The sequence below is a fragment of the Canis lupus genome, chromosome 37, assembly GCF_048164855.1.
Source record: "Canis lupus baileyi chromosome 37, mCanLup2.hap1, whole genome shotgun sequence".
Lineage (NCBI taxonomy): Eukaryota > Metazoa > Chordata > Mammalia > Carnivora > Canidae > Canis > Canis lupus.
Window position 1 is genome coordinate 965,357 of NC_132874.1, and position 143,411 is coordinate 1,108,767.

Sequence of the window (143,411 nt, forward strand, 5' to 3'; positions counted from 1 at the left end):
ATCAGGTTTCATACAAGTTTTGCATTACATGGTTTTTGACCACCTCCAGTGTGTTACGATTTAAAGCACCCAGACAAGTAGATATGTATAATTTCTGTAGATTCCAACAACCTCCAGTTCTAATCTCATCCATAAGAGAAATTAATGAATGATGAATCCACTATTCACTTCAAAGGAATATTAATATGTTTGCAGGGACGTTCTTGCCATTTTGAAGAGAAGGAAGAATAATTATGATCCCTTGTTAATCCTCCTAAGGAAACTTTAGGAATAATGATCGCCTGGAAACCAATATGTCCTGGACACATTCCCAGAGCAAGGACAAATTTGCTGTGGGAAGAGCAGGTTGGAAAATTGTGCCAGATATCTAGGGTGACTTAGTTTCAGCCCTGGGGATTTACAGAACTTCAGTGTCTTCTTGTCTCCCATCCTTTCATCCATTAATCCAGCAACATTCACTGCTGATCTTTTATATGGTAGGCTCTTTTCTTCCTTCCTTCCTTCCTTCCTTCCTTCCTTCCTTCCTTCCTTCCTTCCTTCCTTCTTTCTCTTTCTTCCTTCTTTCTTCCTTTCTCCCTCTTTCTGTCTACTTGCCAGGTTTTTTCCCCTTATGATGAGAACTTTTAAGATTTGCCCTCCTAGCAACTCTCAAATATATAATACAGTATTGTTAACTACAGTCATTGTGCTATATATTGCATCCCCAGGACATATTTATCTCATAACTGGAAGTTTGTACCTTTTGCCCACCTTCAACCATTTCACTCTGTCCCCCATCTCCAGCTCTGGTAACCACCCAGGCATATTTCTAAAAGCAGGAAATACAGCAGTGAACACAGCTAACAAAAATCACAGCTCTCATGGAGCTTACATTCCATTGGGGGTGACACAGAAAATAAAGAAATGAATATGTAAAATCATTAGTGTAGGAGGTACTGATAAAGTCTTTGGAGAAAAGTAAGCAAGAAAAGGATATAGGCAATGTATAGGATAGGGGCAGGGTAATCAGAGAATATTATCCTGTCTCTTGGATTATATCATAGGCAAATGTTTCAAAACTGTTTTTTTAACTTTTTAATAAGACATAGTCACAAAGTGGCTACTATATTACTATACATAGCAAGATTAAACAATCAGCAAACTACTCCTTAGTTATGCCTGGACCTCAGCTCTATTCATTTTGATTAGGACTTTATTGAACTAGGTTACACTGCCTGTGTTCAAACCTCAGCTGCTCCATCTGATAGCTAAGGGACTTTTGGAAAAATTGCTTCATCTCAAGGGGCATCATTCTCCTCAAATGTGAAATGGAAATAGCAATCAGTGTACCTAATAGACTTATGGAAGGACTTGGTGAATAAATACACATAAAATATTTTAGAAGGGTATCTGGCACATAAATAAGTAATCAGTAAGATTCACTATATTGTTGTGTTTATTGTTATTATTTACTGAATTGTTTGGTTCTAGTGTTTAACCCTTGCAATAACTCTCTGAGGTATTATCCTAAATTTACAGACAAAGGTTCTAAGCATGGTGTGAGTAGAATTGTACTCCCCCCAAATATGTGTTGAAGTCCTAACCTCTAATATCTGTGAATGTGACCTTATTTGGAAATAGAGCTTTTGCAGATGTAATCAAGTTGTGATGAAGTCATACCAGATTAGGATGGGTCATTATTCAAGGACTGGTGTCATTAGAAGAAGAAGGAAAAGGAGGTTTGGACACAGAGATCCAGACATATGGGAAAGAAGGCCACATGAAGACAAAGGCAGAGATTGCTAGTTTTTGACCACAAAGGAGCACCAAGGATTGCAAGAACCACCAGAAGCTAGAAGAGGAATGGAAGTGTTTTTCCCTAGAATCTTGACAGAGAGGATACTCCTGCCCATAGCCTGATTTTAAACTCTCTTCCAGAACTATGAGAGAATAATTTTCTGTTGTTTTAAGCCAATTTGTACTAACTTGTTATGGCAGCCCTAGGAAACCAATACAAGGCATTAAAACAAAATTAGTGATTATACTAGCAAAGAAAAAAGATCTATACTTTTTCTTAAAGTAATAGATAACACAAAGGATGTTCATACTTCACTTTAAAGTTTCAAAGCCAGGGATGCCTGGGTGGCTCAGCAGGTGAACATCTGCCTTTGGCTCAGGGTGTGATCCTGGAGTCCCCGGATTGAGTCCCACAACGGGCTCCCTGCATGGAGCCTGCTTCTTCCTCTGCCTATATCTCTCTGCCTTGTGCTCTCTCTCTGTGTCTCTCATGAATAAATAAATAAAACCTTTTTAAAAAAAAAAAAAGTTTCAAAGCCAGAATATCTCCCACTTACCTAAATATGTTGTGCCCCCTCCACCCCACTTTCTTCCCTCGTCCCAGATTTTTTTTTTTAAAGGACTCCACACTCATCTTCCCAATGGTTTATCCCCCTGACCTTCTCCAATGACTTGACCTTGACTATTTGGAGACATCTAATAGAATGGATGATCATTCCATCACCAGCTATAGCCAATAACTGGATGATGGAAGGGACAGGCAACAAAGTCCAAACCCCTTAGTTCAATGCTTTGTTATGTATACTCGAGAACACCCCTGTCCCATGGGTCAGGGTAAGACTAAAGTGTATCCAAGGCGACATCTTTGCTTTGCTATTTCCCCTTCCTCGTTCTGAGCACTGCTCCCCCAATAAGTCACATACTCCTGAATTCCTGTCTGAGGGTATGCTGTAAGGACCTAAGAAACTTGCTTTGGAAGTACAATTACTGATCCTTCATATTCAATCAATTGAACAAAGTTTTCCTATGGAAAAGTTCAACCCAACAGCTTTAGATCTGAGGAGGGCATTCATATTGTGCACCAGATCTTGATAATGAGACCTTTTGAAAGTTCAAGGTTTTGACATAGAACAGGACTGTTAAGAAAATTGGTGGCTGACTGACCTTTATTGTTGCACTATTATAATTCTGTTTACAAGTGAGAAAATAACCAACAAGCTTAAGAAAATGTTAAGAGAAACTTCCAAAACTGGCATTCAAAGGAAAAAAAAGTGAATGAAAAAGGCAGAGCAGAACACCCAAGAACTATGGAGAAATCATGAAAGGTATAACATATACTTAATGGGATATAAGGAGAAGAAAAAGAAAAGGGAATAGAAGAAATATTTGAAGCAATAACAACTGAGAAGTTCCCAAACTAATGATAGATACCAAACCATATTTCCAGGAAGCTCAGAGAACACCCAGCATGCATGGAGTGAAATATTTAAAGTGTTAAAAGAATTAACATAATTAGTTGCCCAGTGAAATTATCCTTCAACCGTTAAGTAGCAATAAGGGCTTGTTAAAAAGAATTTTTTTTGAGATAATTTGTAGCCAGTACAACTACCTTGCAAGAAATGTTAAAAAGAAGTTCTTTAGAGAGAAGGAAATGACATAGGTCAGAAACATGGATTTATATAAAGAAAGGGTGAATGGTAGAGGAGGAACAAGAGACGGTAAAATAAAACATTGTTTTTCTCTTTTTCTTAATTAATCTGAGGAGTATTAGTTTGTTCAAAATAATACCAACAATGTTTCAGTGACACTGGGAATAGTTGTGCTAACTACATAATGGTTTAGTGTTATGTGAAAGTGCACTTGGATTAGTTTTAAATGTGTATTGCAAACTCAAAAATGAACCACTAAGAAGGCAAAATAAAAAATATAATTAAAGTGATATGAGAAGAGAAGAAAATGGAGTCATACAAAATACTCAAAACTAGAGAAAGCAGAAAAAGAAGGGAAGACAGAAAAAGAAGAAAGGACCAGGGCAATGCATAGAAATAGTAAATAAGAAGATATTAATCTAACTTTATCAGTAATTACTTGAAATGTCAGGGATTTAAATACACTGATTAAAAGACTGTCAGAGCAGATCAAAAAACAAGACCTAATTACATGTTCTCTACAAGAAAATCACTTCATATATAAATACATCTATAGATTAACAGTAAAGAGATAGAGAAAGATATACCACACTACCAATAATCAAAAGATGGAATAGTTATATTAATATCAAAGTACATTTGGAGCAAGGAAAATTATAAGAGATAAATCGTGGCATTACATAATGGTAAAAGAGTTAATTCTCCAAGAAGACAAACAATACCTAATGTATATGTGTATAAACAATGAGTGTCAAGATATGTGAAGCAAAAAATGATGAAAACATAGGGAGAAACAGATGAGCCCACTATCATAGCTAGAAATATCAACAGCCTTCTAATATTTATGGATGGATCCAGCAGACAGAAAAAAATCCATCAGGACATGGTGGAACTCAATAGCCCCATCAGTGAATTAGATTTAACTGACATCTATACAATAAAAAATCTATATAGCCTACAAAATATACATTTTCTTCCCATGGGATGTTCACCAAAACAGTGCATTTTCTGGGCCATAAAGCACATCTTAACAAACTTTAAAAATATATAAATCATATAATATCTACTCTCAAACTACAATGGAATGAAACTAGAAATCAATAATACAGAGATAATTAAAAAATCCTAAGAGGGATGCTTGGGTGGCTCAGTGGCTCTGCCTTTGGCTCAGGTTCTGATCCTGGGGCCCTGGGATCAAGCCCCGTTTCAGGCTCCTTGCAGGGAGCCTCCTTCTCCCTCTGCCTGGGTCTCTGCCCCTCTCTCTGTGTCTCTCATGAATTTAAACAAACAAACAAACAAACAAACTTAAAAAAAAAAACCCAAGATACTTAAAGAGTAAACAACACATGTCTAAATAACTTAGGAGTCAAAGGAGTCTTAAGAGAAATTTTTAAATATTTCAAACTGAATTAAAATAAAAACACAGTTTGTCAAAATTTGTGGGAGCTATGAAAGCAGTAGTTTGAGGGGGATCTGCAGCATTGATGCATGTATTAGAAAGGAAGACAGATCTAAAATCAGTAATTTACACTTATAACTGAGGTATGTAGAAAAAGAACAAGTTACCAAAGTGAGCAGAAGAAAAAATATAATAAAAATATGGTAGAAATCAATGAAATTGAAAATTGAACCAACAGAGAAAATCAACAAAACCAAAAGCTGATTCTTTGGAATAAAATTGATAAAACTCTAGTCAAGCAATGAAGAATAAAAGAGAGAAGACACTAATTCCCAATTCTGAAACCATGAACATGAAAAGGATGATAAAAGAATATTATGACCAATATACGCTCATATATTTGATTAGGTTATCAAATGAGCCAATCCCTTGAAAGATACAATCTACTTGGGATCCCTGGGTGGAGCAGCGGTTTAGCGCCTGCATTTGGCCCAGGGCGCGATCCTGGAGACCCGGAATCGAATCCCACGTTGGGCTCCTGGTGCATGGAGTCTGCCTCTCTCTCTCTCTCTCTCTCTGTGTGTGTGACTATCATAAATTAAAAAAAAAAAAAGATACAATCTACTCACACAGGAAGAAATAGATAACCTGAGCAGGTCAATACAATATTAAATGTTTGTATCTCCCCAAAATTCATATATTGAAACCTATTCCCCCATCCTAATAATATTTGGAGTCAAGGCCTTTGGAAGGGGATTAAGTCAAGAGAGCAGACCCCTCACAAATGGGGTTGGAAATCTGAGAGAGCTCCCTCCCCCTCTGTCATATGAGGACCTATAAGAAGATGTCCATCTATGAATCAGCTAGTGAGCCTTCACCAGATACTGATTCAGCCAGTGCCTTGATCTTGAACTTCCAGCTTCCAGAACCATTTGTTAATAAGTCATTCAGTCTATGGCACTCTATTATAGCAACTGAATGGACTAAGACAGTCTATCTATATCTATCTATCTATCTATCTATCTCAAAGAAACTGGAATTACAGTTAATGACCTTTCAAAACAGAAAGCAACCCAGATGGGTTCACTGGTGAAAGTTACTAAATATTTAAAAAAGAAATTATACCAATTTTGTACAATTATCCAGAAAATAGAAGCAAAGGGAATACTTCCTAACTTCTGTGAGACCAGTGTCAGCCTGATACCAAAACCAGACAGAGATATTATTAAAAACCAATATCTTGGGGGATCCCTGGGTGGTTCAGTGGTTTAGTGCCTGCCTTTGGCCCAGGACGTGATCCTGGAGTCCCGGGATCAAGTCCCACATCGGGCTCCCTGCATGGAGCCTGCTTCTCCCTCTGCTTGTGTCTCTACCTCTCTCTTTCTCTCTGTGTCTCTCATGAATAAATAAATAAAAAAAAACTTAAAAAAAAAAACAGTCCCTTGGGGCACCTGGGTGGCTCAGTCAGTTGGGTATCTGCCTTCAGCTCAGGTCATGATCCCAGTGTGATTGGATAGAGTCCTGAGTCAGACTCAATGCTCAGCGGGGAGTCGGCTCCTGCCTGCTCCTCCTCCTGTTTATGTCCTCTCTCTCTCTAATAAGTAAATAAAATCTTCTTCTAAGAGTCTGTTCCTTGGTTTCTCTTGCTCTCTCTGTTGTTTTCTATTTCTCTGTTCCCCCCTCCCAAACATTTGTTTCGTTTCTGAAGCTAAACACATGCGTGAGATCATATGGTATTTGCCTTTTTTGACTTATTTCGCTTAGCATAACACTCTCTACCCCATCCATGTTGTTGCAAATGGCAACATTTCATCCTTTTATGGCTGAGTTATATACATACATAAAACCTCTTCTTTATCCGTTCATCCATCGATGCACATCTGGACTCTTTCCATATTTTGCCTATTGTTGATAATGCTGCAATAAACATCAAAGTGCATGTATCCTTTGAATTAGCACCTTTCTATTTTTTTGGGTAAATACTGTGATTGTATTTATGTGATTCCTGGCTCATAGAGCATTTTTAATTGTAATTTTTTGAGGAACTTCCAGACTGTTTTCCACAGTGGCTGCAACAATTTGCATTCCCACCCACAGTGTAAGAGGGTTCCCCTGTCTCCATGTCTTCGCCAACACTCGCTGTTTCTTGTGCTTTGATGTTAGTCATTCTGGCAGCTGTGAGGTGACATCTCATTATGGTTTTGATTTGCATATCCCTGATGATCAGTGATGTAGAGCATCTTTTCTTGTATCTGTTGACCATCTGTAAGTCTTCTTAGGAGAAATGTCTGTTCATGTCCCCTGCCCATTTTCAAACTGGGTTGTTTTTTAGGTGTTGAGTTATATCAGTTCTTTATGAATCTTGGATACTAACCCTTTATCACATAGGTCACTTGCAAATATGTTCTCCCATTCTGCAGGTTGCCTTTAAGTTTTCTTGATTGTTTCCCTTGCTGTCAGAAGTTGTATGATTTTGATGTCCTCCCAAACACTCCATTTTTTAAATGTGCAAAGACCTGAACAGACAACTCTACAAAGAAGATATAGAGATGGCAAATAAGCATATGGAAAGATGCTCAACACCATATGTCATTAGGGAACTGCAGACTAAAACAGCAATAAGATACCAACAGATAGCTATTAGCGTGGCCCAAATCCAATACACTAACAACACCAATTGTTGGTGAGGATGTGGGGTCATAGGCAGTCTGATTCCTTGCTGGAGTAAATGCAAAATGGTACAGCCACCGTGGAAGACAGCTTCGCAGGTGTACACAAAATGAAACATAGCCTTAACACGTGATCCGGCAGTATTGCCTCATGGCACTTACCCAAATGAACCAAAAACTTAAAGCCACACAGAAGTCTGTACACAAATATTTAGACCAGCTATATTTATAATTGCCAAAACTTGGAAGCAGCCAAGTTTGTATGGATAAGCAAACAGTGCTGCATCCATACAGTGGATTATTTTTCACTGATAGAAAGAAGCGAGCTACCACATCACAAAAAGACATGGGGGACTCATAGGTACATAATATGAAGTAAAAGAAGCCAATCTGAAAAGCCAATCACCTTGTATGATTCCAACGGGATGACATTATGAAAATGCAAAACTATGGAGACAGTAAAGAAGTCAGTGGTTGCAGGGGGTTCTGGAGGAGGGAGGGAGAGGGGGATAAATATGGGGAGCACAGGAAATGTTTAGGGCAAGAGAGATATCATTTTGTGCAATACTGTACCAGTAGATGCCTGTCATGGTACACTTGTCAAAACCCATAGAAACTCCAACGCAGAAGGTGAATCTTAATTGCAGAAAAGTAGACCTGGAAGAGAGGCACGTTTCAGTTAGATGAAGCGAAGATCTTGCCCTAAACTGCGGGGTTGTGTGGCAAGAGAGAAACAGGGAAGAGGCAGAGGCCGTGGCGATGTGGTTCACGACCACTCCTCACCCAGGCCCCCATGGACTCTCAGAAAAACTCCTGTAAAGGTGGGATCTAAATGACAACTTAACCACTGCCCCCTCAGACCACCTTACAGGAGGTGCAGTGATTTGACAGCGAATCCAGTCTCCCAGGGAAGAGGGAAGTCTTGGGAGCCTGATGTCTTCAGGACGAAGTGTTCCCTCTCCCTGTGCTGGTAGAGTCCTCATTCCGTGTAACCCGCGGACTCTTCACGGTGTACACGGGAGACCCACAAAGATCTTGAGAGTGCTCCACGAGCACACACACGCTGCCAACTTGCAGAGAGAGAGGACAAAATGAATGGAGGACATTGAATTTCCCACATGCGATAGTGAGGAAACAGGCTGATGACTGTGGGATGGGCTGCAAACATGGACCCCCCCCCCCCCCACGCCCCACTGCACATGGAAGTGAACGTGCCTCTAGCCTGGCAGAACTTTGAACACCCAAAGGGGATTTGGAGAATTCACTCTGCAATTACTTAGGGTTGGTGACCCTTCTTCCATTCCAGTGTATTCCTCTTAAACGGGAATGTCTACAGTGGTCATCCTACACCTGTCCCAGTCCTGCACTGGGGGAGCAGGTAACCATGTGGCTCGCACAGATTTGTAATTGGAGAGGAATCGTGCCCAGAATGGCTGATACAGGAGAGCCTAATTCATGCCTACTTTGGGGAGGGCAGTTAGATGAGTTCGTGCTGAACTGAGTTGAGATCTGGAGGAGATTGGGACGGAGTGAGCATTGTGTCTTGTGGGATAGGTGCAGGTCTTTGGGAACCAGGGGGCAGATCATGTTCAGTGTAATAGAGCCTCCGCCCCCGCCCCCAGCCCTCCCTGAGAGCTCCATCTCCTAATGACCAAAACCTGAGAGTGTTGTCTTGCAAGGCCAAAGGGCCTTTGAGGGTGTGACCGAGGTAAGGATCTTGAGATGGGAAGAGGAGGCGGGCCTCCCCAGGTGGGCTCAAGGTAATCACAAGGTCTTAGGAAAGGGTGGCAGGAGGGTGCGGGTCAGAGGAGATGTGACAACAGAAGCAGAGGCCGGAGCCAGATGGTCCTGCCGGGAGCTAAGGCACGCGGGCCGCCTCCGGCCACGGGAAAAGGCAAGAAGGAATTCCCGCCCGCCCGCCAACCCGGCGGCTTCTAGAAGGCAGGCAGCTTTGGCACCTCTCGATTCCAGCCCCGGGGCCCTGGGTCGGACTCGTGGTCACAGCGCTCCGACTGGGGTGGGAGGCGGGTCGCGGTCTGCCCGGCCTCGCTCCCTTCTCAGAGCAGGTGGGAGAAGCGCCAAAAGCCTCGTGCCTTCTCTGAGGCTCGAACTCAGGACCTTCAGATTATGAGACTGACGCGCTGCCTGCTGCGCTAAGAAGGCACCGGCCCGGCTCCTCTCGGCAGCGCTTTCACGGTCGCCCGCTGCACGCCAGGAGCCACTTCTAGGCAGCCGGGGTTCTGCCCAAACTCGTGCGCGCGCCCGGAGGAAGAGTGTGTGCGAGGTCACCTGGGTCACCGGGCCCCGGGCCCCGCCCCGCAGCCCGACGGCGCCAGAGGACGGCGGCCTGCGCACAGCCGGGGCCCAGCCGGGGGCGTGCACCTCAGGCCGCCTCGGGGTCCGGCTCCGCGCGCCGCCGCCTCTACCCCCGCCCCCCGGGCTGCCGCTGCCGCCCCCGCGCCCGGCCCCCCGCGCCGCACCCCGTCCCCGCGACCCGGGCGCGTCCCCGACCGCAGCACCCCAAGGGCAGACGAGGTGCGCCCGGACCCCCGAGGGTCGGCAGCAGTGCGCGGGGTGGCAAGGTGAGTGGGAGACGCCCTCACTCTGAAATGGTCGCGTGGAGTCACCTCCCACCTCCCCCACCCCTCCCACCCCTCCCACGTCTCCCACCCCTCCCACGTCTCCCACGTCTCCCACCTCCCCCACCTCCCCCACCTCCCCCACCCCTCCCACCCCTCCCACGTCTCCCGTCTCCCCCGTCTCCCACCCCTCCCACGTCTCCCACCTCCCCCACCTCCCCCACCCCTCCCACGTCTCCCGTCTCCCACCCCTCCCACGTCTCCCACGTCTCCCACGTCTCCCACCTCTCCCACGTCTCCCACGTCTCCCACTTGTCCCACCTCTCCCACGTCTCCCACCTCTCCCACGTCTCCCACGTCTCCCACTTGTCCCACCTCTCCCACCTCTCCCACTTCTCCCACGTCTCCCACCCCTCCCACGTCTCCCACCCCTCCCACGTCTCCCACCTCTCCCACGTCTCCCACCTCTCCCACGTCTCCCACGTCTCCCACCCCTCCCACGTCTCCCACCCCTCCCACGTCTCCCACATGCCGTTTAGTAACTTAGGAAGAACGATTCACTTGGCTTTCTTGACAGTATAAGGGACTTAATTTGAAAAGCTTCCTTACCTGTAAAACGGGACATTTCACACTACTCCTTAAAAAACTGAATTCTTGACACAAAACTTTGTTTAGTGAATACTCATGAGTGATACAAATAATGATAGGAAATGATATAGAAAAAAAAAATTCCAAACATGGGTGATGGGGTTTGGGGATAATTATATACATGAGAATTAGAGAAAGGTGGTAAGTCAAATAAACAGAAGTAGATGGAATATGTACCAAATGGTGTTGAGTAGCTATCTAGGATAATAAAGCTGAATATATCACCTGCAACAATAAAATATATTCTAGATAGATGCACATTTTAAAAGAAGGGATAAAACCACAAATTACTAACATTGTCAAAACAGACATTTTTATTACTTTGGTGTAGAAAACTAATGTTTACAAAAAATTCAGAAACATAGAAAGTGACTTACTATATTAAAACAATATTCTGCTTAGATATACCCTCATATCCTCCAAAAAATACATAATCAAAGTGAAAGAATCAAATGACCAAACTGGGGAAAATGTGTAAGTTGTGTCATGAGGAGTTAAATTTCCTAATATAGGTACTACACCTCAGCAAGAAAAATTCCAACTGTTGGGGAAAACTTGCAAAGGATATAAATACTGAGTTCATGAGAAAAAAGGACAAGGGGCCCTTGAGTGGCTCAGTTGGTTAAGTACCTGTTGGTCCTAGCTCAGGTCTTGATTTCAGGGTTGAGTTCAACATACCTTTTGTAAAGAAGAAAGATAAATATTTCTGAAAGTGTGGAAAAACGATAATTCTACTCTAAGAGAAATGCAAAAATGAAACCATGATGGTAATGGTACTTTTTGCCTAATAGATTTGGCAAAACAACAAACAAAAACAACTGTTTCCTGGTGTGTTGCCTACTAGCATTCAAACAGATTGAATTTGCTTCCTATGATTCTTGTATCAAATCTCCACAAGCTCAGCAGCTTCAAGCAACAGATCCCTTTTTTCCCTCCTCACAGTTCTGGAGGCCAGAAGTCCAAAAGTCAGTATAACTGTGTGGTGGATGAACGTGTTGACAAGGTCATACTGGCTATTGAGGCTGTTGGGGAAGAATCCTTATGTGATATTGAGAATATTATATGAAAATAAATGTAAGGAACTTATGACAAAATCTGGAGCTTAGTAGAGATAAATGGCAGTTAATTGTCACCAGCACAATGCTGGTCAGGGTGTGAGGGAAACAGTCCCTTCCCGGGAGCTACAGGAAGATAAATTAGTAACGTTTGGGGAAGGCTGAGACAACTCATTAAATTACCATCACACAAGTGATTTGACTGAGCAATAGTACTTTTAGGAAATTCTCTAATACTGCACCTTTGTGAAATGCGGGTGTAATTTATTGCAACATTGTTTATGTAATTAAATGTGGCTGGTGCAAAGTTGGGTGCTGGTGTGGATCAAGGTAGAATTAAGGTACATTTTCGGGTGTATGTACTCTTATATTTTTGTCATTGTGAACCAGATGAAGGTTTTACTCATTTCTGTATGAACCTGTTGACCTTAGATATAAATAATTGGTAGTCAGACTGTTCTTTTTCTAAGGTCTATAAAGTTGATTCTTGAACTCCAGAGTCCTTCAGTTGTGAGGAATGACGTCGCAATGGCCCTCCCAGGAGGTAGGTGGAATCATCCAGCCTTATAAGGGTTGGCAGCGGTAGGACTCGAACCTACGCTCTCACAGACACCCGAGCCTCAACTCAGCGTTTTAGACCGCTCCGCCCCGCCGTCACCTGCGCGCGGCGCTCTGCTTTTTCCGCAAGGTTTAAGCCTACAGGGAGGTTACCCCATCACCACTAACCCTCACCCCCCACCCCCTCCACTTCCAGCCTAAGCCCCGTTCTTTTTCTCAAGTGTTCCTCCGGGACCACTGCGCTCAGACCTCCCACAAACTTCACTAGCCAGACTTGTACTGGGGACACCGCGGCGCCCCCGCTTCATGCGCTCCAGGTCCCCGGCTACAAGCCGGGGGTGGGGGGGTGGGGGGTGTCTCCCCCGCTGGAGGGCGTCCTGCACTTGCTTTGGTGAAGTCCAGGGGGATAACAGCCTGCAAACGCGCCTACCTGCGGGGCCCGATGCAGGTGCGACCCGCCCTCCGCCCCAGCGTTTCTAACCCAGCAGCCCCGCCTCAAGGCCACGGGGCCCCTGCGAATCACTGAGGCTGGCGGGTCTCAGTTTCCTCATCTGTAAAGTGGACTCCATTAAAAACTATTTTTTGCCTGAAGAAAAGTGGTAGATAGATTGATTTTGAAAATTCATGTAAGTGGCTAAAGAGCACTTCCCAGTAAAGCTTTTATCTTTATTTGTATCACTCATGAGTATTCAGTAAACAACTTTTTGTGTCAAGAATTCAGTTTGTTATGTAGTAGTGTGGAATGTCCCGTTTTACAGGTAAGGAAGCTTTTCAAATTAAGTCACTTATAGTGTCAAGAAAGCCAAGTGAATCGTTCTTCCTAAATTACTAAACGGCATGTGGGAGATGTGGGAGAGGTGGGAGGGGTGGGAGACGTGGGAGGGGTGGGAGACGTGGGACACGTGGGAGGGGTGGGGGAGGTGGGAGACGTGGGAGACGTGGGAGACGTGGGAGAGGTGGGAGACGTGGGAGAGGTGGGAGAGGTGGAGACGTGGGAGACGTGGGAGACGTGGGAGGGGTGGGGGAGGTGGGAGACGTGGGAGGGGTGGGAGGGGTGGGGGAGGTGGGAGGTGACTCCACGCGACCATTTCAGAGTGAGGGCGTTTCCCACTCACCTTGCCACCCCGCGCACTGCTGCCGACCCTCGGGGGTCCGGGCGCACCTGCTGCCCGGGTTCCCGCCGGGGCGCGCTCGTCTGCCCTTGGGGTGCTGCGGTCGGGGACGCGCCCGGGTCGCGGGGACGGGGTGCGGCGCGGGGGGCCGGGCGCGGGGGCGGCAGCGGCAGCCCGGGGGGCGGGGGGGGAGGCGGCGCGCGGAGCCGGACCCCGAGGCGGCCTGAGGTGCACGCCCCCGGCTGGGCCCCGGCTGTGCGCAGGCCGCCGTCCTCTGGCGCCGTCGGGCTGCGGGGCGGGGCCCGGGGCCCGGTGACCCAGGTGACCTCGCACACACTCTTCCTCCGGGCGCGCGCACGAGTTTGGGCAGAACCCCGGCTGCCTAGAAGTGGCTCCTGGCGTGCAGCGGGCGACCGTGAAAGCGCTGCCGAGAGGAGCCGGGCCGGTGCCTTCTTAGCGCAGCAGGCAGCGCGTCAGTCTCATAATCTGAAGGTCCTGAGTTCGAGCCTCAGAGAAGGCACGAGGCTTTTGGCGCTTCTCCCACCTGCTCTGAGAAGGGAGCGAGGCCGGGCAGACCGCGACCCGCCTCCCACCCCAGTCGGAGCGCTGTGACCACGAGTCCGACCCAGGGCCCCGGGACTGGAATCGAGAGGTGCCAAAGCTGCCTGCCTTCTAGAAGCCGCCGGGCGGGCGGGAATTCCTTCTTGCCTTTTCCCGTGGCTGGAGACGGCCCGCGTGCCTTAGCTCCCGACAGGACCATCTGGCTCCGGCCTCTGCTTCTGTTGTCACATCTCCTCTGACCCGCACCCTCCTGCCACCCTTTCCTAAGACCTTGTGATTACCTTGAGCCCACCTGGGGAGGCCCGCCTCCTCTTCCCATCTCAAGATCCTTACCTCGGTCACACCCTCAAAGGCCCTTTGGCCTTGCAAGACAACACTCTCAGGTTTTGGTCATTAGGAGATGGAGCTCTCAGGGAGGGCTGGGGGCGGGGGCGGAGGCTCTATTACACTGAACATGATCTGCCCCCTGGTTCCCAAAGACCTACACCTATCCCACAAGACACAATGCTCACTCCGTCCCAATCTCCTCCAGATCTCAACTCAGTTCAGCACGAACTCATCTAACTGCCCTCCCCAAAGTAGGCATGAATTAGGCTCTCCTGTATCAGCCATTCTGGGCACGATTCCTCTCCAATTACAAGTCTGTGCGAGCCACATGGTTACCTGCTCCCCCAGTGCAGGACTGGGACAGGTGTAGGATGACCACTGTAGACATTCCCGTTTAAGAGGAATACACTGGAATGGAAGAAGGGTCACCAACCCTAAGTAATTGCAGAGTGAATTCTCCAAATCCCCTTTGGGTGTTCGAAGTTCCGCCAGGCTAGAGGCACGTTCACTTCCATGTGCAGTGGGGCGGGAGCGGGGGGTTCCATGTTTGCAGCCCATCCCACAGTCATCAGCCTGTTTCCTCACTATCGCATGTGGGGAATTCAATGTCCTCCATTCATTTTGTCCTCTCTCTGTGCAAGTTGGCAGCGTGTGTGTGCTCGTGGAGCACTCTCAAGATCTTTGTGGGTCTCCCGTGTACACCGTGAAGAGTCCGCGGGTTACACGGAATGAGGACTCTACCAGCACAGGGAGAGGGAACACTTCGTCCTGAAGACATCAGGCTCCCAAGACTTCCCTCTTCCCTGGGAGACTGGATTTGCTGTCAAATCACTGCACCTCCTGTAAGGTGGTCTGAGGGGGCAGTGGTTAAGTTGTCATTTAGATCCCACCTTTACAGGAGTTTTTCTGAGAGTCCATGGGGGCCTGGGTGAGGAGTGGTCGTGAACCACATCGCCACGGCCTCTGCCTCTTCCCTGTTTCTCTCTTGCCACACAACCCCGCAGTTTAGGGCAAGATCTTCGCTTCATCTAACTGAAACGTGCCTCTCTTCCAGGTCTACTTTTCTGCAATTAAGATTCATCTTCTGCGTTGGAGTTTCTATGGGTTTTGACAAGTGTACCATGACAGGCATCTACTGGTACAGTATTGCACAAAATGATATCTCCCTTGCCCTAAACATTTCCTGTGCTCCCCATATTTATCCCCCTCTCCCTCCCTCCTCCAGAACCCCCTGCAACCACTGACTTCTTTACTGTCTCCATAGTTTTGCATTTTCATAATGTCATCCCGTTGGAATCATACAAGGTGATTGGCTTTTCAGATTGGCTTCTTTTACTTCATAATATGTACCTATGAGTCCCCCATGTCTTTTTGTGATGTGGTAGCTCGCTTCTTTCTATCAGTGAAAAATAATCCACTGTATGGATGCAGCTCTGTTTGCTTATCCATACAAACTTGGCTGCTTCCAAGTTTTGGCAATTATAAATATAGCTGGTCTAAATATTTGTGTACAGACTTCTGTGTGGCTTTAAGTTTTTGGTTCATTTGGGTAAGTGCCATGAGGCAATACTGCCGGATCACGTGTTAAGGCTATGTTTCATTTTGTGTACACCTGCGAAGCTGTCTTCCACGGTGGCTGTACCATTTTGCATTTACTCCAGCAAGGAATCAGACTGCCTATGACCCCACATCCTCACCAACAATTGGTGTTGTTAGTGTATTGGATTTGGGCCACGCTAATAGCTATCTGTTGGTATCTTATTGCTGTTTTAGTCTGCAGTTCCCTAATGACATATGGTGTTGAGCATCTTTCCATATGCTTATTTGCCATCTCTATATCTTCTTTGTAGAGTTGTCTGTTCAGGTCTTTGCACATTTAAAAAGTTGAGTGTTTGGGAGGACATCAAAATCATACAACTTCTGACAGCAAGGGAAACAATCAAGAAAACTTAAAGGCAACCTGCAGAATGGGAGAACATATTTGCAAATGACCTATGTGATAAAGGGTTAGTATCCAAGATTCATAAAGAACTGATATAACTCAACACCTAAAAAACAACCCAGTTTGAAAATGGGCAGGGGACATGAACAGACATTTCTCCTAAGAAGACTTACAGATGGTCAACAGATACAAGAAAAGATGCTCTACATCACTGATCATCAGGGATATGCAAATCAAAACCATAAGGAGATGTCACCTCACAGCTGCCAGAATGACTAACATCAAAGCACAAGAAAGAGCGAGTGTTGGCGAAGACATGGAGACAGGGGAACCCTCTTACACTGTGGGTGGGAATGCAAATTGTTGCAGCCACTGTGGAAAACAGTCTGGAAGTTCCTCAAAAAATTACAATTAAAAATGCTCTATGAGCCAGGAATCACATGAATACAATCACAGTATTTACCCAAAAAAATAGAAAGGTGCTAATTCAAAGGATACATGCACTTTGATGTTTATTGCAGCATTATCAACAATAGGCAAAATATGGAAAGAGCCCAGATGTGCATCGATGGATGAACGGATAAAGAAGAGGTTTTATGTATGTATATAACTCAGCCATAAAAGGATGAAATGTTGCCATTTGCAACAACATTGATGGGGTAGAGAGTGTTATGCTAAGCGAAATAAGTCAAAAAAGGCAAATACCATATGATCTCACGCATGTGTTTAGCTTCAGAAACGATACAAATGTTTGGGAGGGGGGAACAGAGAAATAGGAAACAGAGAGAGCGAGAGAAACCAAGAAACAGACTCTTAACTACAGAGAACAAACATGGTTACCACAGAGGAGGTTTGGATGGGTGAATGGAGGAAATAGAGAGTAGGAATTATAGGGTACACTTATCGTGATGGGGAAAAATGGTACAAATTGAGTTGTTTCTTTTGTTGTTGAATTTTAAGAGTTCTTTGCATATGTTAGTTATGCAAATGTTAGATATGTCCTTTTCAGGTGTGTCTTTTGCAAATATTTTCTCCCAGTCTGTGGCATGTCTTCTCATTTTCTTATCAGTGTCTTGCAGAACAGACATTCTAAATTCTCATGAAGTCCAACTTAACACATTTTCCTCTCATGAATCATGTTTTTGGTGTCTTTATCTAAGAAGTTTTCAGTAAACCCAAGGTCACCTATTTTCCTCTATGCTATTTTCTAGGAGTTTTATGGTTTTACATTTTAAATTTAGGTCTAGGATCCATTTTGAGTTAAGTTTAGTAAAAGGTATAAGGTCTGTGTCTAGTTCTGTGTCTAGATTCTTTTTGTTTTTGTTTTTTCTGCATGTGGACATCCAGTTGTCTCAGCACCATTTGTTGATGAGACTGTGTTTGCTCCATGTACTGCCTTTAGTCAGTGATCAGTTGACTATGTGGGTCTATTTCTGGGCATTCTATTCTGCTCCATGGATCTGTTTGTTTTGTTTTGTTTTGTTTTTCACCAACACCACAGTCTTTATTACTGTCTCTTTATGGTAAATCTGAGGTCTAGTAGTGACAATCCTCCAACTTTGTTCTTCAATTTTGTGTTGATAATTTGAGTCATTTCTTTCTACATATAAACTTTTGAGTCAATTTGTCAATATTCATGAAGTAACTTGCTGGAATTTTGATTGGCATTGCATTGCTGTGTTGAATCTCAGGCCTGTGGTGGGCTGAGTCTCAGGGGAAGGTTGCGGGGAGGTGTTTTCAAAGTCTGCAGGTGGAAGTCAGAGGGGATCCCACCCCAACCCTGCATCCTCTTCACGGGAGCAGGAGTGGAGCTGGAGTCCTGGTTGTGCGTGCCTACAGGAGCAAGACAGACTGAGAGACAGAGACGTTAACAAGACTCAAAGTTTAGGGAAGGGATCTGTTTGGATTGTGAGAGTCTTGGTGTCCTCCGGGCAGAAGAGGACCAGTCCCCGCGGCCCCCAGCGCACAGCGCGGTCTGGGTGGTCCCGGGATCTCCTCCAACGCCCTTTTCGGCCTCTCAGCCTCATCCCCTCCGCACCTCATCTTCGGGTGTTCAAAGCCCCTGCCGGCCAAACCCCCACCCCCACCCCGGTCTCAGGCCCCTAGTACTCACGCACAGCGCGACCAGATGCCACCTGAGAGCCCCGCTCTCTGCGCCCCGGGTACGATCTCGCGGAAGGGGGCAGGCCATTTGGGGGGGTGCAGTGTCGGGGGTGCGAGTGACCGCGGAGCTGCGACCTCACAGGATGGGGTGAGAGGGGAGAAGGCGTCACCTGTTGGGCGAACTGATGACGCACGGCCCTGGGATGCAGGCCTCGGTTTTGCCGGAAGGGGCAAAGCGATGCCTCCAGGAACCGTACAGACCCTCACCTCCGAAGGGCTGTCCTCGGACCCAGGGAACACTTTGGGCTGGGGGGCCCCCCGCTTCCTCGCCTTCACCCCGAGCACCCTACACCTGTGCCTGTGTCACCGGTCTCAGCAGTGCCCTGCGGTCCTGAGAGATCCTATAACTTAGCATATTGGAAGGTCGTGAGTCTAAGTTACAAAGGAGCAGGTACAGTCCTGGCTTGGCTCTAGTTGGGAAGAAGAGGGGCCTGGCCTTGGGTTTTCCTGAGAGTTGTTCCTGGGTTGAGTGGAGTGTTAGGAGTCCTAACCCGCCAGCTGCGCCCAGCCTTTCCCACTTCTATTAGCTCTGCAGCATCTAAGTGAGCAAAAACGTCCTCTTGGAGTCTGTCCGTTTTCTTATGAGAGACTGCTCTGCATTCTATGGGCTCTGGCAATACTATTTGATCTAATAGCAAGGATAGATCTAACACAATCATGGCCACCTATATGGGCTCCATGGCTTAGCTGGTTAAAGCGCCTGTCTTGTAAACAGGAGATCCTGGGTTCGACTCCCAGTGGGGCCTTGACTTTTCTTCTCCCAAATTATTCCGTGTTACTCTAAACTCTGATCCAATCATTCACATGCAGTTGGGACTGAACATTCTCACTCTCAAGGACCAAGGATGTGTTTCTTTATGATCAAAGTGATAACTGTGAAGAGAAGAAAATGCACTTCCTGTGGCTCTGAGAGCTGAGCAACCCAGAAATCAGTAACTTCCTTTGTGATGTCTTTGCTGAAGTTCCTCTCTGTCCTCTCTTTTTAGGGGAGGAATGGGGGGAGAACAACAAAAATGTTCCCAACTCTTTAAGCCTTTTCCTGAATTCCCATGTAATTAATTAGGGATTCCAGAGAACCCAGCATGCTACGTTTTACATATGATTTTCCAAATACCACCAAATTATAAAATAGTAATGCATATTTTCTTATATGTCTTCAGTATTCAAGGAAGAGTTTTAGTCCCCAAGGAAATAAATAATTGGCCCCAATGGAAACTGAAGTTTAATTCTGCAATTTAAAACACAGAATGATCCTATGATGCAGTGACTCCCAAGCTGGATGTGCATTTAAATCACCTAAGGAACTTGTTAAAAATATAGTTTCTTGGGACTCATCCCCAGAAGTTTTAATTCTGGTTTGGTGAAGGACACAGAAATAAGTACTTTGAGCAAACACTCCAAGTAATTTTGAAGCAAGTGAATTACGTTTGCAAAACTCCATATTACATAGCTGAACTAAAAGTGAGGTCAACATAGGCCTTTAGCACTTTTATATTGATTCATGAACATCCGCTTACCCTCCTATTATCAAATTAGAATTACTGGAAGTCTACAATATTCCAGGTGTTTGCAGACACACTCCACCTAATCAACCCGACAATCCTGTCAAATATGTGTAATAATCCACTGAAGATGAGGAAACAGGCTCAGTAATGTTCACAGACTTGTAGTAAGGACAAAGTGCAGTGTCAAATCCAAGTCTCTGTCTGATTCTGGAATCCATGCTTTTCTCACGATACCTGTCTTCTATTTTATTCAGTCAAGAATTAAGTTTTTGGCCACAGAGCTAAGCAAAATTAAGCAACTTAGACTGATCTCAAACCTTGGTCCTATGGGTTAGATAGCCTGAGATAACCTTCTATTTTCTGTGAAAAAAGACTTGTCCAGTGAACAACTGCTTGACTCAGGTTTGAAACATGGAAGAGGAAGATGTAAAATAAAACCTTAGAAATCTATATAAGAATTTCTCCTCACAGGAGGTACAGACCATATGAACAAACCGAATTGATCTTCTCTATCTCCTAGGCTCTATCTGCTTTTGCCTGGGACATGCTCTCCTTATCTGCCGATTCTTTCGATGTAAATATAGTGTAGTTGTCACCTAGGGCTGCTGTAACAAAATATAACAGCCCGGGTGGCTTTAACAACAGAAGTTTATCTTCTCATAGTTCTGGAGCCTAAAAGCCCAAGATGAAGGCGCTGTCAGAGTCATTTTCTGAAGAGGCCTCTCCTCTGCTTTGTAGACCTCCACCTTCCTGCTGCTTCCTCACATGGCCTTTCAAGAAGAGAGAGAGGAAGACAGTGAGGTGGTATGACAGCTCTCATTTATCTTTCCCTTCTGATAAGGACACCAGTCTCATTAAGTAAAGGCACCACCCTTATGACCTCATGTAATCTTAATTAAGGCCTTAAAGACCCTATCCCAAAATGTAGTCAGGTCAGGGGTAAGGGCTTCAACATCTGAGTTGGAAAGGGGGAACACAATTCAGTCCATAACAAGTAGGAGAGGGAGAATTGTATGGCTTTGCTCTGAGTAACAACTTCATAATGAGAGTATCTAATAAGCTAAAGTGCCTGAAGAGGCAGCTTTGTGGATGTGATGAAAGTGTGGAGATAAAAGTATTGTCATGGAGTTGGCAAGGATTTTGCCTTTAAAGCACTTTTTAAATTCCTTCTTCTGTTCTACCTTGTTCTGAAAAGTGACCTGCTCTGAGATATTCTTCATATGATTGAGATGGCTGGAAGGTTTACCCTCCTTTGTAAGAAATAGAAGGAGGACTTAAGTTGACTATTACTGCGCTGAAATCAGTTGAAAAAGAGGACCTGAGCCTTGTCTTTAAAGAGCCTTTGGTATGGTTGAACACACCAAATAAACACATCCCCCAAACACTGACAAGAAAACCGATGTTTACTCATGACATTGGCAAAGCATTCACTTCGTGTTTGAGTTCTGAAAATGTGTAAGCCTTACATAGGTGGGACAAATGACACCTTTTGAAGCTTCAAGGTCAACTATAAAATTAAGACAATAATAATATCCATGTCAAGGAGTTGGTAGGAACATTATATGAGACCATTCATGTAAAGTAACTAGGATATGTTAAACTACAATCATCATCATCATTAATGCAGTATTGTTTGCTTTCTGAAAATTTGGGGGGTAAATCCTACTCTCCCTTGTTATTAAGATGGGATTAATGAGTGGAAGAACTAATGTAATCTGCAATCATAACCAAAACTGAAAATAAAAGATGGACAGTGTTCCTCCAGAGAGATTCATTTGCCAATGACAGCCCCTCTGGGACCACTGGTGTAATGGGTGAGAACTGGTTTTATCTGCCATTGAATCAGACTTGGAACCTATGCCTCTGGAAAGTACATTCACCCTATCCACCGTATCAAGACCTTTAGTGACTCTTATTGAAGCCCTAGACAGATTGTACCTTCTTCCCTCTCTCAGAACTTTTGGAATCCAACCCTTTTGCAACCCTTCTCCTGACTAAATTCTATAGCTAATGACACCTGGTTAATACAAGTTCAAATGAGAAGAAGTATGTTTTTGTGATGTCTCATTCTATGCACATCAGCCTAGATGGCACTGAGTGTTGATCAATTTTATTTTGTTTTGAGACAGAAAATGAAGGTTCCAAATTTTGAACAAGATCAGGCAGGGTAAGATCACTCCATGAGCTAAATGACTTCTTATTATGCCAGACCCGAGGCTATCATTTGTTCCCTTCAATCTCAGAATTATGTCCAAAAGTTCCCATTATCTAGGAGGCAGGAAAACAGAGCAGGTCAAAGCACTAAATACTCTGATTATAAATTTGAAGACCAAACCTTATGAACAATGACCAACAAGCCAAAGTATTGAGGACTGGGGCGGGGAGGTGGGGGCTGCTGTGGATCTTGTTTTACTCTTTTCCATCTTATATGCAAATGCATGAATTTTCCAGCAAGTATAGGTTATTATGTTCTCTGTTTTTGGAGACTTGTTTCTTTGCCACTGCCTCTGCCTCCATATCTGGTCCTGTCCCTGTCCTGAGCCACCCAGGCAACCCATTAATCCCCATTTCTAATACAGTGGAGGAAGTTCTAGTACATTCATCAGGCAAGAAGTGTATGGGGGAATATTTCCAATTTATCTCAACTCTCTCCTTCATAGTTTTGAGAAAGAAAAAGGAATTTATCAGATTGGTAAACTTATTTTTTAATTAAAAAATTGAAATATATAACATCCAATGTTATATTTTTTTAATTTTTTAAAGGGATGCCTGTGTGGCTCAGTCAGTGAAGCATCTGCCTTTGGCTCAGGTGCTTATCCCAGGGTACTGGCATGGAGCCCTGCTTTGGGCTCTCTGCTCAGCCAGGAGTCTGCTTCTCCTCCCTCTGCCCCTCCCCACTTGTGTTCTCTCTCTCTTTAAAAGATTGTATTTATTTATTTGAGAGAGAGAAAGAGAGACTGGGGTGGACAGAGGGAGAGAAAGACAAGCAGACTCCTTGCTAAGTGGGGAGCCCCACATGGGGCTCAATCCCAGGACCCTGAGCTGAATCCAAGTCGTGGCTTAACTGACTGAGACATCCAGATGCCCCTAACACCATGTGTTAATTGTACTTTAATTAAAAATAAATAGAGGTGCTTGGATGGCCCAGTTGGTTTAGCATCCCACTCTTGATTTTGCTCAAGTCATGGTCTTGGGGTGGTAAGATCGAGCTCCCTTCCAAGCAGCTCAGCACGGAGTCAGCTTAAGGCTCTCTCTCCCTCTCCCTCTGCCCCTCCCCACCATCTCTAAAAAATAAATAAATCTTTAAAAGATAAAACCATACTAAGACTGGTAAATTTGACAAATGGAACCAAGCATGGTTGGTTGATTCAGTGCTTGACTCAGCCACTTTCTCTCTGGTTGAATCTCACCTGTCTTTGGGATTCATCCCGCTCTACTTTCACTATGCCTGACCTATAGGCACAGATTCATCATGTGGTTGTGTGTGTGCGTGTATGTGTGCGTGTGTGTGTGTGTGTCTGTGTCTGTGTGTGTTTTGGGAGGAGGGGTGGGCGTTGTCCATTTGTGCTAGTAACTGATGGGGTAAGTGCTCTCAGGGATGTAGAAAAAGCAAGATGATTTGATTGCATGACATAAACTGTGATCTTCAAACAATAATGCAAACACATTTTTTGATCATCACTCTGGCATCTATATCCATTTTTCATTTTGTTTTGAATTCAAGAAGAGAAGACAGTGTTATTAATCAACTCCTCTAAAACCTGATAGGTCTTCTGGTCTGATACTTTTTTATCTATTTTATTCCATTTCTATATTTTTGTTCTATTTTCTAAGAATTTCCCTTTCAAACCTTTTATTTAATCTTTCCTTTATATCATATAGTTTTCTCTTTTTTTAGATTTCATTTATTTATTCATGAGAGACAGAGAGGCAGAGATACAGGCAGAGGGAGAAGCAGACTCCATGCAGGGAGCCCGATGTGGGACTCGATCCTGGGTCTCCCCAGGCAGGCGCCAAACCGCCAAGCCACCCAGGCTGCCCTATCATATAGTTTTCAACCACTATTTCATGTTCTCTAAATAATGCCCCCGGTTTCTAGTAATTCTGCTTGTATTTCAAGGTTATAGTATCTCCTTAATGTTTGAGGGTTTCTCCTTCCTGCATTGTCTCTTATATCTAAGTTCTTTTTTTTTTTAATTTTTATTTATTTATGATAGTCACACAGAGAGAGAGAGAGGCAGAGACACAGGCAGAGGGAGAAGCAGGCTCCATGCACCGGGAGCCCGACGTGGGATTCGATCCCGGATCTCCAGGATCGCGCCCTGGGCCAAAGGCAGGCGCTAAACCGCTGCGCCACCCAGGGATCCCAGTTCTTTTTTTTTTTTTTTAAGCTCATTTTTTTGGTCTATTATAGTTAAAAGCTTTTCTGAGATGTTTGGTCATTCTGGTCCACTCATATTTCAGGGTAAGACACAACAGGGCTGACTGGTAATTTTGTGAATACAAGGAGTTTGTTGATGGCAGCTTTCCCTGTAGTTTGGTCAAGTATGAATGCAGCTTTTCATTTTAAAATCTTCATTTGAAAATGTAGGTCTTTTCCTGGACTGTTTCTCAAATCACAAATCCTTCTAATTCCTGTTTAAGTCATCCTGGCATGGCTGCCAACATTCTGATAATTGAGAAAAGTTGAGAGTCTCACAAATTGGTGAGTGCTCTGTGATTGCCCCATTTTCATTCTGTCCTCTCCTGTGGGATCAGGTTTGTCTGGTGTCCCCAAGTGCATAGTGCCCCTAGATCACCTTCACAGAGGAGCAAACATGCTGCCTCCTGCAGTCACCTGGTAGCACTGAAGAAGTAGGGGACCTCAGGGTCTAACTGTTCTTAATATATCCCTCCTACAGTCCTCTCGTTTTCACTTCATGCCACAGCTATCACCTTCAAGGTCTGTGGTTCCTCCAATCCTACACCTTTCTCGGTTTCTCCCCTATGAGTCTACTTGCTTGTTGGCTCCTCCCATTGCTCTCAAGGTCTCTGCTTTCCCAGATCTTCCAAGACAACCATCACCCAAACACCTACTTTCTTTCCATCTTCCAAAATCCTGTTGACATTGCTTCTCTGTTGTCATCTCCCTTCTCAACCTCTTCTCCTTTGTGAGTTTTTACCTTTTAAAAAATTATTTTACTGCCACTGTGGTAGGTAGGGACAAATACCTTTGTTACGTGTGCCATGTTTAAGCTGAAATCCATATCTAATATGAGATTTTCTTTAGTAGCACTCACCTTCATGATACCATCACCTTCTTGATTCCCGCCTATGAATGATTTCTCCCACCTCTAAATTCTCTTCACCCTTTACCTGTACATCTAGGATGGCTGTTAGCACATTTTTAGTTATTCTTACTTATTTATGCACATGTAGAGAGATACTGGTGTATGATATCCTTGGAATGAAGGATAGATCTGGTTAGTTTTCCTGCCCTGCAGTGCCTAATATTATGCCCTATGCTTGGTAGGCATAAAAGTAATGTTAATTTAATGAGTGAATGGATAAATAACTGTAAATGGATCAACCAAAATATTCTGATTTTAAATATTAAGGCTATATGCTATGTCTTGAGAATTGTGCATATGTTAATTTTCTCTTGTATACATTTCCTCTTATGAAATATCTTGCTTCCATGAATAGATTATAAGGTCTTTAAAGGAAGAAGGGTTATTGCTGGATCAAATGGTAAGAGTATGTGTGGTTTTGTAAGAAACTTGCAGGCTATCTTCCAAAGTGGCTGTACCATTTTGCATTCCCACCAGCCATGAATATGAGTTTGTATTGCACCACATCCTTCTCAAGATTTGGTGTCATTGTTCTGAATTTTGGCCATTCTAGTAGTCATGTAGTGGAATCTCATTGTTCTAATTGCATTTCCCTGATGACATACGTCTTAGCCCATTTGGGCTGCTGAAACAAAATGCCCAGGATTGGGTGGCTTATAACATTTTTCTCACAGTTCTGGAAGTTGAAAAGTCCAAGATCATGAGACAGGCGTATTTGGTAAGGAACCACTTTTTGATGAGCAGATAGCACCTTCTAGCTATAACCTCCCATGGTGAAAAGTACAAGGGGTCTCTGGGTTCTCTTTTTTTAATTATTTTTTTTAAATTTATGATAGTCACAGAGAGAGAGGCAGAGACATAGGCAGGGGGAGAAGCAGGCTCCATGCACTGGGAGCCCGACATGGGACTCGATCCTGGGTCTCCAGGATCATGCCCTGGGCCAAAGGCAAGCGCTAAACCGCTGCGCCACCCAGGGATCCCCTGGGTTCTTTTTTATAAGAGCACCAATCCCAGACATAAAGGCCCACCTTCATGACCTAAGGCCTCCCAAAGGCTCTGCCTCCTAGCACCATCTCATTGGGAACTAGGTTGTAACATATGAATTTGGTGAAGGGGGTGAATAAAATATTTAGTCTATAGCAACATATGATTTGGAACATCTTTACATTTGCTTATTTGCCACCTATATTTCTTCTTTGATGAGCTAAGGACTTTGGCCTGTTTTAAAATTGGGTTGTTGGGGCAGCCTGGGTGGCTCAGGTGGTTTAATGCTGCCTTCAGTCCAGGGCCTGGTCCTGGGGACCTGGGATCGAGTCCTACATCAGCCTCCCTGCTTGGAGCCTGCTTCTCCCTCTGCCTCTCTCTGTGTGTCTCTCATGAATAAAAAAAACAAAAACAAACAAACAAAAACCTCCTCCTATGTATCCTACTACATTGGAAGGAACACTTTAAAAATAAATAAATAAAATTAGGTTGTTTCTTTATTGTTGAGTTTTAAGTGTTATTTATATATTTTGAATAACAATCCTTTATCATATATGTCTTTTGCAAATATTTTCTCCCAGTCTGTAGCTTCTCACTTCATTATCTTGATAGGGATAGCATTGTCAAGCATGGCAGCTTTATTAGACAAAAGAAATGTGCCTTGGCTAGAATGGGAGGGTGGGTGGTGCGGAACCATGAATACCCTGGATGCCACATATATCCTCATTCCAATTCTTGGAGTCCCATTCTTTCCTCACCAGTCCCCTGACTAATGAGATCTTCAGAAAATTTCAACCCACTTTCTGGTACCCGGTTGTAAACAAAGAAAATAATTCTGATAACTTAAGCAGAAAGAAGATATTTTAAGAGTAGTAGTTCACAGAATTGATGTGAATGGTAAAGAACCAAACTTCACAAACAAGCAGAAGGGAAACAAGGTACAGCCAAAATCCCATTCCAGAAAGAGACTACATAGGACACATCCTTTACTGTTGCCACATGGGACATTAATCAGGAAGGCATCTGCTCTGACAATTCCTTTCCCCCTCCTCATTCTTTTGCATCCTTTTACCAAGATTCAAATCCTGTGTTGAAGCATCTGATGACCAAATGTAGATCACATGCACCCTTAGCTGCAAAGTTGCTGGGAAAATAGACTGCCCACCTCCCTATGGCTTCTTTAATCATACAAAAGCGCCATAGCCACTAATGCCGCTAACCTATCACACAGTGCTTTGATTTAGGGGGAAAAAAAAAATATATATATATATAGAAACTTCTTGGGATGTCTAGGTGGCTCAGTGATTGAGAGTCTGCCTTTGGCTCAGGGTGTGATCCTGGGGTTCCAGGGTCAAGTCTCACATCAGGCTCTCCACGAGGAACCTGCTTCTTCCTCTGCCTATGTCTCTGCCTCTTTCTCTGTGTCTCTCATGAATAAATAAATAAATAATCAAAAAATCTTAAAAAAAGAAACTTCTCTACTAAAAACATTCTCTACTGAAAGGATTTTCCAAGTGTTACTTTATAATGTTAATTGTAATTATTATATTCATTAATGTTATGATTTCTATTGGGAGTGTAACCTATCTCTCCGCCCCCCAAAATGTATATTTTTTTCTCAAAACTTCTGCTAACTTGGGGTTTTTAAATCACTCATATCTTCCTTGATTTTGGCAGGTGTCTCCCATCAAAATTTAATGAAGCATATAAATGAAAGTTTCCCAGAGGATTTCATTCTTATGGACTTTGCCAAGTACCCTTGGTTGGGTCTTCCTCTCTTCTTTGCCTTTCTCATCTCCTACATGTGCACAGTTGGAAAATATTGCTATTATTCTGGTTTCTCCACTAGATTCCCAACTTCAAAGCCCTATGTATTTCTTCCTCATGAGCCTCTCCTTTTTGGATCTCTGTTTATCACAACTGGGATACCACAACTGTATCACAAATGCTATTCAACTTGGTGGGCCCCAACAAGAACATTATTTATATAGGCTGTATGGCCCAGGCCTATATATTCCACTGGCTAGGCTGTACTGAATGTGTCCTGCTTGGAATCATGGCCTTAGACTATGTGGCTGTGCTTAAGCCTCTGAGGTACTCTGTAGTCATGGACCACAAGCACTGCTGGCAGCTCTCCAGCACTGCCTGGCTCAATGGTCTGGCAAATTCACTGCTGCAGTCCATACTCATGGTCCAGCTGCCCCTGTGTGGGAACCAGGAGCTAGACCACTTCTTTTGTGAGCTGCCTGTGGTTATTAAGATGGCTTATGTGGACACCATAATCAACAAGGTTACTTTAGCTGTGGTGGCCACCTTTCTGATAATGGGTCCCCTCTCCATGATTCTTGTCCCTTATAGTTGTATTGCCCAAGCCGTATTTCGAATCCCCTCTGTTGATAAGAGACTTAATGCCTTCGACACTTGTTCTTCACGTTTACTGGTGGTATCTTTATTTTATGGCCCTGGCATCTACATCTATATGCAGCTTTTGGGGGATAGCTTTCAAGACCTTACCAAAGTTCTAATGCTATTTTACTGTGTTATTACTCCTATGGCCAACCCATTCATCTACACCCTGAGGAGCAAGGATGTTAAAGAAGCTTTGAGGAGACTTCTCAGAAGAGCCTTTTAGTACAAAAGAATATGAGAAAATGATGCTTTATTCTGAATGGAAAAGCCCAACAATAATCTAAGATATGTCCTCTTTTAAATATGTTTCACCAAAATCATACTCAAAAGTCAAGTCAAGAAAGTTTTCATGAACTGTGTTTACCAAGTACGTTGGGGTTTTCCTACACCAGCCAATTCTCTGACACCAACTGGGTGGCCTACAATGCAATTCAATTCTCACACTACTCAGAGTTAGCAGAGACTCCACAATTCAAGAGTTCAGTCCCACAAAAGCGGCCTCCACCTTGGACGCCAATTGCAAGTCCAGACCACTTGTACTTGTGACCCAGCAGCTAAATAAAATGTTCCTACAACCTCACCTTCAGATTTGATAATTGGCCAGAACAGTTCACAAAACTCAAGGAAACACTTTGCTTACTTTTACCAGTTTGTAACTAAAACATACAACCTAGGAGCAGCTGAGTGTAAGAGGTGCATATGGCAAGGTTTGGCAGGGAGGGATGGTGGGTGAAGTGTTCATTCACTCTCAGGGCATGATGCCTCACAGTACCTCATACCTGGAAGTTCTCCAAATGCCATTGTTTTGTTTTTGTTTTTGTTTTTGTTTTTACAAAGCCTCCACTACATGTTTGATTAAATCATTGGCCATTGTAAATCATTGGCCATTGGTGATTGACTCAATCTCCAGCCTCCTCCACTCCCCAGAGTCAAGGGAGGGGGCCAAAAGTTCCAACCCTCCAATCCCGGTTGTTTCCTCTGGCAATCAGGCCCTTCATCCTGAAGCCACCTATGGGCCCACCAAGAGTCACCTTATTAGAATAAATTCAGGTATGGTTGGATTGGCTTGTTATGAATAACATAGGATGCTCCTATCACTCCATCACTTGGGAAATTCAAAGTTCTGTGTCAAGAACTGGGCACAAAGATCAAATACATATTTCTTATTCTCACACTTCACTTATGAAAATAAACACCCTTGTTTAAAAAAAAACACAATTACAACATGCATTGTTAATTATAAAAAAATAAATGTAAATCAAAAAGTTGGTATGGTAAATACTTAATTTGGGTTTATTCTTCATACCATAAATTACAACAAATTAAATTTAAATCAAAAGGTTAACATTATAAAAAGCTTTTCATTAAAAATAAAATACTTTACTGTCACAGTTGTAGAAGAGATTTGCACTTCTGACAATTGAATAAATAGAATGACCAAACAAGATGAATAGAAATGATAAAGATGTGTGTAACACAATAAACACAAAACAACATAAAAAGTTGATGAATATAGATATCTTAGGTATAGGAAACATAGGCATACCTTTATGTGACAAAACTTGGTCTTACAAACAAGTTTTTAAAAGTGCAGACGAGGTTGCAAGGTGACATGGACTTTTAACTCCTGCTAATACAAACTGGGAAATGTGACACACATATGAAGGAAAGTTGATGGATCTTAGAAAGTAATATTTTTTATTTAATTAATCTTATTTATTTGTTTGACACACAGAGAGAGAGAACACAAGCAGAGGGAATAGGAGAGGGAGAAGCAGACTCTCCGCTGAGCAGGGAGCCCAACTTGGGGCTCCATCACAGGACATGACCCAAGCCGAAGGCAGATGCTCAACTGACTGAGTCATCCAGGCACCCTAGAAAGTAATATTTTTTAAATGTGAGCAATACTTTAGAATATAGGAATTAGTTTTATCCCGTTATCTGGAGGGAATAAATAGCACCCCAGAGAAAGAGATCTGAGGGCCAAGGATCAAGGATAAGCTTGGGAAACTTTCTCTCCCATGTGACATGAGGCCATCCTGGCCTTCATTTTGAAAAGCTGTAATGACTGTTGCTCTTTGAAATATGAGATGTTACAGCCTTTTGGAAAGCAATCTAACAGCATCTTTCATTATTAAAAAGACACTGGTGGTTCAGTTTGTTAAGCATCTGATTCTTGGTTAATGCTCAGGTCATGATCTCTGGGATGTGGGATCCAGCCCCACATCTGGCTCCACTCAGCATGGAGCTCATTTGTCCCTTTCCATCTGCTTCTCCCTCTCCCCCCCCCACCCACACACACTCTCTTTCTCTCTCTCATAAATAATTAATTAATTTAAAAAATCTTTTAAAAGATATATATATATACATATATATATATTCTTCCATCCAGCAATCTTACTGTGAGAACCTATCCTCTAGAAATAAAATCATATGTGTGCAGAAGAGATCATGTATAAGAATGTTGCAAAAAAAGAAATGCTGCAGACTTGTTCATTATAGCAAAAAATATATTTTAGTATGCTTGATAGTAAGTTAGCTATTAAAATAAATGCCTTGAGGCCATTAAAAATAATGCTTAAGAACTATTCCAGATGATTTGCAAGGATCTACCTGGATGGCAGGGGTTCTTTACAGGCTAATCATTCAATACTCACGATAACTGTCTGATGAGTGTACTATTATTTTTACTTTACAGATAAGGAAAATGAGGCACACAGAGATTAAGTAACTGCATTCTGTAGGGGCCAAGGGCAGGCTGCCTCAAGACATGCTCCCTAAGCATGATGATTATTTTGAGTTAAAAAGCAATTGAAGGGATCCCTGGGTGGCGCAGCGGTTTGGCGCCTGCCTTTGGCCCAGGGCGCGATCCTGGAGACCCGGGATCGAGTCCCACGTCGGGCTCCCGGTGCATGGAGCCTGCTTCTCCCTCTGCCTGTGTCTCTGCCTCTCTCTCTCTCTCTCTCTCTCTGTGGGACTATCATAAATAAATAAATAAATAAATAAATAAATAAATAAATAAATAAATAATAAAAGCAATTGAAACCCAGGAGCTTCAGGAAAAGCTCTTTACCTCCCCCACAACTGCCTAAACAGAATGTAGATAGAGGTCCTGCTCCAGGAAGGGAGGTGTCACCACGGATAACAACATTATGGTGTGAACTAGGTATGGTGGACAGGGAGGAACCTAGCAAGGCCAGTTTCATCAAGGTCCTCTATGCCCCAGTATTTCTGAGTGGCCAAGAAAACATTTGTTTACCAAACAGTTACTCTTTTTCATCTTCCTGAGGATTGCATTCCTTCCCTGTGAGTCCCAGACTCCTGCCAGGTTCTCCTTTGTTGAGGACATTTATATCTTATTTTGCTTGACTGTCTTTGGAATTTCATGTCTGTGGACTTCCCCACTTGTAGGCTATCAAATTTGATTTCCTATGGTTCATCTCTAAAAGAAATTTATTCAAACCCCACCCCCCCCTTCCCCCAGCCACCTTACAGACAAAACTTACAGGTGTCTACACTTGGCCCTACCTCATTGCTTTTCAAGTGCCCTACATCTTGGGAAAATCGACTCCACGTATACAAAACATTCTTCTCTAGTCTGACCACAACCCACATCCCGAGAGCACCTGCCCCTCCCGCTCTACCTGGCCAAGAATGGACCCCCCCCCCCCCCCCCCCCCCGTCCCACCTCCACCGGCGCTCCTGCAACCCTCTCACATCCTTAAAACTCCGGGCCAGCCTAAAAGAACCGAGCCGCAGCTCTGCGTATCTGGGCCCTCTCCTTCCCTGGAGAGAATCAAATCCGTCCTGCTCGTCGTTCCGCTCCTGGTGCAAACCTCTGGCCCCCGGTCACCGGCCACCGCAACAGTCTCGTCTGATTCTCAGCCCTCCTACAAGGGCCTCCAAGGCGACAGGGCATCCAGAGCTCTAAGCGGGGTTTCCGAGTCGAGCTCGGACACCGAGCTATCCCACGGTAGGGTGCAGATGTGCCAGGCCGTGGGGTCAGGTGAGCAGGAAGGAAAGGCGGAGGAAGGGGCTGCGGAAGAACCACACACCCTGCGGGAGGGGGCGGTGCAGAGGAAGATACTACCCCGGGGTGCGGGGCGGGGAGGAAAGCATCAGACACTGCAGACCGCGCGGTCGTTTCCGGAGCAGCCCCGCCTCGACCCGGGAGCGTGGGTTTGGGGGGCGGTAGTGTCCTGGGTGCTGGGTGCGGGGGGGGGGGCAGGCATGTACCAGGCGGGGCGCTGCAGGGGCCTGAGCCGCCCGAGTGGGACCCCGCGGGCCGTCGGGCATCCGGGGGGCTGACACCTGGCGCGGCTCCGCTGTCCAGCGCGGGCGGGAAGCCGGGGACTCCGGGGAGACGCGTGGCTCTCTTGCGAGCCGGTGGGTCCCTGACACACAGAACACTCTTCTCCAACCCTGGGGGTCAGAAATGATTTCGGAACCAGATTTGGAGGGATTGTTTGAAAAGCGTGGTGCTTGTATGGTGTTTTAAACGCACAGCACCTGGGGAGTCGAGGGCAGCCGCGTGTACAAACGTGTTAGTTCTGTAACAGAACATGATTCACACTGAGACTATAAGCCTACTGTCATTTCAGGACAAGTTTTGTTAATAAACTTATCACTTTGAGGATTGCCTTCTAGTAACTTAAAGAAAATGCTCTTGGTTTTCAGAGCATTCGGGAAGTTCACAACTGTGGGCCTATTCATGTTTTCACTGCTGTATTTGTCTAATCATTGATGGCTTACTATGTATCATGCACTGCTCTGGCACCACCTGTTTGTGTTCTGAACAGATAAAGCCCTGCCTGTGTTATTGTGGGAGTGAGGAGTAAACATACAACCTCCGGTGGTGGTGAATGATACAAAAAACATTGTAGTAGGATAAGAGAGTGATGGTGGGTGGAGAGCTATTTCATACAGCATGATCTAGAAATGTCTCTTGGAGGATATGCTTTTTTGAGCATGCTGTCATCAAATGAGGGAATATCCCATGCAAATATCTGCATAAGAGCATCCCAAGCAGGTGTCGAGGCCCTCAAGTAGAACACATTTGACACATCTAAAATTGAAGGGGATTTTATTGGGGGTAGAGTGAGGACAGGAAAGACAAGAAGGAAAAAGATTACTCTTTAATTTCCAAAATAGTCATTTAAATGTTCATTACCAAGAGTGTCAAATCCTTAAATCATCTATGTCACTGTTGGCAAAATTTCAAAAACTTCTTCTGTTGTGTTTTTCTTAAAGTATCCTGTGCAACCTTTAATAGTACATGTAGATTTTCTTTTTTAATTGGTGGCAATTTTTCATCTTAATACTTTTCTATATTCTGTGAAAGGGATTCTCCTTGGGGTATAAAGCCTTCTGCAGGGACCCCTCACCTGAGAGAAGATGGCTGCAGAGCTCATCATCCAGGACGGAAAATAACAAGAACCTGTAATAGTAAATAAAGATGGAGGAAGGTAAGTATTTGTACAAGAAATTGACTTGCAGAAGAACAGCCAGTCCAGTCAGGAGCTCTGCGCCTCAGGCAGTTCTGCTACCAGAAATGGGCCCTCACCCGGCTCTGGGAGCTGTGCCAATGCTAGCTGTGCCCCGAGACCCACAGCAAGGAGCACACCTTGGAGCCGCTGGTGCTGGAGCAGTTCCTGACCATCCTGCCCGAGGAGCTCCAGGCCTGGGTGCCAGAGTAGTACCCCAAGAACAGGGATGCAGGGATGAGGCTGTGTCTTTGTTGGAAGATTTGGATAGAGAGTTTGATGATCCAGGGTTTCAGGAGACAAGAGCAGGTGTTCTGTGGTGGCAAAGTGCAGTATCTGCAGGTTAGGTTAATAGGAAAGCAGTGAGATTGCTAGGAGTCCACCCCCCATCATGCTTCATGGTTTCTGTCTCTCCCTTGTTCTGAGTCCTTGAGTCCTTTCCCCAATCCTGTCTCCATGGGAAATGTTTCCTGAAGCTTTAGCTCTGATTCTCACAGCAGCTTCTTCCGAAGCCCAGTAGTCCCTGCCTGTCTCCATGGCACATCCCAAGCAGATGGACAGGAAGTGCTCTGGGAGGAGGTGATGTTCCTGGGAGCCACACACCAGTCACGAAGTTATCCGCTCCAGCACATGCAGACCCTGCTCCAACATGCCTCTCTGAAAGCCCATTCCCAACAAGAGAGAGGTGAGGACAAGAGGAGGAGACTCTCTGGGGAGATGTGTTAGGGGAGCAGGCTCTTTCTTGGCCAATCAAAGCCGTCCGTGACAGCTTATTCATGGGTGCTTCTGCCTGATTCACCCGAAATCCTTACTGTCTCATCTACTTCTTTCTTTACAAAGTACAGCCTTTATTCTTGGCCTTCAAAGCAAAAGGAGTTTGTTTTTCAGATACCTATTTATGCTTTTTATTAAAGCACTGAATTATCACATCAGCCTGTTGCTTCTTACAACCACCTCTCCTTTACCTCCTCAGTGTCCTGCCCTACCCTCTGTCTCTCTAATTTTTTTCTACCCATCAAGGATAAAGCCACCTTTTAAACCTTTCACTTTGACTGCATTTCTATCTTCTTCCACATTAAATTCTCTCCTCTTTTCATGCCAATACTTTCCCTTTCATTTCACTCCAGTCTACATTTGGTACCTTTTCCTTTCCACATTCTTGACATGTCATATATGCTTTCCATTTACAAACTACCCCCATTTTATATCCTGATCCCCTTGACAGTCTGTCTAGATAATAGCAATAAAGTGACCAGAAGAGCCAAGAAATCAGTCCTTTTCCAGATTTCCTTTGAATTCAGGTACAATCTTCATTTTAATGAGTTTGGTGGAACACTTATCTCCTTCAGGCCAAATTTCACTAAAACTGTATTTTTCTGTTGTGTTCATAAAGGAATACTGATCTTAGTTAATATGAGGGAATTATTAGTTTACACTGAATCTGCAAGCAATGTCCTATTTGGGGGAAGATTAAGACAAAGAATTTTCTTTCCAAGCAATAGAATAAATACGTTTTTGCCTTTCCTCTATAATTGTATTTGAATGCAGTTTGAAGTACTCTTCATACCCTCAGACTTTTAACAAATGCTTTAATAATTTGTGCCCTTTTCATGGTAAAGATTGCTCCCGATCCTACGTTAGTAAGTACGACATAAGTTATTTATTTCAAGATGTGTTTATCTCACCTTTCCTCTCCAGCACTTTCCTTAATTGAGCTGAAGAGATATTTATCATTTGAGGGAACATGACTAAGAAAGAGACAAATGGTCCCTTGGTGTGTAAGACTCCATCAGTTCAAACAGGTAACACTTCCATTTTGTTTGCTTTTAAATGTCTAAAACTTTCTATTAAAAAAAAAAAAGCTGAAAAAGAAAGGGACGTTTCAATGATCTATTTCCTATTTTAGATAGTGAGACCAAGCCTGAGACTGGGAAATTGGCTGGAAGGCAGGAAGTATCCAAAGAAATGGAATCACAGAAGATGATACTCCATAGAATCTGCAGAGGTAGGAATATTTTTCTGTTTCTCCATTTTGGAGACCTTCATGAATGCAAGGACAGGCTTGGCAGGCATCAAGGAAATTCAGAGGAAGGACGACAACATAATGTGATCGGTGTGGGAAAAGCTTCATGCACAGCTTGAAGTTCTTGGACATCAAAGAATCCACACAGGGAAAAGCCCTTTCAGTGTCAAGAGTGTGGGAGAACCTTTAGTCAAAACACAACCCTGTTTAAGTACCTCATAATTCACATGGGTGAAAAACCGTATCAGTGTAATCAGTGTAGTAAAAATTTTAGTCCAGGCTCAGTCCTTATTAAACATCAGAGAAATCACACTGGGGAGGAACTGAACGGGTGCAGTGAATGTGGCAAAACCTTCAGTAACAGCATAGGACTTGCTGTGGCAAGCAGAGATACCATAGCTTAATAAAATGTTACCAGTGCCGGGAGTGTGGGAAGGCTTTTAGGGAAAGTTCAGATTTCACTCAACATCAGCAAACTCATACAGGAGAAAAAGCCTTAGAATGCAGTGAATGTGGAAAAGCCTTCAGTGTAAGTTCTGACCTTAATAGACATTACAGAATTCACACTGGGGAGAAACCCTGAGTATGATGAGTGTGGGAAGGCCTTCCATCTGACCTCATGTCTCACTGAGCACCAGATTATCCACAACAAAGAAAAACTCTACATGTGTAATAAGTGTGGAAAATCCCTCAAACAGAGGTCAGGTCTCTTTCAACATTAAAACACACACACACACACACACACACACACACACACACAACTAATCAAAACCCATTGCTTTAATTATTGTAGTAAAATTGTTGGGCAGCATTTGCATTTAGGCAAGTCTCCCATGCTTTCTGGGCATCTGTGAATTATGGGATTAAAATAGTAGAATCTGGGCAGCCCCCGTGGCACAGCAGTTTAGCGCCAACTGCAGCCCAGGGCGTGATCCTGGAGATCCTGGATCCAGTCCCACGTTGGGCTCTCTGCATGGTGCCTGCTTCTCCCTCTGCCTGTGTCTCTGCCTCTCTCTCTGCGTCTCTATGAATAAATAAATAAAATCTTAAAAAAAAATAAAATAGTAGAATCTCTCAAAGGTCCCTTCCACCTCTAAAAGTAAGTGGTTTTTGTGAATACCATCAACCCTCTATATTTAATTCCTAAACATTCAAAAGTGTCCTCCACAAATTTGTCCCAGGATTTCCGTATTACTTTCCTTTTCTGGTCTCACTTTGCCTAGCTACCCAAGTACACTCCAGCTTCCATGTCTGTCTTCCATTCCTCCCCCTTCATGCCCTGAATACCCTTTTTTTTTTTTGGAGGGGGCGTTGATTCCCTAAGTTTATGTATGTCCTGCTGTAACCCCATTTGGGATAAATAACCTTTCTGAGTGCTGGGTCTCCCAGAGCTTATAGCAGTGCTTCTGATGTGTCACTAAAAGTGGCCTGGCTTATGGAGTAGTGAACTGTCCAGTACCTCCCCTTCAGAGCCCTGGAAGATTTGTCTGTGCGCATTCAGTAAATGTGGTGACAGTTGGGATTACCTTCTAAAAGATCTTGCTCTGGCAGCTCTGGTGGCCCAGCAGTTTAGCGCCGCCTTCAGCCCAGGGTGTGATCCTGGAGACCGGGGATCGAGTCCCACTTCAGGCTCCCTACATAGAGCCTGCTTCTCCCTCTGCCTGTGTCTCTGCCTCTCTCTCTCTCTCTCTCTCTCTCTCTCTCTCTCTCTGTGTGTGTGTGTGTCTGTCATGAATAAATAAATAAAATCTTTAAAAAAAAATAAAAGATCTTGCTCTTTCATGGAGGTCCTAGGAAGTGCTCCTTCCAGGCACTGTTACGTTAATGCTATGTTAATGCAGAGAAAAATAAAATGGGTTGGTTCTGGAGAGGAGTTCTGAGGTTTTCCCAAAACAAAGAGCAGAGAATGGTTCAAGTCAAAAGAATGTAGATACTTTGTTCAATCAGAAGATGGGTAGCAGGGATCAAAAAGAGTATACCCTAGTGAGATTAAACTGGATAAGCTAGAAAATATGCTCCTTTAGCATGGCTCCCACATGAGAGTTAACTTGTTTCAAGACCCAGTGACCCTGAGGGCATTAGCTGTCATTCCTATTAAGTGTCATATCACTGTTAATGTAGAGCTATCCTTTTTATATTGATTAGCCAGCATACTTACAAGTGGAAAGACCCTAACTTCCCCCAGGTTTCAAGGGAGAGATCAAACTTCCAAGCATAACAATCTTGGAGGGTAACTCAAGCTATGGACACTTGAGCCTGGCTTGACATTATGGCATTTTTAACATAATTTACTGAGTGGTTGATGAATCACTGAATGCGGTGCCATTTTTTGCCTGCTCTCTCCTCCCTTTTATTCCCTGACTACTTACATTCTTTCTGCCACATCATTTCTGCCTAATTATCTACGTTCTTTCCAAATTGTGTTTCCTAAATATCTATGTTTCAGGGAGGAAGCAGAGATAGTTCAGTCAGAGATGAAAGGATCACATTTTACACAAAAAGGAAAAGAAAACCTGAGTTTTCTAAGGTGAGAGAGAGAGGGAACATAATTTTAGATAATGAGTTTCAAATTTTTCTCATCTATTTTATTAATCATCCTTATTTTTAAAAACACTCAATGTTTCTATATAATCACCTTATGACTTGATAATAATTTTAGGTCACTTTAGACTTAAATATATATATATATTTAAGAAGCATTATATATATATAATATATATTTCTCAAATATATATATATTTGAGAAGCATTTCACATAATTGCTGAGTAAGAAGATTATCATACATCTGTATCTAAGTCAAGGAGCAGACGCCCTATGTCAGAATTTATGATCGACTATTAGTAACAAAAATCTGAAAAATTCACAAAATATATTTCTCTCATGTAAAAGACATCTAAACGCAGATCATTTACAGTTGTTGGTTTATTTCATGGGGTCCTTGGGGATCCAGGTTCTCACATTTTCCCCATCTTCTGCATACATCTTCTCTTCTCATGGCTGCTGAAGCACCACCCATCAATTCTGCATTCCAGGCAGCAGGAAGGGCAAAAAAGGGATTCTGCCAGCTAACAGCATCTTCCATGGAACCTTCCAAGAACACACACATTTCCTCTTACATTTAATTAGCCAGAATTGAGTTACATGACCACACTTGGCTGCTAGAGTAGGTAGGAAAAAGGGCCTGGGTGGCTCAGTCAGTTAAATGTCTGCTTTTGGCTCAAGTCATGATCATGAGCCCCAAGATGGAGCCCCTACTCCAGCCCCATGTTGGGCTCCCTGCTCAGCCTAAGTCTGCTTCTCCCTCTCCTTCTGCTCCTCTCCCTACTCCTTCTTTCTCTCTCACTCTCAAATAAATAAATAAAATATTTTTTAAAAGTAGCCAGGGAATATAATACCAGATACCAAAGTACACAGATAAAAATTGGAGTTCTGTTACTTAAGAAAACAGAATACTTATTTGGTAGGCAAACAATCTCTGCCAACAGTCTCAAATCTTTTGAGTTCTGAATTGTTAAATAAATGTGTACTAAAAGACTGATTTACACATGAATGCATGAATGAATGATAAAGGGTGCAAGGCACAAAATTAGAACTAGGAGATACAGTGGTGGATGGATATTAAGAGATTAGGATTAAAAAAAAGAGAGATTAGGAGAATAGAGCTAGGAGGGACCCCTGGGTGGCTCAGCGGTTGAGCGCCTGCCTCCAGCCCAGAGCATGATCTTAGAGTCCCGAGATGGAGTCCCACATCAGGCTCCCTGCACAGAGCCTGCTGCATGGAGCCTGCTTCTTTTTCTGCCTATGTCTCCGTCTCTCTCATTGTGTCTCTCTGAATAAATAAATAAAATCTTAAAAAAAAAAAAATAGAATAGAGCAAGGAGAAAGAAAAGTGGGAAGCAGGGAGTGGGAATAGGTAAAGCTCATGAATTGGAGATTCTTTAAACTTGCCAGGCTTCTTTTATTTTTTTATTTTTTAAAAGATTTTATTTATTTATTCATGAGAGACAGAGACATAGGCAGAGGGAGAAGCAGGCTCCCTGCAGGAAGCCCGACGTGAGACTCGATCCTGGGACTCCAGGATCACATCCTGGGCCAAAGGCATCCTGAGCCAAAGGCAGAGACTCTACCGCTGATACCACTGAGCCACCCAGGCGTCCCTACCAGGCTTCTTTTAATGTTATTAAAAAGATTTGGGGAAAAATACAGCCCAAATCCATTTTAACTTAGTAATAAAGGATATATTTTTTAAGGTTTTTTTTTTTTTTTTTTTTTTTAATTTGAGAGAGAGAGATTGAACATGAGTGCGTTGGAGGCAGAGGGAGAAACAAGCAGACTCCCTGCTGAGCAGGGAGCCTGAAGGGGACTCGATCCCAGGACCTTGAGATCATGACCTGGGCCCAAGGCAGATGCTTAACTAACTGAGCCACCAGGCACCCCAATAAAGGATATTTTTAAATAAAAAAAATTCCTCTAGATTCCTACCTCCCTAATTTGAGAATTATTTTCATGTATTTACACTATTTGGAGATATATATTTATTTATTTATTCATTTGTTTACACATTTATTTATTTATATATTCATTTGTTTACATATAGTAAACAAATATATCTATATATAGATATATATCTAACAAATATATATATATAGAGAGAGAGAGAGAACATAATTTTAGATAATGTGTTTCAAATTTTTCTGAACTGTTCTATCCATAACCCCTATTTAAAGAAAACATTCCATATTTCTATATAATCACCTTACAGCTGGTATAATAATTTTAGGTCATTTTAGACTTTATATATCTCCACCTCTACTTGGGAAGCATTTGTGGAATAACTGAGTATGAATATTATCATATATATGTATCTAAGTATTACTAACAATTGTATTTTTGCCTAATGGACACCGTGTTAAACTTGCAACAAAAGTAATGGCCCCTTTAAGACCCATATGCAAAGATTACTAGCTAAAGGATTTTTCAGAGTCAAGGAAGCTACCTTATCAGGAAACCTGGATTTAAGTCCTAGCTGTGCTGACCTCAGCAACATACTTCACTTCTCTGAACGTTGATTTCTTCAACTGTAAAACGGTTTGAATTTAAAACACCCACAGGGGGACCTGGGTGGCTCAGTGGTTGAGCATTTGCCTTTGACTCAGGGCATGATCCTGAGATGAAGTCCCATATCAGCCTCCCCGCAGGGAGCCTGCTTCTGCCTCTGCCTATGTCTCTGCCCTTCTCTGTGAATAGGTAAATAAAATCTTTTTAAAAATAAAATTAAAATAAAAAACACACACAAAGCCTTTTTATTGACATATACCTATATTTGAAAATATAAGTGTACAGGTAAATGAAATTCATAAAATGAAACTACCCACATAGCCACCACCAAAGTCAAGAAAGAGAACATTACCAGTTCCCCAGAAGACCCACTTGTGCTCCATCCCCCCTTCCTGTTATGACTTCTAACACCAGATATTAGCTTTCCCTGTTTGAACTTTATGTAAACAGAGTCATGAAATATGTATCTTTTTGTGTTTGCCTTCTTTCACTATTATTTTTGTGAAAATTATCGCTGTGGCTTATAGTTCATTCCTTTTTATTGTTGCATAGTATTCTATTGTATGAATAAACTTAAACTTTTGTATGTATTCTGCTGTTAATGGATGTTTGGGTTGTTTCGATTTTAAAGCTGTTAAAATGCTGCTCAGTCATGCCTTTAGATGCAAATATATATTCATTTCTGGTGGCTATCTCTGAAAGTGAAATTCCTGGGTCATGGACTATGCATGTGTTCAGCTTTAGTGGGTATGCCCAAAAGTTTCCCCCAAATAATAATACTAATGTACACTCTCATCAACAGCATATGAAAGTTCTCATTGCTCCATAATCCTTGCTAACATATGGCATTGTGAATCCATTTTTTCTTATATCCATGGATGGATACTAGGTTGCTTCCATATCTTGGTTATAGTAAATAATGCTGCAATAAACATAGGGTACATATATCTTTTTAAATCAATGTTTTTGTTTTCTTTGGGCAGATATCCAATAGTGCATTTACTGGATCATAAGGTAACTCTATTAATTTTTTGAGGAACTTCCATACAATTTTTTCAAAGGTGGTGACACCAATTTTACATTCCCTCTGACTGTGCATGGAGACCACGTTGCCAACACTTGTTATTTCTTGTCTTCTTGGTCTTGGCCATTCTGACAAGTGTGAAGTGATATTGTGGTTTTGATTTGCATTTTCCTGATGATTAGTAATGTTGAGCATCTTTTTGTGTGTCTGTTGGTGATCTGTATGTCTTCTGTGGAAAAATGTCTATTTGTGTCTTCTGCCCATTTTTTAATTGGATTATTTGGGGCTCTTTGGTGCTGAGTTGTATAAATTCTATATTTTGGATATTAACTCCTTATTGAATATGTCACTTGAAAATATCTTTTCCCAATCTCATTCAGTATTTTGCCTTGCTATTTGATCGATATTTTTCTTTGCTGTGCAAAAGTTGTTTATTTTGGTGTAGCCTTAATAGTTTAATTTTGCTTTTGTTTCCCTTGCCTGAGGATATGTATCTAGAAAAATGTTGCTGGGTCAATGTCATGAAATTACTGCCTATGTTTTCTCCTAGGAGTTTTACAGTATCAGGTCTCACATTTAGGTCTTTAATCCATTAGTTTATTTTTGTGTATGGTGTAAGAAAGTGGTCCAGTTTCATTCCTTTGCATGCAGCTGTACAGTTTTCCCAGCACCATTCATTGAAGACATTGTCTTTTCCCTGTTGTATATTTTTGTCAAAGATTAATTGATCACATATGTGTGGGTTTATTTCTGGGTTTTCCTTTCTGTTCCATTGATCTATAGGTTTAATTTTATGCCAGTACAATACTGTTTTGATTACTAGAAGTTTGTAGTATACCTTGAAATCATGGATTATGATACCTTCATCTTTGTTCTTTTTCAAGATTGCTTTGGCTATTCAAGGTCTTTTGTGGTTCCATAAAAATTTTAGTATTATTTGTTCTAGTTCGATGAAAAATATTGTTGGTATTTTGACAGAGATTGCATTAAATCAATAGATTGCTTTGGGTAGTATGGACATTTTAACAATATAGGTTTTTCCAATTCATGAGCGTGGGTATCTTCAATTTCTTCCATTAATGTTTTATAGTTTTTGGAGTACCCTATGAATCCATTTTTAACAGGGATTTCAGCATGGGAGTTGTGGTTGCTTAAGAAATACTTAATGAGGGATCCCTTGGTGGCTCAGCCCTTTAGCGCCTGCCTTTGGCCCAGGGTGCGATCCTGGAGCCCCGGGATGGAGTCCCACATCGAGTCCCACATCCGGTTCCTGGCATAGAGCCTGCTTCTCCCTCCTCCTGTGTCTCTGCCTCTCTCTCTATGTCTATCATGAATAAATAAATCTTTTTAAAAAAATAAATACTTAATGACCTCTATATTGATAAAATTCAAAAGTTTGAAAACATACAGTTGGGGAGGTTATGTGAAAACAGGCACTCTCACACTTTGCTGTTGAGAGTGCAAAATAATATGTTTACAAAGATACTTCCCTTTCTCTCTCCTCTCTCCTCTTTCTTCGTTGTTCACTTAAGCATTATTTATTAAAACAAAATGTTGGAGGGGATCCCTGGGTGGTGCAGCGGTTTGGCGCCTGCCTTTGGCCCAGGGCGCGATCCTGGAGACCCGGGATTGAATCCCACGTTGGGCTCCCGGTGCATGGAGCCTGCTTCTCCCTCTGCCTGTGTCTCTGCCTCTCTCTCTCTCTCTCTCTCTCTCTGTGTGACTATCATAAATAAATTTAAAAATTAAAAAAAAAAAGAAAAGATCCTGGAGACCCGGAATCGAATCCCACGTCGGGCTTCCAGTGCATGGAGCCTATTTCTCCCTCTGCCTATGTCTCTGCCTCTCTCTCTCTCTCTCTCTCTGTGTGACTATCATAAATAAATTTTTAAAAAAGGAATTAAAAAAAATGTTGGAAACAATCCAAATACCCATCCCTCACAGACTGGCTGGAAAAATTATGGTACAGTTACATGATGGAGTACTATGACACTGTAAAAAAAAAAATCAAAGACGGATATTTCATTGAACAGATAATTTCCAGGTTATTTTAGTAAGTGATAAAGCAAGGTACAAAACAATATGATAGTTTATAGACAGAAAGAAGGTAAGTGCTTATCTTTGTAAGGGAGAGTAGAGAAGAAGGGAAAGAGGAGGGAAAGACAGGATAAGTTAAAACTACTGGAAATGGGGTGTATACAGTTGACCCTTGAACAATGCAGGGGTTGGAGAACTGACCCCAATGCAATAAAAAACGCACATATTGACTCCCTCAAAATTTAACTACTAGTAGCCTACTATTGACTGAAGTCTTATGATAACATAATTAGATTCACACACACTTTGTATGTTATATGTATAATATACTGTATTCTTATAGTACAGTAAACTGAGAAAAATCATTAAGAAAATACATTTATAGAACTCTATTGTATTTATTGAAAAAATCTGTGTATAAGTGAATGCACACAGTTCAAACCCATCTTATTAAAGGGTCCACTGTATATGGAGTAAAGGAGTTAGGGATAGAGGCAAAACTTTGGTTATATCCTTTTATATCATTTAGATTTTGAATTAAGTGTTTTGCATGTTCGGAAAGGAAATGAAAAGGGATGAAAGGAAAATAAACCCTGAAACAGAAAAACAAACAGAAAGAACTTATCCTAACTGTATACCAAGTTTATAACATAACTATAAAAAGAAAGAATTCATTCAAATTAAGTACTCTATGTTTGTTTGTTTGTTTTAATTTTTATTTATGATAGTCACACAGAGAGAGAGAGAGGCAGAGACACAGGCAGAGGGAGAAGCAGGCTCCATGCACCGGGAGCCCGACGTGGGATTCGATCCCGAGTCTCCAGGATCGCGCCCTGGGCCAAAGGCAGGCGCTAAACCGCTGCACCACCCAGGGATCCCTGTACTCTATGTTTTTGTATTTGAATTGGAAACATTCTATAAAATCCTAAAGAAAATAGGAATTATTGATAGGGCCTACAAGCAAGTAATGCGGGTCAGTTTCCTCTTCTGTTAAATGGGGATTACTGTACCTAACTTACAGGGTTGCTATTTAGAATGAATGAGTTTAAAAAAAATAATAAATAAAAAATAAAAAATTAAAAAAATTAAAAAAAAACGAATGAATGAGTTAACGTGTGCAAAACACTAAGTCGGCCGTTACTACATTTGCCCGCCTGGGGGGCTCCGTGCCACCCAGGCCCTCACTCCACCTGGGGAGGAGACTCAGAGGCGATCACAGAGGCGCGAGGCCTCCGAGCTTGCTAGAGCGAACGCGGCCGGAACTGCTGTCCCTGGGAGGCGGGCCGCGGGAAGCACTTCCGGGCTGCCCCGTTGGCTGCGTGGGCTGCGGTTGTCAAGGACTCGGAGGTGGAGCGGTCTGGCCGGCGGCCTCTCCTCCCACGGATGCCCGGTGAGCTTCGAAGTCCGGCTACGCCAGGGCCTTGGGAGGGGCGGGGCTGGGGTGTGAGGCGGGGGCCGAGGGGTCCCGGCGGACGGGGCGGCGGCGCCTGGACCCATTATCGCCACACCCTCCCCCCTCCCTCCTCGCCCGGCCCCTCCCCTCTGTCCCTTTCCAGCTCGTCCACCGGTTCGCTGACCTAGTTCGCTCGCTGACCTGGTTCCCGGGCCGCCTCGCGCCCGCCCTGTCCGTGTCGTGGGACAGTGTTTGTGTTTTGCCGCGGCCGGCAGTTCTGCTGGGGACTTGCTTGAAGCAATGAGCAGGGGTCGTTTCAGCCTGTGCCGCAGCCTCTCGTGGTCTGGCTCACAGCCGGCGCAGGCTCTCCCTTCTGTTGGGTTTTGTTTTTTTCGGCGGCTTTAAATAGCAGTTACTATGTTCCAGGTAGGCATTGTTGAAAGCGCACGTATTAGCATATTTACTTCCCATAACTGTAGGAGGTAGGCACTGCTATGATGTAAGCCCCCTTGCCCCCCTTTTTAACATCGAGAAAGAAAATCAGGTCAAGTAACTTTGCTAGGGTCAGGGCTGTAGTCAGCTTGCAAATCCAGGCTGTCTGGCACCAGGGTCTGTTTCTTAAACCTTTTGCTCTCTCTGTTGATTCTGCTCTCTTTCTGGATTAGCTTTCCAGCCACAACCCAGGAGGTTACTTCTCTTGTTTGAATCTGATCCTGCACCTTTTGGACCTCAGGAGACCTAGTCTTCTAGCTAGGATTTAAAATTGCAGAAGAGGGATCCCTGGGTGGCGCAGCAGGTTAGCTCCTGCCTTTGGCCCAGGGCGCGATCCTGGAGACCCGGGATCGAATCCCACATCAGGCTCCCGGTGCATGGAGCCTGCTTCTCCCTCTGCCTGTGTCTCTGCCTCTCTCTCTCTCTCTCTCTCTCTCTCTCTCTCTCTCTGTCTCTCTGTTACTATCATAAATAAATAAAAATTAAAAAAAAAGAAGACTAAAATTGCAGAAGAATAGATCTGAAGACTTGATGTCTTGCAGAATATGTCTGCAAACTTGATGAAACAGCGATTTCATTTGTGTGTTCACCTGTGTGGTACCCACATTTCGCCACCCACATACCCATGCTGTGCTTTGGGAAGTAGAAAACATTACTTCAGCAGCTATTTTTTTTTTTTTTTTTTTTATGATAGTCACAGAGAGAGAGAGAGAGAGAGAGAGAGAGGCAGAGACATAGGCAGAGGGAGAAGCAGGCTCCATGCACCGGGAGCCCGATGTGGGATTCGATCCCGGGTCTCCAGGATCGCGCCCTGGGCCAAAGGCAGGCGCCAAACCGCTGGTAGCAGCTATTGATTAAGCCACCTTAAACCAAAAATTGTACATTATCTCTTTAGAAGGTAGTTGATTTGAAGCTTATTAAGTGCCAGGTTTTGTGCAAAATCCTTTTATATGCATTATCTCATTTAATACTCTTGCACAACTTTACAAAGTAGTTGTCCTCGTTTTGTAAGAGAGATTGAAGGTCAGAAAAATCCATCAGGAAACTTGCCTGGAATCACATTGTTCATAAGTCAGGATTCATAACCAGATCTGCTACCTCATACTACCTTCTACTTACTTCAGATAAACAGGAAACATAAGAGGTGTGTGTGTGTGTGTGTGTGTACACACACACATTCACGCCTCTGAGATTGAAGATAAAGAGAAAGTCCAAAGGATCCATTCTTATCTATAACAGTATCTACTTCTGGAGAGTAGAGCTTGATGAAGGAATTTATTCTGTACATTCTGGATTTTTTTTAATATGAGAAATAACTGCAAGATAGTGACTTGAGGGAAAAGAAAAGGTTCATAATAGAAGAGCTGGGAGGAGGAGGGGATGGACTGGAGTGTATGGGGAAGACCTCAGAGGATTTGAGAGTCAGATCAATGTGCTGAGTTTGGATAGGGTTTGAATAAGTACAGAAAGCAAGACCACAGACATGGAACAGGGAAGAGGAAGGCCTGATTAAAGAGCAGTGAGAAGGAAAGCCTAAATGGAGTTGGCAGTTTTTGCATGTGGAATAGAGAAAACAAGAATGTGGCCCAACAATTGAGCTAGAGCTGTGACTGGTCTTAAACCAAGCTTGAGGGTTTGAGGATATGTCCGGTAAGTAGTGGGCGGTCTCAGATGGTGACAGAGAGAGAAGAGTGTGGGGATGAATCCAGTAAGTGTGGGGACCTTGGATGGTGACATCATGGGGGGAATGTGGGCATGTGTCCAGTAGTTACTGGGCACATTGGCTGGCGACATCAGAGGGGAGTGTGGGATTGCATCTTGTAAGTAGTGGGAGCATTGGATGGTGACATCAGAGGGGAGAGTGTGTCGATGCGTCCAGTAAGTAGTGGGAGCCTTTGAAGGTGACAGAGGCAAGAGTGTAGCATGTGTCCAGTAAGTAGTGGGGGCCTTGGATGGTGACATCAGAGGGAGAAGTGTGGGGATGAGTCCAGTAAGTGGTAGAACCTTGGATGATGACATCAGAAGGGAGAGTGCGGGCATGTGTTCAGTAAGTGGTGGGGGCCTTGGATGGTGACATCAGAGGAGAGAGTGTGGGGAGGCATTATGATAGAGACATTTGTATTGCATGCTGCTTTGTCTTAACCTCTATCCCTGTTGGTAAAGAACATTTCTCTCTGAGAGTCATGGTAGATTTTGAAGTATTGATCTTGCTGAGGCTCTAGGAAAAACTAGCTTTAAAATGCTGATGTTGGGCAGCCTGGGTGGCTCAGCGGTTTAAGCGCCTGCCTTCTGCCCAGGGTGTGATCCTGGAGTCCCAGGATGGAGTCCCACGTCAGACTCCCTGCATGGAGCCTGCTCCTCCCTCTGCCTGTGTCTCTGCCTCTCTCTCTGTGTGTGTCTATCATGAATAAATAAATAAAACCTTTAAAAATTTTTTAAAAAATAAAAAATAAATAAAATGCTGATGTAAAAATAAAATAAAATGCTGATGTGCTTCTTTTTTTAACTGTGAGAGATTATTATGCTAATTATATTCCTGACCTGTTTCCGAGGCCCCAATGATGTAGGATGATTTTTCAACATAACAATGATGGAAAGTGATAGATGTTCAATGCTACTTCAAATTTTGAGTTTTGATCTTCTCGAGTTGTTTACAAGAAACAATTGATAGACTTAAAACCATTCTGTACCTGTACAACCATTCTGGTTTTCACTTTCAGTACAATATTCAATAAACTACATGAGATTTTCAACATTTAATTACCAAATAGGATATGTGTTAGATGATTTTGCCCAATCGTAGGCTAATGTAAGTGTTCTGAACACATTTACTGTAGGTGACGCTAAGCTATGATGTTTGGTAGGTTAAGTGTATTCAGTGCATTTTCAACTTGTGATATTTTCAACTTTGATGGGTTTATGAGGACATAATCCCATTGTAAGTCAAGGAAGACCTGTACAATGGGGTGGTGAACCTAAACAATATTAAAAACTATATGTTTGTGACTGGGAGGCTAGGGTTATAAAACACTTGGGAAGCATTTTAGAGGCACTGGGTTCGAAAAGGAGCTAAGATGTGCTAGGGTCATGACTATCAATGAAGCCAGAAATGTCAGAAATTTGTGGAGGAGGATTATGTTTGCAGATTAAATATAACTAATAATGGCAATATAGATTTAACTTTGTGGTTGTAGTGTGACCTGTATTCAGTTGTAATTTAAATATGCTCCTAGTTTTTTTTTAATTTTTTTTAAAGATTTTTTATTTATTCATAGAGACACAGAGCGAGAGAGAGGCAGAGACACAGGCAGAGGGAGAAGCAGGCTCCATGCAAAGAGCCTGACATGGGATTCGATCCTGGGTCTCCAGGATCATGCTCTGGGCTGCAGGTGGCGCTAAACCCCTGCGCCACCGGGGAGCCCCCCACCCCCTAACCCCCAACCCCCCCACCCCACTCCTAGTTTTTTTATTTTGTGATACATGCCAATGCCTAAGAATAGTGTTGGGATATACACACACACACACACACACACATATATGTATGTATGGATATATATATATATATATACACACACACACATATATATATATATATTTTAAAGATTTGTTTATATGAGAGAGGAGGGGGTTTGGGGGAGCACAGGGAGAGAGAATCTCAAGCAGACTCCCTGCTGAGTTTGAAGCCCAATGCAGGGCCCAATCCCAGGACTCTGAGATCAGGACCTGAGCTGAAACCAACGGTTGGATGCTTAACTGACTGTGTCACCCAGTTGCCCCAGTATTTACAGTGAATTTTAATAATTTTACTTAAATGTGGAAACTTTTTATTTTTATTTTTTTATTTATTTTTTTATTTTTTTTAAATGTGGAAACTTTTTAAAGCTGTATATCATGACTTGTGGATCATGAAATCTATGTGGTCAGCTGTGAGCAGGGTTTTTTGTTTTGGGGTTTCAAAAAAGAATTTAATAGTATATATGATGTAATTCAGGATACATAGTGTTTTGTGAAATTATTATTTTAGCTATTTGTGTGTGTGTGTGTGGGGGGGTACCTCACTCATGTGCAAACATGCATTCCTGTGCATGTATACATACATGCTCTGGGTCTCAATGTAAAAATTTTTTGTTTCGATATAAAATATTTCTGAGAGTCCTGGTCAAAAAAGTTTGAAAGCCTCTGCCAAAACATGATCCTTTGAAATCACTTGGTTTATATAATATTCTTTCAGAAAATTGCTTTCATTAATTACTCTCATGGTTAAGATTTTACCATAAGTTTTACGTGGTCATAGACATTTGTCTCTTTACGTGCTCTAATTTTCTTTTACACACGGTTGCCATTCTCCATCCTCAATATTCAAAGAGAAAACAGTTTTCAGAAAATTAAAGAACAAGAAACAGCTCAAACTCTACCTCTGTTTTAAAATATCAGAACCAGTATTTCTTTCATTTTAATATCTCTGAGTCAAGAACAGTTCAAGAGCATTTTTTTTTTTGCCATAATGTTTTGACCGCTAGGATTCATTAAATCTTTCAACAACATTTATAAGGAAAATAATAATATTGGTAATTTATAATACTTGAGAATATCCCAAGCTCCCAGCTTCTTGTGCTCTTTATCCATGGTCTTACTTGATCTCTATATCCACCTACAAAGATAGGTCAGCAGAGGTTGTGCCTGGAGGACCAGGTCTCCATCCGTATTTCTCCCACCCCACACGGACCTCGCTCCTCCACACCCCACCTGACTGCAAGGATGGAGCCTTTCTCCTCATTCTGTCTTTTTATCTTTTTTTGCTTTCTCTCTCTTCTCCATTTTGTTTCCCTTTGCTCCTATTCTTAGTGTCCTCTGTGACCCCTTGGCACCAAAACGTTGGTTTACCTCCAACTGAAAACTTAACTCCGAGTCCAGTATCTTGCCATTGAAATGGAAGCCTAGTATGTTCCCGCTGATTTGTTTGAGCTGATTCATTCATGATGATCAGAATGGTCCCTTCCTTCAATAAAACTCTGTGTGTGTGTGTGTGTGTGTGTGTGTGTGTCTGTCTGTCTGTCTGTCTGTCTGTTGGGATAGGGTGGGTGTTCTATTTCCCTTCCCATATCACCTGCATCAGAATTTTTGTAGTCCTTACTGTTACTCATGCATTCAGAGTTTTTCACTAGACAGTGACTGCTTTTGGTACAAGTACTCCCTGTGCCTGCCAGCAGAAAAGATTTTCTATATTTTAATATTTTTTTCTCTGCAATTACTTTATAGATTTTGGGATTTCTAGGAGAAAAGATCAAAAAGGCATCATCGAGCATAGACTCTTTTCCTGAATAGTTAAGCCTAAAATGGCCACAGCCTTGGCCCTTCAGACTCCAGAGATGCAGGAGGGACATCTGGCAGTAAAGGTAGAAGAACAAGAGGGGGATAACCCTCATACAAGAGAGATCTTCCGTAGACGCTTCAGGCAGTTCTGCTACCAGGAGACCCCTGGGCCCCGAGAGGCCCTCACCCGGCTCTGGGAGCTGTGCCGACACTGGCTGCGCCCCGAGACCCACAGCAAGGAGCAGATCCTGGAGCTGCTGGTGCTGGAGCAGTTCCTGACCATCCTGCCTGAGGAGCTCCAGGCCTGGGTGCGGGAGCAGCACCCCGAGAGCGGGGATGAGGTGGTGGCCGTGCTGGAGGACCTGGAGAGGGAGCTGGACGAGCCAGGAGAACAGGTGGAAGATAGGAAAACAGAGGTTTGTACCTACAGGGAGAGTGTGGGTTTCAGTGCAGCAAGAGGAAGAGGAGGATTTCTTTGTTCCTGATGGGGTGTGTTGTGGGTACTCTATCTCTCTGCCTTTTCCTCTTTGCCAGTTTCTTGGTCCTTCCTTTCCTGTGCAGTGGACCTGAGATGGCTCCCTTACAGTGTCTTCTCTGATATTTGATTCCTAACTGTCCTTAATTTCCATCAGGTCCCAACCTATGTCTGTGAACAGGGAGAGTTTGTGAAGGAGAAAGCATCCCGGAGAACAGCCCACGAGGTGTCAGGTGGCCGGCTCCAAACCTTGGAAGAGCTGCATCAGTGCAATTCTCGAGAGATGTGCCCGGTTCAGGAGATCGGTGAGGATTAGAGTTTCCTCAGGAGGCCTTCCTCACTCCCCGAGTGTCTATCAGTTCAGCACCTCTGTTCCATGTCTGCTGTGTGCCAGGCAGTGTGCTTGGTTTTAGGGATACTGTGACAGGCAGGGGAGACATGCTCCTTGCCCTCAGGAAGTCTGCAGCCTGGTGGGAGAGGCAGACAGTCACAGCAGTTATGGTTCCGTGAGTTTTCTCCCTGGGGGCTGGGCATCATTGTTTACCCAGGGACAGTAAACAGAAACCATGGTTATTTATCTCCTGCCACCTACTCTCCTGGCTGTTTTTTCCCATTTTCCTTTGGAAACATAACATTTATGTGATCTACTTATTATTTCAGGTGACGGGGCTGGGACTTGGAATGTGGAGTTAACTCCAAAGAGGGAGCTTTCTAAAGAAATGAAATCTCTTGTGGAAGCACCTGAAAAATCGAATGGTGATATTATTCAGACTCCTGAATGTGGAGACACCTGTGACCATGAGGGCAGATTGGAAAGGCAGCGGGTGAGCTCTTCAGTGGAAAGACCCTATATCTGTGGTGAATGTGGGAAGAGCTTCACCCAGAATTCCATCCTTATCGAGCACCAGAGAACACACACAGGCGAGAAGCCCTACGAGTGCGAGGAGTGTGGACGGGCCTTTGGGCAGCGGTCAGGCCTGTTTCAGCACCAGAGACTCCACACTGGGGAGAAGCGCTACCAGTGCAGCATCTGTGGCAAAGCCTTCAGCCAGAATGCGGGGCTTTTCCATCACCTCCGGATCCACACGGGGGAGAAGCCCTTCCAGTGTGGTCAGTGCAGTAAGAGCTTTAGTCGACGCTCTGTCCTCAGTAAGCATCAAAGGATTCACTCTGGGGAGAGGCCTTACGAATGTGAAGAATGTGGCAAGAACTTCATTTATCAATGCAACCTTATTCAGCACCGGAAAGTGCACCCTCTGCTGAGTCCAGCCAGCCCCTTGGAACAGGTAGGGCAACATTTCCTGACATCAGACCACTAGGCAAGGTTGCAGGGCGGGTTCTCACTTTGTCCCTGAGCAAGGTAATAGTAAAAAGTAGTGTAATCCTCTCGAGTAGGAAGCTCCTAGGAGAGCCAGTGAAATTGTATTTTTCTGCTGAGAGAAGTGTTAATATCGTAAGTACCTCTGTCAGGTTTTCTGGGGTCAACAGCATCCACAGTTTGCAGTACTGAACATTGTTGTGTTGACTCAATCAACACAGTCTTCAGTCTCACACACACTTGTGCAAAAAGTTTTCTAGGTGTGCTTCAGGAAGCCTTCTTCATTCTAGTTCTAGGAAACTTTTTAAAAGTTTTTAAAAATTAAATGCTGCCTGAACACAAAATTATGTTAAAAGTAGTTCACTCACTGAGAATTTAAAAACTAATTGAAAAGTAATTGCAGTGAAATATATAATATAAACTATTTGGCTATTTTCTGTTTTCATTAAGGTATGATAAAATTATCATACCTTTCTGACCTGCAGCAGGGGGGCAGATGAATTGTCTCATAGACATACACAAAGCTTTTCCCTATGGAAGCACTCTGTAGCATTTCAGTAACTCAGCCTCCGGATAGGATCCAAGGAATTGAACAATCATATGTTACTAGTAGCTCAGTGGCTAGACGTAGCAGACATTGCCTGAGATATTCAATTGGCACAGGCCAAGAAACTTAGCTAAAAATCTGGTTATCTTGCTTCTGATCTTTGTTATGAAAATATAGGCCTCTGTATTTTTCCTGTGACTTACAAGCGTTTTCAGTTTTTGCTTTCTTTAACCCCTAGTTATGGATATTTTCAAATACATAAAAAAGGAGAAAAGTATGATCAGTCTTCCGTGTTGTTGGCTTTTTATAAGCTCCATGCTTCTCAGCACTACCTATTGATTATCACCAAGGTCATGCATTAAAAAAAACTTCTTTCCCCTAAAGTAACTGAGTGTTTACTTTATACTAAGCCCAGGACACAAAGAAATGGAAACTCTCTGGTGATGACAATCTGGATTGAAGTACCAAATACGCCTTAATAATAGAAACACTGTAAGGGCCCTCAGAGATCACTTCTGCGCCCCCTTGTATGATTGATATAGAAATGGAGGTTCTGGGAAGCAACTGTAAGATCATACAGATAGCTAATTAATGAAGCTGGAGCTAGAACTCTGTCTCCTAATTCCCAGTGCTCTTTCCATTAAGCCACTGGAAGCATTTTATCTCCAAATAGAAATTACTAGTAAATGGAACTTACAAGATTTAGAAGGCACTGAGGCTTTGCTTTTGTAGCTCAACAAAGCCTCCCATCTGTGTGTTTTAGTAAATGCACAGCTCCTCTATTCAGTTCCAGGAAAGACTCACCACTTATCCCTCACTTGGGGCATTTTATTTTTAAGTAATCTATATACCTCAAATATGGGCCTTGAACTCACAACCCCAAGATCAAGAGTTACACACTTCACTGACTTGAAACAGCAGGCAACCTGATTATTTTTAACTTTTAAATTTTAATTTACTTAGCCAGAGTTTTCAAGAAAAATAACTCATTCTTCATCCAGTTCAAGTATCAGAACAACATTAAAAAGGGAGCCTATCTTTGACCTTATAGATAGCCATTTTCCTAGTATCTTATGTATCCTCAGTGTTTATGTAAATACAAGAAAATGTTAGTATATATAACCTTATTTCCTTTCTTTACACAGAAAGATGATATACTCTAGACCTTTCTGTGTTCATGAAACAGTAGTCTTTAGAGTAACAGAGCTTCCTCGTTCTGTTTGCTAGTGGGGACAGTATTTGATTTATTGGTGCTCTTGCAGTTTGACACACTCCCGTAGATGCACAATCACTACTTTACAATGTCACAGATTGTTTCATTCTTTTCCCAAATTTGGTTCAAGCCAAACCATTTAAAAGCTAACAACTTCCACATGAGCTAGGAAATAGGGTTTGAGTAACTAAAGTTGCACCTAATTCTTCTACAGAGAAATGCAGAAGTGATGGGGTGATTTTCAGTCTTGTGTATTTGGCTCTATTATATATCCTTATTTATAATATTTCAAACCATTTCTGTCACCATTTGTGGCTAATTGCAGGTCTTTCCCCAAATCTTAAATTTTCTCAAGAGTGTATTTTACTGTGTCTCGAGCTTAAATGATTTCTTAAAGTGATACATGTGGATTTTAAAGTGAAGGAAAATATAGTAGACTTAAGTTTGAAATAAAATCTACTTCTCAAATAAATATATATTCCATATAGTAATATAATACATATACAATTATAACCTGAGTTCATAAATATCTCAAATGCATCTGCATATACTGAAGCAGCATATTTGGATAATTCTGCTATATCAGCTCTTAAAAGATTTAAAACATGAACAGATCAGAATTTTAAAGAATGTATTTCTAATGGATTGTTTTTACACCTGCAGTTGAGGATTGGATGTTTGGTTTGGTTTGTGCTTGTCTTTTTGTTTTTGTTTTTGTTTTTTTTTCACAGCTTCTCAAAAATTCTAAATTTTCTCAACAACTGATGAAATACCAAGAAACAAAAGATGTTATATATGCTGTACAGATATGTGCCACTTAGAATGCAGTGATGGTTAACGTGATTAAAATTACTTACAGTTCACTAAACTAACTTTACTTGTTTCTGATACTAATTGTGCTAATTCTCTTATCTGGGATGCATATTTGTCATTCGCTGAAAACTAATGTTTGATGTGGCCTGTAGACAATGGCATGCAGACCCTGGCTATTCTGTGATTATTCCAGCCTTCCTGGCCAGAAGTTCTTGCTTGTGTCCCTTTTACATTCCTAAATTACCCTCGCTTCTCTCTCTTCTTTCTCTACCCTGGCTCTTTTTATTCAACCCACGAAGTCTCTGGCAGTGATCTCCATTAAGCCAGCAACCATCTATCCGTATGCTTTTGAAAGTCTAATCTGAAAGCGTAGTCAGTTTTACAGCTGAGCAAGGTATAAAAAATACTGACTGAAATCCAATTAAAAAGCCTGTTGGTTCTGGAGGGATAGTCCAGGACCCCTCTGAACACTGCTGGGAGACTGGACACTGTAAGGAAAAAAATGGCTGAGAATTTTGCAACTAACACCTATCTAGAGATGTAGATAAGAGCCCTAAAGATTCTTTCACTGTAATTTTTATTTGAAGGTCAAGACACAAGGATAACCAAGTCTCTGTCCACATTTTGTATTTGGAAATGACTCCTATTTTCTGTATCTGACAATACTTTTCCTTTAAAAATTATTATTTATAGTGGAAGACTGTTTTATACTTTTCCAGTAAGACAAAGACAAAATCTCTGAGGAGATTTTAAAATAAAAGTATACCTAAAGTCAAGGTAGCTGGGTGGCTCAGTTGGTTAAACGTCTGCCTTTGGCTTGGGTCATCTCAGGGTCCTGGGGTTGAGCCTTGCATCTGGCTCCCTGCTCAGTAAGGAGCCTGTTTCTCCCTCTGCTGCTCCCCCTGCTTGTGCTTGCTCTCTCTCTCAAATAAAATCTTTTTTTAAAAGTTTATCTAAAGTCAAAATTATAAAATATGAAGTATTTTTCTCAGGAGCAATTTTGAAATATAAAGTCTGTACCAGTATACATGTGTGTCTGTGGTTCAATGTTAATTTAAGTTAGAAGTTGAGAGAAAAGTAAGGGTGTCTGTGTGGCTTAGTCAGTTAGGCGGCTGCCTTCCACTGGGTCATGATCCTGGGCTCCTATCTTTATAATACCTTTTACTAGAGATCCCTTTGTCTCTGTTAGTCCACTTGTCTTAACAGTGAAAACAGTCCCACTGCTCTTCACTCCTTACTCATTTTGGTGCTTTACATAAGAAAGAGAAGAGCACAGTGTATAAATTACTGACTTTTTTTTAGGTCTCTGGACCCACACCCAGTTTTCCATGCCAGCATCTCAGCTCTTTGATGAAGCCACTGTTTTTGAATATATACCTGTGTTAGAACCCCCTGCGCTGTTTGAACTGCAGTTTCCTGGGCACTACCCCAGACTGGCTGAATGTTTCTGAGGGCAGAACCTGGGAGTATTTTAGCTAGTTTATCAGTGGCTCTCAGACATAAGGTAATCATATATATAATTTATTGCCCAATTTGGGACACTTGAGAATGAAAGGGACAGTTACTAATTTCACCCAGATAAGAGGCCTAAATCAGCATGTGTGGTCTTCCCACTTAGGACTTTTCCAGCTGAGGAGATAGAAAATGAGATAGAAGCAGAAAGAAGTCCATGTTCTCATGAGAGCAAAGGTAGAACATCTATGAAGGAAGCGATGGGAGATTTAGATGAAGCCACCTAGACCAGGGTCACCACCAATTGCCTGGTTTGAAATAATCCCTGTTAATGCATCTATTGGATTAGGTAAGAAAGGGTGAGTATGCCTACAAAAAACACCCAAAAAGGATCCCCTCAAAACACAAACAACAAAGCTGTTAATACAGGTAGTCACCTAATGTGAACCTGTTGAGAGAAGGGTTTACCAGACAAGGGTGACATTTCAGAAGCATAAGGGCCGTTCAGTGCATAGGGACTATGGACTAGTATGGGATGTGCACTTTCAAACTGTAGAGGGAAGATGGGACAGTAGGGCACTAGATGGGAACCTTGAAGGAGTAAAGCAGAAGGTGAGCCATTTTAAGAAGTAGCTCGGATGAATGGGGACCAGATCCTGTGCCAAGTAGCTTCCTGAGTTACTATAACTGAGCCACTTACTTCGCTGCGGCCAGCACGGACGCTGCCCCCCTGCCGCAGGCCCGTGTGCCGTTGTGTTCCCGAGGGTAGGGTGGGGTAGGGGTAGGGGTAGGGGTAGGGGGTGGTATCCTCCTAGCTTTCTGCCAGCCCAGTAGTCAGGGATCTGATGCGGTTCCGTTACTCAGAAGGACCCAAGTTGTGTGAACAAGGCCTGCAGACAATGAAGAGCAAGCCAGCCTTGCTCCGGGGGCTGCTGATTACTGCTTCTGGCCCGGGGGGCAGAGTGGACTGTTATCTGGACAGCGGGCATCTTCAGGGACCCTGCGGGCAGGACCTCCAACGACCAGGGGCCCGGTGTCCTCAATGGAGTAGAGAGACCTGGGCCCAGGCACCAGGGCTGCCGGACACCAGGCCAACCCGCCTTCCCGAGCGGTTCCGAGCCCACCGCGCCAGCGAGGCCCCGCTGCGGGTGGGAGCCAACTAACCACTGAGATGACGGGCCCTCTAACTTCCTAGAGAGGCGGCGAGGAGCCGGCGGAGGCGCGCTCGGGGGTCGTGACGCACTTCCGGTCTTGCGGGCGCCGCGGCCCCAGGGCGCCCCTTCCGTCGCGGGTGCGGGCGTGGGCGTGGGCGGGAGGCTGGTTCTCCGCCCGCGGGCGGGATGGCTATAGCCTGGACCCCCAAGACCTGGGCGGCCTTGGCGGACACAGGCGCTGCGCAGCGCTGGTGTGGTCCGCAGGTGGTGGTTTTGCCGGAGGACTAGTGAGAAATCCTGGGGAATGATCGTGGGATTGCATGTAGTGCTGGGGAGGCTCTCGCTGAAATACGGCAGCGTGACCTGCACGATGTCGAGGAGCCCAGGGCAGCGCCTCGTGAGCTCCTATGGCCAAGAACGGGTCCACAGGTAGCACGGCCGTCTGTTGGGCGCCGTGCGTGCCTTAAGCACCGGAACAGACATTACCGTGTGATGAGGAAACTCTTACAGTATAGTGTAAGTGCCTCAGGGAAGTAAGCTTCATATAGGCCTTGGGAGGCGGGCAGGGGCGAGTTAGAGGTCACCCCCCTGAAGCCATTAGAGCTGCCTCTCAATAGGAGGCAGACGGCGAAGAGGAAAGAAATGGCCCTTAGGGGATTGATTGTGGGTGACAGATGAGAAAATTGAAATGAAAGGCGGGTGTGGTGTAGCTGGGGCCCAGAGGAAAGTAGTAATAACTGGGTATGCCAAGGGCCCTAAACATTGAAAGGCACTGTGCTGCTCCACGTTTAATGTAACAGCTCATACATTTAACGTACAGCAGTGCAGCCGCCTTGCAGAAGAGACCAGGCCGAGGGCTGCAGCTGTGCCAGTTATGCTCATCAGTATGCTGGCAGTATCTAGGCACCCGCTGAACTGTGGCATCCACGGTAGATGGGAAGGTCTACTCTACAGACAGCTTAGTAATATAATCCTACTAGGCTACTAGGAATATTCTAGAAGCATTGTGGTAAATGAATTGGAATGGGGCAAGACTAGAAGCTAGAGAAGAGATGTGCTGTTGTCACAGAAAGAACCAATACTATAACTTGGTGAAAGGCCTCCATGTTCAGCTTGGAGTCTGCTTGTCCCTCTCCCTGTTTCTCCCCTGTTCACCCTCTCAAATAAATATAATCTTTAGAAAAAATAATAAAGCAAAATATAGCCAGGGATAATTAGTTTTTTTAATTAGATGATTAGGTGAATGAATATGCCATTTTTTTCTAAATAGGTGCCACACCCAGGATGGAACCCAATGCAGGGCTTGAATTTAAAATGCTGAGATCAAGAGTCCGATGCTTAACTGACTGACCCATCCAGGTGCCCCGTGAATGTGCCATCTTAAAAGAGATGGGGGAAGGAAGGAGTGAGGTAGGTAGGTAATTTTGGAGGAGACATTGATTATGGGGGAAAAATGAGTTGATTTTGGTGGTGCTGAGATGCCTTTTTTTTTTTTTTTAAGATTTATTTATTCATGAGAGAGACAGAGAGAGGCAGAAACATAGGCAGAGGGAGAAGCAGGCTCCCTACAGGGAGCCCGATGTGGGACTCAATCCCAGGACCCTGGGATCATGAGCTGAAGGCAAACACTCAACCACTGAGCCACCCAGGCATCCCAAGAGATGCTTTTAATACATGCAAGTGGAAGGGTCTGATACACCATTGGACTATAATGGTCTGGAGCTCCAAAGCAAGATTGGGATAAAAAAGAATCAGATTTAGGAGTTCTTAGGTGACAACATCTCACTTCTCAGATGCTACTACTGAATGGACAAGGTTGCCCAGCATGAAAATGGAATGAGAAGACGGCTGGGTCTCAACTTACGGTACCAGACATTTCTTGACAAGCTGAAGAAGGGCCATAAAGTAGACTTAAGAATGAGTTATGACAAGTGTTATATAATATATCCCGGGGATACCTGAGTGGCTCAGTGGTTGAGCGTCTGCCTTCTACTCAGAGTATGATCCCGGGTCTGGGGATGGAATTCCACATTGGGCTCCCCATGAGGGGCCTGCTTCTCTCATCTGTCTGTGCTCTCATAAGTAAATAAAATCTTAAAAAACAAAACAAAAACTCCCTGAGCACCAGGCATTGGTCTAAGCACTTTACAGAGACCAACTTATGGAAAACAGCCACAAGATTGCAGTTCCTTGTAAGACTGGGAGTGGCTAGCAGTGTTAGGTGCTGTAGGGGCATCTGATAAGTAAAGGACTGAAAAATATTCACTGGGTTTGTGTACAAAGGGGGCTTCAGTTTATTGACTTGGGACTCTTGACTCAAATTTGGGACACATTGACTGACATGCACACTGTTCTTTTTTAAAACTAAGAACGCCTTGGAACATATCTAGCACAATTCTTGGCAGACAGGTTGATTTGTAAATATAACTGACTAAACCTCTGACATGCAGCTTAAGCGGACAACTGTTTGCATTGTTTTTTCTTCGTTACCTGAATATTTTGTTATCTGAATATGCCACTGAAGTTTCTAGATCTAAAAGTTACTAGTATTGTTCTTTAATCCTAAAGTAATGTGTTTTGCATAATTTTATGACAGTATTCTAATGACAGTTTGTGTTCATTTTATCTTTTACAGAGCATCTCTACCTTCAAATCACTGGCTTGATCACAGCGATTCACTCTGACTAAATATGTTCTTTCTTTGGAGCTGATCTGTTAAGTGTTGTGTTATGTGTTATCATGAGCCTTAAGCTCCCCCTGCTGTTATAATGAGCCAATCTTCTGAGCAGTTTGCCCAGGAATGGATTCAATCCAGCCCTTCTGGGCTGCAGAAGAACAGAAGGAATGTGAGTAGCAGAATCTAACCTGCACAGAAGTGGTCCTTCTGACAGGATTTCTTCAGACGAAACTTAAGGCAGTTCTGCTGGGAGGATTCCTCTGGGCCTCAGAAGGCCAACTCCAGACCCTCTGCTGTCAGTGGCTAAGACCAGAGATGCACAGCAAGGAGCAGGGCTTGGACTTTCTCGAGCCAGGGCAGCTACTGACCACCCTGTGGGAGAGCTCCCAGCCCAGGTGCAGGAGCAGCCCAGGGGATAGGGAGGAGGCTGTTGCTGGACTTGGAAGGCTTGTCCAGGAAGCTGGATCATCCCAGACAAAAGGTGAGATAAGGAAGAAGTGATCTATCATCGGAAGGCAGGTATTCTCTCCAGAGAGAGAGAGATAAGAGATTTGTGATCTCCTCTCACATGTAAGGAGGGAAATTGTCAAGATGTATTGGCCAGGGACACCTGGGTCGCTCAGCGGTTGAGCGTCTGCCTTTGGTTCAAGGTATGATCCCAGTCCCAGGATCTAGTCCTGCATTGGACTCCCGGGGGGGGGGGGGGGGGGCTGCTTCTCCCTCTGTCTGTGTCTCTCATGAATAAATAAAATCTTAAAAAAAAAAAATGTATTGGCCAGAGTTGTGTTCCCCTCCCTGTCCTTTTAATCCCTGCCCTTGGTCAAGGAAACCTCTGTTCTCCTAATCTATGTTCCCCATTGATATTGGGATTGAAGCTCTAGAACTCTCAGCATATAGCTCCCTGGTCAAATTTATCTCATTGTCCCTGGGTCCTAGTCCTCCTGCAGCAACAGGAAGGGACCCAGGGGCAAACAGCTTATGTGGCAGCAGCACAGGACTCACCCCAGAGTTGGCTCCAGCCAGAATGGGTCAGCTCACTTCTGAACCTTGGGAGCTGCACCCTGTTCAGGAGAAAGGTGAGGAGATCCCAACGGGGGAAAAGATAGGAAATGTCTTCTTGTGTTTTTCCAAACAAACCTCATCACTAACATTTTTCCCTACCTTTCACTTGCTCTTTTTTTCCACTTTTAACCTGTTCCTTTAAACACATTGTTTTCACCTTGTGATTCTTCCTTCACTTCTTTGACTAGAATTGTTGAAAATTCACTCCTATTGAATGGTTCAGTTCCTCCATTCTAACTTAATACTACCAACTTCCCTGATCCCTACCAACTTCCTCTTATCCCAGAGGCAGAACATTTTTTTTCATTGAAGCCAATAGAAAATGACTCAAAAGCTATGTGCAATACAAAAATTTCTAAATGTGCATTTTGAAAAAATTAGTACAGGAAACAAACCTAGTATTTTTATGTGCTTGTTAGAGAAGCACACGTATATGCTCAAATATAATCATACTGAACATATCAACTGCCACTACTATTAAATTTAATAATACATTATGGACATATCCATAAGAGTTACATGTTATGCATACATATTGCTAGCATAAATTTTTTTCTTTTTTTGTTTTTAAAGATTTTTTTAAAGATTTTTATTTGTTTATTCACGAGACACACACACACATACACACAGAGGCAGAGACATAGGCAGAGGGAGAAGCAGGCTCCATGCAGGGAGCCTGACGTGGGACTTGATCCTGGGTCTCCAGGATCATGCCCTGGGCTGCAGGCAGCGCTAAACCGCTGAGCCACTGGGGCTGCCCAGATTTTATTTATTCATGAGACACCGAGACATAGGCATAGGGAGAAGCAGCCTCCCCATAGGGAGCCCAATGCAGGATTGGATCCCAGGACTCTGGGATCACGCCCTGAACTGAAGGCAGACACTCAACCACTGAACCACCAGGCATCCCACTAACAGGTTTCATTTTATGGGTATCAAATTATTGTTATTTTTTGCCTTTGATCGGGTCTTTATTCAAAATTAGCTCTCCAAAATGGTTCAACTGTTAGAGAACAAACAAATTTAAGCTTATGCAGCAGGCTTCTTGTCTTCTGTGATGGGTTTCTTCCCTACAAGCTGCTTCTCAGCTACTGGTTTCTTGGTAGCTGTGGCCTTTTCCCACCAAACGTTCCTTCTGCTTCCAACACCAACATCCTTTTTTACTTTCTTCCCTAACACAGGCTTCTTGCCCAGAAACCCCTTCTCATCTGATTTGGCTTTTAAGGCTGCTGCTCTGGATTGTGACTCTTGCCCTAGCGAAGAATGATGTTCTGGCACGTGGTCTTTGTGTGCAGGTCTGGCTTCACTGTGATTCCTAGGTTTTTCAGTGGATTCCAGGCTTTAAGGTTTTTTCTTCTTCTTCTCCTTCCCTTTTTTTTTTTTTTTTTTTTTTTTTAAGATTTATTTATTTGAAGAGGGAGAGAAATGGGGGTATGGACAGGCAGAGGGAGAGAATCTTCAAGCAGATTCCCCACTGAGTGCAGAGCCCAACACAGGGCTCCATTCCACAATCCTGAGATCATGACGAGCCAAAATCAAGAGTTGGATGCTTTACCGACTGAGCCACCCAGACATCCGAGGCTTTAAGTTTCTTAAGAAGCAAAAACAGCCTCCTTGGTCTTCTTGTAGCCTTCAACTTTATCTTTAACCAACAAAGGAAGTTCAGGAACTTCCTCAGTACAATGACCTATAGACATGAGCAGTGCTGGAAAGGCTCATGCAGCCAGGGTAGAGCAGATAGCATTGTTGCTTCTGTGTTGTTTGCTTGGTACAAACGTGCAGCTCCCACAGCACATATTCCCAGAAGCACCCTGGCTATAATGGTGAGTCCCATCACCTTGTACCCTGGGAGGCCAGTACCCCAAGATGCAGCACTGGCTAGATGACCTGCTAATTCACATAGGGTCATCTGTTGTTTTTGCACAAGTTGGTGTGAACAGAGTTCACAATATTAGGTTGAATGGGAGCCTTGAGAACAGCAGGCAAGGTAACATTTTTGCCAAATGACCTCTTTTCAGAGTACACAAATATCAGTGGATGAGTACACACCATGAAGAGGAGAGGACTGCACTCCTCTCAACCCAGTGGCTCCTACGGGAAAAGCTCAAATTATTTTTTAACTAGCCATGGAGGGTTTTTAAGTTGCCTCTTTTTTCTTTCTTTTTTTACATACTACCAACTAAAAGCCACAAACTTTTTTTTTCTTTTTATTCTGGAAAAAGTACAAATCTATATAAAAAAATTGCATAATGAATCTCCATGAACCTGCCACCCAGCTTCAACATTATCAAATTATGACCATCTTATCTCATTTATAACTCATTGCCGTATTATTTTTTCCATATAATTTTGAAGTACATCTCAGATATATTTTTTCAAATGTAAATATTTCAATATATAGCTCAAAAGATGGATTCTTAGAGGTATGACTGAAAGACAGGAATTTATTTAACCATAATAGTATTATGACATGTATAAATATTAACAATAATCCTTTGATACCAAATTTCTAGTTGTCTCAATGATGTCATGAATTTTTAAATTTCTTTTGTTTTAGCTTATTTGTTTGAATTAGGATCCCAAGAAGAAAACATACTTTGGTTGATATATCTCTTAAGTTTTTTTTAATAGTTTCCTCTTCCTTATCTCCCCACTTGCAACTAACTTATTAAAAACATCAGGTTGGGGATCCCTGGGTGGCTCAGCGGTTTGGCGCCTGCCTTTGGCCCAGGGCACAATCCTGGAGTCCTGGGATCGAGTCCCGAGTCAGGCTCCTGGCATGGAGTCTGTGTCTCTACCTCTCTCTCTCTCTCTCTCTCTGTGTGTCTAATCATAAATAAATAAATAAATCTTTAAAAAAAAAAAAAACATCAGATTGGGGGCGCCTGGCTGGCTCAGTCAGAGGAACCAGTGACTCCTGATCTTGGTGTCATGAGTTCAAGACTCATGTTGTAGGTAAAGATTACTTAAAATAAATAAACTGGGGATCCCTGGGTGGCTCAGTGGTTTAGCACCTGCCTTTGGCCCAGGGTGTATCTTGGAGTCACAGGATTGAGTCCTACATCGGGCTCCCTGCATAGAGCCTGCTTCTCCCTCTGCCTGTGTCTCTGCCTCTGTCTCTGTGTGTCTCTCATGAATAAATAAAATCTTAAAAAAAATAATAAAACAGCTGGTTGTGGACCTGGGGAACTCAGAAACATTAGGCATTTTACCTTTTAAGTAACATCTTGTAGAACTATTTGTCAATGTATTTGAGGTGCTCAGAGCCAAACCCCTGGGACTTTGTTACAGTCCTCCCTTCCTCTCTCTCAGACTTTCCTTAGAGCTCTCATGGTTTCTGCTGTTGGTTCTATAAACAATCTTTGTCTCCTCTCAGCCTTTGGTGGAGAAGTGAAAGGCAGTCCTGGCTGAGTCCCTCATGTCCTGGCAAGGTGGCCACCACAGAGTTTTGTTGCTAACTCATCACTTTCTTGTCCTTTTGGGGAGGTCAAGGCCAGGCCCCAACTTGGCTTGAAGGGACATTTTCAGAATTTTCTTCCTGTCACTGGAGTGTCTTTGCTTCTCATATTTCCCTAATAAACTTCTCAACTTAAAAAAATGTAGCAAAAAAAAAAAAAAAGTAGCATATCTTCCACATCTTTTTCTGGTTAGTAGTTGAGAAATCAATTACAAATTGAAAATTCCCTGTAGACTATACCATTTAACCTAAGGAAATTTAATATTCTCAGGGAATCGTCTAACCAAGCCGTAATAGTAAACATGATCTGGTTATCTGTTGCTGCATAAAAAGCTACCCCAAAACAATGGCTTAGAAAGCCATCCCATGATGTTTTTGGCCAGGAATTTTGGAAGGGCTCAGCTGGGAGAGTCTTCCATTTCATGTGGCATCTTCTACTGGCACTTCATCTGGCAGCTGGGTTTTTCTGGAAAATCCAAGACAGTGCAGTGCCATGTCCAGTGCACTGGGGACAGGGACAGGTAGAAAGATGGTCACAGGGCCTCCTTATTTGATGATTCCAGCAGGGCACTCAGACTTTTTCTGTGATGGCTCAGGTCTCCAAGAGCAGTTGTTCCAATGTTGGAGAGGATGTGGAGAAGGGGGAACCATCTTGCACTGTTGGTAAGAATGCAAACGGGTGCAGCCACTCCTCAAAAAGTTAAAAATAGAGCTACCCTATGACCTAGGAATTACACTTTTCGGTATTTACCCCAAAGATACAGATGTAGTGAAACGCCAGGACACCACCCCCAACATTCATAGCAGCAGTGTCCACAATAGCCAAACTGTGGAAGGAGCCTCGATGTCCTTTGAGAGATGAATGGATATATATACACATACACAATGGGATATTACTCAGCCATCAGAAAGGATGAATACCCACCATTTGCTTCCACGTGGATGGAACTAGAGGGTATTGTGTTGAGTGAAGTAAGTCAATCGGAGGACAATCATCATTATGGTTCCACTCATACAAGGAATATAAGAAATAGTAAAAGGGATGATAAGGGAAAAGAGGGGAACTGAGTGGGAAAAATTAGAGAGGGAGACAAACCATGAGAGACTCCTAATTTTGGGAAACGAACAAAGAGTTGTGGAAGGGGAGGTGGGAAGGGGATTGGGGTAACTGGGTGACGGGCACTGAGGAGGGCACTTGATGGAATGAGCACTGGGTGTTATATGTTAGCAAATTGAACTTCAACAAAAACAAATGGAAAAAAAAAAAAACAGTTGTTCCAGAAAACAAAAAGTGAAGGCTGCTGTTCTCTAAAAGGCTCAGGCTGGAAAACTTAAACAGCATCACTTTTGCTGTATTTTATTAGAGCAGTCATCAAATCGACTCAGACTTAAGGGAAAATGACATAGACCCCCAAATGACATTACCTCTTAATGGTAAAAGTGCTGACGAATTTGTAGCCATCTTTAATTTTCCAAAACAGCCTTGTCCACCCAGATTTAAAGCTTGGGGCAAAAATAATAAAGTTCCTTTGGGATTCTTTTTCTAAATAATTGTTCAACTTTTTCCTCCTTTTTTGCTTCCTTTCAACTTCCCTAAATACACCCAACATGATTACGAGCTAATCAAATGTATACGTTCATATTTTATACACAAAGTAAAGTGATCTTCTGACATTAGTTTCACCATTTATTTCCTGAGCCCTGGATCTCAAAGTCTGCTTTTTTTTCCCCCTCTTTTAGTAGTTAGAAGGCTCATCAAATTATCACAAGAAACACTCTCTTATAAATTAGCATTACCTGGTTTATAAAATGGCCAAATGTTAGGAATAAACTTGGACGGAAAGTGATGAATGAGTTTTCTGGAGATCCGTTTCTATACCTTTGGTGTCTGCTCTGCATCCCTACGTGCCTGGGTTTCCTCCCTGTAAACGACGGGGATGCTCTCCGTGCTTGGGGCTCTGCTGTGGCCACACACACCCCCGCGGCCCTCCTCCCCCGTCCACGGCCACCCCGTTCCAGTAGGCGCCGCGGCCACCGTCGCCTCGGCCCGTCCGCGGTGCCGCCTCCTCCAGGTCAGCCTCCTCCAGAAAGCCGCGCGCCATGGGGTCAAGGTCACAGAAGGAAAACCGGCAGTATTTTCCACGAACAGGGATGCAAACCCCCAACAAAACATTGCCAAGTTGACTCGAATAAGTCATAAAAAGCATTATAGGACAAAGTGGCACCTACTCGAGGTGTGCCGGGCCTCGCCCGCCGTGGGGGGCGACGGGGAGAGCTACGGCACCTGCTAGCTCGCCGCTCCCTGCGGCCGCCGCGGAGGGCGCACGCGCTCCCACCCGCCCAACTCTCGCGACCTCGCGGGGCCCGCGGGAACTGCGCGGCGAGTCGCCCGCCCACCTGCGGCTGTAGCGGAAGTGCGTGCTCGCGGACCTCGCTCGCTTCCGGCCTTTGTGGGGCGCTGTCGGCTGTTCCCGCTCCGGGCCTATTCTAGGCCGCGGGCCTTCGGGCCGCGGAGGGGTGAGTGCTCTGGCCTCTGCCCGCCGCGCGTGAGCGAGCGTGCGGCCGTCTCCCGCCCTCGGAGGGCCGCGGGGAAGGAGCGGAGGCTGCGCCCGCGGGGATAAAGTCCCGCGGCCGCTGCCTGCCAACTCCTGGGCTTCCGCCGCACTTCGGCCGTCACAGAACAAAGGAGACCTGAATGATGTCTCCACCTTTTACTACTGCTTATTTGCTCTAAATGTTAGTTGTAGGCGCTTTGCCCTTTATTCTAGAACAGAATGCAGGTGTTTCTGCCGCGTCGTATTCGTTTGTAAACCCTCAGACCACTTTGGCATCTTTTACTTAAGTTCTCAAGTCTCTTGAAATCAGAGCATTTCCCCGAGTATCGTCAATTAACCTGGAGGAGGCTTTCAAAGCACAAAGTGAATTTTTAGAGTTTGCCATTTTTGCCTGTGTGGTGTAGCCTGTGTTAGAAGGGATGGCTTCTCCCTCGGGTCCGCCCAGGACGAACTTGACCAGGGATTCTTGCTAAAAGCGTTGACAAAGCTTTTGAAGACACGATGGCATCTACTTGGGCAGTCCAGGCCCACGAGGACCCGGATGAGCTTTTGGAAGTAAAGACCGAGGAGGAGGAAAAGGAGTGTAAGGATACCCCCACACGGGATCAGAACCTGCAGAAGAACAACACCCACAGCGGAGAAGTCTTCCGGCAGTGCTTTAGGCAGTTCTGCTACCAGGAAACATCTGGGCCCCGCGAGGCCCTGAGCCGGCTCCGCGAGCTCTGCCACCAGTGGCTGCGCCCTGAGACCCACAGCAAGGAGCAGATCCTGGAGCTGCTGGTGCTGGAGCAGTTCCTGACCATCCTGCCCGAGGAGCTCCAGGCCTGGGTGCGGGAGCAGCACCCCGAGAGCGGGGACGAGGTGGTGGCCGTGCTGGAGGACCTGGAGAGGGAGCTGGATGAGCCCAGGGAGCAGGTGAGAAAAAGAGATCTGGTTTATGATTGAGAAAAGGTGGATTATGGATTTCTAGGCCAGAGTGAAGCGCAGCATTGTTTCACAAAATGTGTTCTTGACAGTTTGGTGTATCAGGCTCGACCCTCTTGGAAAGTTGGTTAAAATTATATTTTTTTCTGTGGAAGGATCGTGTATTTCTGGACTAGGCCTACAGAGTTCTAGTTGGTGAAATGCTGCTCAAAAACATTGGAAACAGATTTCTAAGAGGAAATGTTAGAGAGGTCATGGTAATGGGGTGGGCAACAGTCGTTTGAAACAGACATCACTTCTGTTTTGCAGTATAGTGTATCTGCTGCCCTGCCTCCATTAAAGAATTAAAAGATGGCAAAATCAAAGTCTCCACCTTGGAGACGTGTGAGGTTGGAGCAGAGTGGAAGGTTAGGATTGAGGGCCAGGGCAGGAGCCAAGTTACCTGGAGTAGGAGAAAGCCCATTTAGGTTAGACAGGCTAGTTGTAAGTAGAAGGGTTGAGAACAGAGAGTCCAGGACCTTGAATATCATCTCTGGAGTGTAGATTTTATTCTGTAGGATACAAGCTTCTGTTTCTCTTTAAATCTAAATGAGTTTCTCTAACCCCAGGATGTAACCAAAGTTATAGAAGCTTGTTCTGTTCTGTTTTGTTTAAACATTGTTAAAAGACAGTGGTTCCCAACCGGTGTCAATTTTGTGCCCTTGAGGCATCTGACAGCGTCTTGGGACATTTTGGGTTGTCAGATAGGGTGAGGTGCTACTGGCATCTAGTGGCTAACAGGCAGGGACATTGGGGAATGTCTTACAGTGCATAGGACGGCCGCATACCACAAAGAATTATCTGACCCAACTTGTCATAAAGTCAAGACTGGGAAGTCTTGGTAGGAAGAGTGTAAGACAGGTAACTAACCAAACAAGAAGTGCATTCCAGCATTGGGGCAGAAACACTGGAGAGGGATGTGAGTTTGAAATGGAGTTGTGATGGTAAGTCTACAAGGATGAAGCATGTCGTCCATAAGTTAATTGGAAACAATGACAGACTAGTGGATGAAAACTGTCTACCGAGGATTCTGTTCTAGGCTGAGCACTGGGGATTTCCAGCTTAAGATTTTCCAGTGTGATCCAGGTGCTCCTAACAGAGTTCAAGGTATAGGGGAAGGTGGATTAAGGAAAAGTCCACGCATTCAGAAGACATATACTGAATGTTGATTTTTGTACCAGGCACCATTCTAGGCAGAACCAGAAGAAAGAAGCAGAGTTCTCAAGCACAGTAATTTGGTTTTAAACATGTTGAGTTTGTTTACCAACTAGCCCTTTCCCTCAGAGCACGCTGGGGGCAGCTAATGGAATTTAAACTTGATTTTTGAGGCCCTGCCAGAGATCCATGGGTGAAAGGCATAGCTCACTGTACCAGCCTTTTTCTCCTTCCACTTTTGAGGTGGACACATCTTTTTCTGTCCATCTCAGATAGCATCATGCTAATTCTGGCTCTTATTCTGGGGTCAGAGGTTACAAAATGAAACTGAGTCGGAATAGAGGCAGTGTGTGGTGATTTCTTATTTACAAAATTTAGCCACTGTAGGGGATTGGGGAGCAGTTTGAGGGCCTGGTGTGTGCCAGTGCCCCCCCCCCCCCTTGGGTGAGGTGCTTTGGTACACAATCAATGCCATACGGTCCGAGTAACTGGGCCTTGGTCACAGAGCTACTGAACTAAGAAACAGACTAAGCGGTCCCTGGCCCCTGCATTTTGCACCCTGCTGGGGAAACCTATTATTTTCAAATACAAGGGGAATTGTTTTGTCCAGGCATGGAAGCTACAAGGCAGCTTAAACTGATAAATAAATGAGTTAGTTGCAAGAGCAGGGGTAAAGGGTGCAAGAAGGGATGGGGTTGAAGGCAAGGGTGGAAATACAAGCCTCAAACAAGAAAAGGCCTTTTCCTCTAAGTGGGAACCAAAGGAGAAGTGTGTGTGTGGGGGTGGGTGATGAAATGAAGGGTGGGCGGTCCCTGATGTGACTGTGACCTTGACCGTGTACAAGGAGAAATCAAGGTCATCTCCCAGAAGGAAGTGGGGTGGGGGCCTGGGCAGGGCAGAGTCTGTAGGGAGGAGACCTCCTCTCCGTCCTCCTCCCCCTTAGTTTCCTTCTGCCTTCTTCAGCACCTCTGTCCTTCGTTCCTCTCTGCTTATCCCCACCCTGTTTTCCTTCTCCTGTTTTATTCTCCCCCAAGTTCTGTTCTCTTCCTTTCTGCCTCCCTTCCCTTTCTCCACTTCTTTGAGCATAAATGAAGTGAAGGTGGTACAACCAGCATTTTGTAGCTGTGAAGAACGAGAGAAGGGAAGGTTTCCCAGAGGAGGTGCCATGAGTAGGCTTAGGACAGACTGGTCTCTGGAGAGAAGTTCAGGTATCGGGGAGCTGGTGTCACTGCCCTGGACTGTATCCTCTTGTTTGCTGTTTGCAGAGTGTCTGAACTGTGTCTCGTCTGCCCCAGGTCTTGGTCCACACTGAGGAACAGGAAAAGCCCTTGCAGGACATGGGCCCTTTGAGGACAGAGCAGGAGCCCAGCACGTCCCTTCCACCCCTGACAGTGCAACTAAAATGTGAGTCTCTGGAATCTGAAGCCCAACCAGAGGAACAAGGTAAAGAAGACAGAACCATCCTGGGAGAAAGGAAAAGGCAGGCTGGCCCATGACATGGGGCCTCTAGTACTTTGTTCTGTGTCTGATCAGTATAGTCAGGAAGGGCTCTCATGCATAGACTCACCCACTTTGGTTTGTCACTCTTCCGTTCTTGTTTTCTCTTTGTATTTAAATTTTTTGTGTGTGAATTCTTGCAATATTTTATTTGAGATCACTTAATTTAGTCCTTCTGATAGTTATTTTCCTGTCCTTATCTCCCTGCTTTCTCTAGCCTTTATCCGATCAGACAGTACTACTGTCTTCACTTTGGCTATCGGTCAGTAGACAGGCCTCTGCCCCACGATGTCTGCAAGTTCCAGATGGTTTGGGAAAAAAAATGTATAAATGTGTATGCTTGTAAAGAGCAGGAACGACAAAGCAAATATAGCAGAGTGTTAAAAGTTGGTGAATGAGGGACGACTGGGTGGCTCAGCGGTTGAGTGTCTGCCTTTGGCTCAGGGCGTGATCCTAAAGTCATTGGATCAAGTCTCACATTGGGTTTCTTGGATGGAGCCTGCTTCTCCCTCTGCTTGTGTCTCTGCTGCCCCTCTCTCTCTCTCTCTCTCTCTCTCATGAATAAATAAAATCATTTTAAAAATAAATAAATACAATCTTTTAATAAACAAATAAAAATAAAAGTTGGTGAATGGGTGAAAGAACCCATATTTTCCTATCTCTACTTTGTCTATATTTATTTTTTTAAAATAGGTAAAAATTCATATAGTTCAAAAACAAAAGTTACCCAGTGAAAGGTTTTTCATTCCACTCAATTCCTTTGGCAATCTGGTCTCCTCCCAGCCCTGAAACAGATTGTCACTGTTTTTAAGTTCTTATGTGTTCTTCTTAGAAATTTTTTTACATACATATGTTTTTCAAATTCAAAATATGTATTCGTATTCAAAATAAGTATCTTTTTTTCTTTTTATCACTAAGATAGTAAAATTTGCAGTTTTTATTTCTTAACAGCAGCTTGATATTAAAGTGTATGGACGAGCCACACAATTAACTTACCCATCCCCCAAGCTGTCCTCAGTGTTTTACTTTAACAGGTAGTGGTGGGGAATGTGTGTGAGTACTTCAGTATAGATTCTCATATGTGGAGTTACTTGGCCAAATGTTGAGTACATTTGTAATTTTGATGGATATTGGCAAATTGCTCTCTGTAAAGCCTGGGTCAGTTTACACTCCTACTGGCGATGTGTGACGCCCATTTCATGAACATGGTGTTATACTCATGGGCAGAGATGATGGGTGAAAATTGTATCCTGATACTGTTTAAATTTGTTTTTCCCTTATCTTAAGGTGGAGTATCTTGTGTTTAAGAGTTAATTATTTCCTTTCCTGGAGACAGTCAATTCTTCCTTTGCCCAGTTTGATTTGGGTTTGGTCTTTTCCATAATAGTTTTTGAAGTGCTTTATATATTATGTCAGTCCTGTGTTTTAATGCCATTTCATTGTCCTACAGAAACTCTAGGTTCTTATGTATTTTTCACCTGAATAATTTTATGCTGGAAATTAGCTGACTTGGTGATCGATTGTAGTTTCAGGTGTTGAGACTGGAAAGGAGTACAGGAATTTAAAGCAAGAAGTTTCTGAAGAAATGGAACCATGTGGGAATATGTTTAGGTTTGAAAGTGAAGTATTCTGGTCCACTCGATACAGAAAAGTTAATGAATCTGCAGCAAAAGCAGAGGAGTCTTCTGGACACTCCAGGGAAGGTGAACAATCTACAGGTGATGAAAACAGAGTCAGTTTGGCTGGACAGCAGATGGTCTATCTGGAAGAAAAACCTCACGAGTGTGAGGAATGTGGGAAAGGCTTTAGTCAGCACTTGCACTTCATAGAGCATCAGAGGGTCCATACTGGGGACAGGCCCTACAAATGCGAGGAATGTGGAAAAACTTTCCGTGGGAGAACTGTACTTATTCGGCACAAAATAATACACACTGGAGAGAAACCATACAAATGCAATGAATGTGGCAAAGCCTTTGGCCAGTGGTCAGCTCTTAACCAACATCAGGGGCTCCACACAGGAGAGAAGCACTATCACTGTAATGAATGTGGCAAAGCCTTCAGCCAGAAAGCAGGCCTCTTTCACCATCTCAAGATCCACACAAGAGACAAACCATACCATTGTACTCAGTGTAATAAAAGTTTCAGTCGGCGCTCGATACTTACTCAACATCAAGGAGTTCACACTGGGGCGAAGCCCTATGAGTGCAGCAAGTGTGGAAAGGCCTTTGTTTATAACTCATCCCTCATTTCCCACCAGGAGATCCACCACAAAGAAAAGTGCCATCAGTGTAAGGAATGTGGGAAATCCTTCAGTCAGACTGGCCTTGCTCAGCATCAGAGGATCCACACTGGGGAGAAACCCTACAAGTGTGATGTATGTGGAAAAGCCTTTATTCAGAGGACAAGTCTTAGAGAACATCAGCGAATTCACACTGGGGAGAGACCTTATAAATGTGATAAGTGTGGGAAGGCCTTTACTCAAAGGTCAGTCCTCACAGAACATCAGAGAATCCACACTGGAGAGAGGCCCTACAAGTGCGATGAGTGTGGGAATGCCTTCCGAGGAATAACCAGCCTCATTCAGCATCAGAGAATCCACACTGGGGAGAAACCCTACCAATGTGATGAATGTGGCAAAGCCTTCAGGCAGAGGTCAGATCTTAGTAAACACCAGAGAATCCATAACAGAGATGGTCCCTGTAAATTTAAAGAGTGTAGGGAATCCTTCAGGCAAACTTCAGCTCTAATTCAACATCAGATTATCCACAGAGGAAAAAAATCTGTTTCTGTATGACAACTATAGGGAAGCTGTCTCACAATGGAGGCTGGAGAGAAATACTAGCTTTCAAATCCTTTAGGGCAAAACGTCAGTCACTCGCTAAAAGGAAACCTCAGATATTTTACAAAGAATTCATTGTGTGCTGCCCATTCTCTCAGGTGCTGTGGAGAACAAGAAGCAGAACACCAAATTATCCTTCTCAAAAGTTTTACAATTTAGTTTGGGATTTCTAAGATCCACGTGTGAGGTTAGATCATCAAATGGCAGCAGGGCAGGAGGATTGATGAGTCCTGTATCTTTGAAGTGGCACCTGGCACACAGTAAGTGCTACCAATTCTGGAGGACAGATCACTGATGCCTAAGCAGGTCAAGAAAGATTCTATGGATGATGAGGGTTAGATGGGCAGATTTGGAAGGCAAAATGGGAAACATTTAGGGTAAAGGAGATGTAAGCAGAGGCAAGAGTGCTCATGGTTTGGAAGCATCCATGCCAACCTGAGGTAGACCAGCTTCAGTTGGACAGTTGATGGCAGTAAGCTGGAAACAGAACTTGGGGACAGATTGGGAGGGCGAAAGAGCCTCTTAACCAAAGGCACTTACAGAACACTCTTACTGAATTCCTAAAATATCTCTGTAAATTAAAATTCTTCTCCTTTTTTTTTTTTTAAGGATTTATTTATTCATGAGAGAGACAGAGAGAGGCAGAGGGAGGGGCAGGCTCCCTGTTGGGAACCCGATGTGAGACTCAATCCTGGGTCCCTGGGATCATGCCTTGAACCAAAGGCAGATGCTCAACTGCTGAGCCACCCAGGCATCCCAACATTCCTCTCCTTCTTAAAAGCAAGGCTACCCTTGCTTATGGAGATGGTGACATAGCTCTAACATCACACAAAGGGAAAGGCCAGCCCCTGAAGCCTGGGTCTCTGACCTCAGGTCCTATCCATTGCTCTAGGGATTCCTCTGAGCATCGGAATCACCCATGGAGCTTGTTGAAATGCCTGTATCCCACTCACAGACATTCTGCTTCATTAAGTCTGGAATGAGGGCAAGAATCTTCATTTGTATAGCTCTGTGGTCACCTGATTATAAATCTGAGAAACATTGCATTGAATCCCAGCTCCCTTCATGGTTGCCTGTGGAGTGATTACGCCTGGACACAGTCTGTGTAAACAGGGACCCATGCAGATTTGAGGCATTAAAGAAAGCCAGGTGCTACCAGTGCTTTAGTGGACAGGGAACTAGACCACTGTCCAGCCCCTAGGGCTTCAGAATGGCCTTCCTACTGTTTCATACTTAAGGCTTTCAAAATAGACTAACCTACATTTGAAGGCTTCCAGGGGTCATCTGAGCACACGTCTGTGTATGTTTAGTTAAGGGAGGGTGCTAGAGTTCTGTTTTACTCCTAACCTCTCTTTTTACCCAACTATACGGTTCTCATGTTCTGAATTCCCTAATAACTGCTCTCTAGAACTAGTTTACAATTTTTTGGTCTATATACCTTCTTGAGCACATGAAAGAGCCAAAGATTGGTGACTTTGTCCCTTGGGACTTGTGAAAACACAGATCAACTGATAACTGGTTAACTTTACTCCTGTATTACTGAGTAAATAGTTATGTCCTAATGAGGGCCGATGATTATTGTTGTGGATAATAGGCAGCCATGTAGAGGCATGTATGGCTCCTGGTCTTTTTATTTTTACCATTTTTTTAAACTTTCTTTTTAAATAAATTTTTAAATTTATTTGACAGCACAAACAGGTCAAGTGGCAGGCAGAGAGACATGGAAAAGCAGACTCCCCACTGAGCAGGGAGCCTGATGTGGGGCTGAGGCTCAGTCCCAGAATTCTGGGATCATGACCCGAGCTGAAGGCAGATGCTTAACTGACTGAGTCACTGAGGCACCCCTGTTTATCTTTCTATTTACAGAGACTATAACCTTCACTGAGCTGTCTCCCCTTATTTCCTTCCCTTTCTACCTTGCCATGGCAGACTGTAATTTCTGGGGCTACCTCCTCACCCCACCTTATCCCATGTGGCTCCAGGATCCTCTCCACCCCTCACCTCTAGCTGGTTAGTGGGCTTGAAGTGGTAAGATAGTGACAAAAGGGGGTGGTGAAAGACAAGGGTAACTATCCTTTGGCTACTCCTAACTCCCATTGCATCCAGCCCTGTGTCTTTATCCCATTTCCTCCCTGCTCCTGTAATGTACTTGGTGTCCTTTCCCAGTGGCCCCTTTCTCTTGCCCCTCTATCCACAGTCCTTTACAGAACATAAGCATATCATCACTGACTTGGAACCAGAAGAGTCTCTGGAGAAATAGATATGTAGCTTCTAAGCTCGTAGGTGTGAGCACATTTTCATATAAAAATAATAATGGTATCACTACTATAATTTAGGCATATTATGTATCACATTTGCTTTTGGGATTGTAATTTACATGACTGGGAAAACATTCTGAGTTCGCAATAGGGGAAAGCAAATGAACATTTGAAAAACAACTCAATCATAAGTTGAAAACTCTTTAGGGTGTTTATCCTACGACCAGCATTGGTGCTGAGCCCATGAGACATTGAAGCCGCCAGGGCTGGACACCTAATTTTTTTACATCCAGAAAGCAGTTTGTTGCCCCGAGTGAGCCTGAGTGTACTCAGTCGTATGCTCCTGTTCCCCAGCTCACCCTGCCATGTGTCTCTCACTCTCCTGCAAGTTCTCTGCTACTCAGTGATGAGAACCCACGTGCACCTTTCCTCTATACCAGCTGATGCTATCTGTCCTTGCCATCCGATCTGGTTTCAGACACGGTGTCCAAACTGAAGTTACTCTTCATAGTCCCTTTGAGCCTCTCTCATAATCTTACTGTTCACTGGAACTCAGTTCTTATTTTCTGTTTGCAGTGCTGTTACTTGCAGGTTGTGCAGTTCATCTGCTTAACACGTTCTTTCAACGCAGACACATCCTCCATCTGCCTCTGATGTCCTTAACTGCCTAACATAAAGGAGCTGTAGACAGAGACCCAGAGCAGCAGGATGTACCCCTTCAATAGGATACAGTTCATCACTGGTTTAAAAGTGAAGGTGGGGGCTTTGTTCTGATCACTTCTTGTACTTATATATAGTTGCAGAACCAAGAAAGGGTGGGATGGCATGGAATTTCCAAGTAGGCATCAGAGGGGTCAAACTATCCAGGATAAGGAGAAAATAGAGTGGAATAACGCCAGCTAAACTGGCAACACAGAAGGCGAAGGCCCTGAGGGGCAAGTGGGGGACATGACGGGTTAGAGATGAAACTGGGGAATGTGGTGAACAGAGTGCCCCATGACGAAGTCCAGAGTATATCTTTATGGATAAAAGGTAGACATGCTGTAACCGTGACAGCATCTAGAAATTAGGGTCCTTTGGAGTAGCTTACCTTTGTGGATTTTGAAATCATCAACAATAACAGCCGGTAGGATGGAAAAGAAAAATGTGAAATTGAAGCAAGTCCAAGGTAGAAATAAGGTCAGTCGAGAATAGTAACATAACAGCCAGGTTGAAGAACTGGTGTAACATTCAAATGATGAATCATGAAGTGGTGGCTTAGAAATAAGGGAGAGTGAGATTGCCTGGCTTTTCTAATTGATTCAAGGTAAACAAGATATTGAGTGTTTAAGACAAAAAAAGACAAAAAAAAAAAAAAAAAAACCTGGAGAAATTGGGGGAGAATCAAAGTACTAAAACAGTGAAAAGGGGGCTTTAAATGAAAAGTAACCTGACAAACAGGGGGTCCAGGATTTAATGGAAAGGGACAAAGGGATGAAAGCTGGGGCCCCCCTCAAAAAAAAAACCCAGTTGTATGAAGAGGTTGCTGGAATTTTAGGTGGGAAATAAAGCTAATGAGGAAGCAGAATGGGATTGAGTAGGACTCTTAATTGAGAATGTCAATTAAGACATTCAATTGTGTGGTGAGGCCAGCTGTAGAGAGCGTGAAGATCCAAGAAGAGCAGCTCTGTACTCCTGTGCTCTGAACAGATGCCTTATTGGCTATCTTTGCAAGTCAAGAAAAGGATTTGTTAATGCCTAACATTAATGGCTTACCAAGGGCCAGGCACTACTAAGTGCTTTATTTTATTTTTAGCTGGGGAAACTGAAATCAAAGCCATCTGAGGTCACAAAATTATTGTGTGGTGGAGCCAAGCTTTGAACCCACGCAGCCCAATTCCAGAGCCCACACTTCCTGTTTACTTCAGTTGAGGGAACCCTATGTTGCAGTGGTAATCAGTGTCTCTAGTAATTATATGTGGAAACTTTCTTACTCTTGTCATTATTCTGAAAGATATGTTAGAAACCCGAGTCCCAGGTCTAAACACCCAAGGTAATATCACCACCCTCTTTGCACACTAAATCTTGAATGAGGTTTGGTCAGCCTGACATGAACCCCAATTCTTGTTGCCTACCTAAGGAGGGTGTCCAAAGGAGACATTCCACTAAAAGCGGGCTCTCTATATGTTTATAGGAAGGGATCACCCTCCATTCTGACAGAATTCAGGGTATTTGGCAGTTTTCACTAATACAAATGATAAAGATTTAGATGTCCCATTATGGGTCTATCCAATAACCCATATGGATCTACCCTTGATGAGGGTTTTATATTTGTAGCTAACACCACTTCTAAGATTGAAGGAAACATAAGTATATAAAATCGTTTTTTCAGGTGTCTCTCCTGGCGCCACAAGCCCAGAATTTGAGCAACAAGTTGCACTATTCCTCTTAGGGATTATCATTTGATAACCTTTAATTAAATATTCTCAACTTTTGTCCTTTCACACTTAAAAGTTCTCATACCACAGTCTCTAGCAGTTCATTTTATTGGAAATTTCTTTGAATTCTCTCTCATTCCAAATGTTTTTGGGGGTAATTGGTAAGGAGTCCTTGCACATTTTTTACTCACGTATAGTTTTTTTGTGTATATATAGAGAAAGGATATATGTATGAATGTATTTTATAAAAATATGTTGTATATAGGCTTTAGACGTAATTCGATTTTGACAAAGCCAAATAAGTAAAGTCAGTTGAGTAACTCCTTAGCTCACATGGTAAGACCATCATTGAAAGCCAGCAGTTTTCATATTGGAAACCACTGACTCCCCGGTCTGAAAACCCATTGGCTCCCAGAGCTTTCAGCCAACAGTTGAAAGTGGTCTTTGGGGGACGCATGTTTGTTCGACCAGTCATCTTACCCGGAATGGCCTGGTCCAGGCTATCCCAAGAAGGACCTCAAGTGGGGGTCATTTGTCCCTTATGATTTATGGTTAGGATTTTATTCATTCCTCTATAAGCTTGATACGTATATTTCACTTTCATCTACTGCGTCAGTTGTGCCTACTTGAAAAATATTTAGGAGTGGGCATCTCACCATCTCATACCCGCTAAAGGACCTGGCAGTGTAGGTACTAGTTTTCCAGGCATACTAAGTGAATTCGGGCAGACCCACGGCTATCCTTGTGTCAGTGTCTCCATAGGGAAAGTGGCGGTACTAGCCGCCACGTGATTGGGCCGGTACATGAGTCGCTGGGTTCTGTAGACCGTGCTGAGAACAGTGCTTGGCGCTCTGCGGTTCTTAACAGCCATCTGCTGCGGCTGCGTCCCCGTGGGCGCTCCAACCGCAGGCACCGGTCGTCTGTGGCCACTGCAGGATTCCCAGGCCAACTGCCTGCTGCGGCTCCTTCAGGACCCATCTCACTCAGGCTGACGACGAGAGGGCTTCCCGCCCTGTCTCCACCCCTGCTCGTTATCTCAGTACAGCCCGGGTTAGCGACCATTGTCCTGGGAGGGTGGGCCCCCTCATCTGCCCGTGCCGCGGGGATGCTTGGCAGGGCGGGGACGGCCAAGGCAATCACCGAGAGGGGGAAGCCTCCAGGTTCCTAGAGGAGATCCACGGTGCAGCCGGAAGTGCGAGGGCCGGGACCCGGGCGCGCTTGTGCAGGAGGAGAGGAGGCACGCTGGGGTGGGAGAGTGTCCGACAATGGAGAGCTGCGTGGGAGGGTCAAGGATGGCTTCCGAGTTGTGAGCTGTATTAGGGTACGTGGGTTGTTAGGAGGAGGAAAGTCTGGGGCCCGGCTCTTGCGAAAGCGAAATTGGGTTGGTCGGGAGATGATCCGCCTTGTGACTCTCCCTAGAGTATAGGTGACGCTGGAGTGCGAGAAAGGATTAGGATGGTTGTGTGCTGTATTGAGTGATTCAATCTCTACCATGGTGTCTCAACTGTCTGTGGGATTATGATATTATCTACTTAAATGAGTAAATTTGCAGTCACTTTTAAATATTAGCTGCTATTTCATTTCTGATGTTATTTTCTTTACTGTTTATTTGGGATTCTCTGAAAGGGAGAACCCAAGAGAAGAGGGTCATGGTCTTTCAAGCTTTATTAACATTTAGGAAGTAAGATTTTAGTACTTGGTGTTGGTGCTAGCTAATAATTTGCAAAGTCACTCCCACTCTCCTAATTTATTTAGCTTCCTGACAGAGTTCCTTTTTCCTTCAGTGCCTTGTCTCCTAAGTGAGCTCTTGAGGAAGAGAACTTAAAATTGAGAGTTTCTGTTAACAGTGTTACTTTGTTCCCCAGGAAGAAGAAGACTACAAGGAAATACTTCTGAAGAACCAGTGTGAACTCGAGGCTGGAGTGAATCTTCTCTTGAGCGCTCTCCTCCCAGAATGGCGGTGCTCCTGTGCAAAGGTCCCTACTAGTGACTGATGGCAGAGGGAGAGGGCTATGCCTGGGATCGTGCTGGCAGAGAAATCATGGGCATTCCTTCAGACTTGAAGTTGCTACTACCAAGAGGCAGCTACCTGGGCTCCAAGGGCTGTCAGAAGACTCCGAGCTTTGCCTACAGTTGCTGAGATAAGAAACAGACCAAGGAGCAAGTGCTGAAGCAGATCCTGACACCTACTGGCGAGCTGCAGACTCAGGAAGTGATAATATCCAGAATGTGGAGAAGAGACATCGCTGATGCTGGAGAAGTTGGAGACAGCTTGGAGGAAAAGCCATCAGGTGGGAAGGGTTAGGATAATCACTTATGTTATGGCTTGACTAGTGAAAGTCTTCTGGAATAGTACAGAAAACGGTAAAACTGAACTCTAGGATCCACTACATGTCTTTGAGCCAAACCCAGCACCTACCTCATGGACTTTAATTCCCCCTTGGTATTCGTGTGCACCTCTGGAAACTTTTTTGAAATTGGGTGGTGGTGGTTTGGGCAATTTTACTGAAAGTTTAGCTTCAAATTCAGTTTTGCAAGACCAGCTTCATCCCATTTCCTTTAGGGTCTGGGCTAAAGGATAGAACAAGATACGCTTGTGGCAGAGATAGTACTTTGGAATCCAAAGTGTCAAGTGCAGCCTGTTAAGATCTTGTCTTAGTTTGACTTTGAGCATTATTGCCTTTTGAAATGGAAAGCAGTGTCTTCAGAGAAAGAAGAGATCCTTGAAGAAAGTTTCTTAGAATTCTCATTAGTAATGCCCTTTCCCTTGAAAACTTGGCCTCAAAAAAAAAAAAAAAAAAAAAGGAAAACTTGGCCTCTACCCATCTCCTCATTATCTGCCCAATTCTTGAGGTAGAAACTCCAAGCCATTATTGTGAGGGGTTTTGTTTAGTTTGTTTTGACCTATTCAACTCCTTGAACTTCAAAGTGCGGCTTTCTTCTTATGATTTAGTCCTGAACATTGCTGGAAAAGTTATTTTCCCCACTTAAATTTTTCCCTTTCAAAACAGTATGTATTTTGGGGTGCGTTGGTAGTGCAGCTGATTAAGTGACTGACTCATGATTTCGACTCAGGTCATGATCTCAGGATTGTGAGATCCAGCCCACATTAGCACCCCCATTTAGTGCCGAGTCCGTTTAATATTCCCTCTTCCTTTGCCCCCCTTATGCTTGTATGCACTTTCTCTCTGAAATAAAGAAACAGATCTTTTAAAAAATACTACGTGTTTTGAAACTGTTCTAGCTATTGCTTTGAGTTAACTTTTATCATATCTCACTGTTAATTGGTTCACTCAATAAATATTTGTGGAGCATTTTGCTTTTCTATAATAGTGGCCTAAGTACATCTAACTTGGTATAAATGGTCCTTTTAACTCACACTAACAAAATTTCTCTTGATTGCATAATAACTTCATTTTTCATCTCTGGTTTCAAGCTGATCTCTTAACTTTTTTTATTATACCTACCTGATTCTTTGTCACATTTCATAAGAAAATCCTCCAGACTTTCTGCCCAGTTGTTTCTTCTCACTAAAACTGGAACCTCACGTGCCTTTTTCAGCACTTTGCCAAATTGAGATGACAGTTTGGATACATAGAAAAGGGATGCACTTTAGGTAAAACTGGGTTTTATTTTTATCACTGCTCTTCATCTTAAGTCTTATTATCTCAGGAGAAGAGATAACCAACATTTGAACTGTCTGCATTTTTTTTTTAGATGGTGTTACTGAGAATGAAAATAAGGACTTGTCTCCAACAAAAAAATTATGAAGATGCTAAATCATGTGGTAGTTCTATCTCTGTAGAACTGCAACACTTATGCAGTAAGTGTAGTAAAAGATTTAGTAACTGGTGAGTCCTTACTCAACATCAGGGAGTCCAAATGACAAAGAGAATCTCTTGGAGAACAAGTTTGGAAAGGCTTTTGTTTATGGCAGGTCCATCTTTTCCCACCAGGAGATACATCACAAGGAAAAATGCTCAGTATAGGAAATGTGGGAAAGCTTTCAGCCATAGTGGACTTATTTTACATCAGAGAATCCACATAAAGGAGAGACTGCATAGATGTGATGACTGTGAGGAGGCCTTCATATAGCACCGAAACCTTATAGAACCTTACATGGAGGAAATAGGAATGCCTTCACCCACAAGTCAGGACTAACTGTGCACCAGAGAATCTATGCAGGAGAAAAATCTTATAAATGTGATGAATGTGGAAATGTTTTGCATGGAACCATCAGCTTTATTCATCATTGAAGAATTCACACTACAAGGAAACCCAGACAGTGTGAGGAGTATGGAAGTCTTCAAACAGTGGTTGGACCTTGGTTAACGTCAGTGAATCCATACCCCAGGAGTTCTTATAAATGAGAGGATCATGGGATGTTGCATGGACAGAGACCAAGTCTCAACAACAGAATCTCCACATTATTGGAAAATTAAATTAATGTAAAAAGGCAAGTTGTATGGGGAATGGGTATTCTTAATTGCCCAATTTAGCCAGTAAAAACATTCAATGAATGTCTCAGGTCAAGAAAAGAAAATGTCAGCCATTCTTTTTTTGCATTCTAGAGGAATCTATAGATGTAAGCAACCAGAACTTTTGAAATAAGGTGCTCATCTGCATCCCAGGATCTGTGTTACTGTCTTCTTGAGGACTGTGTGTACATGTTTCTGCCAGGCCTGCTGTAATCTCATATTTTAATTCATTCAACAACAGTAGATATTGCCTACTGTTATATTTTATTTTTTTTATGAGCTAAATAGGCTTATGTCTGTACCCCAGGACACAAAAATCACATTTATAAAGTTGGACACTTTCCTAAATTTGAGACTGCTTCTGTGTTCTCCAGCATAAGACCATGTCAGTGTCCCTTAGAGAACATGTATTTTCTACCTTGGGTTTGATTGTTTAAGATAGTGAAAGATAGGGATGCCTGGGTGGCTCAGCGGTTGAGTGTCTTCCTTTGGCTCAGGATCACAGGTGTGATCCCAGGATCCAGGATCGAGTCCCACATTGGGCTCCTGCATAAAGCCTGCTTCTCCCTCCGCATAGATCTCCTCTCTCTTTGTGTCTCTATGAATAAATAAATAAAACTCTAAAAAAAAAAAAAACGATGGTGAAAGATAATTCACAGACAACTTATTGAAAGATAATGATGGAAATACTTTCCCTTACAAATAATGCATAATATAATGTTGTGAAGGCTAATACTTTAACTTAATTATCCTTTTTCATTTGTAAAACAGGCCAAAAGAGGAAAGCATCTTTAGAAGCTCTTCAGCAAGTTGTTAATATGGCCTAATCTCTGTGAGAGAGAATGAGGCTTATGTAATTAATCACTAATATAGATAGGAAACATAGATTTTAAAACTTTGCAGTGATTATTTTAGAACTCTGAGTGTATTTGCTGCACATTCCTAAATTTTTTTTGTTTTTTAATTTTTATTTATGATAGGCACACAGTGAGAGAGAGAGGCAGAGGGAGAAGCAGGCTCCATGCACCGGGAGCCTGACATGGGATTCGATCCATGGATCTCCAGGATCGCACCCTGGGCCAAAGGCAGGCGCTAAACTGCTGCGCCACCCAGGGATCCCGCATTCCTAAATTTTTTTGAATAGATACTACAGAGGGCATTTGGGTGGCTCAGCCAGTAAAGCATCCAACTCTTTTTTTTTTTAAAGATTTTATTTATTCATGAGAGACCCACAGAGAAAGAGGCAGAGACATAGGCAGAGAAAGAAGCAGGCTCCTCGTAGGGAGCCTGATGCAGGACTCGATCGCCTGACCCAGGATCACACCCTGGGCCAAAGGCAGAGGCTCAACCACTGAGCTACCCAGGCGTCCCAAGCATCCGACTCTTGATTTCAGTTCAGGTCACATTCTTGGGGTCATGAGATTGAGCCCTATGTTGGGCTCTCTGCTGGTTGTGGAACATGTTTATGATTCTCCTTCGAGGCCCTTGGGTAGCTCAGTCTGTTGGGCATCTGCCTTTGGCTCAGGTCATGATCCCAGAGTCCCAGGTTTGAGCCCCACAATGGGCTACCTGCTCAGGGGGCAGTCTGCTTCTCCCTCTGTCCCTCACCCTGCTTGTGCTTTCTCTCAAATAAAATCTTTTATTTTTTTTTTTTCAAAGATTATTTATTTATTTATTTATTTATTCATGAGAGAGAGACAGAGAGAGAGAGTCAGAGACACAGGCAGAGGGAGAAGCAGGCTCCTTGCTGGGAGCCCAACGCGGGACTTGATCCTGGGACTCCAGGATCACGCCCTGGGCCAAAGGCAGGCGCCAAACCACTGAGCCACCCAGGGATCCCCTAAATAAAATCTTTTAAAATAAGATTCTCATCCCTCTGCCCCCCCTCAACAAGTGCTCTCTCTCCCTCTCAAAAAATAAGTATTACAGTCATTACATTTTTTTTTAAGATTTTATTTATTTATTTATGAGAAACACCGGGAGAGGCAGAGATGCGGGCCGAGGGAGAAGCAGGCTCCGTGCAAGGAGCCGGATGTTGGACTCTATTCCAGGATTATGCCCTGGGCCATGGGCAGACACTCAACCACGGAACCACCCAGGCATCCTCTATTCCAGTCATTTTAGAAGATGGACTGCATTCAGGGTGCCTGGGTGGCTCAGTCTGTTAAGCATATGCCTTTGGCTTAGGTCATGATCTCGGGGTCCTGGGATCAAGCCCTTTGTTGGGCTTCCTGCTCAGCAGGGAGTCTGCTTCTCCCTCTACCTCTGCCTCTCTACCCCTTCTCCCTCTGCCCCCACCCCCTCCTCATGCTCTTTTGCTCCCTCGCTCTCAAATAAATAAAATCTTTAATAAAAAAAAAAAGAAGGGATCCCTGGGTGGCGCAGCGGTTTGGCGCCTGCCTTTGGCCCAGGGCGTGATCCTGGAGACCCGGGATCGAATCCCACATCAGGCTCCCGGTGCATGGAGCCTGCTTCTCCCTCTGCCTGTGTCTCTGCCTCTCTCTCTCTCTCTCTCTGTGACTATCATAAATAAATAAAAATTAAAAAAAAAAAAAAAAAAAGAAGACTGCATTCTGCAAAAGGCCTTTTAGAAATTATATAAATCACATTATTTTTTCTTTATTATCTTTTGTTATGTGAATGGATTTTCTAATATTGAATCAATCTTGCATTCTTGCAGTAAATCCTACTTAGTCATGATTATTCTTAATATGTGTGACTTCTAATATTTTATTTAGTACTTTATTCTTCAATGTTTATATGAAATTGGCCTGTAATTTATTTTTTTTTTGTACTACATTTTCCAGGTTTAGGTTTCAACATTTGAATTGCATCATAAAAGCAATTCCTTTTTTGTTCATTTTTAATACTCTAGGACAATTTATAGAGCACTGGAATTAGCTGGTCTTTGAAGCTTGAATTCTAATGTAAAACCATCTGAGTACTTTTCCTGTGTGATAGTTCTTTGGTAACTTGTTCTGTTTCTTCTACAAAAAATGGTCTATTTAGGCTATTTATAATGGGAATCAATTTTAGTAATGTATTACTTTGCCTAGAAAACTATCCATTTCATCTAGATTTTTAAATTTATTTACCTCGAATCTGCAATATAATCAGTTATAGTATTTTTAAACAGCTTTACTGGAGCGCCTGGGTGGCTCAGTTGTTTAAGGGTCTGCCTTTGGCTGAGGTCATCATTTCATGGTCCTGTTATCAAGCCCTGGGTCTGGCTTCCTGCTCAGTAGGGAGCCTGCTTCTTCTGCCTGTCCTCCCACTTGTGCAGTATTTCCCAAATAAACAAAATCTTTAAAAAAATAAATAAACAGCTTTACTGAGGAAAATTGATGTATAGTAAACTGCAGAAGTGTACAGTTGAACATAATTTTTAACATGTGCACATCTGTGAAACAATTACCACAATCAATATAATGAACATATCTATCACCCAAAAAAGTTAACATGTGTGCCTTGATAATTCCTCCCTCCCTTCCCTGCATCCTGCCCTCATCTCCAAGCAAACTCTGCTCAGCTTTCTGTTGCTATAAATTTAGTTTGCATTTTTTAGAATTGGATATGAATGTATAAAACAGTACATTAACTGTTTTGGTCCAGCTTCTCTTATTCAGCATATTTATTTTGAGATTCATCTGTGTTGTTGCATATATCAACAATCCTTTCTTTATATTGTTGAGTATTCCATTGTATGGATACACCACAGTTTGTACATTTACCTGTTGATAGACATTTGGGTTATTCCCATTTGAGGGCTCTTAAAAATGAAGTTTTGAAGTATGAACATTTGTGTATAAACAAGTCTTTGTATAGACATGTTTTCGTTTCTCTTCAGTAAATACCTAGGAGTGGGATAGTTGAAATTACTTGCTAAGAATATTTTTAACTTTTAAAGAAACTCAAACTGTTTTCTAATATTTATTCTCTTTCACATTCCTACCAACATTCTATGGGCTTTCCTTAACTACACATTCTTGCTAATGCTTGGTGAGGTCAGTCTTTGATTTTAGACAACCTAATAGATATGTACCTTATTGTAATTTTAATTTGTAATTCTAAGGACTAATGATTGAGCATCTTTTCATGGGATTATCGGTCATTCCTATAAAGCCTTTTCTGAAGTATCTGTTCAAGATTTTGCCCATTTTTTTCCTTGGGCTGTTTGTTTTCTAAACTTATATATTCTGGATACCAGTCCTTTATCAGTGCAATGATGTATGACTATTTCTTCCAGTTTATAGGCTATCTTCACTCTAATAGTGTGTTTTGAAGAGCAGAATTTTTAAATGTTCATGAAGTACAATTTATCTTTTTTTTTAAGATGGGTCATGTTGGCGATATGACTAAGAAATCTTTGCCTAACCCAAAGTCACACACACACACACACACAAATTGTAATTCTTTTAGGTGCTTTGTAATTTTTAGTTTTTTCCTCCACTGAATTGCCTTCAAATGATTGCTGAAACGTTGTTCATATTCATGCGAGTCTATTTCTGGACTTCCTATTCTGTTCAAATGATCTATTTGTTTACCTTTACACTAATACCATTCTCTTTTGATTACTAATATCTTTATAATAATTCTTGAAATCAGTTGCATTAGTCCTCCAACCTTTTCAAAGTTGTCTTGGCAATTGTAGGTCATTTCCATTTCCATATGAGTTTTGGAAACAGCTTGTCAATTTCTTCCAAAACATCTGGGATTTTACTTTGCATTGCATTGAATCTATAAAAAAAAAATTGGGGAGAATGGACATCCTAAGAGTACTGAGTAGTCTAACATATGAACATTGTATATTTCTCCATTTATTTACATCTTTTTGAATTTATCTCGGCAACATTCGGTGCATAGGGTACATGTATAATCAGGTCTTAATTTGTAGCTTGAATGAAAAATCTTTTTTTTATAGATTTTATTTATTTGAAAGAGAGAGCATGAGCAGGGGGAGGGACAGTGGGAGAAACAGACTCCTCACTGAGCAGAGAGCTTGATGTGGAGCTCAATCCCAGGACCCTGAGATCATAACCTGAGCCCAAATCAGACACTTAACTGACTGAGCCATCCAGATGCACCCCCCCCCCCAATCTTTCTTTTATCAGGTAAGTTAGGTTTCACTTCTATTTATTGATATGATTGGATATATTTGGTACCAACTATCAATTTATTTTTAAAAATTTTTTAATATTGACTGTTGTGTTTGCTATATTTATTTCTTGTGTATATTTTGCTCTTTTACTTTAGAAATATTCTTCATATTTAGAAGAAAATGTAGTTTTATTACAATGGTAACATTTGTATTTATATTTTTAATGCCCTTAGTCACCTATTTTCATATCCAGCTTTTACTATTGACTTGTCAGTTTTGTTTCCTTCACCTACAATCAGTGAGCTTCTCCTTTCTCCCATTTTTTTTAAAGTTTACTTATTTTTTTCTAAAAATCTATACACCTAACATGGGGCTCAAACTCACTACCCCAAGATTAAGAGTCTCACGCTCTTCTGAGCCAGCCGGGTGCTCCTCCTTTCTCCCATTTTGAAGTTGTATTAATTCTACTTGTCACAATTAATGATGTTTACATATTTATCTTCTATCCTTGTTGCTGCTTCTATTTTAATTTTAGGCCTACAATAAAATATATTAAAATATTATTGATAATTTTGAGTTTTCCAAGTCATATGGTTGAATAAAGCCTGTTTCCAGGTGTCTCCTCCAGAAAGACTCATGGATTTAGAAATCCCTAAGTTCTTCTAGATCTCAAACTATTTTTGTAATCTTGATACTTGAAGGACAGCTGAGCTGAATATTAAATTCTTTGGTCACACTTCACAAAAAAATTTTAAGTTGGCTTCATGCCAAGCATGGAGCCCAGTGTGGGGCTTGAACTCATGACCCTAAGACCAAGACCTGAGCTGAGATGAAGAGTCAGACGCTTAACAGACTGAGCTACCCAGATGCCCCATGGGTCACACTTTTCTTCATTGAATTTTTAAAAAATATTCCACTATAGTTTCATTTTGTGTGGTGTTTTTGAGAAAGCTAATATCAGTCTAATTATTTAGCCCTTTTAAGTTCTTTAATGTTTTCCCCTGGAGGCCTAGAGGACATTTTTCTTTATCTTTGAAGCCAAATATATGGACTAGCACACATCTCTAGTTTCCTGTTCCAGGACAATCTTCCCAGGTATCCAGTGAGCCCTTTGTACATTTAGGTCTTGTTTTCAGTGTTTTGTTTTTGTTTTCTTTTTACATTTTTATTTATTTATTTATTTATTTATTTATTTATTTATTTATTCGTTCATTCATTCATTCATTCATTCATTCATGACAGAGAGAGAGAGAGTCAGGCAGAGGGAGAAGCAGGCTCCGTGAAGGGAGCCCGACACAGGACTCGATTCCGGGTCTCCAGGATCACACCCCCAGCTGGAGGCGGCGCCAAACTGCTGGGCCACCAAGGCTGCCCTGTTTTCAGTGTTTAACAATGTAAAGTTTGGGATGCCTGGGTGGCTCAGTGATTGAGTGTCTGCCTCTGGTTCGAGGTGTGATCCCAGGGTCCTGGGATTGAGCCCTGCGTCAGACTTCCTACAGGGAGCCTGCTTCTCCCTCTGCTTATGTCTCTGCCTCTCTCTGTGTGTCTCTCATGAATAAATAAATGAAATCTTTGGGGGAAAAAAAAAACATGTAAAGTTTTCTTGGATTGGGACTTTCAATATTAATTTTGTTTTGTTGTTTTATTTTTCAGGGACTTCATTGGCCCAGCTTCCATTTCAATCACTCCTCTAATATCTTCCACTTTCTTCTTCTTTCCTTTCGCTTTCATTCTCTTTGTTTTCCTGCCTTTCCTGCCTCAGTGCTCCTTTTATTTTTTACATTTAGGATTTTCTACCCTAGGTATCTTTCAATGTAGTGTTTGTTTTTCAGGTAACTTTCTTCCATTTCTTCCAGGTTCAATCAGCTCTCTTTTCATTTCCTCCTAGTTTTTTTATCTATCTTTGTTTTTAATTTTTGAGTTTCTTTTTTTTTATTTTTTAAAAGATTTTATTTATTTATTCATGAGAGACAGAGAGGGGCAGAGACACAGGCAGAGGGAGAAGCAGGCTCCATGCAGGGAGCCCGACGTGGGACTCGATCCCAGGTCTCCAGGATCACACCCTGGACTGAAGGCAGCGCTAAACCGTTGAGCCACGTGGGATGCGCCTTGAGTTTCTGATTCAAGGTGTTTTTCATATCCCCAATGCTTGTTTGAGATGTTCAGTCTACTTTGCAGTATTTGTTTCATTTTTCTTTTTCTTCAAGGATTTTTGGGGGAGTGGGCTAGTTGATTTGTATTAGCTGAGGTGTGTTGGTTCTGATTTTTTGTTTCCATGTAGTACCTTTTTCTAGATTTTTTTTTCACATTTTCCCCTGTTCATAAACTTAGGGTGTGTACTAGATTCTTTATTCAGTGGTTCCTTCTGTCAGTGTAACAAAATCCAGTTTCTTTAGTAGATGTTTTTATGCAGACTGTGTGATTACTGGTTTTGAGATTTCTTTGTGTGTATATATATATCTTGCAGGAATCTTAAAAGTTTCCTCTTTCACTCTTTATCCCTTTCACTACAAATTTACCAAAAACTGTTTTTTTCTTCTTTACTCCTCTCCCTTTCAAAGTATGTCTTTTGAAGACTGCCACCCTGAGTTACATACTCTTTTAAACCCCTTGCTGTAGTCAGTGTTCTCATACCCGGTATATTTTCCCCAATCTTCACACATAGGATAGACTCCCTCTTTCTGATGGTGATTTTAGAGTAACTTTTAGGGCCACTACTAGCTCCCCTCTTCTCTTTTCTAGGACTTTCTCAGACTGCCCGTTTCTCACCACAGAGCCTTGCCATGGGGGCGGGGAGGGTAGGATTCTGGTGTTTTCTCACTTTGTATTCTAGGTAATTTAAAGTTTAGGCATTTTCTGTCTTCTGGTAGTTTGAAGACATAGTTTTTGTGTAGTTTTGTTTTTCTTGTTCCACATGGTTTTTGAAGGATATTTGGCAACACAGATCGAAGCAGTTGTCATTATCCATCAGTAGGTTTTCCAAAAAAATGAAATGGAAGCATTTAGAACAGAAAATATCAGAATTCATTAATAATAAGAGTACTGTTTTATGATACTTTTGTTTCAGTATTCTGTATTTGTATGTGTAACTGTCATTTGTAAAGTTATCATTTTTATAGGTCACATTCAAAATAGAGAATGTTGTACCAGGTCATCTCCTAGGCCCCTCTGAACTTGTACCATCAATGGTTCTGAACTCTCAGTCTTTACAGACATTTTATTGCTGAGCTTCCTTCTGGCAAATCCATTTCAAAGGAACACTGTTTTGTCAGTCAACTTTGATAGATGCATTGTGCTGGGTCAGGCATTTGTTAAATGCAAAAGCCAAGTAGAAAAACATGACCTTCTAACCTCTAGGACACTTACTAATTGGGAAGAGAGAACTTTATACCTCAAGAATACCTATGGAGTTACTGCCCTCATATAGAAATGACCAACTAGCCCTCACTCCATACATCCCTTCATGATATAATTTTCTTCACTGGTCTATAGGTATGAAGGAAATCCATGACTTGGAGCTCTGACATTTTATTCAATAGTTTCACTCTACTGTTTTTACCCTACAAAATAGAATAGTGATGTCTCATCATAATAGCTTTGCCTTGTTTGGAGGAAAGGACAGTAATGCATGGGCAATGCTGTCAGCCATAAGAGAAGAGGTAGAGTTCATGCTAAAAATGAGGTAACTTAGATTTCTTTTTCTAAAGGTCTAGTTTTTTCTTAGAAGATTTTATTTTTTAAAAAAAAAGAAGATTTTATTTATTTGAAAGAGAGAGAAAAAGAGCGCACAAGCAGAGAGGAGGGTTGGAAGGAGAGGAAGAAGCAGATTCCCTGGTGAGCAGGGAGCATGATGAAGGGCTCTATCTCAAGATCATGACTGAATCCAAGGCAGATGCTTAACCCCCCAGGCACTTCAAAGTCTTTTTAATTCTTAAAGATTATTTATATTATTTATTTGTTTGAGAGAGTACACACATGCACCAAGGGGGGACGCACAGAGGCAGGGCAGGTTAGAGGGACAAGCTGACTCCAGGCTCAGTCCATTGACCTAGAGATCATGACCCCAGCCGAAACCAAGAGTTGGATGTTCAACTGACTGAGCCACCCAGGCGCTCTTGTAACTTAGATTTCATATGGACTACTAGATTTTGAAAGGTCAGGAAAAAAGGGCTCCTTGGACTGGCTGGGTGCTAGGAGTTGCCATGAGATGCAAATGGGAAAAGACTATATGAAGAAGGTCTTTCGAAGTGTTTTCAAATATCTCAAATAGACTTATTTTAAAACAGTACTTCTCACCCACGATTATTTTGTCCCCCAGGAGACATTTGACCATGAAAAGAGACTTGTGGTTTCACAGTTGGCAGCCAGGTGGGGGGGTCAGTGGGGAGGGACAGGTCAGTGTCTGGGAGGGGAGAAGAAGGAGTTAGTGGAATCTAGTGGGTAGAGTTCAGGAATGCTTCTAATCCCAGAATGCACAGAACAGTCTCTCACAACAAAATGATTCAGCCCCAAATGTCAATAGTGCTCAAGTTGAGATTCTTGCTGAAATGAAGGAAACTGGCAAGAAATGGAAATAGGAAATACAAGTTTTCTTGGTTGAAATTCTAGTACCTTCCTAGCTTTTTATTTTATTTTTTTCCTTCCTAGCTTTTTAAATGTACTATCTGATTCCTAGGCTGTATTCTCTAGGCCAGGAAATAAAGGGCTGAAACTGTCATCCTTTGACTCATGTCCCATCCATTATTGAACTTAATACCCCACAAAGTTTTTATGTGGGAAGTCTATTTTCTCATTAGGGTTTATTATCAACAACAGAAAGGCAGAGGAGAAAGGAGAAGATGCAGGAGAAGGAAGAGGAGGAAGAAGAATCAACAATTCTGCTCACTCTTATTTCCTACAAGCAAGACACTTCCTTTGGATTTTGGATATTCACTGGTAGCAGAGATAGCCCCTTGTCTTCCCATTGCACCTGCTGCCTCTGTGGCTTACTGCCAACCCAATAGGTGCATCTGGAAGTACCTATTATTTCACAGATTCTCAAACTACCTTTGTATTGCTGGGGGAGGGCACAGTGTTTTCTCTGAACACACCGTGGGACACTGATCATTTGGGAGTCCTGGATGCCTGACAATACGGGTTAGTTTCTTTAGACACCCCCTGCCCTGGTGGCTCGTTCTGAGGTCATGCACTAACTCTGTACTCAGAATACTCTTTCACTAATGCGTAAGGGAAACCAGTCTTCCTCTCACACTTACCACGTAGCTTTCCTCCTTCAACTTCATCCCGGGCCCTGAGATTAGAAACAGAGACCACCAGTTTCGTCTGTGGTCAAAGACAGGACAGATGAGCAGCATATCAGGCTAGTAGGGGTAATGCACTATTTTTATCTAGCAAATACAAAAGATATTACTTGTGCCAGGCCGATATATAACAAGTCTAGTCAAGTCAGCAAAAAACCCCTAAAAGTAAAGTGTCTGAATTTTACAGGCAAAGGGAGGTGAGTCCACGTGCATAACCCGCTCGGCAGGTCGGCCCGCGGGGCGGAAGGGGAGCGGAGCGCCAGCTTCCGCAGGGGAGGGGAAGGCGGCCAGGAGAACGCGACCTCGAGGCGCTGGGCCTGGCCGGCCAGCCGCGCCCTACACCCGGCTCAGAGCAACCACTGAGTTTGGGAACCTTCCTGCGATCCTAGAGCGATCCCGGAAGTGCCTGCGGACGACGGAAGTCCCGGCAGCCGCCTCAGGAGCCGGGGCCGCTCTGCGGGAGCGCCTCGGTGGCCCCGGACGGCGGGCTGGGCCGGGAATGATGGGGGCGCGGGGAGGCCTCCGTGGCGTCTTTTCCGACGGCCCGGGGCGACACCGCGCGTGGTGGGGGGGGGCCTTCCGGGGCCGGGGAGCTGCGGCACAAGCCCTTAGGGAGGCGTGCACGTGGACCAGGGCGGAGAGTCCGAGTCCCCGTCAGTGGCCTACGTGACCCGCTTCTCCCACCGCACTCGGGTCGGCTCCGGGAGGCCGATCCGCTCTCTCTACAGCTCTTACCGCCTCAAGTGCTGACAGGTCCACTTTTCTTCGTCTGGCGTTTGTCTGTACTCCCAGCCTACGTCTACCCCGACGTTGGCGTGAGCTCCTCCAGGGCCGAAGTCTGTGTGTGTTCCGCTGTAATCAGGAGTAAGAGTTGCCCACTGCCCGGAAGTCCGCCTGGTGGGAGTATTGGCTCTTACTGTTGTGTTCACTGAGCACCTGAGGGGCTTGAAACAGGCCTGCACACGGTAGGAACTCATGAATGAACGAATGAAGTTCTTCCCAGAACATTACGATAAAGGAAGGAAACATTTTTTTTCTCATGAGCTAAGCTGTGTTAGTAAATTCTTCGTAGTAGGGAGCTGAGCTGGGCCCTGGAGATAGAGATCCCCAGCATAGAGGCTTCTAGGGCAACAGGGGGAAAAGGATAGCTTCTCCCCCCCCCCTTTTTTTAGTATTATATAAGTAACAAATAACCACCTGTCTAGCAGTGACAGGAAGTGCTGATGTCATCATTCTGGATCTCACCAGTAGGCACCTCCGGGTTATTTTATAATGCTAATCAATACCCAGCATCCAGTTTCAGCACCACAAACATCAGTGGCCAAATGACTGTTGGATTTCTCAGTGAATACAGAGCTAAAACAACAACAACAACAAAAAACAAACCACAGCACTTTGTTCCCAGGAAATAAGGCAGGTAGAAATTAAACTGTGGAGTGAAAAGAAAATGAAGTGTTTGTGAGCTCGTTGAGAACCCTGTGGCATACATGCTTCACTCTTAGGTTGTCTTTGTTGTGTATTCTTGCTGCTTGGTTGTTTTTGGTTTTGTAGGAGTCATTGCGACTTTCTTGGATATAAGCTACAAGATATTTGCTGTTACACATGGAATGAGACAAATGGGATTAACAATTTCTATTTTCCGACATTTTAGCAACTCAGTTTTCATGCTCTTCACACTGTTATAGTGTTATACCAAAGAATTTTACGTACTTATAGTCCTTAATCACTTAAAAGAACGCATCTTTTAGACATGGAAGAAAGTACTAATTATACAGGATTATTGCTAGGACTTAACCTTTTCTATACACGGGAATAAAATCCAGTTACTCTGAGGCATCCACTAAGTAACTTGAAGGTCTAAAAAAGTACATACCAACTGAATTGAACACATTCAAATAAAGAAATATATTTTTGTCCAAGACTCAGTCAATTATGAGTATCATTTAAAATTTACTGTCTCCAAAATTGTGATTATTTGGGGTCCTGGATATCAGTGTTTTTACTTTTTATCTCTGTATGGATAAAACCTCCCCTAACAGATGGCTTTTAGGGCAGAAGACATATCCTTGGTAGTGCCCCTTGTGGTCTTGTTTATTCACTGTGTAAGTCTGATTATACATGCGTATATATCTCATACTTTGGAGCACCCCGTATGGATTTTCTTTTTAGCTTCATTTGTTGCCTTTCAGTTTTATGGTGATAAAACTTTGTATGCATAACTATTTTTTTAAAAATTCTATTTCCCTTAAGATACATGCATATAATATGTATAGGAGCCCAGTACTCACAGTGACCACCTTTTAACTGTTGCCCTGCTTTTACCCATTGAAGGGTAGCTATCTTGTTCATTTAGTATCTATCTGCCTTTTTCCACCGCCTTTTCCTCTTTACTCCCTCCTCTATCTAGTTACTCCTAAATGATAGTCCTCACTGCAGACCACAACTGTGGGAGAGCAGGACCTCAACAGGTAGAAGAAACAATAAGAACAGGGACACACATAAATGGCAACAGCTCTATGCATGTGGCAAAAGTCAATTATTCCTGCCATTGGTCTGTGCTGAAAATAGTAATGGTAATGGATAAGATAGCTGGGCCTGCTGAGGTCAGTTCTCTGTTTCCTTGCAGCACCCTAGATAACGCTTCACTAAGACCCGTGCAGGTAGTCACATATGCAGTTCCTTGCTGCCCCTCATGTGATGCTTTCTTGGGTTATTTATCCTTCCTTGTTTCCACATACTTTACATTCTGATAAAACCAAGACTCAGCCCGGACTCACAGCTTCACCTCGGCTCCTGCACTTCTTGGTGGTGCAGCCCCTTCGGGCCTGTCTTTATTCCAAAGTATTGGACTCTGAGTAATCATTTCATCTCTTGTCAGAACATGCAATGCGGTACACAACTGCTTTCTTACTTTCAGTTAATTGGTGTAAAGTTGTGAAGGCATAGAATTTTGGAGTTAGAGACCCATGTTTAAATTAAAAACTTTAGTTTCATTTTTTTTTCTTACATATGTCACTGAATTATTCTAAACTTGAGTGTACCTATTTGTAAACATTATAATTCGAAAATTGCTCACTTGTAGGAATTAAATAATCAATATAAGCACCATAAATATAAGCCCAGCATAATTCCTGGCACATAGAGGATGTTCAATAAATATTACTTCTTGTCTCTTCATCTACTTGGCTTTCTATTAAATGTTTAGCAGCACCCACCTTTACCAATGGCCGTTTCTTTACATGTTTACCTAAAGGCCATCTAAGTCAAATCCGGCTTTGGCTCACTACTCTAAAGTAACCCAAACTTTTCAAATTCACCCTTTAAGTAGGTTGGATTATAACCCCTTTTAGTGCTAATTTAGGAACTAGAAACTCCTCCCATGTAATAGAACATATCCTGTGGTCCTTGAACTATCAGTGGCAGGTGGAGATGTTTCTTAAAAAACATTGGCATATCCCAGTGCAGTCTCTATCAAAATACCAACAGCATTTTTCACAGAGTTAGAACAAACCTAAAATTTGTATGGAATCACGAAAGACCCCAAATAGCCATAGCAACCTTGAAAAAGAAAAACAAAGCTGAAGGCATCACAATTATGGACTTCAAGTTCTATTACAAAGCTGTAGTAATCAAAATAGTATAGTACTGGCACAAAAAATAGACACATAGATCAATAGAACAGAATAGAAAACACAGAAATGAAGCATAACTATATGGTAAATTAATCTTCCACAAAGCAGGAAAGAATATCCAACAGGAAAAAGAGTCTCTTCAACAAATGCTATTGGGAAAACTGGACAGCAATGTGCAAAAGAATGAAACTGGACCACTTTCTAATACCATACACAAAAATAAAATCAAATGGATTAAGAACCTAAATGTGGGACCTAAAACCATAAAAATCCTAGAAGATCGCACAAGCAGTAACCTCTTTAACATTGGCTGTAGCAACTTCTTTTTATATATGTCTCCCAAGGCAGGGGAAACAAAAGCAGAAATAAACTATGGGGACTTCATCAAAATTAAAAACTTCTGCACAGCAAAGGAAACAATCTATAAAACTAAAAGGCAACCTGTGGAATGGGAGAAAATATTTGCAAATGATATATCTGATAAAGAGTTAATATCCAGAATATATGAAGAATTTATACAATTCAACACCCAAAAAACAAATAACCCAGCTAAAAAATGGGCAGGAAAAATGAACATTTTTCCAAGGAAGACATCCTGTTAATGGACATCAAAAGATGCTCATCATCACTTACACCAGGGAAATGCAAATCAAAACTACAATGAGATATCACCTTCCACCAGTCAGAATGGCTAAAATCAACAACACAAGAAACAGCATATGTTGGTAAGGATGTGGAGAAAGTAGAACCCTCTTGCACTGCTGGTAGGAATGAAAATTGGTTCAGTCACTCTGGAAAACAATATGGTGGTTCCTCAAAAAATTAAAAATAGAACGACTCTATGATCCAGCAATTGTACTAATAGGTATTTATCCAAAGAATATAAAAATACTAATTCAGGGGGTCCCTGGGTGGCTCAGCGGTTTGGCGCCTGCCTTTGGCTCAGGACCTAATCCTGGAGACCCGGGATCGAGTCCCATGTTGGGCTCCCGGCATGAAGCCTGTTTCTCCCTATGCCTGTGTCTCTGCCTCTCTCTCTCTCTCTGTCTATCATGAATAAATAAATAAAATATTTTTAAAAAATACTAATTCAAAGGGATACATGCACCCTGATGTAAGCAGCTTTATCTACAATAGCCAAATTATGAAAATAGCCCAAGTGTCCATCAAAGAACAGATCAAGAAGATATAGTGTATATTCACAATGAAATATTACTCAGCCATCAAAACAAATGAAATCTTGTCATTTGCAACAACAGGAATGGAGCTAGAGAGTATTATGCTAAGCAAAAAGTTAGTCAAAGAGAAATGTCATATGATTTCACTTATGTGGAATTTAAGAAACAAAACAAAAGAGCAAAGGAGCAAAAAGAAGAAAACAAAACAAAAAAACAGACTCAACTATAGAAAACAAACTGATGGTTACCAGAGGAGGTGGGTGGGAGGATGGAGAAACAGATGATGGGAGCTAAGAAGGGCATTTGTGATGAGCACCTAGTGTTGCATGGAAGTGTTGAATCACCACATTGTATACCTGAAACTAACAGTACACTGTGTTAACTAACTGGAACTTAAGTTAAAACTTAAAAAAAAAATTAGAACATTAGCAGATCCCTATAGGTTAATCATAGAACAGACCCTTAGGATTTTGAAGCAGAGCCATTCTCTTCAAATAACTACTCTCCTTTTGAGAAACAGCTTTTGGCTTGCTACTGGACCTTAATAGAGAATAAATACTTGGCCATGGACCACTAAGTTACCATGTGACCTGATCTGCTTGTCATGAGTTGGATGTTGTCTGATATACCAAGCCATAAAATTGGGAATACACAGCAGCTTCATTATTAAATGGAAGTTGTATATATACATGGTCAAGCTTGAGCAGGCTTGCAGACAAATAAGTTGCATGAGGAAGTGACTGAAATACTCCAGACCTTTACTCCTGCTACATTACTTCCTATTTGCTTGAAACTATGGCCTCATGGGGGAGTTTTCTATGAATAGTTGAATGAAAAAGAAAAAAACATGATTCTGCATGACATCTACAAAAGTTGACTTGCAGCACTGTAGGCCTATTCTGGGACAGTCCTGAAAGACGGTGATAAAATGAAATCCTCCCAGGAGACAGAACTTCAAGAATTGTACCTGGTTGTTCATTTTGTTTAGGAGAGAGAGGTGGCCAGAAGTATGAATCTATTAACAATTTATGGGCTGTAGCTCTTGGTTTGGCTGAATGGTTAAGGTACCATTGGAAAATTGAAACAAGGAAGTCTGGGTAAAAATATGTGAATAGATTTCTCCAAATAAGCAAAAATCTGAAGTTACATGTGTGCCATTTATTGCTTACCAATGGGTGATCTCAGCAGAGGAGGATTTTTTTTTTTTAATAATTGCATGGATAGGATGACCTGTTCTGGGGCTATCAGTCAGCCTCTTTCCCTGGGATCCTGAACAAAGGGGCCATGGATGCAGGGATTCAGGCTCACTTCCACTTACCAAGGCCAACCTAGTTAGAGCCACTGCTGAGTACCCAATCTGTCAACGGCAGAAACCAACACTAAACTCCCAATATGCATCATTTCTTGATGCAATCAGCCAGCTACTTGACTGAAGTACAATGACCATGAAGTACAATGGACCATGTCCACCATTTTGTACACACTAGAATACACACTTTGGATATGGATTACCTTCCTGGCCTATAGTGCTTCTGCCAAAACTGCCTTCTGTGGACTTACAGAATGCCTCATCCACTTTCATAGTATTCCACACGGCTTCACTTCTGACCAAGGAACTATTTCAAAGCAAATGAAGTGGGTATTGGGGCTGTGTTCATGGAGTTCACTAATCTTACCATAGTCCTCATCATCTGGAAGCAGTTGAGTTGATAAAACAGTAAAATTACCTTTTATTTATTTATTTTTTTAAATTTTTATTTATTTATGATAGTCACAGAGAGAGAGAGAGAGAGAGAGAGGCAGAGACATAGGCAGAGGGAGAAGCAGGCTCCCAGCTAGGGGCCCGATGCAGGACTTGATCCCGGACCCCAAGATCACGCCCTGGCCAAAGGCAGATGCTCAACCGCTGAGCCACCCAAGCGTCCCGGTTAAGGGGTTTCAAAATGAGTGTGAATCAGGTAAGAGAGGAATGAACACCAGCTAAGACATTTTTTTTTAATGGGGAAGGAGAGGGAGAAGATGTTGTATCCTCTCCTGAGAAAAGAGTTAGTGTAGTCATGGTTTTATGGGGATTCTGGTATCATGTAGATGGAAGTACAGCTTTGTAATGTCGATATTAGGCAATTAAGTATGGTTAAGAAGATGTGTATTGGTACCAAGATTGACAAGGGATGATGGATTGTGATGGCTTGTGATGTGCCAACTTGGCCAAGCTAAATTACATTCCCCAGAATTCTCTTTCTTAGTATGTTGCTGTTAGAGGGGGGCACTGCAGGAAGACTGTCTCCTCAGAATTACAGGCAGGAGGGAGGTAACAGCCATTATGTAGCCTACATACATTGTTGCTAATCACCTGGCTCACTTGGTTGGTGTGAGGCAGCACCTGGGCTTATAGTTGTTCTCTCTTCCCCTGGATCCTCCTTGTGCTTCTTTGACTCCTTGTGCTTTGACTTCTGATCCAACTGCATTTAACTCCACAATGAAGGGCCCCGTTTTCACAGGATAACTTTATCACAAAAATCAGAGGCAATAGGAATGGACACAGGTACTAGATGGCTTGTTATCTTCCCTTTCTGACTACATGCTTGTGGGCCCTGGAGCCTCACAGAGACTGTTTAGCCAGACCCCCGAATGCATAAGTCTATTGACAGACAGACCGATGGGTACATAGATGATAGGTTGGTAGGTAGATATCATGTGTTTTCTGGTTGAACTCTTACTGATACAATGGAAAATATGACTCTCTGAACGCAGAATCTTTGGCCCACACCCCTTCTGTGGTGGTCTTTTTCTTTCTTTCTTCTGGTCATTAAAATTTGTGGCTTTGTCTTTATTTGAAATACATGCAAACTTGAGTTCTTCTTCAATTTCTTTGTTCCACTTCCACAGCAGGCATAGTATTACCAGTGATTTTCAAAAATGAGTGTAAGCAAATCAACCACCTGGGGATCTTGTTAAATGTAGGTTCAGATTCTGTAGGTCTGAATCTTAATTTTTAATAATTTCCCAAGTGATGCTTGTAATATTACTTGTATTAATTTTCTGTTGCCACCTTAACAGATTACCACAAACTTGGTGGTTTAAAACAACATAAATTTATTATTTCCTCCTTCTTTAAGTCAGAAATCCCAGTTAACTCAACTGGCTTCTCTACTCCAGTTCCACAAGGCCAGAATCAAGGTGTCAGCCATTTGCATTCTTCCTGGTAGGCACTTGGAAAGAATCTGATTCCAAGATCATTCAATGGTTGTTGGTGGAATTCAGATCAGAACTGAGTTCTCTATATCCTGATGAAAGAAAGCAAAGAAGAGCTGATCAATGGAGGAACACTGTGTTTATGGATTTAAAGACAGAACACAATAAAGATATCAGTTCTCCCTATACTGATTTATAGGTTTAATACAGATCTTATCAAAATCTCACCAGGAATTTTTTGTAGATATAAATAAGCTTACTCTAAAATATATACAGGGGGCACCTGGGTGGCTCAGTGGTTGAGCATCTGCCTTTGGCATGATCTTGGGGTCTGGGAGGACAGATGTGGACAGAATATCTTAGAAGAGAATTTTGTTTTCATCTTCTTCCAAGGAAGAGGCAACCATTCATCTTGGATTCCTTAGTGCATGACCTAACCTAATTCAGGTTTGCTGAATGAATGGCTATAAACAGAGTTTGTTAGAAATAGGAAAGAAAAATTTATTTCTGGAAATAGGAATGTGAACACTGGTCTCCACCAATAGGGATTTTATGTTAATATGAGAGAGCAAGTAGAATCAATCAATCTTCAGAACTATTCATTCATCAAGTCTGCCAGGTGCTGAGGATACAAGAGCCAGTCATTGATCTCTGTGTTCAGCTTTATACTTTCTCTATCCTGATCTGAAGCAGGGGAGGGAGGCACAATCACTATTTCCTAGATTCTTATTGTCAGTTGCAGTAACTAGAGAACAAAAGGTGGGGGAGAGGGGACGAGCATGGTTCAAAGTTTCAGTATCTTCTATTCAGCAAATACCCCAAACTACAGTACCATAACTGTCAGCTCTATGGGTCAACATGACCAGGCCACAGGGTACCCAGACATGTGGTCAGATGTTATTCTGGGTGTGACTTGGCTATGAGGATGTTTTGGGAGGAGACCAGCATCTGAACTGATATCAGTTCATGTCAGTGCTGAACTGATATCAGTGCATAAAGAAGAATCTCTTCCATAATGTGGGTGGCCCTCATCCAGTCAGTTCAAGGTCTGAACAGCACAAAACGCTGACGCTCCCTTGATGAGGGGAGCTCCTCTTGCCCGACTGCCTTAAACTGGGACATCAATCATTTCCTGCCTCAAATTCACATGGGTTCTGGTTTTGAACTGGAACTTACACCATTGGCTCTCCTGGGTCTCCAGCTTGCCAACTGCAGATCCTGAGACTTCTCAGCCTCCATAATCATGGGAGTAAATTCCTTATAATCAATATCTCTCTTTTTTTCAGATTTTATTTATTTATTCATGAGAGACACAGAGAGAGGCGGAGACAGAGGCAGAGGGAGGAGCAGGCTCCATGCAGGGAGCCGGGTGTGGGCCTCTATCCCAGGACACTGGGATGACACCCTGAGCCAAAGGCAGACGCTCAACCACTGAGTCACCCAGGTGTCCCAAACAATCTCTTTCTATATATTTATATCCTATTAAGTATGTTTCTCTGGAGAACCCTAATACATGTATATACAGAAATTCTGGAAATCATGCAATGCATTTTTATTGGTTTAAGAATTCACTCAAAATAACCCTATGGTTTTTACTGTAATATAAATAATTTACATTAGGATTTGTTAGATTTGTGATCCCTAAAAATTCTGGAGTACCAGGCCTTGGAAACTGTCATAAAAGTGGGGACTTGGACAATCTGCAAAGGATTTTGGATAAGCAGGGGACAATATATCACAATGACAAAACCATTAACTATGCGAAGTAACCAGAAAACCTTGCTATATTCAAATTCCAGACTGATGTTGTAAACAGAGAAGAAGCTGTGGGTGCCAGGAACCATGTGAGAAGTGTGGATTCAAACACAAAAGCATATTTCTCCAGTAAGTTTGCAGGACAGCGTCATTCTAGGAAATGCTTTTGTAGAAGCAACTCCACTTGAAATATAAATAATCAATACTACAGTTCATCCTTGAACAACAGGGGGCTGGGGTGGCAGTCTCCTGCCCAGTTGAAAAATCCATATATAATTTTTTACTCCCCCAAAATTTAATTACTAATAGTCTACTGTTGATCAGAAACCTTACCAATAAAGTTAACATGTATTTTTTGTTGTACGTATTATATACTGTATACTTACAATAAAGTAAACTAGAGGAAAAATGTTATTAATAAGCTATACATATAGTATTGATTTATTGAAAAAAATCTGCATATAAGTGGACCTGTGCAGTTCAAACTAGTGTTGTTCAAGGGTCACTGTTCTTCTAATAATGGCGACTTGAAAAAAGTTTTCTCACAAAACTGCAACTTTGACTATCATGAAGAAAAATAAAGATGGTCTACAAAGTATGCTTAAGAAAAGTTGATAGCAGAGAGGCGCCTGGGTGGCTTAGTTGGGTAAGTGTCTGACTCTTGATTTCAGCTCGGGTCATTATCTCAGGGTCCTGGGACTGAGCCCCAAGTGGGTTCTGCACTCAGCAGGGAGTCGGCTTAATATTCTCTCTCTCCCTCTGCCTGTCCACTCTCTCACATGCACACTTTCTCTAAAACAAATAAATACATTTAAAAATTTTTTTAAGATTTTATTTATTTATTCATGAGAGACACACAGAGAGAGAGGCAGAGACACAGGCAGAGGGAGAAGCAGGCTCCATGCAGGGAGCCGGACGGCGGACTCGATCTCGTCTCCAGGATTACGCCCTAGGCTGCAGGCAGCGCTAAACCGCTGCGCCACCAGGGCTGCCCGATACATTTTTTTTAAAGGAAAGAAAAGTAGATAGGCTGAGGAATTAACTTAACGGCTAAAATTGTCATCATGACAATTGAGGAGATGATACCCCACCGGTGACTTAGAAGTTAACACGTAAGAAGACCAAGAAGGCTACACACTAATAATGGAGTGTTGAAACCATAAGATATAACTTGCTTTAAATATTTGGTATGAATCTACCGACCTGAAGTAGTCTGAACTTAGCAGGCGTGAGTCGTGAATCACAGTCTACTATACTTTCCGGTGTAGTGGGTGGTGGGCAGGATAGTGTCTTCAGCTTTACAGAGCATGTGCTTAGGCCTAAGAGGGCTGAAAGCTCAGAACCAAGATGCTGAGCATTAGTAAATTTATCTTTTTACTCTGATTTGATTAATTTTCACACTATCTGCATAGGAATATCTTCTCTGCAAAGAGTAGCAATATTAAAGAATGGCATTCCATGACTGGCGTTCATTCACAGTGATTTACTGATGAGGAACCTGTCTGAGGTATTCACATTGGAATGCCCCATCTGGTCAAGAAATTTGGATTCCTTCTATAACAGTAGTCTCACTCTCACCCCACCCCCCCAAAAAATGCACTAGATTAACTCAGAATTAGACACAAGCTCAAATGACTGTAGTGAGAAGTTCCTCAGAAATCTACATATCATATCCAGAGCTGTAGGGTATCTCACAGTTATATTTAATGTATGTTTATGAGCACCTGTGTTCAAGGCACAAGGGGGAGTAGAAGATGTCATGGATCTGACCGACTGATGGAGGATTCTTTATAAGCAAAACGGTCAGAGCAGCAGCTCCCAACAGAGCCTTCTGCCCAGGAGACATCCTAAGGTGCCAGCTGGAGGTGGTTAGCCAGTCTGGAAGCCCACTTCAGTCCAGTAGGTAAGAATAAACATTTCAGGTCCTACCCCTTCCAGACAACTCTCCCGTAGCCTCCTATCAAACAAGCTGCTCCCCACCCACCTTCTAGAATGCAGAAGACAATACATCTCAGCCAGACTCTGTCTTCTGACATAAGATGATGGGAAGTGGTAAACAAAGTCCCAGCCCAGTTTCTGTGGTCAGAAAGGGTTCCCAGTGGCTTCAGGCCAATGAGCAATGAGCACCAGCTCTCACATGTACGACGGGGGTCACTGTGATGGAACTTTTTTCCCAACGTGGCTTCTCTGATGTTGAACAAGGTAGGAAGTTCGTGTGAAGCCTTTTCCACAAGTGTCACACTGAAAGGGTTTCTCACCAGTGTGGATTTTGTGGTGTTCGAGAAGGCTTCTATTCTGAGTGAAACTTCTCTCACACTCGGTACACTTATAAGACACGGGAGCCTCGTTATTTTCCCACTGGCCCTCCCCCCTCCCCTGATACTCCCAGGTCTCTCCACGTTCAGGATCCTGCACGTTTTTGTCAGCATGGATCCTCCGGTGTCTCAGGAGGTGTGAGTTCCGCCTAAAAGCCTTGCCACACAGGCTACACTGGTATGGCTTCTCCCCCGTGTGGATTTTGTGATGTTCAAGGAGGCTGCAGCTCTGGCTGAACGTCTTGCCACAGTCCTCACACTCATAGGGCTTTTCCCCAGTGTGGGTTCTCTGGTGTTTGATGAGGTTTGAGCTGTGACTAAAGACCTTGCCACATTCCTCACACTCATACGGTTTCTCCCCAGTGTGGACCCTCTGATGGATGACAAGGGCAGAGCTCCCAATGAAGGTCTTGCCACAGTCTTCACATTCGTAGGGTTTCTCCCCAGTGTGGATTCTCCTATGTTTGGTCAGGCCTGAACTCTGAGCAAAACTCTTTCCACATTCATGACAATAGTGCCGCCTATTTCCTGTGGCATTTTTCTGCTTTCTTGGTAACCGGCCCTCCTGTTCACCAGCTTCTGCACAGGCAGGAATGCGGGAGACGTCTTCACCCAGGTGGCAGGGTATTTCCCCAGGCTCTTGTCCTGGACGTTCCTCCCCTGGGAGCAGGTCCGTGATCTCAGCCTGTGTGTCCCCACCTGAAATAACAAGTGGCCAGACAATTCAGTTATGCCCTGCCACAGCCTTCCAGGTGCTGGGATGAGGACGACGGGTGCTGGGGAGGAAGGAGACCTGAGCATAGGCATGGGGCCGTCAGGAGCAGGGTTCACCCCGGGCGTGGAGGAAGGTGGGGAGGACTGGGCGCTGGGGACACATGCAGAGGCTCTCAGTCCCGAGGACAAAGGCAGACCCTGCACTGGGGCTGATGCTGGGAGGGCGGGGCAGAAGACAGCAGTGAGCAGGCCAGGGCAGCTTGTGAGACGTGCACCTTGTGAGACGTTTCTGTAAGAAGTGGCGCAAGCAGGAACTTAGACACTGATCCCTCACAAGGAATAGCAGCAGGGATTCTGCTCCCAGACAAGGGCAGGTCTCCAGCAGAACTGGCTTGGGGAGGAAAGATCTGAGCTGGAGCTCCTGCCAAACTGTCATGGAGCTGTGGCAGCTCAGACGAGGTAGGTTGTCACCCTGTGTGTCCTGTGCCCCCATCTCCAGGTCAGTTCTGCCGTCGGTTCCAAGTCACCTGTCGCTCTCAGGCTCTGTGGTCCCAGGGCCCATTTCCTGAGGAGGACCCAGCTGGCCTCTGTTGAGGCCAGCAGCAGGGAGGGGTGAACACTCCCCGTACACCTCCTGTGAGCCGGGCCCGTGCTGGGAGTTGCACCTGCTGCATCCCACTTAACCAGAACACCGGCAGCACAGGAGAAGCAAGGTCACGAGGGTGAGGGTGAAAGAGCCAGTCACACATGTGCTTAGCAGCTGGGGTTCAGAAATGGTGGCTCTGAATGCAAACACAGTCCCAACAGCTTCTCGCAGCCCAGGAGGTTTGAACCGACAAAGGATGCCAAGAAGCCCTAGGAAACCAGCCCCCAACAGTCTTACCCAGGGGAGTCGGGCCGCCACAGTTCTCCTGCCTCTCATCTCTGTGGAAGCTGCCCCGAGATGAATCCAGCTGTGTCCACACAGAGCAGAAAGCCAGGGCCATATCTTCAGTTTTCAGCAAGCCCTGAAACAGGACATGAGCCCACCTCGTTCTTCTTCTCCAAAGTCACACCCACAGCTGGGCACAGGCAGTGAACATCCCTTCTAAAGGGGCTCTCTTTAAAAAGATCAAGTGTGGCCCACTATGCCTCCTTCACCCGCTCTCTGAGAACGTCTTTGTAAATATATACACATATATGTGACCATTAAGAAAAGAAATATCACACACATTAGGAAAAATACTTTCGTATTTGGATCTAAATAGTTCAGAACGTAAAAGGGTTTGGGACACAAGGACCAGGACAGTGAAAGGAGGGGAAGCATACACAAAGCTTTCAAAATATTTGTGCTGTGCTTTGGCAGAGTGCTAGCGGGGGCTTATTTATAGTAGCGATTTTTTAAAATACAAGGAGACCTCAGTCTGAAGTGAAGAAAACCAGGGAAAACATTATAGGGCCTCAAATGCTGAAGAGGACGTGAAAGACCGGGTAAGGTATTAAAGTCCAGGTTCAGTAAAGAGCATTCAGATTTTAGTATTCTAGCTTAGCCTAAAAGAACATGCCTCATCTAATCCTTCAAGTTTCAGTCCCCAGAGGTCAGAAGTCCTGTGTTTATAGCTCTAACAGCACAATTGATGAATCTTTAAAAAACAAAGCTAAATCGCCATCACAACAAAACGTTGTTTGTATTTGCTAAATTGCCCAGTGGAAGAAGAAAATCCCACTGATAACGGGAGCTGACCAAACAGATGGGGGAAGACTGGGGAATCACACAGCACCCTGCTCTAGGAGTAAAACAGGAAAATTCTTGTAAGTGGGCTCCAAAATAAAGGCGGAGGACAGTGAACAGCCTTGGGATAGATGAAAAAAACTCCAAGTCCACAGGGACAGAGGATGAGGGAGGAGGAGTGGGGAGAAAGGGACCTACCGGGAATCCCACGGGCAGGAGGGCTGCTAGGGAGGGGGCTCCAGCTCACCTGGGGCTCTGGGGGCAGCCTGGCAGCCACCACTGTGTCTCCTCTGCAACACCCTCCTGGGCCAAGCCCAGGAACCTGGAGAACTAAGAAGGAAAGACGCTCTGGATGAGATGGACCCTGGTACCCAGCCTCCCTGACCTGTAGATTCCCAGTGCAAAAACGGGGCCCGTAAATTCCCGTCAGCAGGCTCCTACAGAATCGCTCCTTTCCTGAATGCCTGGTCCCTACCGGCTCCCATACTAGGGCCTGAAGAGGCGTGATGAGCCCCTGCAGATATGCAACCTGCAACCTCAGCAGGCAGGGTCCTGGGGAGCGGGGAGGGAGGGAGGGACGGTGACAGGAAAGCAACACAGAAAGACAACAAAGCTTTCCATTTGAAGATCTTTAGTCTTGAATTTCGCTGAGAGAACGGATAAGAAGATTCTTGATTTAAAATAACTCTTTAGTAGCTCTTAGTGTGTTTCTGCTTTAGTTTTAAAAAACTAAGAAGAGTCAGATGAGGCTAGGCCCAGAAAGAAGAAAATGAAGTCTTATATAAGGAGGTGGGTAACTTCCAGTTTTCCTGGAAGAGCTGAACTTTGCAAGGGGCAGAAAACCGATTAGTTTAGGTCAGAACCTCTGTGGAAAAATAAAGACTGCCTGTTGGCTGGTGTGTCCCAGGGCTGCGTGTCTTGGGAACAGGCCCAAATGTGTACAGCAGAAGGGCACCCAGTGCTTTCCCATGGAGTGATTTCACCCTGTCCTAGTTACACACCAAGGATATAGGAGACTTACACTCTTTGACTTGCAGAGTCCTACGCTGTCTGGGATATTATGGCTGGCTTTACATTTCTTGCCTTATGGTCTTCATAGCACTTACCAATAACTAAAATTATCATTACTTTATTTGCCATCTTTCCTATTAGAGTGTAAGCTCCAGTGGAGCAAGAAATCTGTCTACTGACAACTGTCACCCTGGGGCCAGAACACTAGCTACCACATAGGTCATCTCCACAAATTCACGTTCAATGAATGGAGATCACTGTGATATTAAGAAGTCAATTCTTCCCAAACACCAGTGTTAATCGAGTCATTCCAGTCACCAATTTAATGAAGTCTTGTTTACTTCTCGAACTTTCCCTGTCATCTCAGTCTCAAAGTAAAGCAGGTCTCTGATGGGCATATAAAGAACCTGTCAACAGGTCTGGCTATTTTTTTTTAAGATTTTATTTTTTTATTCCTGAGAGACACAGAGAAAGGGACAGAGACACAGACAGGAGGGACAAGCAGACTCCCTGCAGGGAGCCGGATGTGGGACTCGATCCCTGAACCGGGATCATGCCCTGAGCCAAAGGCAGACGCCAACCTCTGAGCCACCCAGGCATGCCAACACGTCTGGCTTTTAAATGAAGTTGGGTGAACTCTAGAATTCATAGTCCCCAGAAGATAACACTCACCTCTGTCTGGTGAGGCCTGGGATCCCAGAGATTCATGCTTGAGCAAAGCCTTCATTGGCTGCAACTGGGTGTTCCGTGGCCTCTGAGCTGGTGTCAACGCTGCCACCTTACAACAGAGTAGTTGCCCCTCAACACCACCTGGGATCTGGAAGGCATTCACTTTGTATTTATAAAAACTTCTATTATGCTTTCCATGTGCTTGCTAGTACTTTCTATTTCCAGGCACTATTTCTAAGAGCTTTATGAAGATTAATTCTTTTAATGCAGAAAACAACAACTCTATGAGCCAGGTACTAGTATTATCTGTAGTTTTAGAGATAAAACCCTGTAGAGGCCCGGGGCTGAAACAGGTTGCCCAAGGTCACCCCGCTAATACGTGAAGGTGCTAGGATGGGGGCACAGGCAGGACCCCAGAGCCCAAGCTCTTAACCACTACTGGGTGCTCCCTCGTTATACACAGTGTGCTCTTTGGAAATTAGTGTTAAGTTTCTGACTACTTGAATTTTTTTTTTTCACTGAAAAGTGAAGACAATAATTTCTAGCTCACAAGGCCTGAAGGGCCGGCAACTTAGATGACAGTATGTGAAATCACCTCACACAGAGCCTGGTATATGGTGTGTCCTTATTAAATGCAAGTTCCTTTCCGGACACTTGTAATTAGTTCTGAAGTCACTTTCATTATCATTAGCTTATGTGCAGCTGAGAATTTCCACGTCCTTTGTACAAGATGCAAAACCTGAAAGGAACTTGAAATGACTTTTCACTGTTCTAGGGCTCGAGAACAATAGTGCCAATTGAAGAAGCTTGGTCTCCTGGTCACCAGCTATCTGGTATGTGTCCCGCGAAAGGATCACACAAAAATACGGGATAATGCACATAGAAAATGGTCTACAAGAAGCAGGAAGATGCAGTTAAAAATGAACCCAGAGGTTCCTAAGAGGAACCTGTGGTTCATCCACTCCCTTCCAAGTGTTCTATGAATGTAAAAATGAAACGTATTTCTACTTTTACTAGTGTCTAAGCAAAATTCAGTCATTCTTTCGATTATGAATGGCAGCAACAAACCAAAATGTTATCAGCCGAAGCAGGCACAGCCAGGCAAACCCTGTCAAGGTCATTCAGCACCCTGTGAAACTGTACCGGTTAGGGGCGGGTCGCTACGGCTTACTCTTTGGTGCATTAACTTTAAAAAAGCACATATATAAAAAAAATAAAAAATAAAAAATAAAATAAAAATAAAAATAAAAAAATAAAAAAGCATATATATAATTTTATCACTAATTGGTTTCATGCTGTTAACTGTATCCCAATATATTCGAGTACTTTTGTAATCCCTTATGTTCTCAAAAATACTAGCATGAGGAGGGGTCCGTGGACTCTTCCCGAATGGCAAAGAGGTTCACCAGACCAAAAGAGCCCGAGACCTTCTCAATCTGACAGAAACGGCCCTCACTCGGATCTTGAGACTTCAGGAAGAAGAAACAGAGCGCGGCTCTCAGATACTCAGCCTTTTGCCTCTACCTGCGGCCCCCGCTCGTCCAGCTGCCTCTGCAGATACTCCAGGAGCACCACCGCCTCGTCCCCGCTCTCGGGGTGCTGCTCCCGCACCCAGCCCCGGAGCTCCTCGGGCAGGATGGTCAGGAACTGCTCCAGCACCAGCAGCTCCAGGATCTGCTCCTTGCTGCGGGACTCGGAGCCTGGTGAGGGCCTCGTGGGGCCGCTTGATCTCAGGGTATCGGAAGTTCCAGAAGCGCGGTTGTGAGTTTTCTGAACCCCGAACAGGGCTGGCCTCCTCCTAAAGGTAGAAGCCTCTTCCTCTTCCACCTTTATGACCAGAAGACACATCTGGTTCTCTGCAGATTGGTTGTCCAAGGCGGTGCTGGCCTTCAACTCTAGCCCTCCTGGGCCAAGGCAGTACTTGGGCCTCACTCTAGCCGGCAGCTTTTTTTCTGCTGAAGATTCCTGGAAGTGGGAAATCATTATTAACCAGTAATAGTACTAGCAGTCCCCTCCTCATGCCCAGGGGTCAAGGTCATTGTTAAAGAGATCCAGGTCACTAATCCATGAATAAATATGGCCAAGATAAGTGAATCTGAGTCTCATCAAGTCTCTAGATCCAAGTAGCAGCAAACAGGTGAAATACAGAAACAAAGTAAAGTTTTTCAAACCTCCCTACATATCAGAATCACTAGGGAATTTTAAAATATCCTGATAACCTTGGCTGAACCAGGATCAATTACATCAGTCTGTGAGGGAGGGACCTGGGCATTAAGAACTTAAACTTTTCTAGATGATTCTAACATGCAGTGGAGTTTGAAAATTATTAAGTTAAAGATACTAAAAATTAGCAATTGTGGAGGCCGAGAAAATTAAGGCCATTCCACCTCAAATTTAGAATTAGCACAAGTACAGCCATCTTAGGCCCCTGTGAATAAGAGGTGAACTTTACAGGAAAAACTGCAGAATGTCCTTGACAGGGAATCCATATCAGAAAGACAACAGAGCTCAGAATGTCCTTGGCAGAGAATCCCATATCAGATCTTGAGAAACTCCCCCACTCTTTCCCCCATATTGGAATGGAAAAAATTCCTCCAACCCTTCTGAAAATCCCCTAGACCTGCCCATAAAAAACCCAGCTGTAACCCACTTCCGGGTCCAAGCCCCTGCTCTGCTGTGTGGAGTATACTTGGACCCAAGCTCGAGCTTGTAAATGAACCCTTGTGTGCTTACATCGGTGTCGGCTCCTTGGTGGTTTCTCGGATTCGCAATCTTGGGCACAACACAATCAGCTAAGTTTAGAGTGCTAGACATCTTATAAGACAGAAGACCAATGTTATTCAACAAATAAATTTTTTTTAAAAAAAGAGGGAGAGAAAAGGAAAACTGTCATAGATTAAAAGAGCCTTGAGTTGGAGAGCCTGGGGAGCTCAGCCAATTAATCATTCATTTCAGGTCAGGTCATGATCTCAGGGTCCTGGGATCGAGTCCTGCATTGGACTCCCGGCTCAGCGGGGAGTCTGCTTCTCTCTCTTCCCTCCTTCTCTCTCTTTCTTTCTCTCTCTCAGATAAATAAATAAATAAAATCTTTAAAATATGGAGGAGGGGAAAGATGGCCTAGGAGTACCTGGGCTCGCGGCATGCGCCCCAACACAGAGAGGACTCTGAAACCATCCCAGGTAACCTCCGGAATTGACCGGAAGACAAACTTCACAACTACAGGGCGAGAAGCAGCCACACTGGAGAAGGTAGGAAGTGCAGAGACTCAGTGTGTGGCAAGAAACATCTTGGCTGCTCCGAGGGAAGGGAAGGGAAGGGAAGGGAAGGGAAGGGAAGGGGAGGGGAGGGGAGGGGAGGGGAGGGGAGGGGAGGGGAGGGGAGGGAAGGGAGCCGAGGTTGCGGTTGCGGAGAAGGGGTGAGAGGAGTGCGTGGGAGAGATGCACAAGGAGAACTTTATTCATAGCGACTGGCTTAGGAGGTGAGAGGGGCTGGATTTTGTGGGATTTTGCAACCAGCGGGGCTTAAAGCCTGGAGTTTCAAAGATCGGAGGACTTGGCTGGGATAGAGGCCCGAGGGCACTTCGCTGCTCCCGGAGAGAAGGCAGACCCGAAACAGGGGGGCAGAGGAAGTGGAAACTGTCGTCTGAGGAGCGCCTGGGGCGTGCCCCTGGCTGACTATCTGCTCTTCGGAGAGGCAGTGTTTACAGAGACTGAGACTCCCTTCCAGGAACAAAGGGGTTGGCCAGCACCATTCCCACCCTCCCCCCAGCGGAAAGAACCACCAGCCATAGGCAGCTCAGCGGGACCCAGGCTGCCTAACCTGCTGACACCAAGCTCCACCGCCTGCGTCTAGTGGGACTCCCAGCTCTCCGTCAAGGTCCTCTGGTAGTCTCGGTGCTAGCCCAGCTCCTCTCATTCCCAGCACGGTGGCCGCCTCCTCCAGAAGACCAACGCAAACCCCTGCCCTCACCAAGTCTCCTGAAGTGAGTGTTCTACAGGTCTTCAGCGCTCGTGGAAGGAGTATCAGGTCTCATTTAACAAGCAAACCAGAGCATATCTAGTTAAAACTCACCACATTCAGGCCAAGGGCCGAACGGCCTCTGCGGAAGACTGGTCTGAAGGATACAGCAGCCAAAACACAGCAGCACAGTCATGCAGCACACACCAGAAGCACTAGCTGAAGTGCCGGGCCCTGGGCACTACATGACCTCTTCTTCATAAGGCCATTGCTTTCAGGAGCAGGAAACAACTGGCTTTTCTAACAGAGAAGGCAGAGACTTAGACAAAATGCGAGCATGGAGAAATTTATACCAAGAGAAAGAACAAAATAAGGCCATGGCCAGAATAAGAAAAACAGAAGTAGGATGTCTGATAGAGAATTTAGAGGAGCACTAGTAAGGATGCTCCATTGACTTGAGATGGCAATAGAAGACTAAAGGGAGACCATTATGGCACAGATAAAACAGAATTGTTTAGAGATAAACAGTGCAATAAATGAGGTTGGAAACAGGAGTGATGCAATGAACAACAGGATGAAAGAAGCAAAGGAACAAATTATTGACACAGAAGATAAAGTAATAGAAGGTGGGCAAGCTGAACAAAAGAGAAAAAAGGATTACGCAAAACAAAGATAGACTTAGGAAACTCAGTGACTCCATCAAACACAATAACATTCTTATTCTAGGGATCCCAGAAGGAGAAGAGAGAGAAAAGGGGGCAGAACATTTATTTGAAGAAATAATAGCTGAAAACTTCCTTAATCTGGGGAAGGAAACAGATATCCAGATCCAAGAGGCATGGAGAACCCCCAACAAAATCAACAAAGCAGATCCACACCACATATTATAATTAAACTGGCAAAATATGGTAATAAGGAAAAATATTAAAAGCAGCAAGATAAAAGGAGATGGTTACTTACAAGGGAAAACCCATAAGTCTAGGAGCAGATTTTTAGCACAAATTCTCCAAGCCAGAGGCATGATATTTTCAAAGAGCTGGGTGGGAAAAATCTGCAGCCACAAATACTCTATCCAGCAAAGCTAACATTCACAGTAGAAGGAGAAATAGAGATTTTCACAAACAAGGACTTCCTGTGTCAATGCTGAAATTGGAGGACAAATAATTATGTATCCAGATAGACAGATGCTGGGTAATAGAGAGCACATGCAAGAAACCTTGGGAGACTTTTCTTCCAGTCTGCCTTCCCCTAAATAGCTCCCTCCATCCACCTATCCATCTGCCCATTGAAACACCCCTCTCCCTCCTTTCCCCTCTCCCATAGCCATCAGCTCAAGGAGGTAGTGTCACATAATGGTGAAGTCTACAGACTACTAGCAGAATGCCTGGATTCTCACCTCTTATTAACTGTGTCCTTTGGTAAGCTACTCAATCTTTCTAACCTTCAGCTTCTCCATCTTTAAAATGAAAATAAAACTAGGACTTCTCGGGACACCCAGGTGGCTCAGTGGTTGAGCGTCTGCCTTCAGCTCAGGACATGATCCTGGAGTTCTAGGATCGAGTCCCACATCAGGCTCCCTGCATGAAGCCTTCTTATCCCTCTGCCTATGTCTCTGCCTCTCTCTTGCTGTGTCTCTCATGAATAAATAAATAAAATCTTTAAAAATTTTTTTAAAATAAAATCTTCAAAATAAATAAAAGAGACTGAGTAGACAAATCAACCAAATGCAAATGGTAAATTATACTTGGGTCCTATAGGGAAAAAATAGCTGTGAAAAGACATATTTCTGGGGCTCCTGGCTGGCTCAGTGGGTAGAACATGCAACCCTGGGTCTCGGAGTCATAGGTTCGAGACCCACTTTGGGTATGGAGATTACTTAAAAATAAAATCTTAAAAAAAAGACATTCCAAACAATTAGGAAAATTTGAACACAGTGATATGAAGGAATTACTGTTGATTTTGTTGAGTCTAATAATACTACAATTAAAGTCCTTACTTATTAGAAATTCACATTGAAGTATCTATTTATGTGTGAATAGATGAGTATTGTTTACAGCACTGAAAAGGGAACAAGGGAAGGAAAGATGGAAGGCAGGGTGAGAAGGGGAAGGAAGAGAGAGGAAAGGAGTGATAGAAGAATGGAAGAAAATGGCCAGAAGACAATGGCTATGGATGCTCAGGGACGAACATATTGGGGTTCATGCTGATATATGTGACATCCTCATTTACAAATTAAAACCCTGCCTCCCTTCTTTCCCTTTGAATGACACAGAGAGGAGCCCCCATCCAGCTCCTAAAAGCATTTAGTGGGAGAGAGAGTCCTGGGAAGTGCAAGGGCCACAGCTCAGCCACTTTGGAGCCCAGGGGATATCACAGAGGTGTACGGGGTGGGGGAGGAAAGTTACTAGCACCCACTCCACCTCCTATTCAGGTATCACCACCCATGCTATTCAGGATTTGAGCCCAAGTGAACAGACTGAGAAGGCCCTGCATTGGGAAACTCCTTATGAACAAGAAGTGCTTGTTAAGGAAATAAGGAAATGTATGGAAGGCGATGAGAGCAGTTTCTCATTATCAGAAAAGAGAGTTACAGAGACAGAAAAAAAGAATGTGGTGTAAACCCCATACCTGAGATCAGAATTACAGGCATTCATATGAACTTAGTTCCCAAATTTACAGTAACAGGTAGAGACACAGAAGTTACATACAGGAAGATTCAGGCTAAGACTCAGGAATCTCCTGGAAGTTCAAACTCTGGCATGTCTCCAGCACCTCTAGCACCAGGCAGGATGCAGGATGTCCAACCCCAGGGGCCTGGACCTCCATGTTACAAACCTGTCCTTGCTGTTAGTGAGTCCAGGTGGCCCCAAGGAAGGGGCATCCTGGAGAAGCCCAAGCATCACAACACACAACACAAACCAGTCTGGATCTTTGCTTAGGGACAAGTTCTTCTTCAGAGTATTTTATTTTCCCCTCCTAAAATCGAGAAATTGGGGCCCCTGGACGGCTCAGCGGTTAAAAAAATATGTTATTTATTTATTTGAGAGAGAGAGCACAAGGGGCAGAGGGAGAGGGATAAGGAGATTTTTCAAGAAGTGCAAGGAGTGCAAGGAGTGCAGGGCCTATCTTGGCATTCAGTCCCACAACCCTGAGATCATGACCTGAGTGGAAATCAAGAGTTGGATGCTCAACTAACTGAGACACCCACGCTCGCCAAAACTTTTTCTTTTAAAAGAAAATTTAAGATAATTTCTTTGTAGCCTCAAGTAGAGCAGGATTTGTTTTAAAATGCACAAACTGTGAAAGAGTAATAAATAATAAATAAATTTGGCCTTATTAAAATATATTTTAAAACACCAGAAATTAGTGGAAAAGACAAGCAGAAGACTGAGAGACGATGTTTCCAACATGTATAACCAACAAAGATTCAGTACACTGAATGTATATTGGACATCAATAAATAAATAAGGGAAAAAAAAGCCAGAAACCAAACAAACAAAAATGACAAAGAAACTGCACAGGCAATTCACAGAGGAGGAATCTTGAATGAGGAGTAAACATTAGCAAGTATGTTGAATCATTAGTAATTAAGGAAAGGCCAATTTAAAACTGTATCATACCCATACCTTAGCAATAACATCTGTGAAAAAAAATTGGAACTCTCATGCACAGTTGGTAGGAGTATGAGTTACTACACTCACTCACTTAAAAAGCAATTTTGAAATATATATTAAAGTTGAAAATGATATGCATGATAGCCCAGCAGCTTCAAAATATCTATCTTGTAAGAGCTCTGAACTTAGAGTGTTCATTGAATATTCTAAGCTAGACAGCTTTTGATGCTTATGATACAAAAGCGCCTCCTCCCACAAAAGAGACAAAGATCCCTGCCCCCATAGAGCTAATAGTGGAGATTGACACCCACCCCCCAAAAAAATCCCAAATTTAAACAGAATAATACATAAATAGAATGGGAGAATGGAAGCTGATGAGCACCATGATGAAAGAGGGTGGAGAGAACAAAATAAAATCAGGATAGGGAGATTAGAAGTTGTGGCATGAGGATGGATGGTTGGCTGAAGTATCAGATAGAGAAGTCAGTATAAATCACATTGAGGAGGTGATATTTTCACCGAAGTCTGAAAGAGATGGAGTTAGCCATATCTGGATATGGAATGCATATATGGATAAGAGTGTTCCTGGTAGAAGGAACACCAAGGAAGCCAGAGTGGCTGTGAGATAATAGGTGGTTGGTCTCTGCCCCTGGTTCCTGGCACATAGCTCCTAAAACCCTCATGATTTCCTAAGTGATAAGAACATTAAGAGCATCTCTTGTTCTACTGACATGACTCTGAATGGGCTTCTGAATGGGGGCTTGTCACCCGACAGAGCAAGCCATGATTAGGAGCTTAGAATTTTCAACCCATTTGCATTTCTCCAGAAAGTTAATGATGGAGAAATGGAGTTAATATTGGAAATGGAGATAATAATTCATCTGCCTATGCGAGGAAGCCTCCATAACACCCCAGAGGGAGAGTTCAGGGAGCTTCCAGTCTGGTGAGCATGTGCACACCAGGAGGGCGATGCATCTCAACTCCATGGGGACAGAAGTTCCTGTTCTGGGGATCCTCCCAGACTTCACCCTATGCATCTCTTTTCCTGGCTGTTCATCTGCATTCTTTATCATAGCCTTTAATAAATTGGTAAATGTAAGTGAGTGTTTCTCTGAGTTCTGTGAGCCACTGTAGCAAATTAATCAAACCCAAGGAGCTAGTTGGTGGAACCTCTGGTCTATAGCTGATCTGCCAGAAGCACAGGTGATTATCTGAGCTTGTGACCAAGATCCAAAATCCAGGGGGAAAGCGTTGTGGGACTGAGCCCTCAACCTGTGGGATCCGATGCTGTTTTCAGGTAGAGAGGTTAGAATTGAGTTAAATTATAGGATTCTTAGGTAGTGTCACAGAGAAATGCTTGAATAAGGGAAAAACCTCTGCACGTTTGGTGACCCAAAGTGTCACAAGTGAAGTATTTTGTGTAAAAATAAAAGAGACACATAGGAAAGAAACAAAGTAGGGAAGAATTAGTTTTTCCCTTACCTAGAAAGGAAAAAACTGAGTCTTTCCATTTTAGTTCCTGAGCTAGAGTGAGCAAGAGAGAGAGAGCACAAGAGACAAGGTTAGGAAGACAACAGGTCAGATCCTATAAATTCCTGTAGGTCTTTGCAAGGGTTGGCTTCTGAGTGAAATGGGGAGTCTTTGCAGGGTTTCAAGGAAGAGTGACATTCTGACTTAAATGATCATTCTGGCTGCTGTGTTGAGAATATTCTGTAGAAAAACAAGAACAGGGGCAGGGGATCATTGGAAAGTTATCACAGTTCCCACAGGAGAGAAGACAGTTCAGACCAGAGTGGTAGTAGTAAAGTTGGTAAGAATTCCAGGTATATTCTGATGGTAAAACCAACATCATTTCCTGACAAACTGGGTATGCGATGTGGAAAAAAAAAAATCCAGCAGATCCAAAGATGATGACAAGGATAGAATTACCATCAACTGAGATATGGATGATTACTGGGTGGATCATTGAGAGGGGTCATCGATATGTGGCTTTGGGTCAGCTGAAATTGGACATGCCAATTAGACATGTCAAGTTAAGACTCTGAGATTTGTGGGGCACCTGAGTGGCTCAGCATTTGGGTGTCTGCCTTCAGCTCAGGGCATGATCCTGGAGTTCTGGGATCAAGTCCCGCATCGGGCTCCTCTCAGGGAGCCAGCTTCTCCCTCTGCCTGTGTCTCTGCCTCTCTCTCTCAGTGTCTCTCATGAATAAATAAATAGTATCTTAAAAAAAAAAAAGACTCTGGGATTTGGGAGTTTTTTTAGATTTTATTTATTTATTCCTGAGAGAGGGAGAGAGAGAGAGAGAGGCAGAGACACAGGCAGAGGGAGAAGCAGGCTCCATGCAGGGAGCCTGACGTGGGACTTGATCCCAGGATTCTGGGATCGAGCCCTAGGCCGAAGGCAGACTCTAAACCGCTGAGCTACCCAGGGATCCCCAGACTGTAAGATTTGTTTATAGGAATTTTACTGAGACATATGTTCAGGAATAAGATTCATGAGAGAATTAAGGAAATAGGACCAGGCAGAGCAGTTGAACTGTGATACAGTTCACAAAAGAAGCTCCAGCTGATCTTATCAGAGGCTCATGAGGTGGGATGGTCCTTTAGAATTGCCCTGCCTTACTGCGTGGTGTTTGAGAGTACAGTACATCCTCATGTGAGGCAACTCTTTGTATGAGGGCAATTCCCACAGACTCAAATAGGAGTCATTGTCAACCAGTTCTCCAAACAGCCGGGGAAGCACATGCCTTGTTTGGGGTACTGTAGCACGGCATGTGAACCACTCTGATCCATTTGTTTGCTATAATAAGAGGTAGGAACAACTACATCAGAATTTTCTTCTCTTCCTGGGGAAATTCACAAAGGTAGACAAGTAGGAAGAATTGCAGCTCCTGCAGACATAGCACATCTTAAAGTCATAAGGAATATTCATTTTGTCCCTACTCTATGACCCCGTCTAGATTCCCCTTATCCTTGACTACTACCTCTGATGATCTGGGTGGTATTCCTGATAGGTGACACTCGTCCCTGACAGGTCTAAACTTCTGGTTACTATACTCCTTTCAGGTGATAGCTGTTGAACTGGTCCATTTAATATAAAAATTTCTCAGTGGAGAACCAAGACACATCCCCTCAAGTGGATCACCTGAGTGACAAACTTTTTTTCCCTGTCTTTGTTGTATAACAGCGCCCCTATATTCTTCTGATGATGAGACCATCAATTTCTGCTGGGTGATGACCCCTCTCCTTGCTGCTGGAGTCTTGGAAAAAGGAGGCTAAAATATCTGGGCACCAGCCCCCACCTTTAAGTTTACAGAGAGTCTCCCTCTTTCTCATGACAGAACTTTCCAGGAACTGAGACATCCAGACTCAGAAGGAAATTTCCTCACTTAGGTCATTAAGGGGGAAGGATTTCAGTGACACTGCTATTCCATAGATGGAATGGGCAAGCCCAGAGCTGGAGGGCAATTAAGCTTTCTGAGCAGATGCTCTACATTCTACTGTCTCCTACCTCTGGGGCATCTGCACTTATCCCTCAGCTCATCCCTATGGGTATATGGCTATGCAATGGTGGTGGCTGATGGGGGCTACCTTACAACCAATTAACAGAGAGGGAAACTGCTGAGTTTAGGCCATATATGATTTGGTATAGTCTGTCAGTACAGGAATTCTACCCAGAGGGCAGAGCTTTGGGTGGTGCACCCAGACAAAATTCAGTGGAAGGAAAAAAGTCTGCAAGTAAGAATACATATACATTCAAGGCAATGATGGACATCTTGGCTAATTTGCAGGGGCCTGGATGGAAGAAGATTGGAGGATCAAAAACAAGGTCTGAGGAAGAGGTATGTGGATGAACCTATGAGAATGAGTAGAAAGTCTGAAGATCATTATGTTAAAGCTTCTCACAGAACACACATCATGGAGGAGGCAATAAGCAAGTAGATAGAATGATCCAGACCGTTCATATCAGCTAGCCTCTGTCATTTGCCACCCCACTGCTGGTAAGTGGGTTCATGAACAGGGTAAACATGGCAGCAGAGAAAGAGGCTCTCCCTGTCATCAATGCTGTATAGCTACTGCTGAGTGTCCAATTTAACTGCAGAGGTATCAACACTGAGTAGTTGATATGGTGCCATATCATGAGGGGATCAATTGCATTGGTGGCAAGTGATTACATAAGACCTCTTCCTCTCTCCAAGGGGAAGTAATTCAGCTTGACAGGCATTAACACGTGTTTTGGGCATGCATTTTGCTTTCCTTCTCACTGGACACAGCACATTATTCAAGGACATGCAGAATCTTCGATTCACCGAGATAAATCTACATAATTTCACAGAAGTGTAGCAATGAACATGAGACATGTGAAAGATATTTTATTTATTCATGAGAGACACAGAGAGGCAGGGACATAGGCAGATGGAAAAGCAGGCTTCTCACAGGGAGCCTGATGTGAGCCTGATGTGGGACTCGATCCCAGGCCCCTGGGATCACGACCTGAGCTATAGGCAGATGCTCAACCACTGGGTGCAGGCATCCCTGGTAATGTCCTATATTTTGAAAGAGGCCTGAATTACACAGGGGCATGCACTTATAAAACCTCGATTAATGTATAATTAAGATATGCACATTTAATTATGTAAATTTTACCTCAGAAGAAAACAGCTATAAACAATTATTGAAATCTAGTTAATTACATACATGCTGAAGTATTTTGGGAGAATTGTACTAATGTCTACAATGGATTCTGAAATATATTAAAAAAAATGTAAATATAGGGATGCCTGGGTGGCTCAATGGTTGAGCATCTGCCTTTGGCTCAGGGTGTGGTCTGGAGTCCCCAGATCAAGTCTCACATTGGGCTACTTGCAAGGAGCCTGCTTCTCCCTCTACCTATGTCTCTACCTCTCTCTCTTTCTCTCTCTCTCTTTCTCTCTCTGTGTGTGTGTCTCTCACAAATAAATAAATAAAATCTTTTTAAAAATGTGAATATATTAAGAAAAATGAAATTGAGAAAAATGAGCAGCATTGATTGTTGGGCCATATAACAAGTATTACAGGTACTGAAGATGTCCATTTTAGAAAACATGCTGTGTGGAGTTCATGGCACATCCTAATAAGAGAATCATTATATAGACCCCTACAGTTCTGGAGTAAGGTGATAAGATACATTATACATCTTTTTTTTTATTATTATACATCTTTTGATAAACATTTCCTGCTGTGCAACTAGGTCCTGGTACAGAAAGAACTCCTGACTGTATGGCATCAAATAAGCCAGAATTGCTCTTTCTAAACTGAGTTCTAGCAGATTCACCAAGACATAAGATTGCATGTATCTGGGAACAATGTATGGTTGGTCAGACAACCAACTGACTGAGCCATGCAGGCACCCATCCAGGGCCAAGATATTAAATGCTACATCATGAGAGAGTGCATCTATCTTGACACACTCTTCCTTACCTTACCAAATCTATACCTCACCCTCTTCATTCCATCGTCTCAGACTCATACATACACTCTCAGTTCCTGTCGATATCGGCTAGCTCCTTTAGGATATAGCCTCTTCCCTTCCTTAGCAGACCCCAGTGCTAACCCAACCAGATTTTGCTGCATGTAATCCTAGGAACTGACTAGTGGCCAGATGTGGATGTGGATAGACTCTCAAGGGGCATCTGATGTCTTGCAGAGCAGAGGCTCTACCTCATCTTCAAGCAAGCAGCAACACTAGTTTTTTTTTTTTTTTTTTTTTTTTTTATTCATGATAGGCACACAGTGAGAGAGAGAGAGGCAGAGACACAGGCAGAGGGAGAAGCAGGCTCCATGCACCGGGAGCCTGACGTGGGATTCGATCCCGGATCTCCAGGATCGCGCCCTGGGCCAAAGGCAGGCGCCAAACCACTGCGCCACCCAGGGATCCCGCAACACTAGTTTTTAACTGACAGTGATGGAATAATTTTGCAGGCACAGAGGGTTCATTGAGGAATCTGAGGATCCATGACTCTGGAGACTTTGACTGAGGTATCCCTGCCTGAGGTCTCAGAGTTGCATTCCCTCCCAGTCAGCTCTCTGGCAGTAGCTTGGTATGCCTACCAGGTTTGATAATAACTTTGTCTGGAGCTCTGCCACTCTTTCACTTGAGTCCTGGGTCTGATCCTCTGCTTTTTCTGCCCTCTGGCTGAAGGAGATAAGACTTTATATGGTGCCAGAGAAGCCCTCTGGATTTTACACTTGGCCTTATATTGGAGACTAGTCACCTCAGAATTTCACTACCTTCCTTTAATACATCAGTGGCCAACAGTGCAACAGCTTCGTAATTCTTTAGTCCAAGCCATTTCTCAGAGTTGTTTATGCAGCTTACAACTTTGAGAAATAAGGTAACATTTTCCTCTAGACAAAGTGTAAATTTAGTTAACTACATACTGCAAACATGGCAGATTCCCTAAGCTTAGGTTTCCCCCTCCCAGCTCACACACACACACACACACACACACACACACACACGCAACACAGACTCATTGCGTGCATCTCATCCATATGGATCCATCTGGTGATTTCTTTTTTTTTTTTTTTTTTTAAGATTTTATTTACTCATGAGAGATACAGAGCGAGAGAGAGAGAGGCAGAGGGAGAAGCAGGCTCCATGCAGGGAGCCCAACGTGGGGCTCGATCCTCGGTCTCCAGGATCACTCCGTGGGCTGAAGGTGGCGCTAAACCGCTGCGCCACTGGGGCTGCCCCATCTGGTAATTTCTTTCAGATTTGGGGGCAATTGGAGCTGGCACATATATGAATATTCATGCCGCTTGCTATCTATGGATAATAAAGCCCTTTGTTTCTGACCGTGAAGTCTTATATCTTTTGAAATCATCCATAAAACTTTAGCAGGCTAGTTTTTAGTTTGTGAGATGAATAAAATAAAATCCCAGACTCACCTCATCTGAAATAATGCACCCACAAATTCATTACCTCCCACGAATATCCTATCTTACTTTCACCACCATTAAGTTTTTAACAATTGTACTGCAATCTTCTGTCAGGGCTATGGGGGCTCAACCTATCTCCATGCCCTGGATTTTCAATGCCAGTTGACATCAGGTCTCCAACTCCCAAATACCATTTTTGAAACTACTTCCTAGGATCATTTCTATTTTTTTTATTTTTTATTTATTTATGATAGTCACAGAGAGAGAGAGAGAGAGAGAGGCAGAGACATAGGCAGAGGGAGAAGCAGGCTCCATGCACCGGGAGCCTGACGTAGGATTCGATCCTGGGTCTCCAGGATCGCGCCCTGGGCCAAAGGCAGGCGCCAAACCTCTGCGCCACCCAGGGATCCCCCTAGGATCATTTCTAGTATCAAATATAGGTTCAGTTCTCTATGCAAGAAATTCTGAGATGTATGTGCAAGAAATTGATTAGGTCAGTGCTGTACAGAGCAGTATTGGGTGGAGAGGGAGGTGGAACAGAAACAATAACTCTACAAGAAGCTTTGGAACCAGAGCAATTGTCCTCAGAGTTGTCTTGCCTAAAAGCAAGGAGTCAAGATTGCATATACCTCTCAGCAATGATTGGCTACTGAACATGAGGTGCCATGTTTGAGGATATGATCTTGAGCTCTGGAGTTGTCATTGTGGCTGAGAGACCTGCATGAAGAGCTTCTCACTCACTGTAAGCAAGGTGGGGAATGCATGTCTCAGTTGTGACAGAAGGAACTGACCATCAAGCAATAGATTCTCTACAAGAATCAATGACTGAACTCTAACATTCTAACATTGAGAGTTAAATGATATAGAAAGGATCCATAATGGAAATGATGCAGTAAACAATAAGGTAGGAAAACTATGAGAGAAAGTGGTCCCCCAAAGAAGAGTGTGTTTCAAGGAAGGAGGAGTATTCAAAAATGTGAAATGTTGCCAAGAGACTAGATTGACACTTTATCATTAGAGTTGGAAATGTGGAGGTCAAGAAGTTTCACTGGAATGGCAGAGACAAAACTTTGATTTCAGTGGGTTTATAAAAGAAAGGGTATGTTTCCATTTTTGAAACATGAAGCTTAGTTATTCAGATCCACTCTCTTAGTGAAAGCAACCCACGCAGCATACATTATTTACAAGTAACTTCTAAAAAGCATTGCAGAGCTGGTAAGATAGTAAGGAATCTCAACTTAAAATCTAAGTAGAAGTGGAAATTCAGAGAGGCAACATTTAAGCTGATTTTTACCCTGAGACTTTTGCCAAACAGCAATTTGATCTTCAGTGTGATGATCTTGAAAGTATAAGACAGTGACGCCTGGGTGGCTCAGTCTGGGGGTTGAGAGTCGGCCTTCGAATCAGGTCGTGATCCCAGGTCCTGGGATCAAGTCCTGCATTGGGTTCCCAGAATGGAGTCTGTTTTTCTCTCTTCCTATGTCTCTGCCTCTCTGTGTGTCTCTCGTGAATAAATAAATAAAATCTTTTTTTAAAAAAAGAAAGCATAAAACAAAGCCTCAGACCTACCTAAGGTGAGCATCTGATGAGAAATCTGCCTTTGATAAACCCAACTTCCGTAGGGCAGTGGCATGGTGAACCAAAAGTAATCCTACTCCTATCTATATCTACCTTTAGCTGACTGTAAAGGAAGTTGCCTTGGCATAAACAGAACAGAACACAATAGTGCCTGAGAATTATAACTGCAAGCCTACTATTGCACAGATTGTCATTCCAAATTCACAAAACCAAGATGGGCTGAAAAGTCTCAAATCATGAATTCAGTTTAAAACATTCCTCTACTTAACTGACAGAGGCAAATGCAAATCCTCTTAGGGGTACCCATTGTGTTCCTTCATTCTACTTGCTTTGAGTTTAGTTTGTTCTCCTTTATCTAGTTTCTTATGGTGAGAAGATAGGCTATTGATTGAGATCTTTCTTTTTTGATACAGGTGTTTACAGCTATAAATTTCCCACTAAGTATGGCTTTCACTACATCCCATACATTTTGGTATGCTGTCATTTGGTTATCAGTCATCTCAAGGTTTTTTCTAATTTTCCTTGAAGCTTCTTCTTTGACTCATTGGTTACTTAGGAGTGTGTTTTCTAATTTCCAAATATATGTGAATTTCCCAAATTTCCTTTGGATAACTGATCTCTAATTTCATTCCAGTGTGGTTGGAGAACATACTCTATATGATTTCCGTAAATTTGAATGTTACTGGGGCTTGTTTTATGACATATCATAAGTCTGTCTTTGAGAATGTTCCATGTACATTTTAGATCTCCATTGTTTTTACTTGTTTAACGCCAGTATGATTACTGAACAGTGTTATAGTAGTTTCAGGTGTATGATGTAGTGACTTAACAATTCTATACATTATTTTGTGCTCATCACAGTAAATGTATCCTTAATCCCCTTCACTTACTTCACCCATCCCCCTGCTCATCTTTGTTCTCTATTTTTTTTTAAGATTTTATTTATTTATTCGTAGAGAGACACAGAGAGAGAGAGGCAGAGACACTGGCAGAGGGAGAAGCAGGCTCCATGCAGAGAGCCCGAACCTGGGATTCGATCCAGGGTCTCCAGGATCACGCCCTGGGCTGCAGGAGGCGCTAAACCGCTGCGCCACCGGGGCTGCCCTGTTCTCTATTTTTGAGTGTGGTTTTTTTTGTCTCCTTTTTTCCTTTGATTATTTATTTTGTTTCTTAAATTCCATATATCAGTGTGAAATCACATGGTACTTGTGTTTCTCTGACTGACTTATTTCACTTAACATTATACCCTCTACCCTTACTCATCTATCTACATTTCTACATTTCTCAGCCCCTTGCATTTCGTAGTACTATGTGATTGTCACCAAAGCCACATGCGTGGAAGTGATATATCACTTTCATCCAGAGCACCCTCTCTCCATGCTCTCTATGGAGGGCTCAGGGAATATAGATTCCAGAGGACATAGCTACAAGATGGAGGACGGTGGCCCAGGCTGTTTTAGACATGTGATGTAAATGAGAAATAAACTTTTAATGCCAGTGTCACAAAAGGCAAAGAAAGACTGTGGCAATATTCCAGATTAAAAGAGGCAACTAACTAATTGCGGTATCTGCCCCTAGAGTGGATTATTTACCAGAAGGGGGATAATGCTACAAGGAATATTATTAGATCAACTGATGAAATTAAAATATGAATATTAGAATAAAATTTAAGAAGTATTGGATTAGTGTAAACCTGTGAAGATGACAATTATACTATAGTTATGTAAGAGATCTCTCTATTCTTTGGATATATACACCAAAGTGTTTAGGGACAAAGAGCCACATGTTATGTAAGTTAAACGCAAATATGGGTAAAATGTTAATAACAGGAAAATCTAGGTAAAAGGTATTTGGATGTTTCTTGTACTATTTTTAGTTTTCCGACTTTTTGTAAGTTTTATTGAAATTATTTCCAAATTAAATATTAAAAATAAAAAGTCGGGCAGCCCAGGTGGCTCAGTGGTTTAGCGCTGCCTTTGGCCCAGGGTGTGATCCTGGAAAACTGGAATCGAGTCCCACATCAGGCTCCCTGCATGGAGCCTGCTCCTCCCTCTGCCTGTGTCTCTGCCTCTGTGTGTGTGTGTGTGTGTGTGTGTGTGTGTACTATCATAAATAAATAAATAAATAAAATTTATTTTAAAAAAGTCATTAAGTAAAGAAAATAATATTATGCCCTCTAGATCCATCCATATCATTGCAAAATGGCAATATTTCCTTCTATGTTATGGCTGAGTAATATTCTATTGTATATAAATACCACTTTTTCATAATCCATTCATCAATCAATGGACACTTAAGCTGCTTCCGTATATTGACTATTGTTAACAATGCTGCTATAAACATAGGGGTGTTTATATCTTTTTCAAGTAGTGTTTTCATTTTCTTTGGGCAAATACTCAGTAGTGGAATTAAAGATTATATAGTAATTCTATTTTTAATTTTTCAAGGATCCCCATACTGTTTTCCACAGTGACTCTGTCAATTTACATTCCTACCAACAGTTCACAAGGGTTCCTTTTTCTCCACATCCTCGCCAACATCTGTTGTTTCTTAGGTTTTTGAGTTTAGTCATTCTAACAGGTATGAGGTGATATCTCATTGTAGTTTTGATTTGTATTTCCCTGATGATGAGTGATGTTAAACATCTTTTTATGTGTTTGTTGGTCATGTGTATGTCTTCTTTGGAGAAATGTCCATTCATGTCTAATGCCCATTTTTAATTTATTTTTTGAGATTTATTTATTTGAAAGAGAGAGTGTGAGCGCTTTTGGTGGGAGGCGCAGGAGGAGAGAATCTCCAGCAGACTCCTCACTGAGCATGGAGCCCCACAAAGGGCTCAACACTGACCCATGAGATCATGGACCTGAACCAAAACCAAGAGTCGAGACTCAACCAACTGAGCCACTCAGGTGTCCCTTTTGCTCATTTTTAAAATGGATTATTTGTTTTATTAAGTGTTGAATTTTATAAGTCCTTTATATATTTTGGAAACTAACCTTTTGTTGGATATGGCATTTGCAAATGTCTTCTCTCATTCTATAGATTGCCTTTTAGTTTTGTTGATTGTTTCCTTGTTGTGCAGAAGCTTTTTATCTTGATGAAGTTCCAATAGTTCATTTTTGCTTTTGTTTCCCTTGCCTCATGAGACATATCTAGAAAAATATTACTACATCCAATATCAAAGGAATTACTGCCTATGCCCTTTTCTAGGAATTTTATGGTTTCAGGATTCTTATGTAAGTCTTTTATCCACTTTGAGTTTATTTTTGTGTATAGTGAAAGAAAGTGGTCCAGTTTCATTCTTTTGCATGTAGCTATCCAGTTTCCCTACACCATTTGTTGAAGAGACTTTTTCTCATTGCATATTCTTGCCTCTTTTGTTGAAGATTAATAGACCATATAATTGTGGGTTTATTTCTGGGCCCTCTATTCTGTTCCAATGATCTATTTTTGTGCCAGTACCATATTGTTTTCATATTTCATTGTTTTCATATTGTTTCAACTACAGTTTTGTATTATATCCCAAAAACTGGAATTGTGATGGCTCCAGTTTTGTTCTTTTTCCTCTTTCTTTGGCTATTCAGGGTCTTCTATACAAATTTTAGCATTATTTGTTCTAGGTCTTTCACCTCCTTTGTTAAGTTTATTCCTAGGTATTTTATTGGTTTTGGTGCAATTGTAAGTGAGATTGTTTTCTTAATTTCTTTTTTCTACTGCTTAAGGATTAATGTAGAAATGCAACAGATCTTTGTATATTGATTTTGTATCCTACAACTTCACTGAATTTATCAGGTCTGGCAGTTTTTTGGTGGAGTCTTTAGGGTTTTCTCTGTGTAGCATCATGTCATCTACAAATATTAGAAGTTATGCTTCTTACCAATTTGGATGCTTTTTATTCCTTTTTCTTGCCTGATTGTTGTGGTTAGGACTTCCAGTACTATGTTGAATAAAGGTGGTGAGAGTGGACATCCTTTTCTTCTCCCTGACCTTATGGGAAAAGATCTCAGTTTTTCCCCATTGAGGATGATATTAGCTGTGGGTTTTTCATATACAGCCTTTATTATGTTGAGGTATGTTCCTTCTAAATGTACTTAAAGGTTTATATCATGAATGGACTGTACTTTGTCTAATAGTTTTCTTGCATTTATTGAAATGATCATGTGATTTTTATTTGTTTGTTTTGTTGATGTGACATATCACATTGATTGGTTTGTAGATATTGCACCCCAGGAATAAATCCCACTTGATTGTCATATATGATTTTTTTCAATGTATCATTGGATTTGGTTTGCTAATATTTTGTTGGGGATTTTTTGCATCTGTGTTCATCAGAGATGTTGGCCTGTAGTTCTCCTTTTTTTGGTAGTGTTTTTATCTGTTTTTGTTATCAGGGTAATGCTGACCTCATAGCATTAATTTATTTTTTATTATTTTTTAAAGATTTTATTTATTTATTTGAAAGAAAGCAAGAACACATGAGCAGGGGGAGGGGCAAAGAGAGAAGGAGACGCAGACTTCCCACTAAGCAGGGGACATTGGACATGGGGCTCAATCTCAGGACCCTGGGATCATAACCTGAGCTGAAGGCAGATGCTTAACTGACTGAGCCACCCATGGGCTCCTAGATGTTAATCTTCATTAAGTGTTTAGTAGAATTCAACTGTGAAGCCATCTGGTCCTGGACCTTTTTTTTTTTTTTTTTTTTTGTTGAGAAAGAGAGAGTGTGTGTATGTATATGTAAGTGGGGGGCGGGGGCGGGGAGCAGAAAGAATGAAGGAGAGAGAAAAATCCCAAGCAGGATCCACAATCAGCATGGAGTCTGATCTCACGACCCTAAGATCATGATCTGAGCCAAAATCAGAAGTTAAATGTGTAACTGACTGAGCCACCCAGGGGCCCCCAGTCCAGGACCTTTTTTTTGTTGGGAATTGTTTGGTTACTCACTTCATTTCATTGCTGGTAATTGACCTGTTTAAATTTTCTATTTGTTCCCGATTCAGTTTGGGGAGGTTATCTATTTTTAGGAATTAATCTGTTTCTTCTTGGTTGTCCAATTTGTTGGCATATAACTTTTCATAACATTCTCTTATCATTTTTATTTCTGAGATGTCATTTGTTATTTCTTCTCTTTCATTTCTGATTTTGAGTCCTCTCTGTCTCTCTCTTTGATGTGTGTGGCTAAAGGTTTTTCAATTTTGTTGATCTTTTCAAAGATCTGGTTTCATTTATCCATTCTGTTGTTTCTGGTTTCATTTATCAGTTCTCTTGTTTTCTTAGTTTCTGTATGATTTATTTCTGCTCTAATCTTTATTATTCCCTTTCTTCTATTGGTTTTGTGGTTTTTGTTCTTCTTTTTCTAGCTCCTTTAGGTGTAAGGTTAAGTTGTTTACTTGAGATTTTTCTTGTTTCTTGAGGTAAGCTTGTATTGTCATAAACTTCCTTCTTAGTAGAGCTTTTGTTGCTCCTAATATTTTAGACTGTTATGTTTTTATTTTCATTTCTATGTATTTTTTGATTTCCTCTTTGATTTCTAGGTCAACTATTCAGTGTTTAATAGCATGTTATTTAACCTCCATGTATTTGTATTCTTTCCAGATTTTTTTTCTTTTGGTTGATTTCTAGTTTAATAGCATTGTGATAATAAAAGATTTATGATATGACTTCAGTTTTTTTTTAAGTTATTGAGACTTGTTTTGTAGCCTAACATATAATCTGTTCTGGAGAATGTTCCATGAAAAGAATGTGTATTCTAGTTTTAGGATGAAATATTCTTTTTTTAAAAAAAGATTTTATTTATTTATTCATGAGAATACACAGAGAGAAGAGAGAGAGGCAGAGACACAGGCAGAAGGAGAAGCAGGCTCCATGCAGGGAGCCTGATGCGGGACTCAACCCCGGGTCTCCAGGATCATGCCCTGGGCTGAAGACGATGCTAAACCACTGAGCCACCCAGGCTGCCCAGGATGAAATATTCTGAATATATCTGTCAGATGTATCTGGTCCAATGTGTCACTCAAAGCCAGTGTTCTTTTTGATTTTCTGTTTTGGATGAGCTGTCTGTGATGTAAATGGGATGTTAAAGTCCCCTTCTGTTATTGTATCACTATCAGTTCCATTATGTTTGTTATTAACTGTTTTATGTAGGTGGGTGCTCCCATGTTGGGTGCATAAATATTTACAATTGTTATATTTTCTTGTTCAATTTTTCCCTATGATATAGTGGCCTTGTTTGTCACTTGTTGCTGTCTTTGTTTTTTTATTTTTATTTTTATTTTTTTGCTCTGTCTTTATTTTAAGCACTATTTTGTCCCATATAGGTATTGCTACCCAGCTTTCTTTTCACTTCTACATGCATGAGAAATGCTTTTCCATCCCTTCACTTTCAATCTGCATGTGATTTTAGATCTGAAGTGAGTCTCCTGTGGGCAGCATATAAGCTTTGCTTTTTTCTCCACTCTGTCACCCTATGTCTTTGGAGCATTTAGCCCATTCACATTCCAAGTAATTGTTTTTTAAAATATTTATTTATTTATTTATTTGAGAGAGAGTGAGAGAGCAGGGGGCAAGGAGAGGGAGAAACAGGCTCTCTCAGCACAGAGCCCAACGTGGGGCTTGATCCCAGGACTCTAGGATCATGACCTGAGCTGAAGGCAGACATTAAACCAACTGAGTCACCCAGACACCCCCCGGTAATTACTGATAGGTATGTACTTATTGCCATTTTGTTACTAGTTTTGTAGTTGTTTGTATAGTTCTTCTCTTTTGTTTTCTTCTCTTGCTCCCTCCTCTCATGGTTTGCTAGCTTTGTTTATTGATATGCATGGATTTCCTTTTATCTTTATTTTTTGCACAACTGCTATCATTTTCTTTCAATTTATGGTATGTGGTAACCGTTAGTTTTATATATAACATTTTATGCATACAGCAGTCTATATTTAGTTAGTGATCACTTAAAATTGAACTCAATCTAAAAGGACTAAATTTTTACTCCTTTCTCCACCATATTTTAGATATACTGTGTCATACTCTATGTTCTTTTATTTTGTGAATCCCTTGACTGATTTCTATAAATATGCTTAATTCTACTGCTTTTGTGCTTCCTATTTTTCTTACTCTTGCTGTGGTCTTTCCTTTTCCCTGAAAGAATCCCTTTAACATTTCTTGTAAGACTAGTTTAGTGGTCATGAGTTCCTTTACCTTTTGTTGTCTGGGAAACTTTATCTCTCCTTCTGTTCTGAACAAGAGCCTCTCTGGATAGAATATTCTGGGTCGCAGGTCTCTTTCTTTCAGCATTTTGAATATATTATGACAGTCCCTTCTGACCTGCAAAGTTTCTACTAAAAAATCAGCTGATAATCTTATGGGGGTTCCCTCGTATGTAATTGTTTTCTTTTGTCTTGCTGCTTTCAAAATTCTTTATCATGACTTTTTGTCATTTTACTTACTGTATGTCTTGGTGTGATCCTCCTTGGGTTGATTTTCTTGGGAACTTTATGTGCCTCCTGGCTCTGAATGTCTGTTTCCTTCCCTAGATTTAAGAAGTTTTCAGCTATTATTTCTTCAAATAAACTTTCTGTCCCCTTTTCTCTCTTCTTTTTTTTATATCCTTATAATGTGATTGTTATTATGCTTGACAATGTTGCTGAGTTCCCTTAGTCTATTTTCATTTATTATTTTTTAAGATTTTATTTATTGATTCATGAGAGACACACAGAGAGAGCCAGACACATAGGCGGGGGAGAGGCAGGCTCCCACAGGGATCCTGATGTGGGACTTGATCTCAGGACTCTGGGATCACAACCGGAGCCAAAGGCAGATACTCTACCACTGAGCCACCCAGATGCTCCTCTCTTTTCATTTCTAATTATTTTTTCTCTCTTCTACTCATCTTGATTGCTTTCTATTACTCTGTCCTCCAGAACACTGATCCATTCCTCTTCTTCCTCTATTTATTCCCCCTAATGTGTTTTTCATTTCAGTTATTGAATTCTTAATCAATTGGTGCCTGCAGGTGCCTGTTGATATGCAAATATCAACAATTTAAAATGTTGCATTTAAAATGTTGATCAGAGGGGATCCCTGGGTGGCTCAGCGGTTTGGCGCCTGCCTTTGGCCCCGGGCGCGATCCTGGAGTCCTGGGATGGAGTCCCATGTCGGGCTCCGGGCATGGAGCCTGCTTCTCCCTCTGCCTGTCTGCCTCTCTTTCTGTGTGTGTATCATAAATAAATAAATAAATAAATAAATAAATAAATAAATAAATAAATCTTAAAAAAAATGTTGATCAGGGGCGCCTGGGTGGCTCAGTCAGTTAAGTGGCCAACACTTGATTTCAGCTCAGATCATAATCTCAGGGTGGTGAGACTGAGCTCTACTGAGCATGGAGCCTGCTTAAGATTATCCTTCTCCCTCTGCCCCTCTCTCCAACTCCCATTCACATGTGTGCTCTCTCTCCCTCTCTCCAAATAAATAATAAGTAGTTTCCTTCAGCCATGCTAAAGGAAAGACTACATTATCTTTGTATTCTTTGTAGAAAATTTTACTCTTTTTTTATTTTTTAAAGATTTAATTTATTTATTCATGAGAGAGAGAGAGGCACAGACACAGGGAGAAGCAACCTCCATCCATGCATGGAGCCTGATGTGAGACTGGACCCCAGGTCTCCAGGACCACACCCTGGGCTGAAGGCAGTGCTAAACGCTGAGCCACCCAGGCTGCCCATGTAGAAAATTTTAAACGACAAAATTAGCATATAAAGAGATATTTCAAGAATATAAAGCCAACAACTTAGGAAAAATATTACAGAGATGCATCAGGTAGTAAATAAAAATATTTAAATTTTTTTTCCGATTTGTGTTTGTGATGTGAGACTTTAAGGTTTATTAAATGATGTGACTTCCCCCCTCAAAATCTCTATTTTCAAACCTATGTTTCACCCAAATTGTATAAACTGGATTTCCCACTATCTTTACTTCTCTATTATAAACTTCATAAGGGTGAGGACCTTGTATTCATTATTATTTCCAGTACATAGAGAAAACCCTTAGCACAGAGAATGAATTCAGCTGGAGTTTGTGGGAAAATAAATGAATAGGTCAGTTCAACTTAACGCATATATCTGTCCCCTTCTCCCACTTCTGCTTTGCTTCAGGATTTGGAAGTAGTCCCCTAACTGGTCCCCCTGCCTGTCATCTCAGGCTCTTCCCATCCTCCTACTGCGGCCTCTGCAATGTGTCCAAGTGCAAATGCTCTCATAACTGAATTCCTGTGAGGGTCGGGAAGGAGTCCCATCCCACTCCCTCTAGCTTCATGGGTGCCCCAGTGCTGTGTTCTGGCTGCAACAGAGCCTCCCACACTCCCACGTTGTGCCATCTGCAATCCTGGCATGCCCCCTGCTCCTCCCCCACGCGCTCCTCCCCTGGTCCTCCTCCGATGCCCCCCCGGCCCCCACCCCGCTCCTCCTCGGTCCTCTGATGCTCCCTGTGCTCCTCCCCATCCTTCTCCGATGCTCCCTGCACGCTCCTCCCTGGTCCTTGCCCCTTCATCCTCCCCCGACGCTCCCCAGGCTCCTCCCTGGGCCTCCGATGCTTCTCGAGCTCCTCCCCTGATTCCGCCCCCCTCCCCCCCCGCCCCGCTCTTCGGGTTACCCCGAGAGGTCCGCTAGGTCTCCTCGGCCACCAGTTAGGCTTAGTACTGGTACCTGTGTCCTAATTGCACAGCGGTAACTACAGCCTAATCGACTTATAAACCTTTATTTCATTTCACGTTCACATCCGCTTTATGAAGTTACTTGTTCACCTGCCCACGTCTCCTCGACTCCGAGAATCCAGAGACAATCACAACAGAGTGCCCCGTACTGTCACCCCTACAAGCACTCTCTCCTCTAGCGCTGTCCACACCAAGGAAGCCCCGGGGGGCAAGCACTAGAATTAGATGAACTGCTGCATTCCCGAGGCCGCCTGACCCCGAGGGCTGGGCGTCCTGCAGCGGAGCCGGAGCTGGGCTGGGAGGTGGCCACCGAGACGCAGGGACCTCTGAGGTCCTAGAGAGGACCGGAAAGCTCCCGGAAGGCGACTGGGCTCAGGCTGCTGACGCACTTCCGGCCTCCGTGGCTGCTCAGCTGTTGGGGATCCGCTGCCCGCGGCGGCCCTGAAGTTTCCCTGGTCCGAAGGTGAGTCTCGGCCCTGGGCCCCTTACTCCGGGAAATGGAAGGTCCGCGCCTTGGCGTAGGGGCCCGGGACGCCTTCTGAAGTCGGGGCCGAGTGGGAGTCCCGTGGGAGGGACCCCCACTGGGGGTGTCTGAGAGCGGCCGTGCGCGGGGGCGGTTGTTGGCCTTTGAACAGTATCAACTGCTCTTCCTGTCCCTGGCTTCTGCTCTTTGCATGGCTCCTTTTCTCTCTTAAGGGCTCTACTTAGATGTTTATCACCTCCCACCACCCTATCTTCTAGGCCTTCCATTTATTTGATAACTCGGTGTCACATTGGTTTTCCTTACAGTACTTATATCACCTAGTTCTTACTTCATTTGCTTAGCTCCTTACCCACTTTTGTCGTTGTTAATGTTACTCTTGGTTTTCCTCTTGGAACGTAAGCTCCAGCAAAACAGAGATTCTGTGTTTTTCACAGTTGTATCTCTAGCGCCTCACAAAGTGGCCTGGAATGTTGTAGGTGCTTGGGAAACAATTGTTGAGTAAAATGAGTGAATAAATGGCAATAACATCTATCTAGAACACAAGCAGGAATCAGGATATCAGAAGAAATCAAATGGGAAACCTTGGCGTAATATAAACAGCCCCAAATTTATGCAGTATATTTAAAAAATACTAGAGTCTTAAACAGTTGTCAAAATTCAGTTTCTTGTGGTTGTAGGACTGAAGTTCCTGGTAGAACTGAGGTCCCCCCTGCTTGCTGGCTGCCAGCAGGAGACTGACCTCAGCTTCTAGAGGTTGCCGGCATTTCTTTACACTGGCTTCCCTCCACTGACAAGCCAGGAAATGAGCCTCAAATCCTCCTCAGAGCTTCGTTTGACATCTGCTACCAGCCAGGGACTACTCTACTTTTAAAGAGCTCAAGTACTAGTTTAGCCCTACCCAGAGATCAGCTGGTGTCTCCCCATCATAAGATCAACTAATTAGTAACCTGAATTATGTTGCTGGGTGAATTTAGGAGACCCCAGGCCCTGAGGCTTTGACCTAGCCCATCCGAAAGGTTCTTGGTTTTGTCATATGAAGAATTCAAGGACAGACACAGCACAGTAATGATACATCCTCAAGATGTGAGCGAGGTGAGTTCCAGTGAGTGAGCAAGTGAGTGCCAATGCATTGCTGGCCACTGCTATTTATTTGGGTTTCTTTTATTGACAGTTGTCAGTAAGGGAATGGAATATTCACTATTTGGGGCAGGGATTTCTTGGAAGTAGGGTTTTGTGCTGCTTTGATTGGCTTCTTGTGGCTTTGTTTTGGAGTGCTGCCAGGACAAGTCTCTGACCTTCCCAACAGGGCCCTCCAGGCATCCTGTTAGAGCCTTACTGCCTGCTCTAAAACTTTCATCTTAATTATACCTTTTGCCATATAAACCAACAATGAGAAGAGAAATACTAGAAGACAGAGATCATGAGTCCATCTTTGAATTCTGCCTACTACAATAATATATTCATTTTGCAGTTGATGGATTTTGGGGTTGTTTCTAGTTTGGAACTATTATGAATAAAGCTGCTCTGAACATGTATTTAGCTTTTAGTGGAGTAAACTCTCATTTCTATAGGAACTGTATCCAGGAGTGGAATTACTCAGTCGTAGTGTACACCTGTGTGCCACCTGTTAAAGAATGACAGCACTGTTCCTCAGTATCTGAGATACAGAGCTGAAGACGTATGCTGACTGGGTGCAGAGGAGATTGCTGATCTTGTGAAGCATGCAGTTCAATATTGCTGGGGTTAGGTGGACTGATACCATCTGTGGAAGCACGATTTCATGGAACAGACTATTGTCCATTAGTTGGCACTCAGATGTATTTATTGGAGTGAGTTATTCTGAATGGGCTGATTTTCAAAAGCTATGGATTGTCATGAATTGATTGACTTGCAGAAACATGTTCTCTGAAGTGAATTGTTGAGTGATTGAATAAACTAGATCTGGGTGACTTGACACAATGGGTACAGACCAAGCAGTCTTTTCCTAGAAGGAGGGTACTTTTTTTTTTTTTTTTCATTCTAAAGCTTTAGTAGGTAATTCTTTTTTTTTTTTTTTAATTTATTTATGATAGTCACAGAGAGAGAGAGAGAGGCAGAGACACAGGCAGAGGGAGAAGCAGGCTCCATGCACTGGGAGCCTGATGTGGGATTCGATCCGGGGTCTCCAGGATCGCGCCCTGGGCCAAAGGCAGGCGCCAAACTGCTGCGCCACCCAGGGATCCCCTTTAGTAGGTAATTCTAAAGAATTTTCCAAAGTGTTTGCATATACTGAACTATCAGCATTCATATGTAAGCATTCCATTTGTTCCATATGCTTGCGATTTACCTTTAAATTATGAGAGGTGTATTTACTTTAAGAATTTTTTACATTAAGTGCATAATTCTTCAGTATTTCTATTCTCCTGACAAGAACCTTAAGACACTGTAACATTTTACTGAGCTGCACATCCACCACATCTTGTCATTATACATTAGATTTTAATTTCATATCCTTCTTTTGTGTCATAAAACATTCTTATGTAAAAAAAAAAAATGTGACAAAATCTATCCTTTGGATAGAAGGATGTGAAAATTGCACATCTTCCCTGCCCCAATTACTCTTTTTCCGTCCCCAAAGACCAGGGAATTCAAATGTATTCTTTTTTTTATATACAACTAATAGCATGTTAATCATACTCCTTCTTCCCCTAGCTCTTTTCACTTAACTGTATTTTGGCAGTCCTTTCATATCTGTACATAAAGAACTTTCTCAGATTTATTTATTTATTTATTTATTTATTTATTTATTTATTTATTTTCTCAGTTTTAAAACTGCATCATAATCCAATACACTGATGACTATAATCTGTCTAAGCAGCCCTGTACTGGCCACCATTCATGTTGTTCCCAGTCTTTTCTGTCACAAAGCAGCGCTTCAGTAAGCAACCTTGAACATAGAGCATTTTACATATGACTGAATAGAGACTTTTTACCATAATCATTTCAACTTATTGTCATATTTTGTTGGTTCTTAGGGTTCTGTTATTTCTTCTATTTTACACCTTCTCTCTGAGTTCACTTTTGTTTGCTAAACTGCATCCTTGACTTTTAGGAGGGGGTCTCTGGGTAGCATATGACTTTACTTTGCTCCCACTGTTTACTTCTCTTTGGCTGGGGGCAGATTCTGTGTTGACAGTCCTTTTTCCCACCCCGATTGCATTCAGGACTCCCTCCACTTCTGCTCATGAGTGGTTTGCTGTGTCCTTAGGGGGTATCTGGCTCTGTTTCTAGGGCAGCTTTTAAGGCTGTCTCTTGTTCTCAGTAGGCTGTGGTTTCACTGTATTCTGTCTCCATGTGTACTCTTGATCCGAGAAGTCATGCCTTCATTTCTGGAAAATTTTGTTTTATTCTCAGTGATTTATTTCTCAGCCATTCGCCACATTCTTCTCTCTTGAGCCTCCTATATTAAAGTCATATTCTCTCAACATAGCCCCTTTCTTATTAATTGCTCTGTAATTTTCATCTCTTGCTGCATTCAGAGTGAAGTCTAGTGTTGTCAAATACTAAACAGTTAAAAATCACTGTTTTTTCTTCAAATGTATTCTTTCTGTTATCTTCTAATGTATTTTCAGTGTTAAAGTTTTTTGGTTTTTTTTTTTTTTTTTAAGTTTCTAATTCTTTTTTATATCTACCTGATAACTACATTTTACCTGTTTTGGTTTCACTGTATTTCTCAAAATCACTTTTTTAAAAAAAATTTATTTATGATAGTCACACACAGAGAGAGAGAGGCAGAGACACAGGCAGAGGGAGAAACAGGCTCCATGCACCGGGAGCCCGACGTGGGATTCGATCCCGGGTCTCCAGGATCGTGCCCTGGGCCAAAGGCAGGTGCCAAACCGCTGTGCCACCCAGGAATCCCCTCAAAATCACTTTAAAAATTTCTTGGACTATAGAATAAATTTCATTCCAAGAGAATTACTATTTTAACTGTTGATTGGTTTTCTTAGGGTTAGAGTTTTACATGTTTTGGAATTTCTTTTGAGTGGAAAACTGTTGTAGATTTCTCTCACTTAGATGTAGTGCTATATGCTGAGCATGGTAGGTTACATCTAAGACCCTTCTTGGGTCTTATATCTAGTGCTTTCGTGTTGCTGTCCCCAGCAATTATTAGGGTGTGCAGACCTAGTATGGGGCCACCAGCTTCTGGGCTTCATTACTGCAAATGAGGCTGGTCCTGTCCGTTGGCCCCTGGGCCTGTAACTTCTGATAAAGCTGTAGGCTGTCAGCATCAGAAAGTTAGCCTGAATGCCTATAGTCTGACACACACCACTCTGAGTCTTTAATCCCCGGGAGTTGAATTCTAAGCTGTCCCTGGCTGATTTTTATCTTGTGTTTGTGGCTGGCCATTTCTTTTTCTTTCTTTTTATATATCATCTTTTAATGTTTGGAGCCAGTTGGTAATTAAGCATAACTGGCTATGCTGTGTTACTCTGGAAATCTGAATCCAGTCTTTGATTTGTTGCTTTTGAGCTGCCATTGGGATGTTCAGGGTTATAAGCTTCGCGGGATCTAGAGGAAGGTCACCACTGGTCATAGTTTGTCCTGACCTTTATCGAATATTTCTTCCAGGTTTTTCAACTATCTACTAAATATTGGCCTATGAATTCAGTGTTTTATTTTATTCGAGCTAAAAAGGAGGATATTCAATTCATTAATACTGCTTTGCTAATAATACCAGGTAATTTTTATTTAGCAGTTGCTATGGGCCAGGTAAGCTTTGTGCTAAGCTTTTTATATGCATTACCTTATATAATTATCAGAATAGTCTTAAAAGTGGAGTGCTTTGGTCACTCCCACTTTTGAGAGGCCACATGATTTGAATATTACTCACTTGGCAGCACTGTTTCTCTAAAGACGATTTTAAAGAACTCATTCCATTTGGTTCATCAGATGTGTATTAAGTACTTGCTTCTTCCTCGGAAATGAGACAATGCCAAATTGTGCATAATTGAATCCGGGCACATAAGTGAATAAATCAGGTAAATAAAACATTGACAAGTCATCCATAATTTTGTGGCAAATCTAGACTTGTAAATCTTCTAGGCATTTTGTCATAAGAGGTGTTTGGGATCTGTAGCAGGTTGGGATGTAGTTGGGAGTGTAGACAGATGGGAGGGCTGCTTGGGAACTCTGGATAATGCATACAGATCCTGGGTGTGGCAGAGACTTGGGGAGAATAGAAAGAGGCTGTTTCTGTTTCCCCGTCCTTCTTCCTTTCCATTTCCTTGCTATAGCATGATGCAGTGAAAAGGGAGAATTTATTTACTCATCCAGAAAACATCCATAGAGCACTTGCAGTGGACTAGCACTGTATTAGGCATACAGGTAAAGACAGGGTTCACGGTGGCACAAGACCAGGAGGTAAATCCTAAGCCCAGGCACTGTGGGGAGAGCAACACAGAAAATTGAGAGGCTGCCCCACCCAAGGCCTTGGGTATGTGAGGAATCTGCTTGTTCTGCTCCATGGTGTCTCAGTAGCATTCAGGTGCAACCCCATAATCACAGACCAGTTTTTGCCTGTAAATCTAATCCCATGGGAAACCACATTTTTAATAATAATGAAACCCAATGCCAAGTCATAGGGATTCTCAGACTTATAGTCTTCCTGTACTGAAGACTCAAAAATCCTGACACCTAAATCCTGCAGTAAGGAGTAAAAACAGTGCAGTTGTTGGCCATGGACATTGGCAAAGGGTAAGCTCCACAATCTTTGTTAACTTACCATATTCTCATCACAATTTTATGTAAATATTGCACTAATGTCTGTCCCACTGTAAATGCCATGAAGACAAGGACCGTGTGTTTTTCCTCTCACTGCTATGGCCTCGGCACCCCACACCACGCCAGGCATCTGGTAGGCACATGGCATTTGCATGAATGGAATATAAATACATATTCCCACAATAAAGCATATCTGAAAAACTTCTAAATTGTCTCAGACATTAAGAATTCTGTTAACACAAGACTGAAGTAATCTATAAAACTCAAATTCTACCATGAAAGTAAACTGCCTTTGTAACCACCATTCTACCTCCCAACTTAAGTGCTACAGCCCTACAAATACTCTTACCATTTCCTTCCTGAATCATACTCCGTTTTTCTTTAAAATACAGATCTGACAATGAAGTAAAGCTTTAATGCCCCTTGGTTTTCCATATACTAAACTCTAAACATCTTAGTCTAGAGTTCAGGCTGCTTTCTACTGCAGTGTATCTTTCCATCCTGACCTCTTCGCACACCTTCTACCCATTCTCTGTGGCCTGGCAGTCAGCCCAAGACCCCTGCACAGTGTGCCTGCAAATAGCTGAGGTCCTGTTGTTTGCTTGGCCTGTCATGTTGAACCCCCTCTCAGTGCCCTGTCCGTGCCTGACAAGTTTCTTTTTGTTCTTTCAGACCTAATTCAAACCCACTTGCTCCTAAGCCACATTCTTTCAGTGCTCCATACCCAGTCAGAATTATTTTTTTCTACTCTTTGCTTTCTAGTTATCTAGTTGAATCCTCTGTGATAGCACTCATCATTTGATTTTATCACTAGTTTTACGTGTTCGGTTCTTTACCTGATGCTACTGTAATTTGTCTACCAGGCTTTCCAATTACTACTATTTGTTTGTTTTCTTGCAGTAAGAATTTCAAATAATACAAAAGTCAGAAGAAGTACAGAGAGTATTCTGTGAAAAGTAAATTTCCCTTCTCTTGTTTGCACTTAACCTAG

General features: G+C 43.0%; 4 protein-coding genes, 3 non-coding genes and 2 pseudogenes across 30 annotated transcripts in view; 6 read left to right on the plus strand and 3 right to left on the minus strand.

Moving 5' to 3' along the window:
• Positions 1 to 9,583: 9,583 nt before the first annotated feature.
• Positions 9,584 to 9,656, minus strand: TRNAM-CAU (transfer RNA methionine (anticodon CAU)). Its single transcript has one exon. It is a non-coding gene; the product is annotated as a tRNA-Met (tRNA).
• A 4,236-nt stretch (positions 9,657 to 13,892) lies between these two features.
• TRNAM-CAU (transfer RNA methionine (anticodon CAU)) lies at positions 13,893 to 13,965 on the plus strand. Its single transcript has one exon. It is a non-coding gene; the product is annotated as a tRNA-Met (tRNA).
• Positions 13,966 to 19,110: 5,145 nt separating this feature from the next.
• Positions 19,111 to 19,184, plus strand: TRNAT-UGU (transfer RNA threonine (anticodon UGU)). The gene has a single exon. It is a non-coding gene; the product is annotated as a tRNA-Thr (tRNA).
• An 8,770-nt stretch (positions 19,185 to 27,954) lies between these two features.
• Positions 27,955 to 28,889, plus strand: LOC140626068 (olfactory receptor 2B11-like; annotated as a pseudogene).
• Positions 28,890 to 45,571: 16,682 nt separating this feature from the next.
• On the plus strand, positions 45,572 to 67,330 carry ZSCAN23 (zinc finger and SCAN domain containing 23). Of its 11 annotated transcripts, none has more exons than XR_012025343.1 (7): positions 45,572 to 45,682; positions 51,437 to 51,906; positions 52,123 to 52,270; positions 52,626 to 53,251; positions 57,475 to 57,657; positions 59,733 to 59,876; positions 61,098 to 67,330. XR_012025343.1 is itself a non-coding variant. In XM_072813740.1 (5 exons), exons 2-5 carry the CDS (start codon positions 51,514 to 51,516, stop codon positions 61,125 to 61,127), a joined length of 1,197 nt encoding a protein of 398 aa, XP_072669841.1. In that variant the 5' UTR covers positions 45,572 to 45,682; positions 51,437 to 51,513; the 3' UTR covers positions 61,128 to 67,330. The 11 variants fall into 11 exon arrangements, 6 of the variants coding, with proteins under 6 accessions (XP_072669841.1, XP_072669838.1, XP_072669836.1 ...); XR_012025339.1 differs by lacking the exon at positions 61,098 to 67,330 and adding an exon at positions 57,159 to 57,360 and having other exon boundaries at positions 57,475 to 57,667; positions 59,733 to 59,866; XR_012025340.1 differs by lacking the exon at positions 61,098 to 67,330 and adding an exon at positions 57,159 to 57,360 and having other exon boundaries at positions 59,733 to 59,866.
• Positions 63,721 to 67,978, minus strand: LOC140626070 (large ribosomal subunit protein uL4-like; annotated as a pseudogene).
• A 116-nt stretch (positions 67,979 to 68,094) lies between these two features.
• On the plus strand, positions 68,095 to 93,635 carry ZSCAN12 (zinc finger and SCAN domain containing 12). 9 transcript variants are annotated; one of them, XR_012025338.1, is made up of 7 exons: positions 68,095 to 69,128; positions 71,627 to 71,774; positions 73,355 to 74,480; positions 81,208 to 81,633; positions 83,060 to 83,798; positions 88,742 to 88,931; positions 90,572 to 93,635. XR_012025338.1 is itself a non-coding variant. In XM_072813720.1 (4 exons), exons 1-4 carry the CDS (start codon positions 68,715 to 68,717, stop codon positions 81,236 to 81,238), a joined length of 1,719 nt encoding a protein of 572 aa, XP_072669821.1. In that variant the 5' UTR covers positions 68,095 to 68,714; the 3' UTR covers positions 81,239 to 82,560. The 9 variants fall into 9 exon arrangements, 4 of the variants coding, with proteins under 4 accessions (XP_072669821.1, XP_072669820.1, XP_072669818.1 ...); XR_012025337.1 differs by lacking the exon at positions 90,572 to 93,635 and having other exon boundaries at positions 88,742 to 89,423; XR_012025336.1 differs by lacking the exons at positions 88,742 to 88,931; positions 90,572 to 93,635 and having other exon boundaries at positions 83,060 to 84,168.
• An 8,472-nt stretch (positions 93,636 to 102,107) lies between these two features.
• On the minus strand, positions 102,108 to 112,396 carry LOC140626126 (zinc finger protein with KRAB and SCAN domains 4-like). Its single transcript, XM_072813723.1, is given in 8 exon segments — positions 102,108 to 102,315; positions 105,182 to 106,992; positions 107,891 to 108,014; positions 108,966 to 109,048; positions 110,402 to 110,546; positions 111,923 to 112,094; positions 112,096 to 112,198; positions 112,201 to 112,396. Coding segments are annotated over 7 exon segments (1,671 nt in total). The 5' UTR covers positions 112,382 to 112,396; the 3' UTR covers positions 102,108 to 102,315; positions 105,182 to 106,129.
• A 24,098-nt stretch (positions 112,397 to 136,494) lies between these two features.
• Positions 136,495 to 143,411, plus strand: part of ZSCAN31 (zinc finger and SCAN domain containing 31) — an 11,840-nt gene continuing 4,923 nt past the window's right edge. For 2 of the 6 annotated variants that reach the window (XM_072813730.1, XM_072813733.1), the window contains exons 1-3: positions 136,495 to 136,636; positions 137,335 to 137,537; positions 137,632 to 137,749. The gene's annotated coding sequence lies outside the window, so the exon portion shown is untranslated. The remainder of the gene's footprint in view (positions 136,637 to 137,334; positions 137,538 to 137,631; positions 137,750 to 143,411) is intronic. The other 4 variants (XM_072813734.1, XM_072813731.1, XM_072813729.1 and 1 more) reach the window with 4 other exon arrangements.

Coding starts and splice junctions, on each gene's coding strand:
- ZSCAN23 (XM_072813735.1), top strand. CDS start 51,514: ATGGCCACAGCCTTGGCCCTTCAGACTCCAGAGATGCAGGAGGGACAT. Junction 51,907..52,122: donor TGGAAGATAGGAAAACAGAG/GTTTGTACCTAC, acceptor AATTTCCATCAG/GTCCCAACCTATGTCTGTGA. Junction 53,252..55,774: donor CAGCCAGCCCCTTGGAACAG/GTAGGGCAACAT, acceptor TTTTTTTCACAG/CTTCTCAAAAATTCTAAATT.
- ZSCAN12 (XM_072813717.1), top strand. CDS start 68,715: ATGGCATCTACTTGGGCAGTCCAGGCCCACGAGGACCCGGATGAGCTT. Junction 69,129..71,626: donor TGGATGAGCCCAGGGAGCAG/GTGAGAAAAAGA, acceptor CGTCTGCCCCAG/GTCTTGGTCCACACTGAGGA. Junction 71,775..73,354: donor AGCCCAACCAGAGGAACAAG/GTAAAGAAGACA, acceptor GATCGATTGTAG/TTTCAGGTGTTGAGACTGGA.